The following is a 144,179-nucleotide window of genomic DNA, read 5'->3' on the forward strand; positions in this document are numbered from 1 at the left end:
AGCGCATTTAAGACGTTGAAACGCTTGGGAGCCAAAATAGTACCTGAATGCCAAAAAGGGAAACTGTATTGAATATCTTTAATTACCTGGCACCTGACTAGAGGGTGTTTCTATTCCGGCATTGCTGTCATACACGTGGAGGGCCTCACGACGCCATGACCCCATCTGGGGGCGTTTCTGCCCATCTGGGGACGTTTCTACGTGTGGGTCCTCCTGCTTGGGAGTGCTACTGCGCTAGGGGTGGCCTTTTGGGTGCCAACTCATGCCCCCAAGTATCTAGCCACTTACTCTGAGAGCGTATCTGCCTTCCTCTCACACCCTGCACCCGGTTATCCTGGGCGTGACCTTCCTCTTGGGTCGTATCTATCCCGAAGGCGTCTCTGGGGCGGCAGGGGTACTTCGCGAGTCAGGCTGCCCTTCACTGGTACTATTACTATGGCCTTGGAGCCACCTTTTCTTTCTCTTTATTACTTTCCCGCGATATCGGGACCTGAGGCTTTCCCACGACGTCGCTCCCTCCATGGTCTTTCCTACCCATGGGTATCGGGGAACCACACCGTGATTGCCTTGCTTTTACACTGTTTAATCTGGCGACGCCCTCACCAGGGCGACGCCTTCACCTAGGCGACGCCTTCACCAGGGTGACGCCTTCACCTAGGCGACGCCTTCGCTCAGGCGACGCCTCACCTTAGCGACGCCTCGTTCTGCCTTGGCGACTCTTCCTCTCGGCGTCTCTACATCTGGGCAACACCTCGAGCTGACTTCGACTTTCCTGTTGTTGACTTTGACCTTGACTTAGTCAACGCCCTGATACGGGACGGTACAAATGTCTTTTGCGATCTTATTGGCTTGGGTGGGTTCCACCCTCCTTCTTCCTCCTTACGTGCAACAACCTTCCACACTGATCCTTCATCCCGCCTTTTATACGACCTCCTCCATACGGAATTTTTTCAGATGTGTCTTCCTTGTTCTCGCTGGGCCTCCTCTCTCTCCCGTCAACCGAAAATTGGCTGACCCACTCTCTCCTCGAGACTGCGGCCCATCATCACCTCGTCTTTCTTACTCCTTTTTTCTTGCTGCAAACTCTTATACCTTTATGTAAGATGTAGCTCTAAAATTGATATCCTCCATATCGTCTGGTTTTTTCTTCACCAGGGATTCTTCGAACGCTTCCGATCGCAATCCTCTAATGAAAGCCTCCACACATATGCCCTCAATAGGTTGTGGAATCTGCACCATACTTCGTTGAATCGGCGCAAGTACTGCTTCACCAACTCCCCCTTAGCTTGCCTTATCTCAAACAAAACAGTTGTTTCCGACGGTTTTGTCTTATTTGCTGCGAAATGAGAAACAAATAGCTAAACAAAAACTTCCAGCGATGTTACCAATCCTTCAGCGAGACTGCCGAACCAATCTAGAGCTGATCCCAACAAAGAACCAACCAATATTTTGCACCTTAAAGCGTCCGATCCTCTATGTATCAACATCTGAGCCCTAAACATTTTGATATGGGCATTTGGGTCCTGCCGTCTAGTGAACGTGCCAAACTTTGGAAATGCATAACCTCCTGGAATTGTTTCATTCGTTATTTCTTCCGAAAACGGTTGAAAGTCTGGTTCGACATCTTCCCACAATCATCTGCCTGGTGTTCTGTCCCACCATCCTCTATAACTCCTCCTTTTCCCTTCGTAGTTGTTCCTATATACGCAATGCTTCCTTCATCTTTTCTCTGGTCTCTTCATGCGCTCTCCTAAATTCCTTCACACGCTCATCATTTTGCCTTCGCATAGCTTCCATCATCTCCCTCAATGTATGAAGCGCCTCTGATGAAGACTCTCCATTTGAGGCTCCATTGGCCTCCTCCTCTACCATTGCTCGCCTCGTCGTTCTCATTTTCTCTAAACAAGTAGCTCAACCTAAAGAGATATTGTGGAGGTAGGATAAAATTTCAGGTAGCCCCAAAAAATATTCTAGCTAGCCAAAGGGAGACCTAAATCCAGAACACTCAAGATGATTGCCAGTCCCTTTTCCTTGAAGTCTTTCCCTCCATATATGGAGTCAATCATAATCCCATTATCTACCGTTCCGATTCTTTATTCATTAAGCCATTAATGCTGGTTGACTAAGATCCTCTCCTCTGCTGCGTCAGTTTACCATACTCATACCACGTGGATCGACCATCGGACTACATGGCCCAACATCGGGCTAGGCCCATAACCTTACAACTCCAGAGAAATCTTTGTATCTCAGAATGTGATTTTTTAGGAAACTTATTTTTGTGATTCAAGAAGCAAAAATTATCATATAACTGCGCAAGAAGATGTTGATTTCATGAAGGAAGTATGTGATGATGCTCCTGATCAAAATGAAACTGAGGAAAGCATAAAGCAAAAAGGACTGAGGTGATCCACAAGAGTCAAGAAAACACCAACTTATTTAGAGGATTATCATCACGACATAATGACATCACCATGCCCCAATCTGATAAACAAAAGCAGAGTACTATATTCTTTTAGCTTTGTCATATAATGATCCTGCCTGTTGACCGGAACACTGGAAACCGCCTCGTCAAAGGATCGACGTGTGCACCGCTTCTCACCTCCGTTCCTCTTCGGGATCTACCTCAAGAAACTGCAAAGAAACAGTACGGCGCCGCTGCGGCCGATCGCACTCCAACGCTCAAGTCAGTGACGGGATCACCAAATACTAAGAGAACAAGAACCGTGCAAATCCTCTCTCACAGTCAGCTCTAACTCTCAAGCGTAAAGTGTATGAACTGAACGTGCGTACCTCAGAAAGTTCGTTGAGAACTCTTATATACCTGGTTGTTTTCTCTCTCCTGGCAGTTACAGACCTGGACACGTGGCTCGCATCCAGTCGTACACGCGCCATCATCTGGAGCCTCCTTGACTTGGCGCTGCTTCTACTCTCATTTTGGCTAAGTTACTTATGCATGGTACTGCCCAGTGCATAGCTAACTTGGGAGTGCGATCTCTACTGGAACTGGCGAGTTAGGGGCCTTCATACACCTTCCCTGTGGTCTCGCCGGCCGCCTTCACAATCTGCTTTTCCTTCATCTTCGGCGATGTGCTTGCTCTGGCGATCTCCAATGACTAGGTCGCCTGAATCTACACCTGGCGACTTCATCCTTGAACCTGGCGATCGCCGACTCTGGTAAGCTGGTGATCGGAACACGCCAATATAACAACTGGCGACTACACGAGCCCCCCGACTTCCTTCCCTTTTGCCAACCTGGCGCCTTGTCAACACGCCTATACTGTGGCAGGATGCCACGTCACCACACCCGACCACCAGGGCGGTACACAAGCCCCCCAGTCTTAAGCGAAGACTTGTCTAGCGAAAAGACTGAAAAAGCCTACGTCAACACCGATCTACGTGGCACTGGCGCAGAATTCCAAGCGGTTGTACCTTCTGCTGCTCTGACGCTCCACCAAACCCTTCACTCATCGCTCGACACGTGGCTTCATCAACGGCTCTCTTCATTTGCCGTTTGCGCTTCCTAAAACCATTTCGAAAAAACCCTTAAACCCATTTTCACTCAGCACTGTTTCATCACTTTCCCTCGCATTCACGAACGCTCCAACTTCTTTCTGCGAAAACTCTCAACGCTTTTCGATGCTCTAGATCACCATCTTCCTCCATCGTCTTCCTGATCATCGAAAGGTACCTACTTTCCTTCATCTGCTGGTTTTTCTTACATCTTCACCGATTCGCATCATCCTGTAACTGCCTGGTGCATACGCTGTGGGTTGTTTTTCCATTTCTCATTCTGCGCAACTTAGGGCTTCGTCAATCGTCGCAACGAACCTTCATTCGTTCGTTCTTCACCTTCCTTCTATGATCGAGTCAGCCTCTGTAACCCCCTGACCATTTTTCCTTTCTTCTTCCTTTGCAGCTGCTATCATGACTCGCACAAAGATTACCCCGAACCCTCCTCCTTCAGCACGAAACCTTCCTTCACAAGCACACGACCCAACACAAGTTCGTGGCGCTTCATCTTCGCAGGCTGAGAGGCCTGCGTCTTCCCAACCTGTCCTGGCCCAGGCGACTCCACCTAACACTGGAGGAGCCCCCGTTCCCCTGCCCGCCTTCAAAACTTTGTATCCCTGGGCCAACTCGACCCTTCTGAAGGAGACGTCGTCGGTGAACACTGCGGGAGCAGTTTTGCGGCTGACTAAGGGGGACGAGATTCATCAATCGTTTCACAAGGAGCACGACGAGAAGATGATGGTGCTGCCTTGCCCCGCCGATCTGCCTGTGTGTGCTGATGACAAAGTAAGCGCCGACGGGCCCTTCTGCTTTGTCTATACGACTCTTTTCAAGAAGGTCAAGCTTAGGTTCCCTTTCACCCGATTCGAGAGGGAACTTCTGACCGAGCTCAACATTGCTACCGCCCAGCTTCACCCCAACAGCTGGGCGTTTGTTCGAGCCTTTCAAGTAACGTGCGACCACCTGGGGTTGCCCGCGTCGGTGGACGTGTTCTTATTCCTTTTCGAAGCCAAGCACCCAGGAGAGCGCCTGTGGGTCAGCTTGAACGCGATTGCTGGGAGGTCCATCTTTACCATCTTCCAGCAATCGTACAAAGACTGGAAGGGGAAGTTCGTCCAAGTGCGCGCGAACGACAAGGACGCCTCCCTTCTCGATGGCTTCCCCTTGTACTGGGTGGACAAGGGGAAGAAGGAGTCCAAGAGCTGCTTCAGGAGGCCCAGAAGTCCTGACAGCATGGGAGCATTGGACAGAGACCTCTGTCTTTTCTGGAAGAGGGTGGCAGACGCCAATATAACATTCCTGACCACCACCTTGATATCCTTCGAATTCTATGAAGACCAGCTAGAATTTCAAATAGGTTAGGACATTCAAACTATTGCTTCGATACTGCTTCTGTTTAACTGTTCTGGGCGTCTTGTGCGTTATGCACAAGACTTTGGTTTTACCTTTCCTGCACATACCATCTGCTCTGCTGTTTATTACCTTATACACTTATCTTTTTTCTTCTTTGAGTTAACCCATGCATTTTCGTTTCATGCAGACAACATGTTGGGCAAAGGCATGCTCGCCGAATTGAAGGCGCTCGCCCGAAACCACGGGTTGGCGACCGGTTCCCAAACGGTGCCAAACTCGGCGGTCGAGAAGGCCATCGTCCATGGGCGATCACCGCCTAAGGAACCCGCCCAACGCAAAAAATTGGTCCTTAAGAGACCCAAAAGAAAGGCCCCTCAAGTCATCCATGAGGAGGAAGAAGAGGATGACGAGGTCACCGAGGAAGGCCTCGTTTCGAAGAGGAAGAGGGTGGCCCCTTCTTCACCACCTGCTCCACCCCCTCTTCCAACCTCAACACCACCATCGACGCCTGCTCCTCCTCCATCATCACCAACACCACAGGCTCCTCACTCACCAGTCCAAGCGGTTCCACTGGCCACTGCGCCACCCGCAGCTGAGGCCCAAGAGCCAAATTTCCTGGAGGACCCCCCAAGCGCCTCTACGCCATACATGTCAGCTGGAGGGGGCCCCCCTTCAAACGCTTCAGCTGCAGAAAATGCTCCAATCGGGGATGAGGTTGCTCATGCCTCTCCAATTCTGATTACCGAATCCCCGATTGCGTCGCCACGCCAGGAAGCAACTGCTGAAGATATTGCTAAGGAAGGTGGCGGCGAGAACCCACAACAAGCCCACCTGAAGTCACAAGGATGTGGGAGCCTCTAACTGCCAAGCTGAAAACCATAGCAGAGGATATCCCAGCGATCATAACAAGGGCTGTGGAGAGCTCCACCAGGAGGCTTCAAGACGATCTCTTCAACCTCAAGACTGAAAACAACACTATGAAGGTCGAGGTGGAGAAATTGTCTTTCAGCCTGACGCTCGCAGAAATCGAACACTCCCGAGTGGAGGATGCAATGAATACCGAGCTCAGGCTGGCGCGCAAGGAGGCTACTGACCTTCGTCGCAAAGTTCACGAACTTGCCCAAGAGAAAGTCGAGCTGGAAAGCAAAATTGTGCCTCTTCGCGCCAAGGCGGTCGACCTGGAGGCTCTCATGAAAGCTGACGCCGCTAAGGTGCAAAAACTGGAGCAGAGGTCGATCGACCGAGAGAAACTACTTGGGCAAGTAGAAAAGGCGAGGGGCGACGCCATGGCTGATCTCGTCGAGGCCAACAAAGAGAAAGGGAAGGTGGCTGCTGAGTTGGCCCAAGCACAATCGGAATCCAAGAAGGTTACTGAAGACCTTCTCCAGGCTCAAGAGACCAACGAACAACTCAAGAAACAGGTAGAAGAGCTGGAGCAGCAGAATAAAGAGCTCAAGAAGCAGATTGAGGAACTTCAAGGGAAAATTGAAGAACTCAAGCTAAACTCTGCTCAGATTCTGGCTGCTGGATTCGAAGCCGCTCGGGAACAATTCGCTTGCCTATTCCCCGATCTCGATCTCAGCATGGTGTCGCTGAACAACGAAGTAGTAGATGGAAAGGTCGTTCCTGCTGAAGACTAATCAACTCTTCTTCATCTGCTACTTTTATGATTTCCCTTGTAATATAACTTGTAACAAACTTTTATGTTCCTCGTATATATGTTCTAAACTGTTATCCACTGTTGCCTGTTAATGACAAAGATTTTCGTTTTCCCTTTCATAACCTCTTCACTCACCTCAGCTTTCCTTGCTTGCTTAACTTTATCGGATTTAACTTAGTGATTTTGCAAACGCGACTTTTGACTTAACTGCATCGAACCACTTCAAACTTAAGCAATAATTACTTTAACCAACTTGTACTCTTAAGGCACTAACCTTATCGTAAGAATACCTTTCAAGCAACGAATTGTAAATCAGTTATTGGCTCAAAACACCTTCCCACTCGACCTGCTTCATCAAACAGGTCTTCTAACCTTCTCGCCGCTGTTTGAACTCTTCCCGCTCGCCAAGAACTCTTGGTAATATCAGCTTCTTTCTGGCCTCATGCTTTGGAAATGGTTTCTTTATCTGGGGTAGAAGCGCCCTTTGGGACCTTTCTTTGCCCCCCTGAACTTCAGAGCGAGAGACCGGTTAACTAGGCGTTCTCTTCGAACCTACCTTAGTCACCTTCCAAACTTCTTCCACCCTCTGCACCATACCCGAACTCGTTCGAGACGAGAAGGATTTTACCTTGCCTACGCTCGCGTGTAAGCGAGAAGGTCTTTAACTCGCCTGAACTCGCTCATCGGCGAGAAGGACTTTAACTCGCCTGAACTCGCTCATCGGCGAGAAGGACTTTAACTCGCCTGAACTCGCTCATCGGCGAGAAGGACTTTATCTTGTGCCTCAACTTGCCCAGGGTGTACATCTCCTCCCCCCTGGATGCACTGAGGACTTTTTCTCTTTCTCGCCTGCGCTCGCTGAACGGCGAGGAGGTCTTTATCTTGCCTCTACATTGCCCCAGGGGTTACATCTTCTCGCCCCCAGAAACACGGAGGACTTGTACTGGTGCCTCTACATTGCCCCAGGGGTTACATCTTCTCGCCCCCAGAAACAAGGGGGACTTTTACTGGTGCCTCTACATTGCCCCAGGGGTTACATCTTCTCGCCCCCAGGAACAAGGAGGACTTTTACTTTTTCTCGCCTGCACTCGCTCGACGGCGAGGAGGTCTTTAACTTGCCTCAAAACGCGCGAGGGCGTTGAGGTCTTTCATCTGGTGCCTCCGATCGCCGAAAGACGATGAGGACTTTGAAAACTTAACTGATGCCTCCAATCGCCGAAAAACTATGAGGACTTAAAAACTTCAACTGATGCCTCCAATCGCCGAAAAACGACGAGGACTTAAAAACTTTAACTGATGCCTCCAATCGCCGAAAAACGATGAGGACTTAAAAACTTTAGCTGGTGCCTCCGATCGCCGAAAAACGATGAGGACTTTAAAAGCTTTAACTGATGCCTCCAATCGCCGAAAAACGATGAGGACTTAAAAATTCCTTAGAAAGCACGCGATATATCTTTACTTGCCTTAAATCACGTACAAGTGACAAGGTCTTTCTTCAAAACTTTTGAAAATAGCACACATGCAATCTGAAAACGCCTTATACTTCGAAAACTCTTCTTTTATTGGGTGGCCTCATTAAAAACCCTCCTTAGGGAAAAAAGAGTGCCCCCTTCAAACTGTTTTAATAGAGACATTGTAATATAACCTTTGTGTTTGTCTTTACTTACAAAGCTCTTAACTATAGTACGACTTCAGGTGTGTGGCGTTCCAGGTGCGAGGAATCGCCCCTCCTTCCAGCGTTTCTAAGCGGTAGGCTCCGTTCCCGAGCGCCCCGGTTATTCTGAACGGTCCAGTCCACTTGGGTGATAGTTTATTCTCCATCTCGTACTGGTGGGCCTTCCTCATCACCAGATCGCCTTCTCTAAACTGCCTTGGCATCACCTTTGAGTTGTATCTTCGTTCGATCCTCCTCTTCACCGCCTCAGCCTTCAGCCTCGCCTCTTCCCTGACTTCCTCCAGTAGATCCAGGTTCAGCCTTCTCTCTTCATTCGAGTCTTCCTCCACGAAGTTCTGGAATCTCGGCGAGCTCTCCTGGATCTCTACTGGAATCATGGCGTCACACCCATAGACCAAGCTGAACGGGGTCTCATGCGTTCCTGACTGCTCGGTGGTGTGGTACGCCCAGACTATGCGGGGCACCTCCTCAGCCCAACTTCCCTTGGCTTTCTCAAGCCTTCTCTTCAAACCTCTCAACAACACCCGATTAGCTGACTCCACCTGGCCATTTGTCTGAGGGTGCTCGACGGATGCAAACACTTGTTGAATTCCCACCCCTTCGCAAAGCTTCTTCAACAGGTGGCTTGCAAACTGCGTCCCATTATCTGACACCAGGCGTTTAGGCACTCCAAACCGGCACACGATGTTCTTCCATACGAAACCTTCGATCTTGTGCGCGGTGATCTGGGCCACTGGTTCTGCTTCAATCCACTTGGTGAAATACTCAATCGCCACCACCAAGTACTTCATCTGCCTGATCGCCAGCGGGAAAGGTCCCAGGATGTCGATTCCCCAAGTATGAAACGGCCAAGGGCTATAGATCGACTTCAACTCCTCGGGAGGTGCCTTATGCCAATCGGCGTGCTGCTGGCATTGTTTACAACATTGGGCATATTTCTTGCAATCTTCTCTCATGGATGGCCAGTAGTAGCCTGCACGGAGAGTCCTCGCGGCCAGAGCTCGACCCCCGACGTGGCTTCTGCATATACCTTCGTGGAGCTCTGCCATGATTCTCGTGCACTTCTCACCGTGTATACATTCCAGGAGTGGGTGAGTGAACCCAAACCTGTACAGATCGCCATCAATCAGTGTGTACTTGCTGGAATTTTTCTTTACCTTCCTAGCTTCTGACGGATCCAGCGGGAGGAGACCATCTGCCAGGCACCGCTTGTACTGTGTTATCCAAGTGTCTGGCTCATGAGTGGCGCAGACCTGCATCACATTCACCTTCTCTCCTCGACACGCTCTAATTCTCGGCGATCTCAGAGTTTCTTGCGTCAAGGACTTATGGCTTCTCGCTGCTCTCTCCGTCGACTTACTTATCTGAAGGACCAGGTGATCTGCTACAAATGCCCTTGGCGTCTTCAGAGTTTCTTGAATTACCGTCCTCTGCCTACCCCCCTTGCCTGAGCTGGCGAGCTTAGCAAGCAAGTCACCTCGGGCATTCTGCTCTCTGGGCACATGTACTACTTCAAAGGAGGCAAAGGAACTCTTCAATTCCTGCACATACGCCAAGTAAGCCGCCATTTGTGGATCTTTAGCCTGGAACTCGCCTGTTACTTGCCCCGTGACTAGCAGCGAGTCACTCTTAGCCATCAGCACCCTAGCTCCCATCTCCTTGGCCAGCAAAATTCCGGCGATCAGCGCCTCATACTCTGCTTGATTGTTGCTGGCTTTGAAGGCAAACCTCAAAGATTGTTCAATCAGCACGCCGTTGGGTCCTTCCAATATGACTCCAGCACCGCTACCCTGCTGGTTCGACGATCCATCCACCGAGAGTACCCAACGGAAATCGTCCCCTTCAACCCGCGTCGCCTCTGATGAGAGCTCAACCACGAAATCTGCAAAGATTTGCCCCTTGATCGGGCCTCGGGGCTCGTACTTTATATCAAACTCTGACAACTCTACCGCCCACTTCACCATCCTTCCCGCAACGTCGGGTTTCTTCAAGACCTTCTGGATGGGCAGGTCAGTCATTACCAGTATTGTGAAACTGTGGAAGTAGTGGCGCAACCTCCTCGCCGAAAACACCACAGCCAGCGCAGCCTTCTCCAGGGCCTGATATCTCGTTTCTGGGCCCTGCAACACCTTGCTCACGAAATAAATAGGCTTCTGAGCCTGATCTTGATCCTGGGCGAGCACCGCACTCACCGCCCTCTCAGTTACAGCAAAATACAACCTGAGAGGGATCCTCACCAGCGGTTTGCACAGAACCGGCGGGCTCGCCAGATATTCCTTTAGTTTGACGAAAGCTTCCTCGCACTCTTTCGTCCAAACGAACTTGTTATTGCGCCGCAGACACTGAAAATAGGGATGCCCCTTCTCTCCGCTAGCTGACACGAAGCGAGATAGGGCTGCCATCCGACCTGTTAGCTGCTGGACTTCTTTCACCGTAGCCGGGCTCCTCATCGCCAAGATGGCGGCACACTTGTCTGGGTTGGCTTCAATTCCTCTTTCAGTCAAGAGGAAACCCAAAAACTTTCCAGCCTCCACGCCGAAAATGCATTTCTCCGGATTGAGCTTTAACTTGAACTTGGCGATCGTCGTAAATAATTCTTCCAAGTCCGCCACGTGCTTGCTTTTTTCCTGTGAGGTCACGACCATGTCATCGACGTAGGCTTGCACGTTCCTTCCCAGCATTGGTGCAAGTACTCGATCCATCAGCCTCTGGTACGTGGCCCCCGCGTTCTTCAGCCCAAACGGCATCACCTTATAGCAATAGCACGACCTCTCCGTCATGAAGGCTGTTTTCTCTTCATCCATGGGATGCATCTTGATCTGATTATATCCTGAGAAGGCATCCAAGAAACTCAGCAACTTACACCCTGCAGCACTATCAACCAGGGCATCAATGCTTGGTAAAGGATACGAATCCTTTGGGCAAGCTTTGTTCAGGTCGGTGAAATCGACGCACATGCGCCATTTCCCGTTACTCTTCTTCACCAGCACGACATTTGCCAACCATTCAGGGTACTGGACTTCCCTGATGTGGCCTGCAGCGAGGAGTTTCTGTGTTTCGTCTCTGATCGCCTGCCTCCTCTCCTCGTTGAATTTTCTTCTCCTTTGTCGCACCGGTCTCACCATGTTGTCCATCGCCAGATGATGGCACAAGAAGTCGGGATCAATCCCGGGCATGTCCGAAGCGGACCACGCAAACGCGTCCAGATGCCGCTCAATCACCTTGGCGATCTGGTCCTGGAGATCGACCTCCAGAGATCTTCCCAGCTTGAAGATTTTCCCTCCGATCTCCTTTTCGAGCCACTGCTCGACGGGTTTAGGCCTGGATTCTCTGGCGATCACCGCCCTGGCGATTCCCTGTTCCCTTGCTTCCTCAGGGCGATTCCGCGCCTCTTCCTCCTCCAGGCCAGCATTCCTCTCCCCTAGCTCAGCGTCTACCATCTCTACATCCCTTCCGGCGGCCTCCTCTGTTACCGGTGGTCTGGGCTTCACACCGGGAGGCGGGGTGGTGGTTACATAACTCACTGATCTTTTGTTTTTCAGGCTATTCTCATAGCACCTTTTCGCTTCTTTCTGATCAGACTTGATCGTGATCACCACCCCTTCCATGGACGGCAACTTCACCTTCATGTGCCGAGTTGACGGAATGGCGCCTATCCTGTTGAGCGTGGGCCTTCCCAACAGGATGTTATACGCTGAGGGGGCGTTTACGATGAGGTACTTGATTTTCTCCGTCCTCGACCCAGCCTCATCTGTAAACGTGGTTCTCAGCTCAATGTACCCCCTGACCTCCACCTGATCACCAGCGAACCCATATAGGCATCCTCCATAGGGCCTTAGCTGGTCAAGAGGCAACTCCAGCTGCATGAAAGTCGGCCAGAACATCACGTCTGCCGAGCTTCCTTGGTCCACCAAAACTCTGTGGACCTTCCTCCGCGCCGTAACCAACGAAATAACTATGGGATCGTTGTCATGAGGCACAACGTCCCGAAGATCCTGCTTGGTGAACGTAATGTCCACTTCCGACGAGTGATCTTCAAACATGTCCACTGTCATCACCGATCGCGCATACTTTTTCCTCTGCGATGCGGTGCATCCACCACCTGAGAAACCCCCTGCAATGGTGTGGATCTCCCCGTGGATAGGCATCTCGTGTTGCTGGGCTTCTCCACCTGCTGGCTGGGAACTCGACGCTCCCCCCGTCCTCCTGTCCAGCAGATAGTCATTTAGGAACCCGCTCTTAACCAGATCGTCGAGCTGGTATCCTAAAGACAAACACGAGTCCAAAGCGTGGCCAAAACACTGGTGGAACTCGCACCAGGCATCCGGCTTTGTCCCCAGCACCTTGTCGCCCACCTTCTCGGGCGCTTTCAACCTAGCAGATATGTTAGGGATGGCGATCAGATCCGCTAGTCCCATGACAAATTTGTGCTTAGGCGGGCGATTGTACTCCCGGCGTGCTGGTTGCTGGCGCCCCTGGCTCCTCCCCTTGTTCCTCCTGTCGTAAGGATGGCGAGTCCTCTGGTCCTTCCTGGCCGCCGCTGCTGTCTCCAGCACCCTCTGCGGCTGGATCCTGGTCTGGGCGCGTGGCCTGGCGGGAGCCACGCTTCCTCTCTTCTCGGCGACTTCATTCTCGTCAGCGATATGGGCCACCGCAAGTCGCCTGACTTCAGCAAACGTCGCAGGGTGAGTCCTGATCAAGGCCTCGCAGAATGGTCCTGGCTGCACGCCCTTCTTGAAGGCATAGACCAGCATTTCTTCATCCTTGGCCGGCGATCTGACCATCTGCGCTCCAAAGCGGTTCAGGTACTCCCTGAGGGACTCTCCCTGGTACTGCCTTATATCAAACAGATCATAAGACACCCTGGGCGGTGCCTTATTCACGATGTACTGCTCGACAAAAATCTTCGAGAACTGTTGGAAATTGGTTACGTGGCCGTTAGGCAGGCTCACGAACCACTCTAACGCCGTTCCCTGGAGCGTACTCACGAACATCTTGCAGTAGACGGCGTCTGACCCTCCTGACAGCATCATCTGCGTATGGAACGTGGTGAGATGAGCCTCAGGATCCTCCACGCCGGTGAAAACAGCCTTAACCGGAACCACGCTCGCGGGAATGGGCGTGTCCGTGATCGCCTGAATAAAAGGCATGGGAAAAACACGAGGTGGCGACGATGGCGCAACCTCTTCCGCGGCAGAACGCCCTTGCTGCTCCTGAAGAGCTTGACGTAGCTCCTCAGTCATCTTGCTGAGCTCCTCATTCCTGGTGCGAGAGGCGACCAGGTCCTCATGCATTCTCGCCTGCTCCACGCGTGAGGCTTCCACAGTTGCCTGCAACGCGCGCATCATCTCCGCCATCTGCGCCATGGTCATGGCAGCGGCGCCTTCAGCAGCGACAGGTGCCACGGGCGCGACCGGACTTGATCGATTGCTTCTCATTTTTCTCATGAACTTCAGCGAATCACAGGAATGCCGCGAACAACACTTCAACCACAATCGAATCAGCGATCAATTGGAGAAAACAGTGCAAAACTGCGCAAGAAAACTCAAGAACACCGTAAGCCTTCAAAGAAAACCACAACTTCACCAGAAACCCTTCGAACAACCGATCGAGCGAAGGAACTCAAACTCCACCGAACAAAACGCGCGCAAACAGCAGGAAACCTCACTCCACCGATCGGAAAGCCAAACGAGCGGTGCAAAACGCAAATTCACCGAACGAAACTCAGACAAACCGTGAACGATGGTTGCACCAGCACACAACCACGCAGAAAACTTCGAAAACTTCCAAGAACTCGCGCTGTGGATGGGAGCAAGCTTTACACGGTCCCACGGTGGGCGCCTGATGATCCTGCCTGTTGACCGGAACACTGGAAACCGCCTCGTCAAAGGATCGACGTGTGTACCGCTTCTCACCTCCGTTCCTCTTCGGGATCTACCTCAAGAACCTGCAAAGAAACAGTACGGCGCCGCTGCGGCCGATCGCACTCCAACGCTCAAGTCAGTGACGGGATCACCAAATACTAAGAGAACAAGAACCGTGCAAATCCTCTCTCACAGTCAGCTCTAACTCTCAAGCGTAAAGTGTATGAACTGAACGTGCGTACCTCAGAAAGTTCGTTGAGAACTCTTATATACCTGGTTGTTTTCTCTCTCCTGGCAGTTACAGACCTGGACACGTGGCTCGCATCCAGTCGTACACGCGCCATCATCTGGAGCCTCCTTGACTTGGCGCTGCTTCTACTCTCATTTTGGCTAAGTTACTTATGCATGGTACTGCCCAGTGCATAGCTAACTTGGGAGTGCGATCTCTACTGGAACTGGCGAGTTAGGGGCCTTCATACACCTTCCCTGTGGTCTCACCGGCCGCCTTCACAATCTGCTTTTCCTTCATCTTCGGCGATGTGCTTGCTCTGGCGATCTCCAATGACTAGGTCGCCTGAATCTACACCTGGCGACTTCATCCTTGAACCTGGCGATCGCCGACTCTGGTAAGCTGGTGATCGGAACACGCCAATATAACAACTGGCGACTACACGAGCCCCCCGACTTCCTTCCCTTCTGCCAACCTGGCGCCTTGTCAACACGCCTATACTGTGGCAGGATGCCACGTCACCACACCCGACCACCAGGGCGGTACATATAATACAAAAGATTAGTAGAAAAATAATGGAAATATACTTTATCTATTTCATGTCAAACTGAGCCTCAGAATTATGAGTAAGCAAAGCAATATTCCAAGTGGATGAAAGCCATGAAGGATGATGATACAGAAAACAAGACAACAAGACTTGGAAAATGATGGAACACCCACCAAATAAGACAACCATAGGATGCAATTGGGTATATAGAATTCAACAAAAGACTAATAAAGATACAGAAAGATACAAACCATGGGTTGTAGCAAAGGACTATACTCAACATGAAGGTATTGACTACATGGAGATGTACTCACCCGTGGCAAGACTTGCCATGATACACACCATTTTCGCAGTAACAACTATTATGAATTGGCACCTTGAGCAACTTGACGTAAAAACTGCACTCTTGCATGCATTGTCTCTGAGAAGACACATCAAGTATGTTGTTTGAGGAAGTCACTCAATGGCTTGAAGCAATCAAGTAAACATTGGTACGATAAGCTTCCTTCTTTTCTTCATTCCATTAACTTTACTCATTCAAATACTAATAACTCTATCTTTGTGAGAAAAATTGAAAATTCTTTCATTTCTCTTCTTATATATGTAGATGACATTCTTATTGCTAGAAACAATGCTAAACATATTGATATTGTCAAAACCTCTTTAGATGTAACTTTCAAAATAAAATACTTAGGTTTTTTGAAGTTCTTCCTAGGACTAGAGATGCTAGAACTACATAAGAAATCCATATTTGTTAATGTAAATATGCTCTTGAAATCTTGGCAGATGCAAGAATGTTGAGTGCAAAACTAGCAACTACACCTATGGTGTAGAAGAATGACAAATTGTTCGATGAAAGTACACCAATGCATGACATCTCTATGTACAAAAGAATCATTGGAAGACTGCTTTACTTGGTGAATACAAGACCCTACATAATTTTTTCTTAGGCAGTTTCTACAAGCACCTACAAAGGCACATCACCAAGCTGCACAAAGAATCATTCGCTACGTAAAATCTTTTCCATCACAAGAGTTATTTTATCCTAAAGAGACAAGCTTGCAAATGAAGGCAATCAACAACTCAGATTGGGCATCATACATCACAACACGTTGATTAGCCACTGGCTTCTGTATCTTCCTTGGTGAACTCTTAATGTCATGGAGAACTAGGAAACAAAGCACCATATCTCTCTCTTCATCAGAAGCAGAATACCGAGCACTTGCGACTACTTGTTGTGAAATTCATGGATAATGTTTTTTCTTGAAGATCTTCACATTACCTCTAATGGCATTGATAGTCTCTTTTGTGATAGTCAATTAGTAAGGGATATAACACAAAACAACAGGTTTCAGGAGATGACCAAACACATAGAAATAAATTGTCACGTGGTCTGGAAAAAGCTTCATTAAGGTCTCTTTCCTTTGCTACACATTGGTACAGAAAACCAACCGGCTAATCTCCTTACGAAGCCTTTTAACATTAAAACGTCTAATAGGTTTCTCTCCATGCTTGGTGTGTTGAATATTCACCCACCAACTTGAGGGGGGTTTAGTGTTTTTTGTCCTTGGGCCCTTTTATCAGAAGTTAGGCCTGAGCCCATTCCTTTATTTCTCTCACATATATCCTGTATATATTGTTTATTAAATTTTTTATCACTCTTGTTGAATTAAAATAATTGTGAAGACCTTTTCATATTTCATTTAACAATGTGTGATAATTTGCATAATCTAGTAAGCATAGAACTTCTAAAAATAAGAAGAGAGAATAGCTTAAAAGGGAGTTACAAGCAACAAGGAGTGAAATTTTAAGTTGAAAAATATGTTTGCTCAACTTCTAGAACCTTTGAGCATACAAAACTTTCAATGCAAACTAGGGTTATGGTAGGTTGTTGCACATGGAACTTGCTCATTCTTTCGCTATAAATAGGGCTCACCTTCATGCACATTTCAGATTTGGTGTTGAGAAATGAAATGTTGTTGAATTGTTTCCGACTTTTCTTCTCACCATTGTGTATGAATTTATTTGGTGAACATGTCTCTACATTCTTGAGAAAAGATAACTGGTCCTCAAACAATATTCCTCTTTTAATGAAAGGGACATCACTTTCATTAGATGAAGAAACACTTAAAGAATGCCTATCCAAATTTTCATTCCATGCTATAATGGCTTCATCTTCATACAATATCCTATGAAATCCATGTTTTTTTTGCTAAAAAGATAACTACAATCCCTAGGAGTGACCTTTGGAGCATATGTTGGTTTCATGAGCGAAGGACTTGTAGGCTCCTTATGTTTCCAATAGTTAAGAACAAGCAGACTAGGGAATTTGATGCTAGGGTGTATTTTAAATCATTAGATGTCTTTAGGATAAGAGGAATTAAAAACATATGATTCTTGGCAAAGGGTTGAATCATAATGTTACCAATCTTCAATAAGTTGTCTAGAGGAGTATAAAATCCATTAGTTGACGGTGATAAATATTTCTACGTTTGATCCATGGGTCAGAATATTAAGGAACTATCTGATTTGTGTATTTTTGTCATTCTTGATGCTGTTGGGTGAGGTTTGGTTGTGCTAGGGAGGTTAGAGGGATAGATTGGTCGTTGTCATGTTGGAGGTCCTAACATGACAATGACATCTTTTGGTAGGCTAAGGTATTCAGGTGAGGGTTGGAAGGTTGATGTATTGGACCAAAGCGCTCAAAGCTCACTGCTCGCTGGTCGAAGCTCAGCATCTGTCTCAAACAAATCAGCTTGGCTATTGGGCCAAGTTGATGGGCTCGAGAGGTGTGTTTACTTCTTTCCTATATACTTAACGTAACCCTCTATGTGCAAGGCCCAGGCGGTCAGCAAGGGGTAGTAATGGACCTAGGGGTGCGCTTAGTGCGTACGAGTCTAAACCGAGCAAAATATCTTCTCCAAACCTAAGCCCATGTGTGCTAGGGAGTAATGAGTAGGTTGCATGTATGATACGTAGCGCCCCACCGAGGGTTCCTACGTGAAATAAATTGAAGCCCTGATGCTGGTACATAAGTTGGTACCCATGCGGTTATTCTGTTAAGATTTGATGCACTCCAGTGAGGGAAGGGTTCTGTTCAGCTGCGACGCTAAGAGAGTGTGCCCTAAACAGAATATCTTCCTAATGCATATGCTTTCAGTTGAGATAAGATTTCGTGATAGAAAGCTATTACAAGAGATAGGCTATAAAAGGGACTTGAGATCCCAGGTAAAGGTAGGTTGATCGTCAGAGTGCAATCAACAGGTAGGGCCCCCTCTGTCTCAACGGAGCCGCATTCTAGCATTCCAAAGGGAAGAACAGATTCCACCAAAGATTGACAGAGCCAGAGATTGGGATTGGAGTCAACTGACGACTAGGTCAACCGACAAGAACAATTGATGATGGTTTAGGAGGCTAGGTAAATGGTCTCGTAGGATGAGAATGTATGTGATGTAGGTTTGTATTGATAGTGATATACAACTTCAAGTTGATAGTCTTTGTTATGGGGAATGTCTAGAATGGGTCAAGAGATTGAGGTAAAAGAAGTGAAGTGTGAGGGGAAATATTTAAAATTTATAGAAGGTGGGGAATTAGGTGATTCTAGTGAGAAAATTATCAAGTGAAAAACTTTGATTACCTTAGACTAGATGGGTGTAGAATGAGGTAAATTGTCTAGAACTTGAGCTAATTGTTCGAATGTAATAGTGTGAGTGGTTGAGGTAAGAGTCATTGGCCATGCGCAACTCCTCATTGGCTTGTGCATGCTCTTCCATAGTCATTCGAGAGGCCACGATCTCTGCCATAAGGGATGCCTGAAGACATTTTAGGTTAGCTTGGGCCTCTTCTCGTAGTCACTCTTGCTTTGCCTTGGCTTTTTCTTGAATTTGCTCCTGCTCTCGTCAATATTCTTCGTTTGCCTCTTGGAGAGCCCTCGTAGTCTCCATGATTTGTTGCAAGGCGGGGGCCTCACTTCCTTCATATTCCAATGGTTCTTGCCTTGTGTTTCTCATATCGCAGAATGCTCGGTCGCCAATGTGGATGGGATCATGTTTAATCAGGGCACCATGGTGGGTACCAAATGTTCTCGCCGGTTGACCTCAGTTGGATTAAATGGGCGAGCTCCACTTCTGACCTATCTCCAATTGGTGCTTCGAGATACTGGTCCACTAAGAGAAAGGGGGCTCTACCTATTGATCACACTTCGACGATCAAGTCAGTGAGAGCATTCAAACTATAAAATCTGTTTCAGTCTAAAGTATTCAGAAAAAGCATACCTTTACTCGGGGGTCTCAAACCTCTTTTATAGACATTCCTTCAACAATTTTCATCAATGAGAATATAATCTCAACATCCAAAATATAATCTTCAACAACAATAATATCATTCAACAATAATTTGTTTTACCGTGTACTTGTTACTTTCGAGCACCAACATTCTTATCCGCTTTTACTTACATTTAATAATATACTAGAACTAATTCAATTATTCATGCATTTAATTAATAATATTTTCCACGTAAACTTACTAAAAAACCTTGACTGACCTTGTAACAAATTTTTAGGCCCAGGTTGAGCTAGACATAACTCACATAACCGAGCTGACCATACCTAAACGCTTGGACCAAGGTCCTGAGCACTCCTAGCCAATACGAGCAAGAGGATTAATGAAGCTGAATAGTTGGCCTTACTCCTGTCTTTGCAAAGGGAGATGGTCGAGATGAGGCAGAAAAATGAGGAGGAGATTCAATTTCTAAGGAAGGAGAACGAGGAAATGAAGCGACAACTGACTGAGGGAAAGCCTATTCATAAACAACAACAAACTTATGTGTCTAAAGGCACCCAACAACAAGAGAGGCCCATGACTAATCTGACTGACCTTCAACGACGACACACCCCTTGCAGACTAAGAGTCACAATGCTAAATCACGACTCAATCGGTCCACCGACACAATCGGTCCACCGACACAATCGATACTATGTGAGGATCTAGAAGACACCCACCCACTGATAACATCATGGGAGCACAACTATTGCCTACTTGGAAGGGTTAAATGTGTACCATTATGACGGGAGTACGAATTCGGATGAGCATGTCCATTTCTACACCCCCCAAATGAGCTTGTATTCGTCTGATAACTTGGGGTTGTGTCGAGTCTTCTTCATATCGTTCAAAGGGGGAGCCTCTATATGTTTCTTTGAGACATTGATGTCTAAGTTCGGAACACAGTTCGCCACTAGTCGGCCATATAATCTAACCTCCATCGCACAGGTGAGTGTATGGCAGGAGAAGGGAGAGTTACTTTGAGTGTTTATGAAGAGGTTTAGCAAAGTGTCACTGGATATATAGAATCTGAGTCCGGAGGTGTCAATGCACCATTTGATGACGGACCTATGACCAGACTCGTTTGCTGACAGCCTATGTGAGAAGCCGATGACTAACATGAATGAGTTATTGCAACGGGTAGCAAAATTCATGCAGTTGGAAAAACTTGCAAGTATCAGAATCAGGTATAGACTGAAGTTGAGAAGGGAAAAGATAAAAAGAAGAGTCGACTTGCGCTTGGCAAAGGCTTCCAACATTATACGCCACTCAACACCAAGGGGAGCCATGTCTCGGAGGAAGTGTAGAATTCTGACCTCATTTTCAATCGAAGAAAGGTGTTGAGCCCAAAAGACATCGACACTTCTATAAACTCTAAGTACCATCGCAACTATGGGCACTCAACTGAAGAATGTTAAACGTTAAAGAATAAGATTGAAGAACTTATCCAAGTTGGACATTTGTGAAAAATTATGCAAGGAGATAAAGGCATTGCAAATCGCTCGTCCTAACACAGAGAAGAGACCTCAAAAAGGGACGAGGGGCGAAGATATTATTGTCCTCGGCGAACACGAGAAGAGGAAAGACGATCGAAACAACGATCCCGAACGAATTCCAAATCAAAACATCTGGATGATAGGGAGGTGGTTAGCACAATTGAGGGTGAATTCGTGGGCGGGGGATGTTCGAGCTCAGTCCGGAAGAAACACCTTCGCACCATACAATCCACAAACTCACCCATGGTGATGACCCGACCGAGGATGTCTCCATTCACCTTCACAAACGAGGATTTCAAGGCCATTGATCTAGCCCATGATGACCTAATGGTCATAACTATGATTGACAATTTCGCAATAATGCTAACATTGGTTGATCAAGGAAGTTCGGTAGATACACCCTACTAGAAAACCTTCATGAAATTCTGGATACGAGAAATGGAGATTAAACTTCGAGGTTACATGGACCTTTACACCACTTTTGGGGAGGATAAGTACTGTAACTGAACCATTAAGATAAGATATTTGATAGTCGAGGCCAATACCTCCTTCAACATCCTTTTGGGAAAGCTTTCTCTCAATCATGTGGGAGCGATTGTGTCAACGCCACACTTGACCATGAAGTTCCCCTCGGCTTCAGGTGAGATCATCACGGTGCAGATGCATGAAAATATGGCTAGGGAGTGTTATGCTAGCAGCCTAAGGGTGGAGCCGACGAGTAGAGAATGCTCCTCAACTCTATTCGCAAGATGAAAGCACAACACCAATGTGGGAACATCTATTCCCAGACGATACTATCATACGCCAAACGCCAGTAGAGAATGTTGATCTCTTTGCTTGGACCGCGTCGGGCATGCTTGGTGTTAGCCCCGAGGTCATCACTCATAGACTATCTGTCTATAAAGAAGCTCGACCAATTGCCCAAAAGAAAAGGAAGTTGGGTGACCAAAAAAGAGGTGCTGCAAGGGCTGAGGATGAGAAGCTGCTTAACGCCGGATTCATACAAGAGGCCCAATACACCACTTGGCTTGCAATGGTTCAGAAGTCGAACGGAAAGTGGTGGATGTGCACGAACTACACTGACCTAAACAAGCCCTGCATGAAGGAACCATATCCATTGCCTAGCATTGACCGATTGGTGGATAGGGCAGCTAGACATTGAGTTCTGAGTTTCTTGGATGCATACTTTGGGTATATCCAGATTCGCATGCATCCAAGAGACAAGGAAAAAACGAATTTTTACTATTACTACGAGGTTATGTCCTTCGGACTAAAGAACACCGGTGCAACTTATTAGAGGTTGATGGATAAGATCTTCATGGGAATGAAACTGTTGTATAAGTCACTAAGACTCGGCTAAGCTAAAAGTGGTTTAAAAATATGTTGTATTGCACTTTTTTTTAGTTAACAGCCTTCAATCTTTGATGAGAATTACTCTACTTATATACTATAAATTTACTCTATCTTTTAATTTAAATGATGTGAGATTTCGAACTATCTTTAGAATAACAAAAACTGACTTCTTTACAATTGTCTCACCTAAGAATATCTATCTCAGTCTCCATTAGAAAAACAGAAGAACGAACGAACAGAAAAACAGAAGAAGGAACGGCCATTGGAGAATGTATAGTTAGAAACAGTATAAGTTAGATCAATATCTATGAAATAATTGCTGCACCAAATTTCCTGATATATATCAACTAAACTTGATTCATATTTTTAACAATGTTTTGTAAAAACTTTCTCATCATTGTAACATCATTTTACTTTCAAATTACAAACTAAAATAGAAAAAATTTAAAATGGAAGTTCCTTCTGTACAAAGTTGCCTCAGTTAATCTATGATCTAGCTCAGTCTCCCTAAGGTCCAGCCTGCTAGAGTGATTTACAAACTTGTCTCATCTAACATTATCTTCTATTTGCTTCCTCTAAGATTATCTATCTCAGGTTCTCCATGAAAATGCTTTACAACTGATTGAAGTGAGAGATGATATTTAGGAACTCATCCTCCTGGCATGGAATTGTGAGAGCACCCTTTGGATGATCATATCCAAATTCTTCTTCTGCTTTACTAAGCAATTCTTGAAATGAAGGCTGGTTCAAGTATGATACTGGAATCACACACCGCCTCATTTCATCTCCAACATAAACTGCAATATAGCCCTTTGGTACTTCACCCCCCTTGGAGGCCACTTGGATTGTAGAAACTGATGCTCGTCTAAGAATACCTTTTATGCGGAAACCCATTGTTTTATCTTTCTTCACTCCACAAAGAATATATTGATGTTAGAGGATTTGTGTATGAAAGAAATTTTTAACTTCTATTACTTGAGGAATGCAATCAGTTGTGGTGCATGAAACCCAAACTAGTACTGCATATATAGTTTCCAAATGCCCTCTGCTAACTCATAAACCTCAATTATTGATCTTTTGATTGTCTACAATGGATTCAACCAAGAGACAAGATCACAAGGTGTTGTCTTAAATATCTCCTTCAAGGACTTGGCAATTCAATGGGACTACTTACCCCGCCTTTTTAGATTCTGGCCAACAGATTTACCCCCTTCAAATTAAAATTGAAAGCAATGCTTATTCATGAGTTATGATGCTACAACTATTTCAATGATCGACATGCTTTAGACATCTCACATGCATCGCCATGTGTAGACTAAATTGAATTGGAGGTTAGAAGAGAAGCAATATTGAACGCATGTTCACGGTGCCCTATGAACCACACTCTTTCTGTGTCTGGCAAATTTGAGAACAACCATTTCAACTTCCAGAAATGAAATTCCTCTCGCCAAATAAGTGTCAATGTCATGGCGCATTAGATTGTTTTTTTCACACATATACTTTTAAGAGTCCTATGGACATTACCAAATGCCCTTGTCTAGCAGTTGGCCCATGACTATTATCTCATAATCTTTCACCAATAATTCAAGTACCCTTCTTACATAAGCTTTATCTATATATATTCACCGTTGCAAGCATTTTAGAACCAACACAAATCATTCACATCCTGAAGCAACAAAATTCATAAGCCTCAGCTCTCAAGCTCTATTCATACCATTTTGTTATCAAGTCTGAGCAAATATACAACACAACAATGGGCTTTCGTTTACCTAGTATCAGAAGGACATCATTCGCAGCAAACCAAACATCTTCTAAGGGTATGGAGGTGCCAAAGGGTTATCTTGCAGTGTACGTTGGAGAGAAAATGAAGCGATTTGTGATCCCCATATCATACTTGAGCCAACCTTCATTCCAGGACATGTTGAGTGAAGCAGAGGAAGAGTTTGGATATGATCATCCCATGGGTGGTCTTACGATTCCTTGCAGTGAAGATGTCTTCCGAAGCACAACTTCACACTTGAATAGGCATTAAGTTTTGTATTATAGAAGTCCGACACAGAATTGAAGAGCCATTTTGTCATAGGCATCTTCTCAATTTGTTAACATAACTCCTTTTTGAGTAATAGGAAAAATGCGATTATAGTAACATTTTTTCTTCTTTTTATTTGTTTAATGATGTTGAGAATCCCTTCTTATTTTAATGAGGATCATTACCAATGAATCTTGCTAACTAATCCATTGAATATATTAAATGATGGTCATTTCAAAAGAAATGTTCATGCAATGTTTCTAAAGTCTTAGTGAACCTAAAATGTCCTATAAACCCACCTTCATGAGCCTCTCTAACAAGAGATTGTCTTATAGATCCTTGGGGCACACAAAGTCTTTTTCCTTTAAAAAGAAAACCATTATGTAAGAAAAAGTCTTTGTGACCTCCCTTGGAACACTCTTGAAAGATTAGAGAGAAATCTAGGTCATCACTATAGAGTTCCTTTATGTGATCAAATCCTAAATATTGAATATCCAAAACATTTAACAAGGTATATCTTCTTGAAAGAGCATCGACAACCACATTAATTTTACCTTGTTTATATTTGATCACATAAGGAAACTGCTCAATAAACTCCACCCACTTAGCATGTCTCTTATTAAGCTTGCTTTGGCTTTTCAAATATTTAAGGGACTCATGATCACTAAAAAACCCACTTATTTTTCTTCCTCTTGTCCCCACTTAAAAACCACATCCTTCTTTACTATAGCGTTCAATGGTGCGGAAATTGTACTAAAGTCTTTCACAAACCTCCTATAAAAACTAGCAAGGCCATGAAAGCTTCGTACCCATTCACATTGGTGGGTGTAGGCCAATGTTGAATTGCTGCAACTTTCGTTTGATCTACATGCACCCCTTTATAATTTACAACAAATCCTAGGGAGTCTATATGATATAATGCAAAGAAACATTTAGCATGATTAGCATATAACTTCTCCTTCCTAAGAGTTTCTAAGACTTGCCTAACATGTGACTCATGATCTTCTAAAGACAAGCTAATTATAAGGATATCATCAAAATAAACTACAACAAATTTGCCAATGAATGCTCTTAAAACATGATGCATGAGTCACATGAAGGTACTAGGAGCATTAGTCAAGCCAAAAGGCATGACTAACCACTCATATAAGCCAAATTTGGTCTTAAAATTGGTTTTCCATTCATCACCTTGTTTAATACGAATTTGATTGTAACCACTCTTAAGATCAATTTTGGAAAATATTTTAGACCCAAACAATTCATCAAACAAGTCGTTTAACCTAGGGATGGGATGCTTATACTTGATGGTAATGTTATTTATAGCGCGACAATCCGTACACATCCTCCATGTCCCATCTTTTTTAGGGACAAGTATGACAGGCATAGCACATGGGCTCATGCCATCTTGTACCCACCTCTTAGCAATTAAACCCTCAACTTGTTCTTGAATCTCTTTAGCCTCTTTGGGATTGGTCCTATATGCTGGACGATTTGGTAAAGAAACCCCGCGCATGAAGTCAATTTGATGTTCAGTCCCTCTTAGAGGTGGTAAGCCTTTAGGAGGATCTTGAAACACGTCTTCATATTCCTTTACCAAGTTATTCAAACACGTGGGACTATCCTTAGCCAACTCACAATCAATAATCCTAGGAATAGCTAAAAAAATAGGCTTTTGAGCAACTATTACCTTTTTGATTTGTTGTGTGGACTTGAGAAGGCTTCTCTTGAAACTTTTTTTTTATCATTTTCTCTCTCTTTTCTCTCACTTTAACTTGGTCCTCATGGACTTCCTTTGGAGAGAGAGACTTAAGTATGACCTTGTGTCCATGGAAGTTAAAAGAAATTTTGTTGGTAAAGCCATCATGAAAAACTTTTCTATCAAATTGCCATGGCCTACCTAAAAGAATATGTGTGACTTCCATTGGTACAACATCACACAAGACCTCATCTTTATATTTACCAATAGAAAATGCAATGAGGACTTGCTTGTTAACAATAATCTCACCTACCTCACTTAACCATTGTAATTTATAGGGCTTGGCATGATAGATGGTAGACAATCCAAGCTTATCTACCACTCTTGTGCTTGCCACATTAGCACAACTTTCCCCATCCACAATTAAAGAGCATAACCTGTCATTAATAAGACATCTTGTATGAAAAATATTTTCTCTTTGACTTTCATCAAAGGGTTTCAAAACTTGTCCAAGCATTCGTCTTATCACTAATAGGTCACCTACATGTGGACTTTCACTCTCATGCTCACTTGGGGATCTAGAAGGTGAGGAACGTCTAGAGTTTTCGGACTCATGCTCACTAACCACTACCCCATCATGCATATACATATTTCGTTTAGAAGGGCAATTAGAAGCAATATGTCCATAGCCTAAGCATTTAAAACATTTCTTACTAGACGATTTAGTTGGTGATTTAGGCGTGGGAATGGAAGTAGAAGGCTTAGAATCTCTTGGTTTGAAAGTAGAATCTTTAGAAGGAAACTTTGAAAAAGATTTATTTTTGTTTTTCCAAGAAGAGTGGTAGTAGCCATCATTAGAAGAATTTTTGAAAGCATTTTTCCTTGCAATTTGAGATTCAACTTTGCTAGCAAGGTGAACTAAAGTTTGTAAAGAAGAATATTCTTGAAGCTCTACCACATCTTGAATGTCCCTTCTAAGACCACTAACAAATCTAGCCATCTTAGCATCTTCACTCTCATTCATATTAACTTTAACTAAAAGCGTGTCGAGTTCTTTAAAATAATTATCCACACTTAGCGTGCCTTGATGAAACCTTTGGAGTTTCAACAATAGGTCTTTCCTAAAGTGTGGAGGAACAAATCTATCTCGCAAGCAAGCTTTTAAATCGTTCCAAGAGACCACAGACGACCTCTTGTTTAGCCCAATGTCCATGAGAGTGTGATGCCACCATTGCATGGCATAGTCTAAGAATTCTAAAGATGTTAGTCTAACCCTTTGATCATCTAAGACCCCATGTACATGAAAGATTTGCTCAACCTTAGCTTCCCTCCCTAAGTACACATTAGGATCTCCCTCACCACTAAAACTAGGCAATTTTACACAAGGTAAATAAGGCGTAGCCATATGTTGGCGCCTTCCTTCATGAGCATGGTGCCTCCTCCGTTCGGTGCCTTCATGATATCCATGAGAGTTGTGAGAAGTCCTTGAAGAATTTCTATGATGTTGTCTTCTCTCTCGGTTTTGATGATTTTCTTCATGGGCCAGCTCTAAGCTTTGGAGCCTTGCCTCCATTTGTCTCATCATGTCAAGATATTGTGCATTTGATTGTCTAGCATTCTTTAAATCTTCAATGAGAGCTGCCTTTTGAGGTGAGTAAGGTTTGGAGGAGTCTCCACTAGAAAAATTATCCATGATAATAAAAAGCACAAAAACAGAAACAAACAATTAAAAAAGCTTGTTAGCAAAAATAAAGCAAAGGAAAGCTTGCTGTAAAAGGCCAAAAGAATGTACTCAAACCACTCCAAGAAATTGTTCTTTCCTTAACCAAGCCTCTCTTGTGGGTTGGATGAGCTTCAAGTGAAATATGCCAAAGCAAACCACACTCACTTAAGAACAATTCACCACAAAACTTAGAAGAAACAAAAAGACAAGCAAGAAAAGGTATAAGCAAGAAAAGCTAAACCAAAACAGAATGCAATATATGACAAAACGTGGAGAGAATACGAAATAAAAGACAAGCAAGAAAATTAAGGCACACAATGAAAGGATAGCACATAAAGGAATCCTAAAGAATAGTACAAGAATAGATGAAGAAAAACAAAAAAACAGTGCTACTGGAATTTGTGTAAAATCTGTGCCTGACTTAAAATATTTAACTGGAACTGTATAAAGCGAACTGGAATGTGAATTTTTAACCACTGTAAATTCAAGATGTTTTCTAAAAATTGGCACTGGAAACACTCAAAAACAGTAAGCAAATTAATTGTGATAAATTTTTTAAAATCACTGCCTCTTTACCGTATTTTCCGTGCCAGGATTGCACACTATACATATTTCATTTATCATTTTTTTTGTATATTGAATTTTGCTATACTTCTTTTTTTCAATCTTTTGTAACACCTCGAACTATTTAAGTCCAGAATTTCAGAAGTTTCCATTAACCACAAAAATTTTGATAAACCAAAAAGTCAGCACGTTTTTAAGAAAAACAGAGAAACCTATACTGGAATAAAAAACAGAATTAAGAACTTCAAAAGACACAATAGAATTGATGTTTAAGAACTTGTATAGATCTAATACACAAGCATGAACTCAAAACTAAAAAGAAAATGCACCAAAGGATAAAAAACAGAAACACAAAAACTGTACTCAATTCATAAAAACAAAATCAAGCAACTAAAATTACAAGAAAAGTACTACAAAGAATTGTTGACATATTAGGAGAAACATGACTTGACAAAACATGTAGGGATTCAAAAATGAAAATGACTCAAGCACAATGAATTAACAACAATTTAAAACAGCAAGAAATACTCAAATAAAGAAAAAACATAATCATCTAATACAAAAACAGAATTAAAGTGTCCAACAACTAAGTTTTTTTTTTTTTGCACATAACCTAAGCTCTAGATACCACATGATATGAGTTGGATAGATCATAGGACACTTTTCAACATATGAATACAAGAAGGATCAACAAATAGGAACAAAGTGGAGGAACTTAAAGAGTCATCATTGAAGTACAAAGCCTTCTAATAGATGATCCAAACTCAAGATTGAGTGTCATTCCACATTGAATCCATAACAACACAAAGAATCAAACACAAATGCCAAATCAACATGAAACTCTAAGTACAGAATTGAATCAAGAATGAGTTCTACCGAATGAAATGAACAAAGGTACAGAATGCACCGATTGAAATTGGCAAAGGAACAAACTGTACCGATTGAAAACTTAAGAACAACACCTAACACAAGTATAAACGACAGAAATTGAAGAACACAACACAAGAGACTAAACTACCGAATGAAAATGGAAAATAGAGATGAAAGGAAGGAAACTTAGATGGTTGAACACCGGTTAGAATGGAATTGGAGATGAACACGCCACTTGGTGATGGAGCTCCAAGATGAGTGTGGGAAACCGCCACTTGTAGCTCTCCAAAAGCACACAAGATGAGACTATGGAAAGGAGATCAAATCTCACAAATTTCTCTCTCAAACTGAGTAGAGTTTCTCTTAATCAATTATCAAATTATGAATTTACAAGAGCCTAACCTCTCTATTTATAATAGGAGAGGGCTGAAATGAAAAGCAAATGAAATTCAAAGTTCCCTCCAAATGAACACTCCAATCGGCGCCTAACTAGTCATGAGATAAGTGTGATAAACATCCTATTTTCAGCACCTCCTTAAGTGCGTCTACACCCTCTATACTATTCACACTTTTATTTAATATCCACACCTACTAAACTATACAAGAGAAATAAGAAGAGTCATCATTTGATGCTCTTGACCCAGTGGAGCTGAGGATGAGAAAATGCTTAAAGCCGGATTCATACAAGAGGCCCAATACACCACTTGGCTTGCAAAGGTTCAGAAGTCGAATAGAAAGTGGTGGATGTGCACGAACCACACTAACCTAAACAAGCCCTGCATGAAGGAACCATATCCATTGCCTAGCATTGACGATTGGTGGATAAGGCAACCAAACATTGAGTTTTGATTTTCTTGGATGCATAATTTGGGTATAACAAGATTCGCATGCATCTAAGAGACAAAGAAAAAACGAATTTTTACTATTATTACGAGGTTATGTCCTTCGGGCTAAAGAACACCGGTGCAACTTATTAGAGGTTGATGGATAAGATCTTCATGGGGATGAAACTGTTGTATAATTCACTAAGACTCGGCTAAGCTAAAAGTGGTTTAAAAATATGTTGTATTGCACTTTTTTTTTTTTTTAGTTAACAACCTTCAATCTTTAATGAGAATTACCTTCACTTATATACTCTAAATTTACTCAATCTTTAATTTAATTGATGTGAGATCTTCCAACTATATCTTTAGAATAACAAAAACTGACTTCTTTACAATTGTATCACATAAGAATATCTATCTCAGTCTCCATTGGCATAATTAGCAGCAAATTTAAATGACAGATGACATTTAAGAACCCATCCTTTCGGCATGGAACTGGAAGACCACCCGTCCGATGATCATATATGAATTCTTCTTCTTCTTCTGCCTTATAAAGTAACTCTTGAAATAAAGGTTGGTTCATCTAAGATAATGGAATAAAAAACCGTTTCATCTTATCTCCAACATAAATTGCAAGAAAGCCTATTGGAACTTCAATCCCCTAAATGATCTTTGTCTCGTAATACTTGTTATGCGGAAACCCGTAACATTACATTCCTCCACGCAACAAATAATATACTGTGATAACTTGTTTGAGATTCTTGAATTCTACAAAGGAGTCTACCAAAACACAGGGATCACATGGTGTTGTCTTAGCGATGGCTTCAAAAGGGTAGGAATTTCAATGATGGACATGCTTTTGATATTATGGCTAACACATTTATCCACTTCAAGTTAAAGACATCAAGAAAGGTCAAACCAAATGCTTGTTCATTGATTATCCTACTATATAGCTCTTTCAATGATGGACATGCTTGGACATCTCATTAATAAATGACAGCTATTGATGTCAATCACGTACCCACTTGTATAAGAGAAGAGAAACCAATGTCTAAACCGTGAGTTTTCTCAAATTTAAATGGAGGTAAGAAGAGAAGTGAAATTCAATACAAGTTCATGCGACACTATATATGAACCATAGTCTTGAAAACTGACATCTGAACTTCCATAAACGAAGCTGGCAGTCCTATCCATGCATAATCAATGTCAACATCATGCCACTACATTTTCATTTTGCCTATACATGTGAGAGTCCTCTTAGACATTACCACATGCCCTTGTCTCTCAGTTGCTCCCATCATTATTATCTCATAATCTTTCACCAATAATTCAAGTACCCTTCTTACATAAGCTCTATCTATATATATTCACGGTTACAAGCATTTTGGAACCAACACAAATCATTCACATCTTGAAGAAACAAAATTCATAAGCCTCAGCTCTCAAGCTCTTTTCATACCATTTTGTTATCAAGTCTGAGCAAATATACAACACAAGAATGGGCTTTCGTTTACCTAGTATCAGAAGGACATCATTCGCAGCAAACCAAACATCTTCTAAGGGTATGGAGGTGCCAAAGGGTTATCTTGCAGTGTACGTTGGAGAGAAAATGAAGCGATTTGTGATCCCCATATCATACTTGAGCCAACCTTCATTCCAGGACATGTTGAGTGAAGCAGAGGAAGAGTTTGGATATGATCATCCCATGGGTGGTCTTACGATTCCTTGCAGTGAAGATGTCTTCCAAAGCACAACTTCACACTTGAATAGGCATTAAGTTTTGTATTATAGAAGTCTGACACAGAATTGAAGAGCCATTTTTTCATAGGCATCTTCTCAATTTGTAAACATAACTCCTTTTTGAGTAATAGGAAACACACTAAGAATAACATGTTTGCTTCTTTTTATTTGTTTAATGACAACGAGTTCAACTAATCAAAAGGCCCCTCTATGTTTTCTCTTTTTTAGATTGCAAATATTAACTTCACCCAGTATAAGCAGGGTTTCTCGCTGTAAAATAAAAGCAAAACGTGGCTGTCCGATGAAATTCAAGGCATTTATAGAACACATGTTTCTTAGCATTGGAAGAACAACAATATATTACTAGAACCAACGTGAAGGATTATCAATAATTTATATATTTCCTCATCCAATTGAAAGAAGGAACATAAACTTACGTGCAATACATGATGATCTTGTTTGCTTTAAGGATTGCAAACTACGTTCATTCTTTTTTAAGAACTTGAACTTGGTGACGGGTAGTGGCTTAGTGAAAACATTTGTAAGGTGATTTTTATAAAAGATATACACACAAGGCTTCTAGAAGAAGGCTAATATCATTTTTTTTTTGTCTTTGCTCAATTCTTTGTCATTTCTCGTTGTACTGTTGAATAAACTTTAAATGTAATTTGTGGTTTTTAAAATTAGAAGTTACTAGAAAATAGTAGAATGAGAGTTTGGATATGTGAAAGGTCAAAAGTTGTGAGTGAGATTTTAATTATGTTGTTAGTGGGATTTTAAGGCCATAATGAAGATTTTTCTAAAAGAGCTTCCTAAAGCCTATAAATAGGATGCTCTCTCAGTTGTAATATGCACCATAGAAAGAAATACAATAGAGAGAAATACAAGAAGAAAAGTGTTTCTTTTGAGAAAATCCAAGTGTGAGTGGTTGTCTGTTTTTCAATTTGTTATCAAGAATCAATGGCAAATGTGACGGGTCAAATACCGCTACCACGGTTAACGAAGACGACCAAATATGATAACTAGAGCATTCAAATGAAACCTCTTCTCGGTTATCAAGATGCGAGGGAGGTGGTCGAAGAAGGTTTCGAAGAACCAATAAATACTGCGGGTTATACGACGGCTCAAACCAAGGCATTGAAAGAGATGCGATCAAAAGATAAGGCGACACTATCCATGTTGTTCCGAGCGGTTGATGAGTCGAGCTTTGAGAAGATTGTTAATGCAACTACATCAAAAGAAGCGTGGGACATCTTAAAAAAGGTGTTCAAAGGAGCCGACCGAGTCAAGCAAGTGCGTCTACAAACTCTTCGTGATGAGTTGGAGAGCATGAAGATGATGGATTCATAAAGTGTATCTGACTACATAGCGCAAATACAGACTGTGGTGAATCAACTCAACCGAAATGGTGAAACGTTGACCGATGCATGAGTTGTGGAGAAGATTTTGAGAACATTAACCGACAATTTTGAGAGCATTGTGTGTGCGATAGAAGAGTCAAAGGACCTAACGACCCTCACAGTCGACGAGTTCGCTGGTTTTCTCGAGGCACACGAGCAACGAAAGAAGAAGAAGAAGGAGGAAAGACTCGAGCAAGTACTTCAAACCAAGGCGTCGATAAAAAACGAAAACGTACTCTATCATCAAAATTCTCAAAGTAGAGGACATGATGTGGAAATTGTGGAAACGGTCAAGGTGGTAAAGGCAGCAGTCATGCAGGGTACTATAAGGAGAAGGAACAGTCGAGCCAACCAAATTGGCGTTGAAGAGGACGTGGTCGAGGAAAAGGCAGACGATCAAGTTACTCCAACATCGAGTGCTACAAATGTCACAAATAGGGTCACTATACGAAGGATTGCAACTCCGACAAATGTTATAATTGTGATAAAGTGGGGCATTTTGCTAAAGATTGTTGATGCGATATAAAGATAGAAGAGACCACCAACCTAGCCTTGGAAGACGAAACGAATGAAGGTGTTCTCTTGATGGCTTAAGATGAAGTCAACATTAATAGTGACACTCTGTGGAACCTCGACTCGGGAGCAAGCAACCACATGTGCGCTCACAATTACCTATTCAAAGATATGCAAAAGATTGAAGATGGTCATGTGTCATTTGGAGATGCATCAAATGTGGAGGTCAAAGGTCGAGGTAAGGTTCGCTACTTACAAAAAGATGGCTAATTGGGTCACTCCAAGATGTTTATTACGTACCAGACCTCATGACCAACATTTTGAGTATAGGGCAACTCACGGAGAAAGGTTACTCGATATTTTTAAAAGATCTGCTACTACACTTGAAGAAGAAGCAAGGGCGTTTGGTTGCTCTAATCGAGACGACAAGGAATCAGATGTACAAGTTGAATTTAAGAAGCATACTAGAAAAATGTTTGGAAGTCAACATTGAAGATAAGGCATCGCTATGGCATCTTTATCATTGGTCACCTACATCATTATGGTTTAAAAGAGTTAGGGAAGAAGAATATGGTGCACAGGCTACCCAACATGGACTACGAGGGAAAATTTTGTGAAGAATGTGTGCTCAGCAAGCATGTGAGAACCTCGTTTCCAAAGAAGGCTCAATATTCGGCTAAGAAACCTCTCAAATTGATTCATATCGACATATGTGGACCAATTACTCCAAAATCCTTTAGCGGTAAAAGGTATTTCATTACTTTTATCGATGATTTCTCGTAAAAAAACTTGGGTTTATTTTCTAAAAGAAAAATCCGAGGCATTTGAGGTGTTAAAAAAGTTCAAGGTGATGGTGGAAAAGGGAACTGATAGACAAATCAAAGTTGTACGATTCGATAGAGGTGGCGAGTATACTTCGACGACTTTCATGAAGTATTGCAAGGAGCAAGGCATAAGGCGATTTCTAACCGCACCGTACACTCCTCAAAAAAATGGTGTGGCCAAGAGGAAGAACCGGACCATTCTTTACATGGTTCGATCAATGCTTAAGAGAAAAAGATGCCAAAGGAATTGTCGGCGGTAGTTGTGCAATTCGCCATCTATGTGCAAAACCAATGTTTACATGTGAAGTTAGATGATCAAACACCACAAGAGGCATGGAGCGGACAAAAGCCGATAATTTCTCATCTCAAAGTGTTTGGTAGTGTGGCTTATGCACATATACCAGATCGACGAAGAACAAAGCTTGAAGACAAAAGGAAAAGGTATATTTTTATTGGGTATGATGAGAAGACAAAAGGATACAAGCTCTTTGATCCGATAAGCAAAAAGGTTATGGTGAGTCGTGATGTGGGAATAAATGAAGCAAGCGAGTGGGATTGGAACAATTATTCAAAGGTTATGATTGAGGTTGGAGAATCATCAGTCGTTGCACCGACAAGTATAAATTCCAAAACTACTGATGATGAAAATGAACCACGACAACCTTAAATGCGAAGTTAGCAAGATTTGTATGATTCGACTAATGAGGTACACCTTGTATGTCTATTGGCAGTTGCAGAAAATATCAGCTTTGAAGAGGCGGTGCGAGACAAGAAGTGGCAAACTGCCATGGATGAGGAGATTAAAGCGATTGACCACAACAACATATGGGACTTAACATAATTGTCAGAGGGAAGTAAAACCATTGGTGTGAAGTGGGTATTCAAGAAAAAGATGAATGCTCAAGGCGAGATAGAGAGGTACAAGGCACGACTCGTTGCGAAGGGATACAAACAAAAGGAGGGAATTGACTATGATGAGGTGTTTGCTCCGTTGTAAGAATGGAGATGATTCAGTTGCTTATTTCCCAAGCGACTCAATTTAAATGGCTGATATTTCAAATGGACGTCAAGTCGGCTTTCTTGAATGGTGTGCTTGAAGAAGAAGTCTAAATCGAACAACCACCTGGGTACATGAAAATTGGAAAAGAGAAGAAGGTGCTAAAATTGAAGAAGGCACTTTACAGGTTGAAACAAGCACCACGAGCATGGAATACTCGTATCGATACATACTTCAAGAAGAACGAGTTCAAGCAATGTTCTTACGAGCATGCTCTTTACGGGTTTAAGGTTTAGTGTTTAGGGTTTAGGGGTTAGAGTTTAGGGTTTAGGGCAAAGAACAGTGGAGGTAACATGATATTTGTTGCTCTTTATGTTGATGATCTCATTTTTATGGTTAACAATAATGAGATGATAGAAGAGTTTAAAGGCAGAATGTGACAAAATTTGACATGACAAATTTGGGATTGATGAAGTTTTTCCTTGGTTTGGAGGTTAGACAAAAAGAAACGAGTATTTTTGTATCAAAAGAGATTTTGAAGAAGTACAAGATGGCAAATTGCAACCCAATCTCAATACCAATGGAACCAGGTTCAAAACTCTCAAAGTTCGATGGAGGAGAACGTGTCGATGCAAGTATATACCGGAGTTTGGTAGGAACCCTTCATTATCTCACATGCACGAGGTCATATCTTTCATTAAGTGTCAACATCATAAGCCGATTCATGGAGGAACCGGTTCTCTCACATTGGAAGGCGTTGAAGCGAGTCCTACGTTACATCCAAGGTACTGTATCACTCGAATTGTTCTACTCGAAAGCAGAAGATTACAAGTTGGTGGGTTAGTCTAACAGCGATTGGTGTGGAGACATAGATGATCAGAAAGTACATCGGGATATGTATTCTTTATAGGCAACACAATATTTTCTTGGCTTTCAAAGAAGCAATCGATCGTGACGCTATCGACGAGTGAAGCTGAATATGTGGCAGCATCTTGGTGTGTACATCATGCGATATGGCTTACAAACTTGTTAAGCAAGATGGAGCTAAAACAACCAAGTGCAACCGTGATTCAAGTTGACAACAAATCAGCAATTGAGTTGGCAAAGAACCCAATGAAAGAAGCAAACACATTAACGTTCATTTTCACTTTATCCGTGATCATGTGAAGAAAGAATGTGTGGAATTGGTGCATGTGGCAAGTCAGGATCAAGTTGCGGATATCTTCCCAAAAACGCTACCGAAAATACTTTTTGACAAATAAAAGAATAGGATTGACATGATGGATGGTAGAAACATTTAAGTTAATTAAAAGTTACTAGAAAATAGTAGAATGAGAGTTTGGATACATGAAAGGTCAAAAGTTGTGAGTGGGATTTTAATTATGTTGTTAGTGGGGTTTTAAGGATACAATGAAGTTTTTTCTAGTAGAACTTCCTAAAGCCTATAAATAGGATGCTCTCTCAGTTGTAATATGCACTACAAAAAGAAATACAATAGAGAGAAATACAAGAAGAAGAGTGTTTCTTTAGAGAAAATCCAAGTGTGAGTGGTTGTCTGTTTTTCATGTACAAGTGTTTAGTCTTTATTTTATTTTTTTTTGGTTCCTCTCTTTGTACATTGGTTTTTTTTTTGTTTTAAATTCTCTCTTTAGCTAGACCAATGAGTGTACTGTTTGTATATATTTAGAGCCTATGCATTGAATTCAGTAAAACCCTAAAAGAAATATTCATTCTCATATCATTTGCCTTCCTTTCTCTCTTTTGTGTTTAAGCATTAAACCAAAAGTCGTCACCAATTTTGTTTTCAAATTTGAATGGTCAATAATTATAACCTTTAATTCAAGTTTTAAATGTCAGTTATAGTATGATTTTGAATGTAATTTATAATATAGGATTTTTCATAAAAGATGAGAGTATGGATTATCACTATTGTAGCTTGGTGTTGTCAGTAAGGATATCTATGATTTCCTCCTGTTCCATGTTAAGGTCAATTAAATATTCAGATTCTAGATGTCTAACCATTGTATAATATCTTTAAGAGAGTTTTCGTGATAACAAACACTTGCACAAGTCAAAGAGATCGTAAGAGATCAGAGGGGGAGCACTGTTGACAATATACTGTTCTCTCAACAACGTTGAGAACTGGTCGAATGAAGTAATGTGTCTGCCGGGTTGACTGACGAACCAGTCCAACGCCACGCCTGCTAGTGTACTCATAAATAGCTTACAGTACACAACATCGGAACCTCCTGAAAGCATCATCTGGGTATAGAACGCCGTGATATGCGCTTCAGGGTCCTCTACTCCTGTGAAGGTGACCTTCGGGCCCAAGGACGTGGCTAGTATCATGGTGTCCATGATCACCTGAGAGAACGACATGGGGGCAGCCTTAACTGGCAGCGGCGGGGCTCGCTTATCCACAATACGTTCTCCTACGTTCTACAAATTCCTACGCAGCTCCTCATTGGTTATGCGCAGCTCTTCATTGTTTGCTTGCGATCTGGCCAGATCAACCTGGAAATGATCCTGGTCGACTCTGGACGTTGCTACTGCCTCTTGAAGGGCGCATATGGTCTCCATGAGCTGCTGCATGGAGACGTTGTCCCCTCCTGAGGGCGCAGCAGATCCTTGTCTCGTGCTCTTCATGTTGCTGGTGGCTTTCAGCACGATTGCGGATGGGACCTAGTTTTATCGAGCCCCACAATGGGCACCAAATGTTCTCGCCGGTTGACCTAATATCCGGTTGACACTACAAAAAAACGTGTATATTGCGGCGGTTATTTTCGCAAAAACTGGCGTTTTTAACCGCCGCATTATACGTCTGTGGCGGTACCGCGTACCGCCAGAATTCTTGCCGCCACAAAGTTTAATGTGGCGGTCAATTGAGAACCGTTGTAGCAGACGCCATATTACGCATTGTATAAAGCGGCGATTTTAAGGGTGTAATTGGCGTCAGTTATAAATATCGTAATTTTAAAGCTGGGTAAACCAATTCTAATGTAAATAGTGGCAGTTTTAACCGCCACTTAATACAGTATAGTATGACATTTATAATACACTTTATAACTGTCATAATTCGAATATTAAATATTTAATTTTATTTTTAATATTTATAATAATTTATTTAATTTTATTTTATAATTTGATTTCATAATATTATTTAATTTCGTATTATAATTAAACTTTAATTTTATTTTTAAAATTTATAATAATTTATTTAATTCTATTTTATAATTTGATTTTATAATATTAATTAATTTGATATTATGTTTCATAATATAATTAAAATTGATAAATATAATAATCAAAAGATGAGTTCATTCATTCATTGAAAGAACAAAGTTCATAATGTCAAATTAATACAAACAACAAGTAAATTAAATTGTCAAAATATAAATTGTTTCACTTTCTAAACATATTACAAGTAAATTCTCAATACTAATTTGTCTTACTCCTTCCACTCGATCTTATATTCTGGTTTGGTGATGGAGCACCACTAGCAACATCCGGTGCCTGAAATAAGTTAAAATATGTTTAAAGTTAATTGACAATTTTTAAAAAATAAATGAAAACAATATTATAATAAAATTTTAAGTATAGTAATTTATAGAAGCACATTATACAAGCAATCTGTAATCTTCATCATAGGATCCCACCTTGTCTCTATTGTTATCACCAAACCTGTCACCATCTCTAGATCCAAAGCCTCCATACTTACCACTGCTCTGAAACTACAATGTACCTACATTGAGCACCCAAAAGAAAAATAAGAAAATTATTTTATGACTACACATTCTATTGTAGTAGTTTGTTGACCTGATAATTCTAGGATGAAAATATTGACAAATTTGACCTACTTGTCACGATTTGTAGCAACTTTATTTTTGACATCATGTATCTTATATTATACCTATCATTCAAAAGGGACACAATGTTTTCATCCTTTTTCCTTGCATTGAGTCCTACGTCCTTCCCACTTGGCTCAACATATTCAAAACTAGAAAGTGCCTTAACCAATCCAAAGTAAATTAAGATAACATCAGAAAATACTCTTTTATTTTACTGGTCAACAGAGTTGTTAATTGCAAGCATGAAATTAGCTAAATACAAGAGAATTTCCCTTACTGAAAAATGAAAAGTATGTTCTATAATGTCGTCAACTGCACGTTCACATCCATGTGCTACCAAATACTCGATAATCGCTAACGCCTGAATTAACATAATTCAAGTTATTGAAAGAAAAGCAAATTGTATGTATCAACACAAAAAATACCTCCAAAAAGCCTTTTCTTTGTATCTTAAAATCTTAGGAAATGACATGATTATTTGGAAGGCATTACCTTGTATACATATCTCCAATCTTTTCCAGTTTCGCCCAGTCTTGTCCAAAGGACATTCATGGCCATTTGACATTCAGTAGCAGTATAGAAGAGAAGCAATAATTTAGTAGAACAAGTATCAGAAATTTTCTCAAAATACAAAAACAAAAAAACAAACAATAAAAGTAATATAACCGGAAAAAAAGATAGATAGATAGTTGTTTACAATTTTTTGGTAGCCGGGGAAATCTCTGCCAGTGCAGTACCATGACGACCCCAAGGTTCATTATCAGTTGCATCGAGCACCTAATTTGTGAAAAATGGTAAAACAGTCAATAAAATAATACAGTGGCCAATACTAGTATTATTGGTATCAAGTAATACTTTATAGTTTGTAAATATATAAAATCTGGCAGTCCAACACAATGGCATCAACAAATTATTCAAAAATTACTTGATAATAGGTAGAGAACATTTTCTCTTTTCAATCCATCCTTAAAACACAAATTGATGATTTTAGAATTGTTCTGCACCCTAAATCTCCTTAAGTTTCTTCTCATAAAACATTTGTATCACATCAAAATTTAATGTTAACACTTTCCATGATTCCTGAAAGGGGAAATAGTTAATGCATGAATGTATAAATCTCCGTGTACTAGTAAGAAATGATCTATCTAACTCTTCTCTACAAACCTTGAAAGAGAACAAACTAGTGTTCAACATCAATATATGTTTCCTACAAATTATATCTACCACATAATAAGTTGAATAAACAAGTTTTAAACTAGTAGAATTTTTTCGAACTGATTGAAAAGTATTTGGTGAAAGTGTCTATTTGTCAAAACTTTCTAATCAATTTCTCTTCCCATATTGGTGATAAAAAAATCTCTTCCCATAACACGTTTTAATTTAAAATTTATTAACGAGATGAATTTAAAAATACTCATACCAATAATATTCAATGAATTAAAATTAATTTTCACAAATCTTAAAACAAAATACCCATGAAACAAGAAGAACCCTCTCTGTGTAACCCCCAAAATTTGACAAAGGTTTAAAAAGCACCCAATAAACCTTATGATATAATCGTAAATCTAGTTATGCACTACAAATCACTATTTATAAACTGACAAATGGACCTAACATGAAATTCTAAAAGCTAACATAACTTTTGCATCCAAATTGAATAATCTCCCCTAAGTGTCACCTAATAGTTCTGCAAATAGTCAAAGCTCAAAGGCTGTTGGTTTTTTAAATGGCCACCATCCAACTGGCGTTCTTATCCTTACAGGGTGGGATACAACACAACCAATTCCTAACAAGCCGGTCTTTTCTTGACTCCCAAAATTTAATAAAAAAACATTAATTTAAAGTATATTTCTTTGAATTGTCTTATTTGCAATTTCAATTTTTCATCAATGGAGAATCAATTTTAGAAACCCCACGAGCTCATTCAACTCCCAATATGATCCAAGTGGTTTCCAATGGACCCCTTCTACAGTACTTGATAATATTACTCGTCACCCCTATTTTTTTTCATCCAGCTTAGCTATTATAGTTTCAAACCCACTGCGTCTTTGAAGAAAACACCAATGTACTTAACTACACACAGCTATGTAAGCACTTTTGTTACTCTAATAATATTAATTAACTATCTTGTCACATATATTAATTATAATCTCCAGCAAAAAAACCCAACATTATTAAAAATGATGCCTATAGAGAATATAACCCAATAACACCCGTCACTCAGTTGAATCCAATAATATCTTATAAAACGGTTTTTCAAAACTTATAAAACATGTGCTAATATCTTAATAATATCGTTACGAATAGCTACAACATAAACAACATTCAACATCGATGCACAAAACTTGACAGTGAAATCGTAGAGCATAACATTCAACATCCACAAAAAAGAAAAAGAAAAATAAATTGATAGACAAATTGTGTACCTGCAGCATTCAACATCCACAAAAAAAGAAAAAGAAAAATAAATTGATAGACAAATCGTGTACCTGCAGCTAGCGAAATTGTAGAGTTTTCCGGTGCTGGAGAAAATCATAACTCCGACTTCAGCATCGCACAAGATCGCAAGTTGTTTCGCCTTCTTCAGCAAACCATTCCTTCGCTTCGAGAAGGTGACTTCCTGTCCCCATACCAAACCCTAACAATCAGATTCTTCCGATTCAGAAAAGCACTCGCTGTAAAACAGATCCACACACAAAACTTCAATTAGATGAAGAAGAAAAAAAAATAAAAAGCGAAAATCAAAACAACGCGGTTGCGAAAGAGAAAATAGAAGACGGTTGGATCCACATGTTGTGGTGACGAAGGAAGACCAATTTAGTAACTAACTAATTAATAAGTTAAACAAAGAATTTTGGGAATAGGTTTTTAAAGGATTTTCAAAAATTTGGGAGAATCAGGGGAATGTAGGAAGCGAACGAGTAACTTGCAGAGATGATGGAGAGTGGAGAGTGAAAAAAGAGCGAGAAAACGGGATTGTTTCAAAAAACTCTACCTCAAACGGAGCCGATGGTGGATTTGGCAGAGAGAAAATGGTGAGTGGCGGAGAGAAGAGCGAGAAGATGGTGGATGTGGCAGAGAGAAGAACAACAGAGAGAAGACGCGAGTGAGTGAAGTAGGTGAGGGTTTCACAATGAGGTGCGCTAGTGAGTGAAGCGGGTGAGGGTTTCGCAAGGAGGGTTTTCACGAAGGCTTAACGTGAGGAGTTTTCGACCAGGATTTCATTAGGGTTCGACGCAGAGAGAAAGGAGGAGAGAGGGAAAAGTCACAAATGAGGTTTTCAAAAACAACATTAGGGTTCCTGAATAGTGAAACTAAATTTAAAAAAAAATAATTGGAAATAATAAGGCGGATAATTGTGGCGGTTCAAACTGACATATTCTGAAGGATAATTATGACAGTTAGTTAAATGTCATATTATACGGAAATTTGTGACAGTTATTAATAACCGCCATATTAAAACTGCCACTTTATACATAATTTTTTGTAGTGTGACTCGAACGACAGTCTCCGCTTGAGAATCGAACCTTCTTAGGTTTAAGGACGTTTTCCTGCAAAGACAAAAGGGCGCCCTAGCGGCCGTTTGCACTCCGACGCTCAAGTCAGTAAGGGCTAAAAAACATTAATGTGTATAAGCAGTTTCAATCTTAGAAATGGTGTACCTTGCTAGGGTTCTTACCACCCTATTTATAGGTTGTATCTAGGGTTACTTCTGCGACGCTCCCACATCTCTTAGTAGGCTTAGGGTTCCTGGGAGAATGTCCTTGCGCCGCTATCACACAATCTTAGCGTAATCTGGCGCATAGGACTTCCCTTTCCTGGATTGCAAAGACTTAACAGCGTAGCCGCCAAGGTACATATTCACGTACCAGCGCTTGCGGCATCATCTGTTATGTGGGTAACCTAAGTATACACGTGTCATGCATGCAGTCTTTCCCTAGAAACCCTAACCCTAACAGGCCTTAGCGCCTCCAAGTAACACTTGCTTGTGTCGTACCCAAATGTAACATACACACCCCTTGCATGATTCTCTCGTGACTTAGGTTTCTATTGGTATCGGGATGTTAACCCATGTTAACTCATGCAATATGTGGGACCCAGCTTACGTATGTCTGATGTCTTTCTCTCAGACGGATGACTGAGGTTTGATCTGTACAAAAATACATAACTGGTTGAAGTAACTACATTTGAAATAAGAGATCCGTGTAGTTGTGTGGTTTCATTAGGAAAAATGAAGAATGAACGGCCATTGGAGAATGTATTTTCTAAATTTCTTATGACCAATTATTTCAAGTTGTTATACTAATGCTTGCAGTTTCGTTTCGGTAGACTATACGTATATTGCAGTATTAAATTTTTATTAAGGAACAAATGTAACAAAAAATACATAACTGGTTGAAGTCAGTACTTTTGAATAAGAGATCCGTGTATAGTTGTGTGGCTTAATTAGGAAAAACAGAAGAACGAACGGCCATTGGAGAATGTATAGTTAGAAACAGTATAAGTTAGATCAATATCTATGAAATAATTGCTGCACCAAATTTCCTGATATATATTAACTAAACTTGATTGATATTTTTAACAATGTTTTGTAAAAACATTCTCATCATTGTAACATCATTTTACTTTCAAATTACAAACTAAAATAGAAAAAATTTAAAATGGAAGTTCCTTCTGTACAAAGTTGCCTCAGTTAATCTATGATCTAGCTCAGTCTCCCTAAGGTCCAGCCTGCTAGAGTGATTTACAAACTTGTCTCATCTAACATTATCTTCTATTTGCTTCCTCTAAGATTATCTATCTCAGGTTCTCCATGAAAATGCTTTACAACTGATTGAAGTGAGAGATGATATTTAGGAACTCATCCTCCTTGCATGGAATTGTGAGAGCACCCTTTGGATGATCATATCCAAATTCTTCTCCTGCTTTACTAAGCAATTCTTGAAATGAAGGCTGGTTCAAGTATGATACTGGAATCACACACCGCCTCATTTCATCTCCAACATAAACTGCAATATAGCCCTTTGGTACTTCACCCCCCTTGGAGGCCACTTGGATTGTAGAAACTGATGCTCGTCTAAGAATACCTTTTATGCGGAAACCCATTGTTTTATCTTTCTTCACTCCACAAAGAATATATTGATGTTAGAGGATTTGTGTATGAAAGAAATTTTTAACTTGTATTACTTGAGGAATGCAATCAGTTGTGGTGCTTGAAACCCAAACAAGTACTGCATATATAGTTTCCAAATGCCCTCTGCTAACTCATAAACCTCAATTATTGATCTTTTGATTGTCTACAATGGATTCAACCAAGAGACAAGATCACAAGGTGTTGTCTTAGATATCTCATTCAAGGACTTGGCAATTCAATGGGACTACTTACCCCGCCTTTTTAGATTCTAGCCAACAGATTTACCCCCTTCAAATTAAAATTGAAAGCAATGCTTATTCATGAGTTATGATTCTACAGCTATTTCAATGATCGACATGCTTTAGACATCTCACATGCATCGCCATGTGTACACTAAATTGAATTGGAGGTTAGAAGAGAAGCAATATTGAACGCATGTTCACGGTGCCCTATGAACCACACTCTTTCTGTGTCTGGCAAATTTGAGAACAACCATTTCAACTTCCATAAATGAAATTCCTCTCGCCAAATAAGTGTCAATATCATGGCGCATTAGATTTTTTTTTTCACACATATACTTCTAAGAGTCCTATGGACATTACCACATGCCCTTGTCTAGCAGTTGGCCCATGACTATTATCTCATAATCTTTCACCAATAATTCAAGTACCCTTCTTACATAAGCTTTATCTATATATATATTCACCGTTGCAAGCATTTTAGAACCAACACAAATCATTCACATCCTGAAGCAACAAAATTCATAAGCCTCAGCTCTCAAGCTCTATTCATACCATTTTGTTATCAAGTCTGAGCAAATATACAACACAAGAATGGGCTTTCGTTTACCTAGTATCAGAAGGACATCATTCGCAGCAAACCAAACATCTTCTAAGGGTATGGAGGTGCCAAAGGGTTATCTTGCAGTGTACGTTGGAGAGAAAATGAAGCGATTTGTGATCCCCATATCATACTTGAGCCAACCTTCATTCCAGGACATGTTGAGTGAAGCAGAGGAAGAGTTTGGATATGATCATCCCATGGGTGGTCTTACGATTCCTTGCAGTGAAGATGTCTTCCAAAGCACAACTTCACACTTGAATAGACATTAAGTCTTTTACTATAGAAGTTTGACACAGAATTGAAGAGCCATTTTGTCATAGGCATCTTCTCAATTTGTAAACATAACTCCTTTTTGAGTAATAGGAAAAATGCGATTATAGTGATATTGTTGCTCCTTTTTATTTGTTTGATGACACCGAATTCAACTACTCAAGAGGCCCCTCTGTGTTAACTGTTTTTTGGATTGCAAATATTAACTTCAAGCTGTAGAACCAGGGTTTCTTTCTATAAAACAAAAGCAAGACGTGGTTGTCCTGTTGAATTTCAAGGCATATATAGAACACATGGTTCCTAGCATGGGAAGAACAACAATAGTTTTACTAGAATCAACGTGAAAGATAGTTTATGTTAACAGGTGAGGTGTACGTTGAGTCTTAGGGATTGAGTGCAAGAATAATGGAGGTGAGATAAATTAAGGGTTATCTTTAGAGACCCTTGAATAATACCAGCCTACTTCCATACTCAAAATCCTTTTTTCTCATACCATTTACTGATGGTTTATCTCAATTAATGCTTTTCTTTGGCTTTTGTTTCTTATATAAATTAACTTGTGATCGTTAGTACGCATGAAAAGGCTCAATGTTTCAATCCAATCACCTACCACAATTAATATCATTTCTCTTTCACTACTATACTGATGTTTCTATTATGATCCAAGTAACAACTAATAATAACCTTGATGCGGTGGTTGTGTAAGAAAATGGAAGATTTGATAACCTTAAGAAAATGATATCGTTTTGAAGTCATGGAAAAAGCAAAAGGAGCACTTTTTTAACCGTTGACAAGTACTATTTTGTGTTGAAAGGTCATAACACTAGCATAGGTAAACAATAGTGGTTTTATTATATGTAATTTGATCACTTGTAAATGTATATTTTGATGATTTCAATTGATCACTACATTTCTGTATTTGTCTGGCTGGGTTTGATCATTATGCAGGTTATTTAAATATATGGTTTCTGCACAAAACAGAGTGTATTTTAAAAAAAAAATCACTATTTACAAATGCGGTCATTTACCAAGACCGCATTTGTAAATAGTGAATTCGCATTTTGTAAATGCGGTCTTGGTAAATGACCGCATTTGTAAATAGTGATTTATGAATGCGGTCTTTACCAAGACCGCATTCATAAATCCTAAACCCCAAACCCACTCCCTAATTCAGAATAATATACAAATGCGGTTACCTAAAATGACCGCATTTGTAAATGTGATTTATGAATGCGGTCATAGGACCGCATTTGTAAATTTCAGATTTACGAATGCGTGCTGATCAAATGCGGTTCTATGACCGCATTTGTAAATTGAAAATAGCCGCATTTGTTTTACATATCTGCACTAGTGTAATGAAAACGAGCCATATAAATAACAGAATCTAGTATGTGGTTGAAGCATCACAAACAAGGTTTGATAGCATAAGATGATCGCCATTGCAAGATGTAGGGAAGAATCCTAGTAGAGATATATTCTCTCTATTAAATTTTCAAAACATTCATCCTCATTCTAAATTCCAAAAGTGTATAAATACAAATTTAGTTATAGGTCTTGTTTCATTTGTAAGTAAATAAAATAAAAATACAATCCCTATATTTCAAGAAATGATCATTTCTCGTAGTAGTTAAGTTGATACTTTCTAACGGGTAAAAGGAGACAAATCAGACACATTAAAAGTGCTACTCACGTTGTACTTACTTGGAAGATCAATCTTGTAGGCATTGTCATTAATTTTTTCTAACACTTGAAAATGTCCATCCCTTCTAGATTGGAGCTTGGATTGTCCTTGTTCAAGGAACTTTTCTTTCCTCATGTGAACCCAAACCCAATCTCTAGGCTCAAAGATTACTTTCTTTCTTCCTTTGTTAGTTTTTCTAGATAACCTTAAAAAAAATTCAATTTGTGCTTTAACCTTTTCATGTAGCTTTCTCTCATAGTCAGCCTTAGCTTGTGCATCTTTATGTTTTAAAACATACATGTTAGGCATAGGTAACAAGCCTAATGGAGTTAAAGGATTTAATCCATACACAATTTCTAATGGAGAACAATTTGTTGTGCTATGAAGAACCCTATTGTAAGCAAACTCAATATGAGGTAAACATAATTCCCAATTAGCTTTCAATTTTTTTTTCAAAATTGTTCTAAGTAAGGTACCTAAAGTTCTATTCACTACGTCTGTTTGTCCATTTGTTTTTGAATGACAAGTAATCAAAAACAAAATCTTGGTACCTAACTTACTCCATAATGTCCTCCAAAAGTGACTTACATTGGTGCAAAATGGCAAAACATTGACGACTATTTTCAATTTAAAGCGACAGCTATATAGCCACATTTGATGTACACGTAGTCTTAAATCGAAGAGATAAGAAGGCGACTATTTAGCTCGTAAATTCGATTTATAAATGTGGCTATTTACCATAGCCGCATCTATAAATCATATTACGAATGGCGTTTAGGGTTTCCATTCTTTTTCGTTTTTGTTTGGGTTTCTAATCAAAGTTCTCAACTTTGATCTTTTCCGAAGAACAGGTCATTATTTTAGCATTTCTTTTGATCTCTTGGTGCATCCATATTATACCTCTTTACATTCTTAGTATTTCATCCCAATTTGAATCTAACATGTTCTAAATAAAAATAAAAACATTACAAATAATGGATTGATATTGGAAGGCCTGATAACCAAGAACATAAATAAAAGTCCAAAAAAGGAAAATAAAAATTTCCCAATGAAACACAAATACACGACGGAGCAAGGCGACAACAACGACGAGGAAGGCACAATAGAGAGCAAACAAAAACTTTCACAATGAAACAATGACCTTAGCAATGGCATAAGACAAAATACAAGAGAAACGAAAAATATACAAAAATCAATGGTGAACAAGAAGAGAGGAAGACAATGCTTACCAATGGCACGAAGACAATGCAAAGAAGAGAGGAAGAAAAGAGGAAACACAGTTAATGGAGGAAGCACAAAAGAGAAACGAAGCGCAAGTGAAAGGAGCGTGTGAAAACGTAAGTGGCGTGCTTCTGGGTTGGGGTAAAAAAGGTTTCAAGAAGGCGGCTATTTGTAATAGACACATTCTTAAATCAAGCGCTTTGATTTTTTTCTTAAAATTTTTGTTTTTATTTTTTATTTTGTTAGTGTATTTATTTTAGTTTTATCTTTATGTTTTTTTTTTAGTTTTACTGCATTTATTATTATTATTATTATTATTTGTTTAGTTTATTTATTTTATTTAGTTTTTTGTTTGTTTTTTTTTATTTTAGTTTTTATGTTTAGTTTCGTTGTTTTTATTTAGAGTATGCATAGTTTATTTTATTTATTTTAATTAGTTATTTACCATTACAAGTTTCTCTTTTATTTTTGTTTCAGTTTTATTTTGTTTTTAGTTTTATTATTTTCTTTTATTTAATTTTTTTTCATTATTATTTTTATCTTTTTCTTATTATTTATGAATATTAGTTATTATTATTTATAATATAATAATATTATTAATATTAAACGTATAATTAATATGATTAATTTTTCATATTATTAAAACTATTAAGATCATTTATATTATTGATATTATTTATATTGTCAATATTATTAATATTATGAATATTTGTAATATTATTATAATAATTTAAATATTAATATTAATATTATTAATAATATTAATAAAAATATTTATATTAATAATAATATTGAATTTGTTTATGGATATAGTTTTGTGCGTAAAAATTGTGGATAATGTAAAATTTACCTATAGATAGAAATTCGTGGGTAATAATCTGTAGGGAATGTGGAAGTAAATAGTTTTAAATATTATTTGTTCGTTGTCTAATCAGGGTGGAGTAACTACGAGAAGGATGTGGAAGGAAAGGAGAAAGGTAGTTAATGAAGATAATTAGTCTGAATATAAGAGGGGCGGGAGGCATAGTAAAAAGGAATTATGTAAGGGATTTGATCAGCAGGGAACAAGTGGATATGGTGTGTTTACAAGAAACAAAGTGCTCGGAGTTTAGTAGGGAGAAGGTGTGTCTTCTTTGGGGAACCAATGAAATAGAATGGGTGGAAAACAAAGCAACAAATAAAGCAGGGGGTGTGCTTACGATGTGGAGTAATAAGTCGTTCCAGCTTTCCAGTTTCGTAAATGGGAGAAACTTTACTGTATTAGAGGGTTTTTGGAAGAGAGGAAATGGTGCACACATAACCATTGTGAATATTACTGTACTGGCTCTCTAAGGGAAATGAAAGAGATGTGGATTGAGGTTGGTGTTTTCAGACAGGGGCAACTTTCAAAGGCATGGTGTATCATTGGGGATTTTAATTCCATAAGAAGGCAGGAGGAAAGGAAGAGTGTGATGTCGGATTATGACTATTCTAGAGAAATAAAGGGTTTTAATGAGATTATTGAAAGTTCAAAATTGGCGGATATCCCTTTGGTGGGCAGAAAGTTTACTTGGTTCAAACCCAACGGATTGGTGAAGAGCAGAATAGACAGGGTACTAGTTTCTAAAGAATGGTTGGATCTGTGGCCTAACAGCCAACAATTCGTTCTAAGAAGATCGATCTCGAATCATTGTGCAGTTATTCTGAAGGAAGTCTCAGTGGATTTGGGTCTGAAACCGTTTAGGTGCTTGGACGTGTGGCAGAGAGATAGTGGATTTAAAGAGTTCGTGAGATCGAGCTGGGTTTCGTACAAGGTGGTTGGAAGAGGAATTTTTGTGTTCAAAGAAAAGTTGAAAAGATTAAAAGCAGATTTAAAGGTGTGGAACAAAGAAGTCTTCGGGGATGTGAATCAGACCAGTAAGGAAATCCAACAGAGGTTAGATGAGCTAGACTTGCGCGATGACGATGACGGGTTAGATGATTTAGAAAGAGAAGAAAGAAAGTCCCTTTTTGCCAAGCTTTCCGTCTCTAAGTCTAAACAAGAGGCGATTTTGTTTCAGAAAGCAAGACAAAGTTGGATTAAGCAGGGGGATCTTAATACGAAGTACTTCCACTCTTCGGTAAAATGGAGGAGGGCAAGGAATCAATTGCACGGGATTTTCGTCAATATAAAATGGAGTGACAATAAGGAAGAGGTGAAGAATAAGGTAAGTGAGTTTTTTGAAGAAAGGTTTGCTAGGAAAGATGTTTGCCAGGTCATACTGGATAAGGTGGATTTTAATTCCATCTCTGAAGTAGACAATGAGATGCTAGTTGGTGAGGTTTCAGAAGAAGAGGTGAAAGCAGCGATTTGGGGGTGTGATAGTTCAAAGAGTCCCGGCTCGGATGGTTTTAACTTTGGTTTTATAAAATCTTGTTGGGACATTCTAAAAGAGGATGTGGTGTTGGCAGTTAAGGATTTTGCATGTTACGGCAGTTGGCCAAGAGGTTCGAATGCGTCTTTTCTTTGTCTAATTCCAAAAGTAGAAAATCCTCAACAGCTAGGGGAGTTTAGACCTATTTCTTTAGTAGGTTGTCTGTACAAGATCATTTCTAAAGCGTTGTCCTTGCGTTTGAAAAAGGTGATTGGAAAAATTATAGACGCTAGACAGTCGACTTTTCTTGAAGGAAGAGGTTTAATGGACAGTGTGCTAGTTGCGAATGAGGTTTTGGAAGAGTACAAGAGAAAAAGGAAGAGTTATGTGGTCTTCAAAGTCGATTACGAGAAGGCTTACGACTCGGTGAATTTGGATTTTCTGTACTATATGCTAAGGAGGTTGGGTTTTTGTGATCGTTGGTTTCAGTGGATTAAGGGATGTTTAGAGTCAGCTTCGGTTTCTGTCCTTGTAAATGGGAGCCCAACGAGAGAGTTCTTCCCTAGAAGGGGTCTTCGTCAGGGAGATCCGCTAGCTCCTTTTCTATTCCTCATTGTTGCAGAAGGGTTAGTTGGGGTGGCAAGGGTAGCAGAGGAAAAGAAGTTGATCGACAATTTGGAGGTTGGGAAGGATAAAGTAAGGGTAAATATGTTACAATACGCAGATGATACTTTGCTTTTCTGTGAAGCAAACGTCAAAAGCGTGTTTAACATCAAGGCGATTTTGCAATGTTTCCAGCTTTCTTCTGGGTTAAGGGTTAATTTCGGGAAGAGTAGGATTGGAGGGACAGGGTTGGACCAGGTAATGCTCCAGCGGTTCGCATCTATTCTTAACTGCGAGACGATGGTTGTTCCTTTTATATACTTGGGTATGCTTGTCGAAGGGAGTCATAAAAGAGGGGATTTTTGGAATGGGGTGATTGAGAAGGTACATGCTAGATTAAGCAGATGGAAGGGAAGATGTTTGACTATGGCCGAGAGGATTTGTCTGATTAAGTTCGTGCTCTCCTCTATTCCGTTATTCTATATGTCTTTATTTAAATTGCCCTCGGGGGTGGCAGGAAAGCTGATTCGGATGCAAAGAAGCTTCCTCTGGGGGTGGGGTGCAGAAGGAAGGAAGATGGCATGGGCTTCCTGGAGTCAGGTATGTAAGCCTCGCAAGTACGGGAGGTTGGAGGTTGGGGTCGACCGAGAATGGCCTTTGGAAGGAGATCCTTGTGTCTAAATATGGAAGATGGAGAAGTTTGGGAGAGGAAGGAAAAGGTAGGAGGTGTTCTCTCTGGTGGAAAGATTTGAAAGAGGTGGGGTTCTCGGAGGGGTGGGGAAGAAATTTCGCAGACAGTTTCATGTGGAATATAGGGGAAGGGAAGGATATTCTTTTTTGGAAGGATAGGTGGTTGAACGGCGAGTCTTTGAAGAGTTCATTTCCAAGATTGTTTTCTATTAGTTCTTCCAAGAATGCTAAGTTGTCAGAGCTTGGCTCTTGGTCGAACGGAGAGTGGGTCTGGCAGTTATTTTGGAGAAGACTGTTTTTTGAGTGAGAGAAGTCGATGGCGGAGCAGTTGCGTCAGCTTCTGCTTGAAGCTCGAGTTGTTTCGGGAGAGGTGGATGAATGGATTTGGAAGGGAGGGGATTCCCAATCTTTTTCGGTTAATTCTGCCTATAATCTTGTTAGAAAGGATAAAGAGTCAATTTTTCGCCAATTTTTTGTAATCTGTGGAAGAGCAAGGCAGTTCCCTCTGCAGCACTTATTGCTTGGAGGTTGTTGGAAAACAAACTCGCTACCAGGGCAAATTTGAGTAGAAGAGGGGTTTTGGTGGATAGCTCGATGTGTGGTTTGTGTGGGTTGGAGGAAGAGTCTTGTTGCCATTTGTTCTTCGACTGCATTTTTGCTAGGCGGGTTTGGGGTTTGTGTCATAGGTGGCTTGGGGTTTCGGTTGTGTCCCAAATTGAGCCAAAGTGTAACTTTGATCAATTTAGGTTGAGCTGTGCTTCAGAAACGGTTAATAATGTCTGGAACACAATTTGGGTTGGGATAGTAAGCGAATTATGGAAGCACAGGAATAACATTATTTTTAAAAGAGGAGTGGGGGATGCTTTTGAAGTTTTTTCTTTGGTACAAGTAAAGGTCTGACTGTGGGTTTCTATTAACTGTAGGTCAGTCTCGTTTTCCTTTTCTGACTGGTGTTTAGAACCTTTGGTTTGCATGAGGCTAATCACTTGAGTTTGGCTTGTTTTGTAAGTCTGAAGGTTTTAGGTTGGTATGTGTACAAGGGTTGAACCACCCCTGAAACAGTTCCTATTTATTTATTTTTTATTGTCGATAAAAAAAATAAAATCATTAGAGAATGTCAAATTTACTTATAGATTCAAATATGTTATTTCATCTTTTATGATTCTTATTTATTTATCTTTGTACAAGTGTTTTTTTAGTTGTTTCTCTTTAGATAGACCAATGAGTGTACTACTAATATATATCTAACCCTATCCTTTTTAAAGTAGAATAATAAGAAAAATATTTATTTTCATATTCTTTGTCTTACTTTTTTTTTCTCTTTTTGTTAATCTTAGTTCTTATTTTATATTAATTTCCTGTTGTATAATAAAGAAAAGTAAGAACTTCAATTTTTTGCACTTCTCTTAAAAAATTAACTTAATGTTGAAATGCTTGTATGCTTTTCCATAAAATATGAGAGTATGGATTATCAGTATTGTAGCTTGGTGTTGTCACTGAGAATATATATGATTTCCTCCCGTTCCATGTTAAGGCCAACTAAATATTCAGTCTCTAGATGATCTAACCTTTGTATAGTATATTAAGAGAATTTTCAACGCATATATAGAACACCTATCTCCTAGCAAGGGAAGAGCCAGAGTAGTTTTACAAGGACCAATGAGAAATACTAACTTCAAATTATTTAAAGAATAAACAAATCTAGATGTATAGTTATCAATAATTAACATATTTGCTCCATAAGAAAAAGTGTCAAATTATAATGAATTTATTTGCTCATCAAACTTAAACAAAGAACATAAATCCAAGTACAATAGATAAAGTAAATATTAGCAATGATTTTCTGTTTTACAGTAAACTAAGAGTAACAACTTGTTTTCTTTTTCATTTCTCATAAGAAAATTAACTCAACTAGAATAGGGAGCCTAGCACAAATAGAAACCACAATGCTAACACGGCAAACAAATAGGCCATTTTTGTTCCCTGTAGCATACTTGACCCATCTTTCATTCGTATATTTGTTCAGTAAAGCTGAGGAAGAGTTTGGATATGGTAATCCTATGGGTGGTCTTATAATTCCATGCAGCGAAGATATCTTCCTAAATATAACTTCACACTTTAATTTACTATAATCTAACACTGTAGAAGACTGGCAGATTTCTAGTGAGATTTTGTACAATAGGCATCTTCTCTCTTTGTGAAGATCACCCTTGTTAGAAATAATACAAAAAAAAATTCTATAATGCTGTGACAAACTTGTTCCTTTTTGTCTATGTTTCATGACAACGAATTCAACTACTGATGTAGCTCCTGAGTTTTTATTTTATTTTTCTGTTCATAATAGTTACACCCACAATATTCACTTCCTCAGCATGAGAAGGTTGTTTTGCTATAAGAAAAAAGACTTCGGTGTTGTCTTAGAGATGGCTTCAAATGAATAGGAATTTCAATGATGGACATGCTTTTGAGATTATGGCTAACACATTTATCCACTTCAAGTTAAAGACATCAAGAAAGGTCAAACCAAATGCTTGTTCATTGATTATCCTACTATATAGCTCTTTCAATGATGGACATGCTTGGACATCTCATTAATAAATGACAGCTATTGATGTCAATCACGTACCCACTTGTATAAGAGAAGAGAAACCAATGTCTAAACCGTGAGTTTTCTCAAATTTAAATGGAGGTAAGAAGAGAAGTGAAATTCAATACAAGTTCATGCGACACTATATATGAACCATAGTCTTGAAAACTGACATCTGAACTTCCATAAACGAAGCTGGCAGTCCTATCCATGCATAATCAATGTCAACATCATGCCACTACATTTTCATTTTGCCTATACATGTGAGAGTCCTCTTAGACATTACCACATGCCCTTGTCTCTCAGTTGCTCCCATCATTATTATCTCATAATCTTTCACCAATAATTCAAGTACCCTTCTTACATAAGCTCTATCTATATATATTCACGGTTACAAGCATTTTGGAACCAACACAAATCATTCACATCTTGAAGAAACAAAATTCATAAGCCTCAGCTCTCAAGCTCTTTTCATACCATTTTGTTATCAAGTCTGAGCAAATATACAACACAAGAATGGGCTTTCGTTTACCTAGTATCAGAAGGACATCATTCGCAGCAAACCAAACATCTTCTAAGGGTATGGAGGTGCCAAAGGGTTATCTTGCAGTGTACGTTGGAGAGAAAATGAAGCGATTTGTGATCCCCATATCATACTTGAGCCAACCTTCATTCCAGGACATGTTGAGTGAAGCAGAGGAAGAGTTTGGATATGATCATCCCATGGGTGGTCTTACGATTCCTTGCAGTGAAGATGTCTTCCAAAGCACAACTTCACACTTGAATAGGCATTAAGTTTTGTATTATAGAAGTCTGACACAGAATTGAAGAGCCATTTTTTCATAGGCATCTTCTCAATTTGTAAACATAACTCCTTTTTGAGTAATAGGAAAAATTCGATTATAGTAATATTGTTGCTCCTTTTTATTTGTTTGATGACAACGAATTCAACTACTCAAGAGGCCCCTCTGTGTTAACTGTTTTTTGGATTGCAAATATTAACATCAACATGTAGAAGGAGGGTTTCTTGCTATAAAACAATAGCAAGACGTGGCTGTCCTTATGAATTTCAAACAAATGGTTCCTAGCATGGGAAGAACAACAATATTTTTACTAGAACCAACTTGAAAGATTAGTTTATGTGGAGTGAAGTTAAATTTTGGGTTAACTTTGGAAACCCTTGAATAATACCAGCCTACTTCCATATTCAAAACCCTTTTTTCTCATACCATTTATTGATGGCTTATCTCAAGTAATGATTTTGTATGACTTTTTTTTGTTATATAGATTTAGTTCGCAACAAAATGCTCAATGTTTTTATACCAGATACCTATTATTAAATATAATTAGATATTATTAGGTAGTATGAGATATTATAAATATTTTTAGATATTTGATATTTATGTAATGAACTTAGACCATATATTTCTTTTTCTATATAAACATAATTCTATGTGTTTAATATACGTAAGGGATTTACCTTATTCTTTTCTTTATTTTAATATGGTATCTAGAGCATAGGGTTAGGGTTCAATTTTTCTTGGTGAACCAATGTTCATTGGAATTTTCCAGCCATCGCCCCATCGCCTCGCTGGAGCCGCCACCGCCGCCTCGCTGAAGTCGCCACTGGACCCTTGTCGGTGTAGCCGCCGGAATCTCGCTGAAACCTCTATCGGAGTCACTGCCGGAATCTCGCCGAAATCTCCGTCGGAGATGCCATTAGAGCTTTCATCTTTACTATTGACGCCAATTGACTAGTGTCTGGATTTGTCCTTGTCCTTTATGGCTCCTTCTGCTTTCGTGGCCATTGTGGCTTCTTCTGCTGCCGCTGCCACTATGTGATAACTTATGATCCTCGACTTTCCGGTATCTATCTCCACGAATAATTTTATCTTCATTGTGATCAAATTGTTTTTTGAATAGTTTCAAATAAGGTTTTTAAAACCTTTCTTCATTCTTCTGCATTTTATCTTCTCCTACTCTTTCCTTGGCCGATTGTAGCTATTCTCCCTGTACCATCTGCTGGCAGTTCCAACTCTGACAACCCAAACTATAGCAACCACCATAGTTAAATCTCATCTTTCATTTTTCTAAAAATTTCGTATCTCTTATTCTTGTTTTTCTTCTGTTTTTTTAAGTTATTGTCACCTTTTTTTTCTCATTTTTCAGATTTTCTTTTACCATTATTAACTATTATGATTAAAGATTATTGCAGCAAACATTTGTTTGCTGGACTCGAGTCCAACCGTGAATGACATATGGAATTTGGATATTACTAGTGTATACTGCTTATACTTGGTCCACACAACAATACACAAGGATTGGGAGATTAATTTGTGATTGAATGAACATATATCCTTCTTTCAGGTTGCTTTTTAGTAAATCAAAGGCTTGTTGGATTTTGCAATCTATACTAGTAAATATTTCCTCTATGCTAAGTCACAATGTTGGAAATGCATTAACAAGTGCTATCTTTATCCGTTTATTTCACTATAGTTGCTTTCGACTGAAAATTACAAATTTCTGTTTTTTCTATTTTTATTAATGTACTTATGGTTACTTTGTAGATTTACTACTGTAACCATTAGTAATTCTACACCAGAAATATTGCTATACCAAAGATCATGTCTCTGTTGGTATTTTTTTTTATAATTTCTTTATTATATGGGGAGTTCTGTCAGCAGTTCTTATTCTTTGTAGTAACTGAAAACGAGACAGTTCATTCTTGACCTTTCTGGTTCAATTATCTGCTTTCTGACCATGTGTTGCCACAGGGAAGATATGATATTATGAGGAATTACATGCCTAAAGTTGGTTCTCTGGGGCTTGACATGATGTTCAGGACATGCACTGTACAGGTATAGATGCGATGATTTGCAAGCTGGCTTTTAACAAAGCCATCCTAATTTAAATGTGGTGAAAACAGTATCTTTTGACACAATATAAGCTTCTCTGATACTGGATAGTAATATATTTTTGCTTTTAATTTTATAGGTCAATCTGGACTTTAGTTCAGAACCAGACATGATCACTTGACAACTATATTTCCTGAGGTTAGTTTCTGTTGATTTGACATTTTAGTTGATAAAATATTTCTTTTCAATTGATTTGCTTCATTTTCCTAGTTGTGTTATTACAAACCATTTTTCTTTCCACGTCAGGCTGAAGAGGTATTTGAAGATGTGAGGTGCTGATGCAGGGCCTTGGAGAAGGTTATGTGCATTACCAGCACTTTGGGTGAGTGGCCTTTTTACCAGTTATCCATTATGTTTGTAGTCACTTAGCCTTTTACATTTGGAAGTTCATTGTATTACTTGTCCAAAACTCACATAAAAAATGGCTCTTATTTTCTGATTTCCCCTTTGTTATTCTGTACCAGGCTTCAACTATTTACTTATTTCTTTATAGGTGATGCGAAGCATAAGAGACAACATCACAGAGGAAGATTTGTTGAATGAAATAAGTGAGATTATCCGCCTTCCAATGTATGCTGACAGGATAAGAAATGACAGTAAAGCAAATCAGCATGCGAATGTGGCAAGGCAAGGTGATTGGTGGTGGTTAGATCACATCTTTTCATTGGTGGCAGTGCATGACATCTAGTGAAAACAAGATCAAGTGTATCTGCTGATATTTATCTCTGGGGTTTGTATGAAATTGTATTGGCTTTGGCTAATAGGTATCTTGGCTAAAAGTTGCTTATATTGTGTAATTAGTTAGTTGTTGCGGTAAGTGCTGCTGTGCTGAGTTGGTACGGCTCAAATTCCGACCTGAATCCATTTCCTAAGGTTGTCCAGATCAAGAGAGTTAGGTTTAGAATATCAATGTATCACTGGATGAGGTGTGAAGATGCTTAACCTTGCTAAGTATATCTGATGTTAAGGATGATTTGTTCTAATACTATTTTCCTCAACTCAAGTCAGAATCACCACAAACGAATCAACTTTGCTCCATTAGCCGATGCAATTCAGACTCTCTTTTAAATGAGGTATAAACCTGTTGCAGATGGCTTATGTGACTCTGATCATTCTGCATATTTGACTTATTTGCTCAATATGTGTGTGTGGGTGTTTATGTAACCATGCTTTTGGTTGTTAGCACCACATTTGTTATTACAAATTCATCATTTCTCAACGAGGCCTTTTGCAGTTATTTTTGCCTGTAATGAGTGGCTTGGCCATGCTATCCATCTATTTGTTTGCCAATTTAGTTGTTGATCTTTTCCTACATGTGATAACTTGGATACTCCCTGTATTGGATGATGTCTCTTTACCTTGTAGATTGCTAAAGCGGCTCTAGTTCCAGACACAAGTTATATTGCCAAGCCAGCTGTGTCAGTACCATGTAGTTTATACCAATACACTTAGGGTATCCTAGAATATCTCAATATATTGTTGAATCAATTAATTGTGTAATTGCGAAACAATCTTAGGAATTGTTTGCTACATTACCTTATTTCTTCCCTTATAGGCTTAGGCTTTGTAGTAGCAATGCTATGCTATTCCTCTTCAAGAAGAGATTGTAATTTTTGCTTAATCTCCCAAAGTTTCAATACTAACGTTGAAGATATCATCATCAATGCAGGGGGTCTAATTTTCAGTAGCTTTCTTGGACATTAATATTGAAAATATCCCTTGGGGCTGCTAGGGGTCTTGCTTTTCTCCCCAACACAGAAACTAAAGTCATATACCGAGATTTCAAGACTTCTAATATCCTGCTTGATACGGTATGTACTGAAAACTTGGGAATGTCTTGGTATGGTTGAATATGTATATGATGGATTTAGGATTCAATGAATAAGCTAGTTAATTCACGTATGTTTTGCAGAACTACAATGCCAAACCTTCTGATTTTGGGCTGGCCAGAGATGGACCAACTGGTTATAAGAGCCATGTTTCTACAAGGGTCATGGGAACACATGGATATGCAGCACCAGAGTATCTAGCAACAGGTACAATATCTGGTTTCTCAAATTGAGTTCCCTACTTGCTTTTTAGCTTTCCATGCCACAATTTTCCATAAAAATATTATTTTCTTCGTTGATGGACCATATAGATCAAATTCAGGTCATTTTCAATATACCATGGTTTATTGTAAGTAAATCCATATTGTTGAATGCCAAAATCACTCGAAAGATTTTACTAAAACACCATAATACCATCCTTAGTGTCAACCTGTTGTCAGAGTAGGTTAATTCCCAATTAAATGTGGACATCTCGTCCTGCTTCTGCACTGGATTTTCACTCAACCAAGTTCATTCTTGTTTCTTGGACTTTTCCCCAGTTACTTTTACCTCCAGCCTGTGTGAAAGCCATGCACCCTCTTCCCATTGACAAATCATACTAGTCCACTGCCTTTGTGCCATACATTGATTAAATCTCCTGTGTTCCATTCCATCAGTAACTTTAGAATTAGTTGTATGGTATGTTCCCACATTCATTGTGGATTCTGTTAGTGTATTTGGTAATACGCCCTTCCTCCAACCAAAGTATTTGGTAATACGAACTTTTGTAAAATGTTTGGTAAACAAAATACTTGTTGATATGCAGGCCCATCCATACTTCAATACAGTTAGAAATGCAGAAAGTAGTAGAACCCGTACGCACTGAGTTGCTGGTGTTTGTTGAGTTATGGTGTTCGTTCTTGGAATGGGGCCTTCAACAGGTGTCTGAACTGTTATTTCTGGTGGAACTTGCTTTTAGGAGATTTGACCCCTGTTCTGTTGTAAACTCAGTTTCATTAGTTCTTTACCTAATCGTTTTGATTCTGGATTTCAAATTATTTTTTGGGTGGAAAATTCAGTTTTTAAAAAAATTATCTGATTGTGTGCCAAATGTGATGTCTCGATTCAGTTTCAGTGAAATGTGACCGTGTTTTATGTAGAAAGGTTGTGATAGGTTTATTCATTTAAAAATTTCAATTTTATACATTAAGAAACAGGTTTATTCATTTAAAAATTTAATTAGATTGTACTGAAATATTTATACCATTATTTAATTATAAATTATTATGTATAAATCTTTAAAGGTATATTTCATATATTATTTATTTGACAATATTAGTTTTTTACAGTGTTTCAATGAATTACACCTTTTAAATTTACATGCAAATTAAATTATAAATTTTAATGTATTTGAAAGGCAAACAAGTTGTACCGCCCTGGTAGTCGGAAGTGATGACGTGGCACCAAGCCACGGAGTAGGCGTGTGGACAAGGCGCCAGAGTTGCAGAAGGGAAGGAAGTCGGGGGGTTCGTGTAATCGCCAGTTATTAAGTTGGCGTGCTCCGATCTTCAGCATGCCAGGCGATCGCCTAGTTGAAGATGAAGTCGCCAGATGGTAAACCCAGGCGACTAAGTGATTGGAGATCGCCAGAACAAGCACATCGTCGAAGATGAAGGTGGTGCAGATTATGAAGGCGGCCGGCGAGACCACAGGGAAGGTGTACGAGAGCATCCTAACTCGCCCGCTCCAGTAAAGATCGCACTCCCAAAGTTAGCTATGCACTGGGCAGTACCATGCATAAGTAACTTAGCCAAAAAGAGAGTCAGAAGCAGCGCCCAAGTCAAGGAGGCTCCAGATGATGGCACGTGTACGACTGGATGCGAGCCACGTGTCCAGGTCTGTAACTGCCAGGAGAGAGAAAGTAACCAGGTATATAAGAGTTCTCAACGAACTTTTTGAGGTACGCGCGTTCAGAATATACTCTTTACGCTTGCGAGTTTGAGAGCTTACTGTGAGAGAGAATTTGCACGGTTCCTTGAGATTTCTTGAGTGTTCTTGCTCTTAGTATTTGGTGGTTCTGTCACTGACTTGGGCGTTGGAGTGCGATCGGCCGCAGCGGCGCCGCTCTGTTCTTTTGCAGGTTCTTGAGGTGGATCTTGAGGAAGGACGGAGGTTAGAAGCGGTGCACACGTCGATCCTTTGACGAGGTAGGTTCCAGTGTTCTGGTCAACAGGCAGGATCATCAGGCGCCCACCGTGGGGCCGTGTAAAACTTGCTACCATCCACAGCGTGAGTTCTTGGAGGTTTTCGAAGTTTTCTGCGTGGTTGTGTGCTGGAGCAACCATCGTTCGCTGTTTGCTTGAGATTTGTTCGGTGAATTCGCGTTTTATACCGTTCGTTTGGGTTTTTGATCGGTGAAGTGAGGTTTTCCTGCTGTTTACGCGTGATTTGGTCGGTGGAGTTGAGTTCTTTCGCTTGTTTGGTTATCCGCGGGAAGAGCGGTGGTTTCTGGTGGAGTTGCAGGTTCGTTTGAAGGTTTGCGGTGTTCTTGAGTTTTCTCGCGGAGTTTCGCACAGTTTTTTCCGATTGATCGCTGAGTCGATCGTAGCTGAAGTAAGTGTCGTTCGCTGCATTCTGTGATTCGCTGAGTTTCATGAGAAAAATGAGAAGCAATCGTTCAAGTCCAGTTGCGCCCGTTGCTGCTGAAGGCGCCGCTGCCATGACCATGGCACAGATGGCAGAGATGATGCGTTCGTTGCAGGCAACTGTGGAAGCCTCGCGCATAGAACAGGCGAGAATGCATGAGGACCTGGTCGCCTCTCGCGCTAGGAATGAGGAGCTCAGCAAGGTGACTGAGGAGCTGCGTCAAGCTCTTCAGGAGCAGCAAGGGCGTTCTTCTGCTGAAGAGGTTGTGCCGTCGTCGCCACCTCGTGTTTTTCCTATGCCTTTTGTTCAGGCGATTACTGACACGCCGATTCCTGCGAGTGTGGTTCCTGTTAAGGCTGTTTTTACCGGCGTGGAGGATCCTGAGGCTCATCTCACCACGTTCCATACGCAGATGATGCTGTTAGGGGGATCAGACGTCGTGTATTGCAAGATGTTCGTGAGCACGCTCCAGGGAACGGCGCTGGAATGGTTTGTGAGCCTGCCTAACGGTCACATAACCAGTTTCCAACAGTTCTCGAAGATTTTTGTTGAGCAGTACATCGTGAATAAGGCACCGCCCAGGGTGTCTTATGACCTGTTTGATATAAGGCAGTATCAGGGAGAGTCCCTCAGGGACTACCTGAATCGTTTTGGGGCGCAGATGGTCAGATCGCCGGCCAAGGATGAAGAAATGCTAGTCTATGCATTTAAGAAGGGCGTGTTGCCGGGACCATTCTGCGAGGCGTTGATCAGGGCACACCCCGCCACGTTTGCTGAGGTTAGGCGACTTGCGGTGGCCCACATCGCCGACGAGAGCGAAGTCGCCGAGAAGAGGGGAAGCGTGGCTCCCGCTAGGCCACGCGCCCAGACGAGGATCCAGCCACAGAGGGTGCTGGAGACAGCGGCGGCCAGGAGGGATCAGAGGACTCGCCATCCTTATGATCCAAGGAAGAACAAGGGTAGGGGCCAAGGACGCCAGCAACCAGCACGCCGGGAATATAATCGCCCGCCTAAGCACAAGTTTGTCATGGGATTGGCGGATCTGATCGCCATTCCCAACATATCCGCTAGGTTGAAAGCGCCAGAAAAGGTGGGCGACAAGGTGCTGGGACCAAAGCCAGACGCCTGGTGTGAGTTTCACCAGGGCTTTGGCCATACAGTGGACTCGTGCTTAGCATTAGGATACCAGCTCGACGATTTGGTAAAGAGCGGGTTCCTAAATGACTATTTGCTGGACAGAAGGACAGGGGGCGCGTCGAGCTCCCAACCAGCAGGTGCTGAAGCTCAGCAGCACGAGATGCCCACGCACGGAGAAATCCACACCATTGCAGGGGGTTTCTCAGGAGGTGGATGCACCGCATCACAGAGGAAGAGGTACGCACGGTCTGTGATGACGGTGGATATGTTTGAAGACCACTCGCCAGAAGTGGATATTACATTCACCAAGCAAGATCTCCGGGATGTTGTGCCTCATGACAACGATCCCATAGTAATTTCGCTGAGAACAGCAGGAAGAAAGGTCCACAGGGTGCTGGTGGACCAAGGAAGCTCGGCAGATGTGATGTTCTGGCCGACTTTCACGCAGCTAGAACTGCCCCTTGACCAGCTGAGGCCCTATGGAGGGTGTTTGTATGGGTTCGCTGGTGACCAGGTGGAGGTCAGGGGGTACATAGAACTGAGGACAACGTTTACAGATGTGGCGGGTTCAAGAACGGAGAAAATCAAGTACCTCGTTGTAAACGCTCCTTCAGCATACAACATCCTGTTGGGAAGGCCCACGCTCAACAGGATAGGTGCCATACCATCGACCCGACACATGAAGGTGAAGTTGCCGTCCATGGAGGGGGTGGTTATCACCATCAAATCCGATCAGAAGGAAGCAAAGAAGTGCTATGAGAATAGCCTGAAAAACAAGAGATCGGTGAGTTACGTAACAACCACCCCGCCTCCTGGCGTGAAGCCCAGATCGACGGTAACAGAAGAGACCGCCGGAAGGGACGTGGAGATGGTAGATGCTGAGCTAGGGGAGGGGAATGCCGGTCTGGAAGAGGAAGAGGCAAGGAATCGCCCTGAGGAAGCGAGAGAACTGGGAATCGCCAGGGCGGTGATCGCCAGAGAAACCAGACCAAAACCCGTCGAGCAGTGGCTCAAGAGAGAAATTGGGGGAAAGATCTTCAAGCTGGGAAGATCCCTGGAGGTTGAGCTCCAGGACCAGATCGCCAAGGTGATTGAGCGGCATCTGGACGCATTTGCATGGTCCGCTTCGGACATGCCCGGGATCGATCCCGACTTCTTGTGCCATCATCTGGCGATGGATAATTTGGTGAGACCAGTGCGACAAAGAAGAAGAAAGTTCAACGAGGAGAGAAGGCAGGCGATCAGGGACGAAACACAGAAACTCCTCGCTGCAGGCCACATCAGGGAAGTCCAGTACCCTGAATGGCTGGCAAATGTCGTGCTGGTGAAGAAGAGTAACGGGAAATGGCGCATGTGCGTCGATTTCACCGACCTGAACAAAGCTTGCCCAAAGGATTCGTATCCTTTACCAAGCATAGACGCCCTGATCGATAGTGCTGCAGGGTGTAAGTTGCTGAGTTTCCTGGATGCCTTCTCGGGATATAATCAGATCAAGATGCATCCCATGGATGAAGAGAAGACAGCCTTCATGACGGAGAGATCGTGCTATTGCTATAAGGTGATGCCGTTTGGGCTGAAGAACGCGGGGGCCACGTACCAGAGGCTGATGGATCGTGTACTTGCACCAATGCTGGGAAGGAACGTGCAAGCATACGTCGATGACATGGTCGTGACCTCGCCGGAAAAGAGCAAGCACGTTGCAGACCTGGAAGAATTGTTCACGACGATCGCCAAGTTCAGATTAAAGCTTAATCCAGAGAAATGCATTTTCGGCGTGGAGGCTGGAAAGTTTTTGGGTTTCCTCTTGACTGAAAGAGGCATAGAGGCCAACCCGGATAAGTGTGCCGCCATCTTGGCGATGAGGAGCCCAGCTACGGTGAAAGAAGTCCAGCAACTAACAGGTCGGATGGCAGCCCTGTCTCGCTTCGTGTCAGCTAGCGGAGAAAAGGGCCATCCCTATTTTCAGTGCTTGAGGCGCAATAATAAGTTTGTTTGGACGAAGGAGTGCGAGGAAGCCTTCGTCAAGCTGAAGGAGTATCTGGCGAGCCCGCCGGTTTTGTGCAAACCGCTGGTGGGAATCCCTCTCAGGTTGTATTTTGCTGTAACTGAGAGGGCGGTGAGTGCGGTGCTCGCCCAGGATCAAGATCAGGCTCAGAAGCCTATTTATTTTGTGAGTAAGGTGTTGCAGGGCCCCGAAACGAGATATCAGGCCCTGGAAAAGGCTGCGCTGGCGGTGGTATTTTCGGCGAGGAGGTTGCGCCACTATTTCCATAGCTTCACAATACTGGTGATGACTGACCTGCCCATCCAGAAGGTCTTGAAGAAGCCTGACGTTGCGGGAAGGATGGTGAAGTGGGCAGTAGAATTGTCAGAGTTTGATATTAAATATGAGCCCCGAGGCCCGATCAAGGGGCAAATCTTTGCAGATTTCGTGGTCGAGCTCTCATCTGAGGCAACGCGAGTTGAAGGGGACGATTTCCGTTGGGTACTCTCGGTGGATGGATCTTCGAACCAGCAGGGTAGCGGTGCTGGAGTCATTTTGGAAGGACCCAACGGCGTGCTGATCGAACAATCTTTGAGATTTGCCTTCAAAGCCAGTAACAATCAAGCAGAATATGAAGCGCTGATCGCTGGGATTTTGCTGGCCAAAGAGATGGGAGCCAGGGTGCTAATGGCTAAGAGTGACTCGCTGCTAGTCACGGGGCAAGTAACAGGCGAGTTCCAGGCTAAAGATCCACAAATGGCGGCTTACTTGGAGTATGTGCAGGAATTGAAGAGTTCCTTTGCCTCCTTTGAAGTAGTGCATGTGCCCAGAGAGCAGAATGCCCGAGCTGACTTGCTAGCTAAGCTCGCCAGTTCAGGCAAGGGGGGTAGACAGAGGACGGTGATTCAAGAAACTCTGAAGACGCCAAGAGCATTTGTAGCAGATCACCTGGTTCTTCAGATAAGCAAGTCGACGGAGAAAGCAGCGAGAAGTCATAAGTCCTTGACGCAAGAAACGCTGAGATCGCCGAGAATTAGAGCATGTCGAGGAGAGAAGGTGAACATGACGCAGGTGTGTGCCATCCATGAGCCAGACACCTGGATAACACAGTACAAGCGATGCCTAGCAGATGGCCTTCTCCCACTGGATCCGACAGAGGCTAGGAAGGTAAAGAAAAATTCTAGCAAGTACACGTTGATTGATGGCGATCTGTACAGGTTTGGGTTCACTCACCCACTCCTGGAATGTGTACATGGCGAGAAGTGCACGAGAATCATGGCAGAGCTCCACGAAGGTATATGCGGAAGCCACGTCGGGGGTCGAGTTCTGGCCGCGAGGACTCTCCGTGCAGGGTACTACTGGCCATCGATGAGAGAAGACTGCAAGAAGTATGCCCAATGTTGCAAGCAATGCCAACAGCACGCCGATTGGCACAAGGCGCCTCCCGAGGAGTTGAAGTCGATCTACAGCCCTTGGCCGTTTCATACCTGGGGAATCGACATCCTGGGACCTTTCCCGCTGGCGATCAGGCAGATGAAGTACTTGGTGGTGGCGATTGAATATTTCACCAAGTGGATCGAAGCAGAACCAGTGGCCCAGATCACCGCACACAAGATCGAAGGTTTCGTGTGGAAGAACATCGTGTGCCGGTTTGGAGTGCCTAAGCGCCTGGTGTCGGATAATGGGACTCAGTTTGCAAGCCACCTGTTGAAGAAGCTTTGCGAAGGGGTGGGAATTCAACAAGTGTTCGCATCCGTCGAGCACCCTCAGACAAATGGCCAGGTGGAGTCAGCTAATCGGGTGTTGTTGAGAGGTTTGAAGAGAAGGCTAGAAAAGGCCAAGGGAAGCTGGGCTGAGGAGGTGCCCCGTATAGTCTGGGCATACCACACCACCGAGCAGTCAGGAACCCATGAGACCCCGTTCAGCTTGGTCTATGGGTGCGATGCGATGATTCCAGTAGAGATCCAGGAGAGCTCGCCGAGATTCCAGAACTTTGTAGAGGAAGACTCGAATGAAGAGAGAAGGCTGAACCTGGATCTGCTGGATGAGGTCAGGGAAGAGGCGAGATTGAAGGCTGAGGCGGTGAAGAGAAGGATTGAACGAAGATATAACTCGAAGGTGATGCCAAGACAATTTAGAGAAGGCGACCTGGTGATGAGAAAAGCCCACCAATACGAGATGGAGAATAAGCTGTCACCCAAGTGGACTGGACCGTTCAGAATAACCGAGGCGCTCGGGAACGGCGCCTACCGCTTAGAGACATTGGAAGGAGGGGCTATTCCTCGCACCTGGAACGCCACGCACCTGAAGTTGTATTACAGTTGAGAACTTTGTAGGTAAAGATAAACACAAAGTTACATTACAATGTCTCTGTTGAAACAGTTTGAAGGGGGTACTCTTTTTTCCCTAAGGAGTGTTTTTAATGAGGCCGCCCAATAAAGAGAAGTTTTCAAAGTACAAGTTGTTCTAGATTGCGTGCTTGTTGTTTTCAGAAAAGTTTTGAAGAAAGACCTTGTCACTTATATGTGACTCAAGGCAAGTTAAAGATATATTGCATGCTTTCTAAAAAGTTTTAAGCCCTCATCGTTTTTCGGCGATCGGAGGCATCAGTTAAAGCTTTTAAGTCCCCATCGTTTTTCGGCGATCGGAGGCATCAGTTAAAGTTTTTTAAGTCCTCATCGTCTTTCGGCGATCGGAGGCGCCAGTTAAAAGACCTCAATGCCCTCGCGCGTCCTGAGGCAAGTTAAAGACCTCCTCGTCGTTGAGCGAGTGCAGGCGAGGAAGAGTGAAAAGTCCTCAGTGTTTCTGGGGGCGAGAAGATGTAACCCCTGGGGCAATGTAGAGGCACCAGCGAAAAGTCCTCAGTGCTTCTGGGGGCGAGAAGATGTAACCCCTGGGGCAATGTAGAGGCAAGTAAAAGACCTTCTCGCCTATGAGCGAGTTCAGGCAAGTTAAAAGACCTTCTCGCCTATGAGCGAGTTCAGGCAAGTTAAAAGACCTTCTCGCCTATGAGCGAGATCAGGCAAGTTAAAAGACCTTCTCGCCACGAGCGAGTTCAGGCAAGATAAAATCCTTCTCGTCTCGAACGAGTTCAGGTATGGCGTTAAGGGTGGACGAAGTTTGGAAGGTGGCTAAGGTAGGTTCGAAGAGAGCGCCTAGCCACCCGGCCTTTGGTCCTGAAGCTCAGGAAGGTAGAGGAGGATCCGAAAGGGGCCTCTACCCCGAGATCAAAGAACAATGGCCAAGGCGTGAAGCCAGAAAGAAACTGATCGCCAAGAGTCTCTGGCTACCAGGAAAAGTTCAAATAGTGGCGAGAAAGTTAAAAGACCCGTTTTGATGAAGCAGATCGGGTGAAGCAGTGTTTAAGCCAGTAGCTGAGTTAAAGTTTGTTGCTTGAGGAATATTTTTACGATAAGGTTAATTGCCTTAAGATTACGAGTTGTTAAAGTGATTGTTGCTTAAAGTTGAAGTGGTTTGAAGCAGTTAAGTCAAAGATCGTGCCTGCAGTTTCGCTAAGTCTTTTCTTTGAAGTAAAATACGCAAGAAAAGTTAAAGCAGTTGAAGAAGTCGTGAGGGAAAATGCACAGACTTTTGTCATTAAAGGTAAATACCAGTTCAGAACATATATGCGAGAAGGTATAAAATTTATTACAAGTTATACACAAGAGAAAGTATAAAAGCAGTGGATGGAGTAAATTAATTAGTCTTCGGCGGGCACCACTTTTCCATCCACCACCTCGTTGTTCAAAGACACCATGCTGAGATCCAGATCAGGGAACAAGCAGGCGAACTGTTCCCGTGCAGCCTCGAATCCAGCAGCCAGAATTTGGGCGGAGCTCAGATTGAGATCTTCAATTTGCTTCTTAAGCTCTTCAATCTGTTTCTCGAGTTCTTCAGCTTGTTCTTTCAGCCCCTTATTCTGCTGCTCCAGCTCTTCAACTTGCTTTTTGAGTTGTTCGTTGGTTTCTTGAGCCTGGAGAAGGTCTTCAGCAACCTTCTTGGATTCTGCTTGCACTTGGCCCAATTCAGCAGCGATCTTCCCTTTCTCTTTGTTGGCCTCGGCAAGCTCAGCCATGGCGTCGTCCCTCGCCTTTTCCACCTTTCCAAGGAGGGTCTCCCGGTCGGCTGACCTTTGCTCCAATTTTTTCACCTTGGCGGCGTCAGTTTTTACGAGAGCCTCCAGGTCAGCCACCTTGACGCGATAAGGCACAATCTTGCTCTCCAGTTCGATCTTTTCTTGAGCAAGTTGCTGCACCTTATGGCGGAGATCAGTGGCCTCCTTGCGCGCTAACCTGAGCTCGGTGCTCATTGCGTCCTCTACTCGGGAGTGTTCAATCTCCGCGAGCGTCAGGTTGAAGGACAACTTCTCCACCTCAACCCTCATGGTGCTGTTTTCAGTTCTAAGGTTAAAGAGGTCGTCCTGGAGCTTCCTGGTGGAGCTCTCCACGGCTCTGGTTATGATGGCGGGGATGTCTTCTGCTATCGTCTTCAGCTTAGCAGATAAAGGCTCCCACATCCTCGTAACCTCAAGAGGGAGGTTTGCTGCTTGTAGAGGTGTTGGGTGGGCCTGTTGTTGATTTTCGTCGCCACCTTCTTTGGTTGGTTCTTCAGTAGGCGCTTCTGCTCGTGGTGGCGACGTCGGGGACTCGGTGATCAGAATCGGAGAGGTGTGGGCAACCTCATCCCCGATTGGAGCAACATCTGCGGCCGAGGCGTTGGAAGGAGGACCCCCTCCAGCTGATACATATGGCGTGGAGGCGCTCGGGGGTCCTCCATGAAATTTGGCTCTTGGGCCTCAACCGTAGGTGGCGCAGTTGCCAGTGGAATGGCTTGGACAGGTGAGGCAGGAGCTGGTGGAGATGGCAGAGTTGGAGGTGGAGCGGGCGTAGATGGGGGTGTTGAGGTTGGAAGAGGGGGTGGGGCAGGTGGTGAGGAAGGTGCCACCTTCTTCCTCTTTGTAACAAGGCCATCTTCGGTGACCTCGTCATCTTCTTCCTCCTCCTCGTGGACTATCTGGGGAGCTTTCCTCTTGGGCCTTTTGAGGACAAGTTTTTTACGTTGGGCGGCGGGCTGGACATCGGAGGGAGCTGGGCCCTTAGGTGGCGATCGACCCTGGGCGACGGCGATCTCCACCACCGAATTTGGTACTGTTTGAGAGCCCATCGCCAACCCGTGGGTTCGGGCGAGCGCCCTCAATTCCGCGAGTTTGCCTTGGCCCAACATATTATCTGCATAAAGCGAAAATGCAGGAGTTAGTTCAAGGAGAAGAGTCAATGCACAAGGCAGTATGCAATAGCAAAGCAGATAAATAGTGCAAAAAAATAAAACCAAAGTCTTGCGCGTAACGCACAAGACGCCCAGAAACAGTTGACAAAAGCAGTATTAAAACAACAGTTTAAATGTTCTAACCTATTCGAATTTCGAGTTGGTCCTCGTAGAATTCGAAGCAGATCAGGGTGGTGGTGAGGAAGGTGATGTTGGCCTCCGCCACACTCTTCCAAAAGAGGCAGAGATCTCTGTCCAATGCACCCATGCTATCAGGACTTCTGGGTCTCCTGAAGCAGCTCTTGGACTCTTTCTTCCCCTTGTCCACCCAGTACAAGGGGAAGCCGTCGAGTAGGGAGGCGTCCTTGTCGTTAGGGCGCACTTGGACGAACTTCCCTTTCCAGTCTTTGTAGGACTGCTGGAAGATGGAGAAGATCGACCTCCCAGCGATCCCATTTAAGCTAACCCACAGGCGGTCTCCTGGGTGCTTGGCTTCGAAGAGAAACAAAAATACGTCTACGGATGCGGGCAACCCCAGATGGTCGCACATCACTTGGAATGCTCGCACAAACGCCCAGCTGTTGGGATGAAGCTGGGCGGCGGCAATGTTGAGCTCGGTGAGGAGTTCCCTCTCGAACCGGGTAAAGGGAAACTTCAGTTTCACCTTCTTGAATAGTGTTGTGTAGACGAAGCAGAAGGGTCCGTCAGCGCTCGCCTTATCGTCGGCACAAACGGGCAGATCGGGGGGGCAAGGTAGCACTATCATCTTCTCATCGTGCTCCTTATGAAATGTTTGGTGAGGCTCATCCCCCTTAGTCAGTCGCAAAACTGCCCCAGCAATGTTCACGGAAGACGTCTCCCTCAACAGGGTCGAGTTGGCCCAGGGGTAGAGTTTTTTGAAGTCTGATGGGGGGACGGGGGCTCCTCCGGTGGTAGGTGGAGTCGCCTGGGCCAGGTTGGGGCGGGAAGGTGCAGGCCTCTCAGCCTGGGAAGATGAAGCACCGCGTGCTCGCGGTGGGATGAGTGCTTGAGAAGAGGGGTTTCGCGATGAAGGAGGAGGATTCGGGGTGATCTTTGAGCGGGTCATTCTCGAAGCTGCAAAGGAAGAAGAAAAGGAAAAATGATCAGGGTTCGCAGAGGCTGACTCGATCATGGGAGAAGGGTGAAAAGTGAACGAACGAAGGTTCGTTGCAACGATCGACGAAGCCCTAAGTTACGAGAAAGGAGAAATGGAAAAACAACCCACAACGTATGCACCAGACAGTTACAGGATGATGCGAATCGGTTAAAATGCAAGAAAAACCAGCAGAAGAAGGAAAGTAGGTACCTTTTGATGATCAGGAAGACGATGAAGGATGATGGTGGTTCAGAATGTTGAAGAGCGCTGAGAGTTTTTTTGCAGGAGAAGGTGAGAGCGTTTGAGAATACGAAGAAAAGTGATGGAACAGTAGAGTGAAAATGGGTTTAAGAGTTTTTTCGAAATGGGTTTGGGAAGCGCAAACGGTAACTGAAGGTAACCGTTGATGAAGCCACGTGTCGGACGATGGGTGAGGGGTTTGGTGGAGCGTCAGAGAAGCAGAAAGTACAACCGCTTGGAATTCTGCGTCAGTGCCACGTAGACCGGTGTTGACGTGACTCTTTCAGTCTTTTCGCTGGACAAGTCTTCGCTTAAGACTGGGGGGCTTGTGTACCGCCCTGGTAGTCGGAAGTGATGACGTGGCACCAAGCCACGGAGTAGGCGTGTGGACAAGGCGCCAGAGTTGCAGAAAGGAAGGAAGTCGGGGGGTTCGTGTAATCGCCAGTTATTAAGTTGGCGTGCTCCGATCTTCAGCATGCCAGGCGATCGCCTAGTTGAAGATGAAGTCGCCAGATGGTAAACCCAGGCGACTAAGTGATTGGAGATCGCCAGAACAAGCACATCGCCGAAGATGAAGGTGGTGCAGATTATGAAGGCGGCCGGCGAGACCACAGGGAAGGTGTACGAGAGCATCCTAACTCGCCCGTTCCAGTAAAGATCGCACTCCCAAAGTTAGCTATGCACTGGGCAGTACCATGCATAAGTAACTTAGCCAAAAAGAGAGTCAGAAGCAGCGCCCAAGTCAAGGAGGCTCCAGATGATGGCACGTGTACGACTGGATGCGAGCCACGTGTCCAGGTCTGTAACTGCCAGGAGAGAGAAAGTAACCAGGTATATAAGAGTTCTCAACGAACTTTCTGAGGTACGCGCGTTCAGAATATACTCTTTACGCTTGCGAGTTCGAGAGCTTACTGTGAGAGAGAATTTGCACGGTTCCTTGAGATTTCTTGAGTGTTCTTGCTCTTAGTATTTGGTGGTTCTGTCACTGACTTGGGCGTTGGAGTGCGATCGGTCGCAGCGGCGCCGCTCTGTGTGGGAAGCATGTAGGCCTGGCTACGCAAAAAACACACCACTTGTGTCCACCGCATCCCCCACTATTTTTACGTAGACCATATTAGCTTCCGAATTTGAATAAACGCTAAGCCTACGCTAATTAAACTTTTGCGTCCGTTTATTATACCTAGTGTCAGTTTTTGGCCCATGCTAAGAAGGATATTTTTTGTAGTGTTTCCACGTAAAGCTTTGCAGAGAGATGTACTGTAAAACAAATAATACTAGATCATTTATCTTCTAAATTTCTTATGACCAATTATTTCAAGATGTTATACTAATGCTTGCAGTTTCGCTTCGGTAGACTACATGTATATTGCAGTATTAAATTTTTATTAGGGAACAAATGTCACAAAAAATACATAACTGGTTGAAGTGACTACTTTTGAATAAGAGATCCGTGTATAGTTTTGTGGCTTAATTAGGAAAAACAGAAGAACGAACGGCCATTGGAGAATGTATAGTTAGAAACAGTATAACTTAGATCAATATCTATGAAATAATTGCTGCACCAAATTTCCTGATACATATCAACTAAACTTGATTCATATTTTTAACAATGTTTTGTAAAAACATTCTCATCATTGTAACATCATTTTACTTTCAAATTACAAACTAAAATAGAAAAAATTTAAAATGGAAGTTCCTTCTGTACAAAGTTGCCTCAGTTAATCTATGATCTAGCTCAGTCTCCCTAAGGTCCAGCCTGCTAGAGTGATTTACAAACTTGTCTCATCTAACAGTATCTTCTATTTGCTTCCTCTAAGATTATCTATCTCAGGTTCTCCATGAAAATGCTTTACAACTGATTGAAGTGAGAGATGATATTTAGGAACTCATCCTCCTGGCATGGAATTGTGAGAGCACCCTTTGGATGATCATATCCAAATTCTTCTCCTGCTTTACTAAGCAATTCTTGAAATGAAGGCTGGTTCAAGTATGATACTGGAATCACACACTGCCTCATTTCATCTCCAACATAAACTGCAATATAGCCCTTTGGTACTTCACCCCCCTTGGAGGCCACTTGGATTGTAGAAACTGATGCTCGTCTAAGAATACCTTTTATGCGGAAACCCATTGTTTTATCTTTTTTCACTCCACAAAGAATATATTGATGTTAGAGGATTTGTGTATGAAAGAAATTTTTAACTTGTATTACTTGAGGAATGCAATCAGTTGTGGTGCTTGAAACCCAAACAAGTACTGCATATATAGTTTCCAAATGCCCTCTGCTAACTCATAAACCTCAATTATTGATCTTTTGATTGTCTACAATGGATTCAACCAAGAGACAAGATCACAAGGTGTTGTGTTAGATATCTCCTTCAAGGACTTGGCAATTCAATGGGACTACTTACCCCGCCTTTTTAGATTCTAGCCAACAGATTTACCCCCTTCAAATTAAAATTGAAAGCAATGCTTATTCATGAGTTATGATTCTACAGCTATTTCAATGATCGACATGCTTTAGACATCTCACATGCATCGCCATGTGTAGACTAAATTGAATTGGAGGTTAGAAGAGAAGCAATATTGAACGCATCTTCACGGTGCCCTATGAACTACACTCTTTCTGTGTCTGGCAAATTTGAGAACAACCATTTCAACTTCCATAAATGAAATTCCTCTCGTCAAATAAGTGTCAATATCATGGCGCATTAGATTTTTTTTTTCACACATATACTTCTAAGAGTCCTATGGACATTACCACATGCCCTTGTCTAGCAGTTGGCCCATGACTATTATCTCATAATCTTTCACCAATAATTCAAGTACCCTTCTTACATAAGCTTTATCTATATATATATTCACTGTTGCAAGCATTTTAGAACCAACACAAATCATTCACATCCTGAAGCAACAAAATTCATAAGCCTCAGCTCTCAAGTTCTATTCATACCATTTTGTTATCAAGTCTGAGCAAATATACAACACAACAATGGGCTTTCGTTTACCTAGTATCAGAAGGACATCATTCGCAGCAAACCAAACATCTTCTAAGGGTATGGAGGTGCCAAAGGGTTATCTTGCAGTGTACGTTGGAGAGAAAATGAAGCGATTTGTGATCCCCATATCATACTTGAGCCAACCTTCATTCCAAGACATGTTGAGTGAAGCAGAGGAAGAGTTTGGATATGATCATCCCATGGGTGGTCTTACGATTCCTTGCAGTGAAGATGTCTTCCAAAGCACAACTTCACACTTGAATAGACATTAAGTCTTGTACTATAGAAGTTTGACACAGAATTGAAGAGCCATTTTGTCATAGGCATCTTCTCAATTTGTAAACATAACTCCTTTTTGAGTAATAGGAAAAATGCGATTATAGTGATATTGTTGCTCCTTTTTATTTGTTTGATGACAACGAATTCAACTACTCAAGAGGCCCCTCTGTGTTAACTGTTTTTTGGATTGCAAATATTAACTTCACGCTGTAGAAGTAGCGTTTCTTGCTATAAAACAAAAGCAAGACATGGCTGTCCTGATTAATTTCAAACAACTGGTTCCTAGCATGGGAAGAACAACAATAGTTTTACTTGTCCTTTATGGCTCTTTATGCTTTCGTGGCCATTGTGGCTTCTTCGGCTGCCGCTTTCACTATGAATTCTACCGCTGCCATTATGTCAGATCTGTCTATTTATACTATTTATGTCAATGTTCATCTCTCTATTGACAAATTGGATGAAACAGATTATGACACTTGGACCTTAGATATTGAATTATGGCTTAAGAGTCAAGGTTATGTTGATCATCTTACTCGTCCTAATGTTGCTGAAAATAAGGTTTCTCGTTGGTTGAAAATCGATGTTCAATTATGCATTGTTATCAAATCTACCATTCACTCATCTTTTAAAAAAAAAATTTCGTACCTATGAGACATGTTCAGAAGTTTGAGAACAAGCAAAATTATTATACACGATACTCAACGTATCTATGGTGTGTGTCAAAATCTTCTCACAATTATTGCTCCCAAACGTCTTGATCGTACAATGGCAGAATATCTGGGTAAACTTCATGCTCTTCTTCATGATTTTAATGAGTTATTACCTCTTGCCCCCACTCCTTCTCAATAACTAGAACAAAGATCCAAGTTCTTCATTTTTTTGGGTTTACATGGCTTTCTTGATGATTGTTCTCATGTTCGTGATCAAATTTTAGGATCTCCTATCATGCCCAATTTTATTTTCACTTGTTCTACCCTTCTGCGTGTGCCAGGTAAACACACCAATGATATAACCTCTCATGTTGATGACTTTTCTGCTTTAGTCTCTCAGCACAATGATCGTACTCGCCCTCACAAGTCGGGCAAAGGGCGTCACAAGTGTGACCATTGTGACAAACTTGGTCACAAAATTGACAGATGTTATGCCTTACATTGTCGTCCTCCTAAATCTGTTGCGGTTGCTCAAACTACTCTTGTGCAACCTTCTACTGTGGACCATACTTCTCAGAAGGGCATCATTCGTAGCAAACCAAACATCTTCTAAGGGTATGGAGGTGCCAAAGGGTTATCTTGCAGTGTACGCTGGAGAGAAAATGAAGCCATTTGTGATCCCCATATCATACTTGAGCCAACCTTCCACTACAAGAATAATAAGATTTAGCTGCAATAGAAAGCATGGGTCACACTATTTGCGTAGCTTAAGCCTACACAAAATGAAGAAGAAAAAAAATAAACTAAATAGTGTCCGTCAAACACACGAAAAATCCACACACTTCAAGAAAAAAAGTAATTAGTTTCCACATATTTGTGGGGGCGAAATGTGGACGTATTTTTCGTCGACCAAACCCACGCAAAACTGATGCAAACTTAAAAAAAAAAATTATAATAATAAAATTTTAAATTTTTGAAGGTTTAGCCCACGCTATGTTTTTGAAGCTAAGTCCCCGCTATGCCTTTGATGCTAAGTCCCCGCTACTTATACGTTTTGAATGTTCAGCCCACACTATGATTTTAAAATTCAAAATAATAAAATTATAATTAATTTATTTCAAAACTTCTAGTTGTTAAAAGGTGTTGAACTCGAATATGAGCCAGAGAGCCCACAAAACTGCTGAGCAAACATTTCTTCCTCCACTCCTTCTTCTTCTTCCTCCTCCACTCCACAAAACTCCGTGACAGTGACCGTGCTTCGACCGTGAATGTGCGACCGTGAACATTCATCCTCCATTCCTTCTTCTTCTTTGACCATGGTCGTGCTTAGACCGTGAACGTGCGACCGTGAACGGTGAGTTTCAAATTGCTTCCTCCATTCCTTCTTCTTCTTATACGACCGCTAATGAGTAACCCTAGGTTCTTGATGTAGGTTTCCCATATACTTGCTTTTTCTTAAAATTATGATGCTGATTTGTGTAACCCTAGGATGATTTTTCTTCTTACATGTTGATTTAAGAGGATGCTAAGTTCTCGAATGATTTTGATACTAAGTTCCTTGTAGGTCATTGATAGAGGACTGTGAATATCTTAGCTTTGTGAGGTTGGATTTTAGCAGGATGGTCTTTTAAGTGGATTTTAGCAAGATGGTCCTTAGTTTTCTAGTAGTGGAAGCATAGTTGACTCTCTAATGTCATTATATTATTGACCACCCGAATATGAATAGTTCTTTACCTGACATGTTATGAATAATTTGTGTAAAAAGGGTATAAGTGAATACACATTGGATTACTGAGGGAGTTAGGAGTAACAGTGGTCCATGAGACAATATATATGAACCATAGCATTGAAAACTGACATCTGAACTTCCATAAACGAAGCTGGCAGTCCTATCCATGCATAATCAATGTCAACATCATGGCACTACATTTTCATTTTGCCTATACATGTGAGAGTCCTCTTAGACATTACCACATGCCCTTGTCTCTCAGTTTCTCCCATGACTATTATCTCATAATCTTTCACCAATAATTCAACTACCCTTCTTACATAAGCTTTATCTATATATATTCACCGTTGCTAGCATTTTCGAATCAACACAAATCATTCACATCCTGAAGCAACAAAATTCATAAGCCTCAGCTCTCAAGCTCTTTTCATACCATTTTATCCTCAAGTCTGAGCAAATATACAACACAACAATGGGCTTTCGTTTACCTAGTATCAGAAGGACATCATTCGCAACAAACCAACATCTTCTAAGGGTATGGAGGTGCCAAAGGGTTATCTTGCAGTGTACGTTGGAGAGAAAATGAAGCGATTTGTGATCCCCATATCATACTTGAGCCAACCTTCATTCCAAGAGATGTTGAGTGAAACAGAGGAAGAGTTTGGATATGATCATTCCATGGGTGGTCTTACGATTCCTTGCAGTGAAGATGTCTTCCGAAGCACAACTTCACACTTGAATAGGCATTAAGTTTTGTACTATAGAAGTCTGACACAGAATTGAAGAGCCATTTTGTCATAGGCATCTTCTCAATTTGTTAACATAACTCCTTTTGAGTAATAGGAAAAATGCGATTATAGTAACATTTTTTCCTCTTTTTATTTGTTTAATGATGTTGAGTATCCCTTCTTATTTTAATGAGGATCATGACCAATGAATCTTGCTAACTAATCCATTGAATATATTAAATGATGGTCATTTCAAAAGAAATGTTCATGCAATGTTTCTAAAGTCTTAGTGGACCTAAAATGTCCCATAAGCCCACCCTCATCAGCCTCTTTAACAAGAGATTGTCTTATAGATCCTTGGGGCACACAAAGTCTTTTTCCTTGAAAAAGAAAACCATTATCTAAGAAAAAGTCTTTGTGACCTCCCTTGGAACACTCTTGAAAGATTAGAGAGAAATCTAGGTCATCACTATATAGAGTTCCTTTATGTGATCAAATCCTAAATATTGAATATCCAAAACATTTAACAAGGTTTATCTTCTTGAAAGAGCATCGACAACCACATTAATTTTACCTTGTTTATATTAAATCACATAAGGAAACTGCTCAATAAACTCCACTCACTTAGCATGTCTCTTATTAAGCTTGCTTTGGGTTTTCAAATATTTAAGGGACTCATGATCACTATGGATCACAAATTCCTTTGAAAAAAAGATAATGTTGCCAATTTTGCAAAGCTCGAACAAGAGCATAAAGTTCTTTATCATAAGTGGAGTAATTGATATGATTCCCTTTGAGTTTCTCACTAAAATAAGCTATGGGGTGGCCCTCTTGAAGGAGGACAACCCTAATGCCTATATTGGAGGCATCACATTCTATTTCAAATGTTTTAGTAAAGTTAGGAAAGGCCAAGATGGGGACTTTTGTCAATCTTTCCTTCAAAGTTATAAAAGCTTTTTCTTCCTCTTGTCCCCACTTAAAAACCACATCCTTCTTTACTATAACATTCAATGGTGCGGAAATTGTACTAAAGTCTTTCACAAACCTTTTATAAAAACTAGCAAGGCCATGAAAGCTTCGTACCCATTCACATTGGTGGGTGTAGGCCAATGTTGAATTGCTGCAACTTTCGTTTGATCTACATGCACCCCTTTATAATTTACGAAAAACCCTATATGATATAATGCAAAGAAACATTTAGCATGATTAGCATATAACTTCTCCTTCCTAAGAGTTTTTAAGACTTGCCTAACATGTGACTCATGATCTTCTAAAGACAAGCTATATATAAGGATATCATCAAAATTAACTACAACAAATTTGAATGTTCTTAAAACATGATGCATGAGTCACATGAAGGTACTAAGAGCATCAGTCAAGCCAAAAGGCATGACTAACCACTCATATAAGCCAAATTTGGTCTTAAAAGCGGTTTTCCATTCATCACCTTGTTTAATACGAATTTGATTGTAACCACTCTTAAGATCAATTTTGGAAAATATTTTAGACCCAAACAATTCATCCAACAAGTCGTTTAACCTAAGGATGGGATGCTTATACTTGATGGTAATTTTATTTATAGCGCGACAATCCGTACACATCCTCCATGTCCCATCTTTTTTAGGGACAAGTATGATAGTCATAGCACATGGGCTCATGCTATCTTGTACCCACCTCTTAGCAATTAAACCCTCAACTTGTTCTTGAATGTCTTTAGCCTCTTTGGGATTGGTCCTATATGCTGGACGATTTGGTAAAGAAACCCCGCGCGTGAAGTCGATTTGATGTTCAATCCCTCTTAGAGGTGGTAAGCCTTTAGGAGGATCTTGAAACACGTCTTCATATTCCTTTACCAAGTTATTCAAACACGTGGGACTATTCTTAGCCAACTGACAATCAATAATCCTAGGAATAGCTAAAAAAATAGGCTTTTGAGCAACTATTACCTTTTTTATTTGTTGTGTGGACATGAGAAGGCTTCTCTTGAAACTTTTTTTTTTATCATTTTCTCTCTCTTTTCTCTCATTTTAACTTGGTCCTCATGGACTTCCTTTGGAGTGAGAGATTTAAGTATGACCTTGTGTCCATGGAAGTTAAAAGAAATTTTGCTGGTAAAGCCATCATGAAAAACTTTTCTATCAAATTGCCATGGCCTACCTAAAAGAATATGTGTGGCTTCAATTGGTACAACATCACACAAGACCTCATCTTTATATTTACCAATAGAAAATGCAATAAGGACTTGCTTGTTAACAATAATTTCACCTACCTCAGTTAACCATTGTAATTTGTAGGGCTTGGCATGAGAGATGGTAGACAATCCAAGCTTATCTACCACTCTTGTGCTTGCCACATTAGCACAACTTTCCCCATCCACAATTAAAGAGCATAACCTATCATTAATAAGACATCTTGCATGAAAAATATTTTCTCTTTGACTTTCATCAAAGGGTTTCAAAACTTGTCCAAGCATTCGTCTTATCACTAATAGGTCACCTTCATGTGGACTTTCACTCTCATGCTCACTTGGGGATCTAGAAGGTGAGGAACGTCTAGAGTTTTCGGACTCATGCTCACTAACCACAACCCCATCATGCATATACATATTTCGTTTAGAAGGGGAATTAGAAGCAATATGTCCATAGCCTAAGCATTTAAAACATTTCTTACTAGACGATTTAGTTGGTGATTTAGGCGTGGGAATGGAAGTAGAAGAATTAGAATCTCTTGGTTTGAAAGTAGAATCTTTAGAAGGAAACTTTGAAAAAGATTTATTTTTGTTTTTCCAAGAAGAGTGGTAGTAGCCATCATTAGAAGAATTTTTGAAAGCATTTTTCATTGCAATTTGAGATTCAACTTTGCTAGCAAGGTGAACTAAAGTTTGTAAAGAAGAATATTCTTGAAGCTCTACCACATCTTGAATGTCCCTTCTAAGACCACTAACAAATCTAGCCATCTTATAGCATCTTCACTCTCATTCATATTAACTTTAACTAAAAGCGTGTCGAGTTCTTTAAAATAATCATCCACACTTAGCGTGCCTTGATGAAACCTTTGGAGTTTCAACAATAGGTCTTTCCTAAAGTGTGGAGGAACAAATCTATCTCACAAGCAAGCTTTTAAATCGTTCCAAGAGACCACAGACGACCTCTTGTTTAGCCCAATGTCCATGAGAGTCTGATGCCACCATTGCATGGCATAGTCTAAGAATTCTAAAGATGTTAGTCTAACCCTTTGATCATCTAAGACCCCATGTACATGAAAAATTTGCTCAACCTTAGAGGTTGATGGATAAGATCTTCATGGGAATGAAACTGTTGTATAATTCACTAAAAGTCGGCTAAGCTAAAAGTGGTTTAAAAATATGTTGTATTGCACTTTTTTTTTTAGTTAACAACCTTCAATCTTTAATGAGAATTACCTTCACTTATATACTCTAAATTTACTCTATCTTTAATTTAATTGATGTGAGATCTTCGAACTATATCTTTAGAATAACAAAAACTGACTTCTTTACAATTGTATCACATAAGAATATCTATCTCAGTCTCCATTGGCATAATTAGCAGCAAATTTAAATGACAGATGACATTTAAGAACCCATCCTTTCGGCATGGAACTGGAAGACCACCCGTCCGATGATCATATATGAATTCTTCTTCTTCTTCTGCCTTATAAAGTAATTCTTGAAATAAAGGTTGGTTCATCTAAGATAATGGAATAAAAAACCGTTTCATCTTATCTCCAACATAAATGCAAGAAAGCCTATTGGAACTTCAATCCACTAAATGATCTTTGTCTCGTAATACTCGTTATGCGGAAACCCGTAACATTATATTCCTCCACGCAACAAATAATATACTGTGATAACTTGTTTGAGATTCTTGAATTCTACAAAGGAGTCTACCAAAACACAGGGATCACATGGTGTTGTCTTAGCGATGGCTTCAAAAGGGTAGGAATTTCAATGATGGACATGCTTTTGAGATTATGGCTAACACATTTATCCACTTCAAGTTAAAGACATCAAGAAGGGTCAAACCAAATGCTTGTTCATTGATTATCCTACTATATAGCTCTTTCAATGATGGACATGCTTGGACATCTCATTAATAAATGACAGCTATTGATGTCAATCACGTACCCACTTGTATAAGAGAAGAGAAACCAATGTCTAAACCGTGAGTTTTCTCAAATTTAAATGGAGGTAAGAAGAGAAATGAAATTCAATACAAGTTCATGCGACACTATATATGAACCATAGTCTTGAAAACTGACATCTGAACTTCCATAAACGAAGCTGGCAGTCCTATCCATGCATAATCAATGTCAACATCATGCCACTACATTTTCATTTTGCCTATACATGTGAGACTCCTCTTAGACATTACCACATGCCCTTGTCTCTCAGTTGCTCCCATCACTATTATCTCATAATCTTTCACCAATAATTCAAGTACCCTTCTTACATAAGCTTTATCTATATATATTCACGGTTACAAGCATTTTGGAACCAACACAAATCATTCACATCTTGAAGAAACAAAATTCATAAGCCTCAGCTCTCAAGCTCTTTTCATACCATTTTGTTATCAAGTCTGAGCAAATATACAACACAACAATGGGCTTTCGTTTACCTAGTATCAGAAGGACATCATTCGCAGCAAACCAAACATCTTCTAAGGGTATGGAGGTGCCAAAGGGTTATCTTGCAGTGTACGTTGGAGAGAAAATGAAGCGATTTGTGATCCCCATATCATACTTGAGCCAACCTTCATTCCAAGACATGTTGAGTGAAGCAGAGGAAGAGTTTGGATATGATCATCCCATGGGTGGTCTTACGATTCCTTGCAGTGAAGATGTCTTCCAAAGCACAACTTCACACTTGAATAGGCATTAAGTTTTGTATTATAGAAGTCTGACACAGAATTGAAGAGCCATTTTTTCATAGGCATCTTCTCAATTTGTAAACATAACTCCTTTTTGAGTAATAGGAAACACACTAAGAATAACATGTTTGCTTCTTTTTATTTGTTTAATGACAACGAGTTCAACTAATCAAAAGGCCCCTCTATGTTTTCTCTTTTTTAGATTGCAAATATTAACTTCACCCAGTATAAGCAGGGTTTCTCGCTGTAAAATAAAAGCAAAACGTGGCTGTCCGATGAAATTCAAGGCATTTATAGAACACATGTTTCTTAGCATTGGAAGAACAACAATATATTACTAGAACCAACGTGAAGGATTATCAATAATTTACATATTTCCTCATCCAATTGAAAGAAGGAACATAAACTTACGTGCAATACATGATGATCTGTTTGCTTTAAGGATTGCAAACTACTTTCATTCTTTTTTAAGAACTTGAACTTGGTGACGGGTAGTGGCTTAGTGAAAACATTTGTAAGGTGATTTTTATAAAAGATATACACACAAGGCTTCTAGAAGAAGGCTAATATCATTTTTTTTTGTCTTTGCTCAATTCTTTGTCATTTCTCGTTGTACTGTTGAATAAACTTTAAATGTAATTTGTGGGTTTTAAAATTAGAAGTTACTAGAAAATAGTAGAATGAGAATTTGGATATGTGAAAGGTCAAAAGTTGTGAGTGAGATTTTAATTATGTTGTTAGTGGGATTTTAAGGCCATAATGAAGATTTTTCTAAAAGAGCTTCCTAAAGCCTATAAATAGGATGCTCTCTCAGTTGTAATATGCACCATAGAAAGAAATACAATAGAGAGAAATACAAGAAGAAAAGTGTTTCTTTAGAGAAAATCCAAGTGTGAGTGGTTGTCTGTTTTTCAATTTGGTATCAAGAGTCAATGGCAAATGTGACGGGTCAAATACCGCTACCACGGTTAACGAAGACGACCAAATATGATAACTAGAGCATTCAAATGAAACCTCTTCTCGGTTATCAAGATGCGTGGGAGGTGGTCGAAGAAGGTTTCGAAGAACCAATAAATTCCGCGGGTTATACGACGGCTCAAACCAAGGCATTGAAAGAGATGCGATCAAAAGATAAGGCGACACTATACATGTTGTTTCGAGCGGTTGATGAGTCGAGCTTTGAGAAGATTGTTAATGCAACTACATCAAAAGAAGCGTGGGACATCTTAAAAAAGGTGTTCAAAGGAGCCGACCGAGTCAAGCAAGTGCGTCTACAAACTCTTCGTGGTGAGTTAAAGAGCATGAAGATGATGGATTCATAAAGTGTATCTGACTACATCACGCGAATACAGACTGTGGTGAATCAACTCAACCGAAATGGTGAAACGTTGACCGATGCATGAGTTGTGGAGAAGATTTTGAGAACATTAACCGACAATTTTGAGAGCATTGTGTGTGCGATAGAAGAGTCAAAGGACCTAACGACGCTCACAGTCGACGAGTTCGTTGGTTTTCTCGAGGCACACGAGCAACGAAAGAAGAAGAAGAAGGAGGAAAGACTCGAGCAAGTACTTCGAACCAAGGCGTCGATCAAAAACGAAAACGTACTCTATCATCAAAATTCTCGAAGTAGAGGACATGATGGAGATCAGGGCCAAGGACAAATAGAAGCCAATCAACAAGGACAAGAAGAGGAAGAGGATCAAGAGGTAGATGTGCAAGACGTTATTCATCCTCCTCAAAGGCTTACAAGAAGCATGTTCAAGGCCTTAGGAAATAATGGACAATTATTTTCTTTATTTGTGATATCTTTGGTAGATGGTGCTTAAGAGGGAAACATAAGAAACCTCTTTTGTAAAAGCATCCTTAGTTGTAGTTTAGAAATATTAGAAGCTTAGGGGGGTGTGAACTTAGTAAGGGATGCTAGGGGGAGTGTAGATATGAGTTAGGAGGTGCCAAACTAGGAAGGAAAGTCACACTTCCTTCATGCACTAGTTGGCGCCGAAGTTACATGTCATTTAGGGGCACATTTGCATTTGATTAGCTTTGCATTTCAGCACCTTATAGGCTATAAATAAAGGTGCTTAGCTTGTACAAATCAGATTTGGAATTTGAAGTAAGAAAACTCTACTCAATTTGAGAGAGAAATTGGAAGAGCTTTGGTGCCTTCATCAAGTCTTATCTTGGGTGTCAATGGTGAACCTCAAGTGGCGGCAACACACTAATCTTGGAGTATCCACACTCTAAGTGGCGTGATCACTCACCTATTCTTCCATCTCCATAAGTTTTCTATTCTCATTCTTTGTTTCTTCTTCATGTTCATGTTCTAGCTTACTTGTTCTTCAATTCTGTTCGGTGCCTTTGCTGTATTTTCAATTCTGTTTGGTATTTTCCTTTCATTGGCTGAATTCAATTGTTGTTTCTTCAATTCTTGTGGTTGTGATTCAATTTGACAATACATGGACTTCCATGTGAGCTTTGGTTCGGTGCAAAGTCTTGGTGAGTTTTGAAGTATAACTTGATGCAATTCTAACTAAAGTGCCAATTCATGACCAACTCAAGTTGTTCCTAAGAATGTCAAAGAATCATGTATTCTTGCTATTGCATTCACATCAGGACATGTTTGGAAATTGTGGAAACGGTCAAGGTGGTAAAGGCAGTAGTCATGAAGGGTACTATAAGGAGAAGGAACAGTAGAGCCAACCAAATTGGCGTTGAAGAGGACGTGGTCGAGGAAGAGGCAGACGATCAAATTACTCCAACATCGAGTGCTACAAATGTCACAAATAGGGTCACTATGTGAAGGATTGCAACTCCGACAAATGTTATAATTGTGATAAAGTGGGGCATTTTGCTATATAAAGATAGAAGAGGCCACCAACCTAGCCTTGGAAGATGAAACGAATGAAGGTGTTCTCTTGATGGCTCAAGATGAAGTCAACATTAATAGTGACACTCAGTGGCACCTTGACTCGGGAGCAAGCAACCATATGTGCGCTCATAATTACCTATTCAAAGAGATGCAAAAGATTGAAGATGGTCATGTGTCATTTGGAGATGCATCAAATGTGGAGGTCAAAGGCTGAGGTACGGTTCGGTACTTACAAAAAGATGGCTAATTGGGTCACTCCAAGATGTTTATTACGTACCAGACCTCATGACCAACATTTTGAGTATAGGGCAACTCACGAAGAAAGGTTACTCAATATTTTTAAAAGATCGGCTACTACACTTGAAGAACAAGCAAGGGCGTTTGGTTGCGATAATCGAGACGATAAGAAATCATATGTACAAGTTAAATTTAAGAAGCATACTAGAAAAATGTTTGGAAGTCAACATTGAAGATAAGGCATCGTTATGGCATCTTCATCATTGGTCACCTACATCATTGTGGTTTAAAAGAGTTAGCGAAGAAGAATATGGTGCACAGGCTACCCAACATGGACTACGAGGGAAAATTTTGTGAAGAATGTGTGCTCAGCAAGCATGTGAGAACCTCGTTTCCAAAGAAGGCTCAATATTCGGCTAAGAAACCTCTCAAATTGATTCATATCAACATATGTGGACCAATTACTCCAAAATCCTTTAGCGGTAAAAGGTATTTCATTACTTTTATCGATGATTTCTCACAAAAAGCTTGGGTTTATTTTCTAAAGGAAAAATCCGAGGCATTCGAGGTGTTAAAAAAGTTCAAGGTGATGGTGGAAAAGACAACTGATAGACAAATCAAAGTTGTACGATTCGATAGAGGTGGCGAGTATGCTTCGACGACTTTCATGAAGTATTGCAAGGAGCAAGGCATAAGGCGATTTCTAACTGCACCGTACACTCCTCAACAAAATGGTGTGGCCAAGAGGAAGAACCGGACCATTCTCTACATGGTTCGATCAATGCTTAAGAGAAAAAGATGCCAAAGGAATTGTGGGCGGTAGTTGTGCAATTCGCCATCTATGTGCAAAACCAATGTCCACATGTGAAGTTAGATGATCAAACACCACAAGAGGCTTGGAGCGGACAAAAGCCAACAATTTCTCATCTCAAAGTGTTTAGTAGTGTGGCTTATGCACATATACCAGACCGACGAAGAACAAAGCTTGAAGACAAAAGGAAAAGGTATATTTTTATTGGGTATGATGAGAAGACAAAAGGATACAAGCTCTTTGATCCGATAAGCAAAAAGGTGATGGTGAGTCGTGATATGGGAATAAATGAAGCAAGCGAGTGGGATTGGAACAATTATTAAGAGGTTATGATTGAGGTTGGAGAATCATTAGTCGTTGCACCGACAAGTATAAATTCCAAAACTACTGATGATGAAAATGAACCACGACAACCTAAAATGCGAAGTTTTGCAGAATTTGTATGATTCGACTAATGAGGTACATCTTATATGTCTTTTGGCAGTTGCAGAAAATATCAGCTTTGAAGAGGCGGTGCTAGACAAGAAGTGGCAAACTGCCATGGATGAGGAGATTAAAGCGATTGACCACAACAACATATGGGAGTTAACATAATTGCTAGAGGGAAGTAAGCCCATTGGTGTGAAGTGGGTATTCAAGAAAAAGATGAATGCTCAAGGCGAGATAGAGAGGAACAAGGCACGACTCGTTGTGAAGGGATACAAACAAAAGGAGGGAATTGACTACGATGAGGTGTTTGCTCTGTTATAAGAATGGAGATGATTCAGTTGCTTATTTCCCAAGCGACTCAATTTAAATGGCTGATATTTAAAATGGACGTCAAGTCGGCATTCTTGAATGGTGTGCTTGAAGAAGAAGTCTACATCGGACAACCACTTGGGTACATGAAAATCGGAGAAGAGAAGAACGCACTTTACAGGTTGAAACAAGCACCGCGGGCATGGAATACTCGTATCGATACATACTTCAAGGAGAACGAGTTCAAGCAATGTTCTTACGAGCAGGCTCTTTACGCAAAGAACCGTGGAGGTAACATGATATTTGTTGCTCTTTATGTTGATGATCTCATTTTTATGGGTAACAATAATGAGATGATAGAAGAGTTTAAAGGCAGAATGTGACAAAATTTGACATGACAAATTTGGGATTGATGAAGTTTTTCCTTGGTTTGGAGGTTAGAAAAAAGAAACGAGTATTTTTGTATCAAAATAGATTTTGAAGAAGTACAAGATGGCAAATTGCAATCCAATCTCAATACCAATGGAACCAGGTTCAAAACTCTCAAAGTTCGATGGAGGAGAACGTGTCGATGCAGGTAGATACCGGAGTTTGGTAGGAAGCCTTCGTTATCTCACATGCACGAGGTCAGATCTTTCATTAAGTGTCGACATCATAAGCCGATTCATGGAGGAACCGGTTCACTCACATTGGAAGGCGTTGAAGCGAGTCCTACGTTACATCCAAGGTACTGTATCACTCGAATTGTTCTACTCAAAAGCAAAAGATTACAAGTTGGTGGGTTAGTCTAACAGCGATTGGTGTGGAGACATAGATGATCAGAAAGTACATCGAGATATGTATTCTTTATAGGCAACACAACATTTTCATGGCTTTCCAAGAAGCAATCGATCGTGACGCTATCGACGAGTGAAGCTGAATATGTGGCAGCATCTTGGTGTGTACGTCATGCGATATGGCTTAGAAACTTGTTAAGCAAGATGGAGTTAAACAACCAGGTGCAACCGTGATTCAAGTTGACAACAAATCAGCAATTGAGTTGGCAAAGAACCCAATGAAAGAAGCAAACCCATTAACGTTCATTTTCACTTTATCCGTGATCATGTGAAGAAAGAATGTGTGGAATTGGTGCATGTGGCAAGTCAGGATCAAGTTGCGGATATCTTCACAAAATCGCTATCGAAAATACTTTTCGACAAATAAAAGAATAGGATTGACATGATGGATGGTAGAAACATTTAAGTTAATTAAAAGTTACTACAAAATAGTAGAATGGGAGTTTGGATACGTGAAAGGTCAAAAGTTGTGAGTGGGATTTTAATTATGTTGTTAGTGGGGTTTTAAGGACACAATGAAGATTTTTCTAGTAGAACTTCCTAAAGCCTATACATAGGATGCTCTCTCAGTTGTAATTATTTACCAAAAAAAAAAATACAATAGAGAGAAATACAAGAAGAAGAGTGTTTCTTTAGAGAAAATCCAAGTGTGAGTGGTTGTCTGTTTTTCATGTACAAAAGTTTAGTCTTTATTTTATTTTTTTTGGTTCCTCTCTTTGTACATTGTTTTTTGTTTGTTTTAAATTCTCTCTTTAGCTAGACCAATGAGTGTACTGTTTGTATATATTCAGAGCCTATGCTTTGAATTCTATAGAACCCTAAAAGAAATATTCATTCTCATATCATTAGCCTTCCTTTCTCTCTTTTGTGTTAAGCATTAAACCAAAAGTCGTCACCAATTTTGTTTTGAAATTTGAATGGTCAATAATTATAACCTTTAATTCAAGTTTTGAATGTCATTTATAGTATGATTATGAATGTGATTTATAATATAGGATTTTTCATAAAAGATGAGAGTATGGATTATCCCTATTATAGCTTGGTGTTGTCAGTAAGGATATCTATGATTTCCTCCTGTTCCATGTTAAGGTCAATTAAATATTCAGATTCTAGATGTCAAACCATTGTATAATATCTTCAAGAGAGTTTTCGTTATAACAAACACTTGCACAAGTCAAAGAGATCGTCAGAGATCGGAGGGAAGCCCTGTTGACAATATACTATTCTCTCAACAGCGTTGAAAACTGGTCGAATGAAGTAATGTGTCTGTCGGGGAGACTGACGAACCAGTCCAACGCCACGCCTGCTAGCGTACTCATAAATAGCTTACAGTACACAACATCGGAACCTCCTCAAAGCATCATCTGGGTGTAGAACGCCGTGATATGCGCTTCAGGGTCCTCTACTCCTGTGAGGGTGACCTTCGGGCCCAAGGACGTGGGTAGTATCACGGTGTCCATGATCACCTGAGAGAACGGCATGGGGGCAGCCTTAACTGGCAGCGGCGAGGCTCACTTATCCATAATACGATCTCCTACGTTCTACAAATTCCTACACAGTTCCTCATTGGTTCTGCGCTGCTCTTCCTTGTTTGCTTGCGATCTGGCCAGATCAACCTTGAAACGATCATGGTCGACTCTGGACGTTGCTACCGCCTCCTGAAGGGCGCATATGGTCTCCATGAGCTGCTGCATGGAGACGTTGTCCCCTCCTGAGGGCGCAGCAGATCCTTGTCTCGTGCTCTTCATGTTGCTGGTGGCTCTCAGCACGATTGCGGATGAGACCTAGTTTTATCGAGCCCCACAATGGGCATCAATGTTCTTGTCGGTTGACCTAATATCCGGTTGACTCGAACGACAGTCTCTGGCCCGCCTGTCTTCGCCTGAGAATCGAACCTTCTTAGGTTTAAGGACATTTTCCTGCAAAGACAAAAGGGCGCCCTAGCGGCCGTTTGCACTCCGACGCTCAAGTCAGTAAGGGCTAAAGAAACATTAATGTGTATAAGCAGTTTCAATCTTAGAAATGGTGTACCTTGCTAGGGTTATTACCACCCTATTTATAGGTTGTATCTAGGGTTACTTCTGCAATGCTCCCACATCTCTTAGTAGGCTTAGGGTTCCTGGGAGAATTTCCTTGCGCCGCTATCACACAATCTTAGCGTAATTTGGCGCATAGGACTTCCCTTACCTGGAGTGCAAAGACTTAACAGCATAGCCACCAAGGTACCTATTCACGTACCAGCGCTTGCGGCATCATCTGTTATGCGGGTAACCTAAGTATACACGTGTCATGCATGCAGTCTTTCCTTGGAAACCCTAACTCTAACGGGCCTTAGCGCCTCCAAGTAACACTTGCTTATACCGTACCCAAATGTACCATACACACCCCATGATGATTCTCTCGTGACTTAGGTTTCTTCTAGTATCGGGATGTTAACCCATGTCTTTCTCTCAGACGGATGACTGAGGTCTGACCTGTACAAAAATACATAACTGGTTGAAGTAACTACATTTGAAATAAGAGATCCGTGCAGTTGTGTGGTTTCATTAGGAAAAATAGAAGAATGAACGGCCATTGGAGAATGTACTTTCAAAATTTCTTATGACCAATTATTTCAAGTTGTTATACTAATGCTTGCAGTTTCGTTTCGGTAGACTATACGTATATTGCAGTATTAAATTTTTATTAAGGAACAAATGTAACAAAAAATACATAACTGGTTGAAGTGACTACTTTTGAATAAGAGATCCGTGTATAGTTTTGTGGCTTAATTAGGAAAAACAGAAGAACGAACGGCCATTGGAGAATGTATAGTTAGAAACAGTATAACTTAGATCAATATCTATGAAATAATTGCTGCACCAAATTTCCTGATACATATCAACTAAACTTGATTCATATTTTTAACAATGTTTTGTAAAAACATTCTCATCATTGTAACATCATTTTACTTTCAAATTACAAACTAAAATAGAAAAAATTTAAAATGGAAGTTCCTTCTGTACAAAGTTGCCTCAGTTAATCTATGATCTAGCTCAGTCTCCCTAAGGTCCAGCCTGCTAGAGTGATTTACAAACTTGTCTCATCTAACATTATCTTCTATTTGCTTCCTCTAAGATTATCTATCTCAGGTTCTCCATGAAAATGCTTTACAACTGATTGAAGTGAGAGATGATATTTAGGAACTCATCCTCCTGGCATGGAATTGTGAGAGCACCCTTTGGATGATCATATCCAAATTCTTCTCCTGCTTTACTAAGCAATTCTTGAAATGAAGGCTGGTTCAAGTATGATACTGGAATCACACACCGCCTCATTTCATCTCCAACATAAACTGCAATATAGCCCTTTGGTACTTCACCCCCCTTGGAGGCCACTTGGATTGTAGAAACTGATGCTCGTCTAAGAATACCTTTTATGCGGAAACCCATTGTTTTATCTTTTTTCACTCCACAAAGAATATATTGATGTTAGAGGATTTGTGTATGAAAGAAATTTTTAACTTGTATTACTTGAGGAATGCAATCAGTTGTGGTGCTTGAAACCCAAACTATTACTGCATATATAGTTTCCAAATGCCCTCTGCTAACTCATAAACCTCAATTATTGATCTTTTGATTGTCTACAATGGATTCAACCAAGAGACAAGATCACAAGGTGTTGTCTTAGATATCTCCTTCAAGGACTTGGCAATTCAATGGGACTACTTACCCCGCCTTTTTAGATTCTAGCCAACAGATTTACCCCCTTCAAATTAAAATTGAAAGCAATGCTTATTCATGAGTTATGATTCTACAGCTATTTCAATGATCGACATGCTTTAGACATCTCACATGCATCGCCATGTGTAGACTAAATTGAATTGGAGGTTAGAAGAGAAGCAATATTGAACGCATCTTCACGGTGCCCTATGAACTACACTCTTTCTGTGTCTGGCAAATTTGAGAACAACCATTTCAACTTCCATAAATGAAATTCCTCTCGTCAAATAAGTGTCAATATCATGGCGCATTAGATTTTTTTTTTCACACATATACTTCTAAGAGTCCTATGGACATTACCACATGCCCTTGTCTAGCAGTTGGCCCATGACTATTATCTCATAATCTTTCACCAATAATTCAAGTACCCTTCTTACATAAGCTTTATCTATATATATATTCACCGTTGCAAGCATTTTAGAACCAACACAAATCATTCACATCCTGAAGCAACAAAATTCATAAGCCTCAGCTCTCAAGTTCTATTCATACCATTTTGTTATCAAGTCTGAGCAAATATACAACACAACAATGGGCTTTCGTTTACCTAGTATCAGAAGGACATCATTCGCAGCAAACCAAACATCTTCTAAGGGTATGGAGGTGCCAAAGGGTTATCTTGCAGTGTACGTTGGAGAGAAAATGAAGCGATTTGTGATCCCCATATCATACTTGAGCCAACCTTCATTCCAAGACATGTTGAGTGAAGCAGAGGAAGAGTTTGGATATGATCATCCCATGGGTGGTCTTACGATTCCTTGCAGTGAAGATGTCTTCCAAAGCACAACTTCACACTTGAATAGACATTAAGTCTTGTACTATAGAAGTTTGACACAGAATTGAAGAGCCATTTTGTCATAGGCATCTTCTCAATTTGTAAACATAACTCCTTTTTGAGTAATAGGAAAAATGCGATTATAGTGATATTGTTGCTCCTTTTTATTTGTTTGATAACAACGAATTCAACTACTCAAGAGGCCCCTCTGTGTTAACTGTTTTTTGGATTGCAAATATTAACTTCACGCTGTAGAAGTAGCGTTTCTTGCTATAAAACAAAAGCAAGACATGGCTGTCCTGATTAATTTCAAACAACTGGTTCCTAGCATGGGAAGAACAACAATAGTTTTACTTGTCCTTTATGGCTCTTTATGCTTTCGTGGCCATTGTGGCTTCTTCGGCTGCCGCTTTCACTATGAATTCTACCGCTGCCATTATGTCAGATCTGTCTATTTATACTATTTATGTCAATGTTCATTTCTCTATTGACAAATTGGATGAAACAGATTATGACACTTGGACCTTAGATATTGAATTATGGCTTAAGAGTCAAGGTTATGTTGATCATCTTACTCGTCCTAATGTTGCTGAAAATAAGGTTTCTCGTTGGTTGAAAATCGATGTTCAATTATGCATTGTTATCAAATCTACCATTCACTCATCTTTTAAAAAAAAAATTTCGTACCTATGAGACATGTTCAGAAGTTTGAGAACAAGCAAAATTATTATACACGATACTCAACGTATCTATGGTGTGTGTCAAAATCTTCTCACAATTATTGCTCCCAAACGTCTTGATCGTACAATGGCAGAATATCTGGGTAAACTTCATGCTCTTCTTCATGATTTTAATGAGTTATTACCTCTTGCCCCCACTCCTTCTCAATAACTAGAACAAAGATCCAAGTTCTTCATTTTTTTGGGTTTACATGGCTTTCTTGATGATTGTTCTCATGTTCGTGATCAAATTTTAGGATCTCCTATCATGCCCAATTTTATTTTCACTTGTTCTACCCTTCTGCGTGTGCCAGGTAAACAGACCAATGATATAACCTCTCATGTTGATGACTTTTCTGCTTTAGTCTCTCAGCACAATGATCGTACTCGCCCTCACAAGTCGGGCAAAGGGCGTCACAAGTGTGACCATTGTGGCAAACTTGGTCACAAAATTGACAGATGTTATGCCTTACATTGTCGTCCTCCTAAATCTGTTGCGGTTGCTCAAACTACTCTTGTGCAACCTTCTACTGTGGACCATACTTCTCAGAAGGGCATCATTCGTAGCAAACCAAACATCTTCTAAGGGTATGGAGGTGCCAAAGGGTTATCTTGCAGTGTACGCTGGAGAGAAAATGAAGCCATTTGTGATCCCCATATCATACTTGAGCCAACCTTCCACTACAAGAATAATAAGATTTAGCTGCAATAGAAAGCATGGGTCACACTATTTGCGTAGGTTAAGCCTACACAAAATGAAGAAGAAAAAAAATAAACTAAATAGTGTCCGTCAAACACACGAAAAATCCACACACTTCAAGAAAAAAAGTAATTAGTTTCCACATATTTGTGGGGGCGAAATGTGGACGTATTTTTCGTCGACCAAACCCACGCAAAACTGATGCAAACTTAAAAAAAAAAATTATAATAATAAAATTTTAAATTTTTGAAGGTTTAGCCCACGCTATGTTTTTGAAGCTAAGTCCCCGCTATGCCTTTGATGCTAAGTCCCCGCTACTTATACGTTTTGAATGTTCAGCCCACACTATGACTTTAAAATTCAAAATAATAAAATTATAATTAATTTATTTCAAAACTTCTAGTTGTTAAAAGGTGTTGAACTCGAATATGAGCCAGAGAGCCCACAAAACTGCTGAGCAAACATTTCTTCCTCCACTCCTTCTTCTTCTTCCTCCTCCACTCCACAAAACTCCGTGACAGTGACCGTGCTTCGACCGTGAATGTGCGACCGTGAACATTCATCCTCCATTCCTTCTTCTTCTTTGACCATGGTCGTGCTTAGACCGTGAACGTGCGACCGTGAACGGTGAGTTTCAAATTGCTTCCTCCATTCCTTCTTCTTCTTATACGACCGCTAATGAGTAACCCTAGGTTCTTGATGTAGGTTTCCCATATACTTGCTTTTTCTTACAATTATGATGTTGATTTGTGTAACCCTAGGATGGTTTTTCTTCTTACATGTTGATTTAAGAGGATGCTAAGTTCTTGAATGATTTTGATACTAAGTTCCTTGTAGGTCATTGATAGAGGACTGTGAATATCTTAGCTTTGTGAGGTTGGATTTTAGTAGGATGGTCTTTTAAGTGGATTTTAGCAGGATGGTCCTTAGTTTTCTAGTAGTGGAAGCATAGTTGAATCTCTAATGTCATTATATTATTGACCACCCGAATACGAATAGTTCTTTACCTGACATGTTACGAATAATTTGTGTAAAAAGGGTATAAGTGAATACACATTGGATTACTGAGAGAGTTAGGAGTAACAGTGGTCCTTTGCATTATTCAAATTGTTTGTGGTAGGCAACAAGAATCAAATTCCCCTCAACACCTTTCGAAAATGATTTCTGCTATTTTAATATACCTTCTAAATTTTGATTGCACTCCAGTGTTTTTCAGTTTCCACGAAGTTTCAATAATTGACGCTAGCTAGCTACCATGGCAATTTAGAGTTTTTGTCCCAAAGCACATTCACAAAAGTAGAAAAAGGGTGTGTGTACTATACATTCATTCATTCATTGACCCTTCTCCATCACACTTCCAAGCACCAAGTGTAAAGAAAAAGCAGCTAGATATCTACGGTAACAAGAGCCCTGTGAGATCACAAATTATTATATATGTAAATTGAAAAGATGTTCATGTTGTCAAGTAAATAGTGGTGGAAATTCAGTTGTATGATATCAGCTAATAATTTCTCCTTTGTGTCAGATATTAATTGTTGCTTACATTATATATTACATGATGGAGCATGCATTTACGTTGTCTTCACTAAAAAGGGACATGAATTTCTCTTCTGTCTCAGCAGAAGGTGTAAATGATTGCATGTTTCGAACATAGCCAGAGGGTGCCCTTTTGTCATACACCCCAGAGGCATGACGATATGTCACCACATGTTGTGGAACATAGGGCCAAAACTCAGCTCTTTTCTTCCCAGTTCTCTTTACCCTATTCAACACCTTGTTTGGATCAACACAACCATTCACTGTCACCCTGCTTTGCTTTCGGTTTATCTCCACAGATTTACGTAATGCTACAACACATATCTCAAAAGCTTAAGATTTATATGTTAAGTACTAAAATGTTCTTTACAAAAGCATGAATATTGCACATGTGCAGCAGACCTTGAACTGAAATTCAACTTTAAGAGGATAAGAATTCAAATCTCAAAACCCATTAGGGTTAACTTAGTGGTATGAAGAGTTTAATAGATAGTTAGTGTGAAATTTTAGGTCAGCCACGACTGCTGAATACATTATTCAACATATTATATATGCAAGGTATCTATTTGTGTTGAAGGTGATGTGAATGTATTGTGGATGGATGGAGATGATGGAAGACCAAAAGCTAACTGAAGGGGAAGACCAAGTTAGTCAGTAAGGGGTATTGAATTGCAGTAGGTCTCAATAATGCTTCTGGTGAGTAATGGGGTGTATATTGTCCTGTTTTTGGTGTTTTGTAGTTGCTGGTTGGGATGGTTGGGGTTCTAGTTTTGGTTGTTGTGTGGGACAATTTTTGGTAGCTATGAGGGCTGGTATTCTAGGTTTGTAGTAGTTGCTACCTAGCCATTCCATGGTTGTAGTTAAGCAATGTGACAAACTACAAGAGAAGAGGAATCTCACTTTCTACACACATCTCAATACCTACCTTTCACGGATTTCAAACCTATTCTTTGTCATCTTCCCTCTATTCTCTGTCTATTTATGTTGCTTCCTGAATTCTACATGTCACTTATTCATCTATTAATATAGGTTTTTTTAATAAAAGAGGCTCAATTTTCTTCATTTTTCTTATTTTTTATAAAATTATATATAAAGTAAGCAGTGTCAAATTAATATAATTCCTTACATATCAAAACAAAATTATATTAAAATGATAATAAAAATGTATTATATTTGTACAAATTTATATTGTTTTAACAATGAAATCGTGACTGTAATTTTTCAAAACCAAACCCATTTTTAAAAAAAATAAAAGTTGACACTTTTTTTAAAAATTCCATTAAGATGTTATTGTTATTATTATAATTATTAATTAATTTTTAAATGTTTTGTGTGCACTACACGTGGAGTAGTCTAGGGAATCTTTCTCCGGGCCCACATGTATTTAAAAGTAGTACATTTCATATTTAAAATTGTCAAGATGTTTGTATATGCAGATTGTCAAAAGGAGTGACGATTGCTTAGTGAAGAAAATAAGAGAGAAAAGTGACCGACCGACCAAAGATTAAGATAATAGTTATATCAGCCTTTTTTTTTTCAAGACAACAGTTACTTATGCATTAGATAGATAGTTAAGCTAGAATGAGAGTTGAAAAAAGACATGGTGTGAAATAATTTAGTTTGTAGTTATTATACAAGTGGTGGAACTGTGAGCATTGTTTGTATTTGTAGAGTTGATGTGTCTGGTGTGTTCATGTCCTCACTTAGGATATGTGCTTCACTTATTCAGACCTATGCATGCATTTGTCTTGTTTTTAATCTGCGATGGCGAATGTATGCACTTAGGAATATTTATATAATGATGATGCACTTTTTTCTTAGAGTAAATTTCTGCAGCATTAAAAGGGTTGATAGAGGTTTAATTTTTTCGTGTCTTTTCCTTCCTCTTTTTTTTTCATTGGTTTATGTGGAAACAAAGAGAGATAGAAGGTAAAAAAGAGCAGTAATTAAATTGACTTTTGGTCTTCACCTTCTGAACTACGTTGGAAGTTGTTGCTTCCCCATAAAGTTCTTTCTTTTTTGGATTTGGGTTCAAGAAGAAAAGAATAGAGATTGAAATTAACAAACAATGGGTTGGGAAGAACCATTTTACACTCTCTTAACCAACTCATTCACCCCCCTTTCATGGTAAATCCAACACTTTCTCTTTTCTTCATTGCCAGTTATTTCAAAATTTAGCTATAATCAACCAAATGTAACCGTTCTGTTTCAATTTTCTTAGTTCTTATTGTCTTACGTTTGTGTCTGTTTTGTTTTTCTTGCATATGCAGGCCTCCGTTTAGCTTTATTTGTCCATTGTAAGAAACTGCTATCAGTACTCGTAAATATGATGATGTATGTGTTCCTAATTTTTTTTTCAGGTTTGTTTCTGTTCGTGCAATGGAGAGTGACTCCCATTCCAACAACCAGCGATGCCTTGCTTTTTGGGTTATGTTTTCCTTGTCAATGATCATGGAAAGGGGACTTTCAGTGTTATTGAACAAGGACTTTTTTCTGCTGAGAATTTAATTGATAATTTGAGAAAATCTAAAGTGTATTTTGTTTACATTAATCATTAAACTCGCCTAATTGTTAATCAATTTTTTTTCATTTTTTATTAACTTTTATACTGTCATTCCATAGTTTCCTCTTTGAGGCTTTAAACTCCAATATTCTCTTCCATAAAGTATATAACAAGTCATAGAGCAATGTGATAACACTCACTTCTATAGAGTACAAGTGGTCATTGAGCAATATGATCACAATCACTTCCATAGAGTACAACTGGTCTAAAACTTTCCTTTAAGCTTCGTAGGTACTTTGTGATCACAAATATTTTGAGTTGAAAATCACTTTACAAGTCAAAACTGATTTCACACCATTATGGTATGGTATGATGGTTTTGTTTGATAATTCTTATATATCATTACTCATAGAGCGGTGTTATATTGGCTAATAATTTCATCACTACTATATACATATATTCTATGTAGAAAAATGGATCGAAGATGGATGTATGAACGACTTAATCCTTCAAGGAGACTTAGCAAAAAATTCATTACACATATTTAATAGAAGGTTGTCTTGTTCTATCATACGTCCTCATCCCTTGATGAGCTACACTCTTTCCAATTTAATTTGATCATGTTCCAAAGCCTAAAGGATTTTCAAAACCTACGAAACAGACTTTGACAGACACATTGAAAAGGCTAATTTATAAAATGGCACTGAGACACTTCATATATATATATATATCCCCATGTATGTATATATAGAGAGAAAGAGAGAGATAGACTCAAATGAAATGAATAATGTACATAGAATCTAAAGTGATAATCAATACTTACTCCTTGTATATTCATCTTCTTATAATAGTAAGCCTCAAAAGAATATTAGTGAGTACTCATTATTTTGCAATGAAAGAACTATCTTTTTATAAAAGAATCTTAATAAGATGAAATTATAACTTAGAAGAAAAGGTATATTTACCTTTCCAAATCAACTATTTTTTTCCTATGATAATGAGTTTTGCTAGAAGAGGTGAAAAGACATTAGTAATTTGATGTCCTTCAAAGTGGAGGTGCTAGCGAGGAGTAACTGTTGAAAATGTATTTGCCAATATGGCACTTCAAGAAGGAGGGGTGTCTTTGCTTCATAGTTCAAAGCTTATTTCATCTTTTGAAATTTTTAAGCTGAAGGTATTATAAAAATAGTTTATTAGCGCATGCATATTTTCAGAGAAAAATATATCCTTGGGAAGGTCATTCATAGTTGCTCAAAATTGCCAAGAGATCCATTTACATTCGGATGAAGCATAACACATGTTCATCTCTCAAGAAATGGAGCATGATTTGTCATGTTTCTTTCTTAAAATAGTGGTTTTTTAATTGTGTTTCCCTATATATGCTGCAATGTTTGATTTTCTTTACCATTCATTTGTGTTCTGATAGTGCATTGGTGTATTATTTGTGTTGACAGACTACAACAAAGAAGAAAATTTCTTCTGCTTTCTCGATTCCTGCTGAACTTGATATGCGGCATAGAATGTCTTAGCTGTCTCAGTTCGACTTGGTGTATGACTCGTCAGCTGTATTGATTCACAAGGGAACTGGTGTTAATCATGGTCATTACATTGCTCATATTAAGGATGTAAACACTGGGCAATGGTGGGAATTTGATGATGAGCATGTTACTAATTTGGGTTGTCATCCATTTGGCGAAGGGTCTTCAAATTCTACCTCTAAATCCATCAAGACTGATGCAATTCATTCTAATTGTTCTCAAGCGATAGTAACTGACAGTAATGGAAATGGTTTGCATCCCTCTCATTCAAAATCTTCACTTGTGGAGACATTTTTGTCTAGTGATGCGCACATGTTGATGTACCATCTTAAACATACAAAAAATGTTGGTGAAATTGGGAGTGTAATTTGTGATGCTAAGCATGATGAAAGAGAGGGTGTGGAAGTTGCTTTGCAAAATGGTGTTTCTCTTGCATCTCATCTTTATAATGAGATTCAAAATTTCAATGCCTCATATGATGAAGCTTTTCAGGAGTACAATAACAAGAAAGAGTTGGAATTGGGTCGTATTACTGGAAGGAGACAGAAGGTTCGATCTGTTTTAGCTGAAGCTCCTGTTCAACCAATGGAAAAACCATTTTATTGGATTTCTAGCAAATGGCTTCGCCAGTGGGCTGACAACATTATTCCAGTGGTAGTGCTTTTCCTTTCAAACAATTATTAGAATCAGGTTAATTGATGTATTAGTATTTTATAGGAGGCTTACTTTGCAAGGTATATGCAGTCCTCTTGACAACTCGTATGTCTAATGCTCACATGGGAAAGTCCTAGTTTCAAAGGTTACCTAAATGAAACGAGTGTCTGCTAAAGCACGGGATACCTTGTTCTCCAAGGTAACTTTTTGTTGGTCTCCTATTACATATTTTTTGTGGATTATTAATTATCTACACGTGGTATAGTGTTGTTAAGTTTTGTTTGGTGTTCAAGATATGATAGGATGATACTGGGATAAAAACAACTTACGATATGAATATGATAGAATCCAAGCATGATAAACTTAAGCTAGTCAAATGTTTGGTGCACCTCAGGTAATTAGATAACTAAATTATGTTACCTTTTCCTGTATTCAACATGGACCAAATAATGGTAAGATATGATAAAAATCATGTTCAAATGACAAAATTACTCTTCCATTAAAATTACATATAGTTTCTCATATTTTATTGCTTTCTAACTTAGTTCCTCCCTCAGAGGATAAGAAATGCTTTGCACGGTTAACAATGATTATGTCTTGGGAAAGGTCAAAATTGACAAGCAACTCTTTCAACCTATTTTTATGTTTTCAGTTGGGCAATACTGGTAGGAAAGATGAAAAGAAAATTTACAAGATGTAGTGGAGATAAATCTAGTTCTATAAGTGAACTTTAGAAGTTGGGGGAGTGGTTGTGTTGCCCATGACCACATTTTTTATTGGTGATGTCTGTAAGGAATCTAGTGTTTATTGGGGGCTGATGGAACATAAACTTTCTTAGAAATGCTTATGTGAGGAGGAAAATTCTGTTTACTTAGCTAAATTAATTACAGTTTCTGGTAAGAGTAGAGGTCGATGTTATGGCACTGCAGACTTGGCTTTCCAGATTCGCCATGGAGTGTCTTCCCTAACTCAACCTTCAATACTTGCTCCTTCCAGTGATTACTTTTCTCATAATGAACAACTTCATCAACAAGTGATGCAAGCAAATGAAAAAGCCGATCAAGCAACTCAAATAGCTGCTCAAGCAAATGTGCAATGTTGGAGGATAAAATAAAGTTCATGGAGAAAAAGTTAACCATGATGATGGAGCGACAACAGGGTGACACCTCAACAAGCACAAGTCAGCTTCACCCTCACTATGCTCGGAACTTTGATGATCAACCCCTGCCTTGAGTTCATCATTTTGTAAGTTTTCTTAAAACCATATATGTGTATGGTACTATAACTTGCTTTTCCTTGTATTAACTAGATTATGTTTCATTATAAAATTTCTTTTGGAGAAATTACCTTCATTGATGTCGCATACTACTATTGATGAAGTTTGATAATGTACAAAATAATCAGAAAGTAGAAGTTTATTTTCCTTTGGTGGGTGATTAGATAGTAGCAGATACTGATTTGTTGTAAGCAGGGTAGGCTTTAATAGCTCAACTTATGATTATGATTATGATTATGCTGGGGGGAGTTAGATATCATGAAGTAGCTGCTAGGATTATGATGGTTTTCTGCTGCAGTTTTGGTGCTGGTTTTGCTGGTTTTTATGTTGTACAAATACTGGTTTGCTGCAGCAGTTTTGGTACTGCTTTTTGCTGGTTTTATGTTGTATAAATATTGATGTTCTGCTGCAGTTTTGGTGCTGGTTTTATGATGTGCAAATGCTGATTTTCTACTGCAGTTTTGGTACTGTTTTTAGCTGGTTTTATGTTGTATAAATGTTGGTTTATGTTGCAGTTTTGGTGTTGGTTTGATGCTGTTTTGATGCTGTTTTTGCGGCAGTTAAAGTGCATTTGATGTTCTTTTTAGAGCCTAGGCACTGTTGTTTTTAGGTTTAGTAGCAGGGTGTTAAGCATAGTTTGTTTGAGTGTGTGTCTTTGTTCTTTGGGAATGTTTGTAGTCATCTTTTATATAGATTATCTCTTTAGTTTTAGGCTCTTTCTTGTTATGTTAAAACAAGAAAGGTTTCAAACTGTTTAAGATTTAACTTCTCTAGGTTGACATGATCAGAAAGTAGAAGTTTCTTGGAACCTTATATAGCTCAACTTCTGTTTGTCATCAAGTTACTATTTTTTAAAGCGTGTTTTATGTTTTTCTTGGTATTTTGAAGAGTGTGAAGGTAAGCTTGTCTTATCTACCAGCTCAACCTTAGTTAATTAAAGTAACTTTAGTTCAATTTCAATCAAAATATCTTCAATCAAAAACCACAGATAGCACGTTTCTACCTTTGTATTTTTGTACAAAATTCCAAGTTTATTATCGTGAGCCTTGTATTATAAAATAATTTTTCTTGTTCTTTTCCGTGTTCCTAATAAAAAATATTTTTTCTTGCTCATTTTAAAAACAATATTCAATTTTCAAGACAAGTAAAAAGTATAAAGAAAAATTTATAAATAAAAAAATTTTAGTAAGAAAAACATTTCTTCATATTAGATTGCTTCCTAAAATAATTTTATCTTGAATAATTATATTGAAAAAATGAAATAGGTAAAAAATAGGATAAATGCAATAAGAAAAAAAGAAGTAGAGTAATTTAAAATTGATTTATTTTAATAAAAAAATAGTTTTCTTTTTAAAATTGATTTATTTCAATAAAAATATATTTGAAACTGAAATTCTTTGTGTGCTTGTAGGCTAAGCCTACACTTTTTCAAATAAAAAATATAAAAAATATTTTGAATATTTTGAAGGCTAAGCCCACGCTAATTTGTGGTCAACATGAAGGCTTAGCCTACACTTATTGTGTGCCCCTCGTAGCTAAACTCACTGTACTTAGACATTTTGAAGGTTTGGCCCACGCTAATATAATTTTGTGTGGGCTTAGCGTGGGTCAAACTCAAAACTTTTTATAACTACTTGGACATTTTGAAGGCTTGACCCACGCTAATATAATTTTGTGTGGGCTTAGCGTGGGTCAAACTCACAATTTTTTATAACTAGTTGGACATTTTGAAGGCTTGGTCCACACTAATATAATTTTGTGTGGGCTCAGCGTGGGTCAAACTCACAATTTTTTATAAATTTCTAAACTCCTTGTAGGCTAAGTCCATCCTTCACCTACGCAAAAAACACCCGCCATGTGTCGCCCACACTCGCCAATATATCTTTACGTCGAGTATATTAGCTTCAAAATTCTTATTAACGATATGCCGACGATAATCACCCTTTTGTGTAGGTTTTTCATACTTAACCTCCGTTTTTGGTCCACGATAATAAAACTTTTTTTTGTAGTGTTCATTCCAAGACATGTTGAGTGAAGCAGAGGAAGAGTTTGGATATGATCATCCCATGGGTGGTCTTACGATTCCTTGCAGGGAAGATGTCTTCTTCCAAAGCACAACTTCACACTTGAATAGACATTGAGTCTTGTACTATAGAAGTCTGATACAGAATTGAAGAGCCATTTTTTCATAGGCATCTTCTCAATTTCTAAACATAATTCGTTTCTTTGAGGGAAATGAAGAAGACGATTAATAGCACCTTTTTATATGTTCAATGACAGCGAATTAAACTACTGAAGAGGCCCTTTTATGTTTTTTGTTTTGACATTGCTAATATTATTAACCTCACCTTGTATAAGCAGGGTTTGTTTCTATATACAAAGGCTAGACTTGGCTGTGCTCATGAATTTCAACGCATATATAGAACACGTAGTTTTACAAGGACCAATGAGAAAGATTAACTTCAAATTATTTAAAAAATAAAAATAGATTGACAAGTCTAGAGGTATAGTTATCAATAATTAACATATTTGCTCCATAAGTAAAAGTGTCAAATTATAATGAATTTATTTGCTTATCAAACTTAAACAAAGAACATAAATCCATGTAAAATACATAAAGTGAATATTTGACTCTGTAGCTTGTTTTCATGTTTGCAAACTCCAGTCATTTGTTTTAAGAACTTGAAGTTGGTGAGTGGTAGTAGCTTAGTGAAAACTTTTACAACCTATTTTTCTTAGTACGTAGTTTATTTTGCTAAACAATCATCACAACCTCATCAAATATTAGTTTTTTCTATATTAAACTCAAAATTGGCATAAGTTTTGTTTGGAAATTTGAATGACCAATAATTATGTTACCTTTAATTATAGTTTTTAATGTCATTTATAGTATGGTTTTAAATGTAATTTATAGTATAGATATTATTTATAGTATTGCTATTATAAGAGAGTATGTCACATGGAGAATCGGAGCAGGAGACAAAGTCAGATTTTGGGAGGATGTTTGGGTTGATAGAAGTAATCTCAAGACTGCCTTCCCTAGGCTATATTCAATATCCTTAGATAAGGGACGTAAGGTGAGAGAGGTTGGGGTATGAGAAGATACAAAATAGCAATGGAGGTTAAGTTGGAGACGTAATAGGTTTGTTTGGGAGGATTAACAAGAAGAACAATTATTATGGAGTCTGGTAAATGTAAATTTGAACAGGGAGGTACAAGACAAAAAGGTTTGGAATGGAGAGGAATCTGGATGTTTTTCTATTAAAACAGCTTAAGACTGCTTGTCTAATTATGTCACAGGTAATGATAAAGATGTCTTTAAACACATATGGTTGTCTAAGGCGATGCCAAAAGTACTAACCACGGCGTGGAGGGCCCTTTTGGGAAGATTGTTAGAATATATGGCCTTAACCGAGAGGGGGGTGAATTGTTTAAGAAAGATTTTTGCAGACTTTTAACCTTAGAATGAAAATACTTTGAAAGAACCTTGATTAAGGATTCAATTTTTCCAAAACAAACAGCAAAAGCACAAATCTAGAAAAGCAATCGGTTGTTTTAGCGAAACAATCGGTTGTTTATACCAGTTCCAAAATAACAAAACTGAATTAAAGAGATAGGGATAGAGAAATTGTACACAGTTGTTTATACTGGTTCACTCCAAACAAGAGCTACATCCAGTCTTCTCAGAAACCCTGAGGATATACACTAAGCAATCACCACTTGATCACTTACACCACAACCAAGAGGATGACCTTGAACACCTCAAGAAACACACTTTCCTTGGCCAACACTAAGATTGCTGATCTTGAACACCTCAAGAACACACAGCCAATCTCAGCAAAACACATACACGAATTGTTCAGCAGTTTTACAAAGATTACACTTGTTACAGATGAATATCTGAAATCAATACAAGTAGAATCCTATTCAGCACCTTGATCAATCTCTCAACACTTAAGCAATCTCAGAACTCTTAAAAAACTCTTAGATTAAAACTTTGTTTCAAGATTCTTAAAACTTAAAAACAGTTTTTCAGAATATATCTAAGAATATAGTTTGTTATCAAATCTTAACAAACTCTTAATTGCATTTAAAACAGATTGGTCAAAGCATTTAATGACTGGAGCGTATTCATTTAAAGCATTTAAAGCTCAGTCAAAGAAAACAGTTTTTCTGTTATGGTTTCAAAACAAACAATCGATTGTTTCCTCGAATCAATCGGTTGTTTTGTTACTTAACAAAATTCACCATTCAAAAACAGTTTTCAAACTTTCTCAAAACACCTAAGTGTAAACAATCGGTTGTTTCGACAAAACAATCGGTTGTTTCAACTTAGTTTGAAAAACATTTTGCTTTGTTAAAATTGAGATGCTAATTGCTTTGAGATTTAATCCAAGGGTTGATTACAACATTAAACTACCCCAGAACAAAGCTTAAACCAGCACAACAGCATCAAGCAAAGCAGAGGCTTCATCATCCTTCAAAGGATTTGGATTCTTCAAAACATTGAACACCACTTGGTTCAACAATCTCCCCCTATTTGATGAAGACAAATCCCTGGTGCTTGTGTTGTACTGATTAAATCTGAAGCAGTTCCTGCATAGAAAGCATTCATACTATCCAATGCTTCTTACAACAGCAAGTTAGATTACAACTCTTTAAACATAATAAACAATCGGTTGTTTACACGAAACAATCGGTTGTTTCTATCAGCAGCAGCAGAAAACACTTTTATACTCAGAGATTTAAACATTTTATGCATATGAGATACAGATATACAAGAACCCATAATTCTCCCCCTATTTGTCTTCACAAATAGACTTTAACATGTATCAAAGACAGATTTAAGAGAGATTATTAATATGAAGAATACCTAACTCATTTCTCAAGAAGAAAAACCTCTCTTTTGGCAAAGGCTTTGTGAAGATGTCAGCTAGCTGCAGTTTGGTCTCCACAAACTTTACTTCACAGTTCCCATTTTGCACATGATCTCTAATGAAATGATGTCTTATTTCAATATGTTTGGTCCTTGAGTGCTGGATTTGATTTTTGGTAAGATTTACTGCACTTGTGTTATCACACATCAAAGGAACTTTGCTGATTTGTAAACCAAAATCTGCAAGTTGTTGTTTGAGCCATAGGATCTGTGCACAGCAGCTACCAGCAGCTATATATTTTGCCTCAGCAGTAGAGAGAGCAACACATGCTTGCTTCTTGCTATGCCATGAGATTAGGCTTGAGCCAAAAAGGTGACAAGTGCCACTTGTGCTCTTTCTATCTAGCTTGCAACTTGCAAAGTCAGAATCTGAATAACCAATTAAATGTATTGGAGAATGAGAAGGATACCATAGTCCTACAGATGATGTTCCTTTGAGATATTTCAGAATCCTTTTTACAGCTTTGAAGTGTGACTCTTTAGGATTTGCTTGATATCTTGCACATAGACACACCGCAAACATGATGTCCGGCCCACTTGCTGTTAGATAAAGCAATGATCCAATTAAACCTCTGTATTTTGTTTGATCTATACTCTTTCCAGCAGCATCTGCATCCATGTAGCAGCTGGATGGCATTGGAGTGCTTGCCTCTTTGCAATTCTCCATTTCAAACTTTTTGAGAATTTCCTTGCAATACTTTGATTGACTTAGGAAGATCCCATCTTTTGTTTGTTTAACCTGCAATCCAAGAAAAAAAGATAGTTCTCCCATCATAGACATTTCAAACTCACCTTTCATTGCAGCCACAAATTCTTCACACAACCTATCTTGTGTAGCATCAAAGATGATGTCATCAACATAGATTTGCACAAGAATTATTTCTGCATTTGACTTCTTGATGAAGAGAGTCTTGTCTACCATTCCTCTTTCATAACCATGAGATAGCAGAAAATTGCTAAGCCTCTCATACCACTGCCTTGGAGCTTGTTTCAGTCCATACAAAGCTTTCTTCAACTTGAAGACATGGTTGGGATACTTGTGATCTTCAAAACCCGGTGGTTGATCTACAAAGACTTCCTCATTGATGTAGCCATTCAAGAAGGTACTCTTTACATCCATTTGGAAGAGTTTAAAACCACTCATACATGCAAAAGCCAGCAGCAGCCTCACAGCCTCCAATCTAGCCACAGGAGCAAAGGTTTCACCATAGTCTATGCCCTCTTCTTGATTGTAGCCTTTGGCAACTAGCCTTGCTTTGTTTCTAGTGATCACTCCATCCTCATCTAGCTTGTTCCTCATTTCTTTCAAATTGGTTTAGCTCTTCATGCATAGCTTCAACCCACTTCTCATCCTTGAGAGCTTCTTCAATTGACTTTGGGTCAATTTGAGAAACAAAAGTTGTGTGCCTGCAGTAGTTTGAGATGGAGCTACGTGTGGAGACACCTTCCTTTATCTTCCCTATGATGTTATCCACTGACAAATCTCTAGGAATCCTCCACTCTTTGGGCAGCTCACTCTGTTGCAGAATTTCAATCGGTTGTTTCTGCGAATCAACCGGTTATTTTTCTGCACAGATATCTAGCTTATCAAAACTGATGCTCTGTTCGTCTTCCTCAGCACTGATCTTTGGGTTCTCACTGATTCTGCGATCTACCTCATCAAAGACAACATGTATTGATTCTTCTACAGTCATCAATCTTTTGTTGTAGACTCTATATGCATGGCTTGTGAGAGAATAACCAATGAAAATGCCAAGGTCAGCTTTCTCATCAAACTTTCCCAAGCTTTCCTTTCCATTGTTAAGAACGAAACAACTACAACCAAAGACTTTGAGGTGACTGATGTTAGGCTTCCTTCCATTGAAAAGTTCATATGGAGTTTTCTTCAAGATGGGCCTTATAAGCACCCTATTCATCACATAACAAGAGGTGCTCACTGCATCTGCCCAAAAATACTTAGGAAGTGATGACTCACTAAGCATTGTTCTTGCAAGCTCTTCAAGAGATCTGTTCTTCCTCTCTACAACTCCATTTTGTTGTGGTGTTCTTGGAGCAGAGAAATTATGTAGAATCCCCAACTTCTCACAGAACTTTGCAAACTTCTCATTTTGGAATTCTCCTCCATGGTCACTCCTTATGGAGCCTATGTTGCTGTTCTTTGTGTTTTGAAGCCTTCTTGCTAGCTTTTTGAATGCAACAAAGGCATCTCTCTTTGATTCCAAGAACAAAGTCCAAGAGTACCTAGAGAAATCATCAACAATAACAAGAGCATAATAATTTCCACCAAGACTCATAGTTCTAGAGGGTCCAAAGAGATCCATGTGAAGGAGTTCAAGCGGTCTCAATGAAGAGACAATATTTTTGGTTTTAAAAGAACTTTTCACTTGTTTCCCTTTTTGGCAAGCTTCACAAATGTGATCCCTCTCAAACTTGAGTTTTGGCAGCCCAATCACAAGATCTTTTGATATTAGCTTGTTCAAATGATTCATGTGAATATGAACAATTCTTCTATGCCAAAGCCAAGATTCATCTTGCTTGGATAGAAGACATCCAATTGAACATGGTGAAGAGATATCTAGAAGATACACATTATTAACTCTCTTACCTACCAACATTACCTCTTTGGTGTTGGGTAGACAGATTTCACATGTGTTTGTCTTGAACATCACTTGATACCCCTTGTCACATAGTTGGCTAATACTCAGAAGATTATGCTTTAGGCCTTCAACAAAGAGCACATCATGAATCACCAAGATGCTTTCATCTCCTATGGATCCTCTTCCAAGAATTCTCCCTTTGTTGTTGTCTCCATAGGTGACATGACCCTCTTGCTTGAAGGATATTCTCAGGAACTTTGATTTGTCCCCTGTCATATGCTTGGAGCATCCACTGTCCAAGTACCAAAGTTGTTTTCTTTCCTCCAAGATATCCTACAAAAAAGATTTTCAAGTACATAGGTTTGGTCCCCTTATGAATGTGGGTCCATCTCGTTTATACTCATCAATACAAGCTTTATTTTTCTTGGGAATCCACTTCATAAGCCCTTTAGGAACAACATGTTTTCTGATTTTACAGAATCGCACAGAATGACCTCTTTTCATGCAATAGAAGCATGTAACAATCGGTTGTTTCGATGGTCCAATCGATTGTTTTTCTGGCATTTTCGAAAAAGATTTTGAAAATCTATCTTGCTTGTTTTGTGGATTAAAACCCAATCCAGATTTTCCAAAAACACAATTTTGAGATGCTAGCACACTCTCAAAGTTAGATTGGCCTTTAGAAAGCTTATCCACTGTTTTAACAAGATAGTGGACCTTCTTTTCAAGATTTTCGCAATTTTCACAAACTAGAGTGTCACACTTGCAAGAGGAGTTTTTGTAAATGATTTCCAGATTTTCAAAATCCATTTTTGAATTTTCTAAATCCTCTTCAAGTGCCTTTACTCTGTTTTCAAGCCAGCTATTCTTTTCTTTCAATCGATTGTTCAAGAGAGCCAATCGGTTGGCTTCTTCATGAGTTTCTTGAAAGGCTTGAAGCAATTGACCATAATTTTCAGAGTTTGATGAACTTACACTACATGAGTCATCCTCCCTTCTGGCCATTAAGCAAAGATTGAGGCTTTTCTTGTTTTGCCTTTTGTTTCTTCTTGCTTGAGTCTTTGTCATTGCTTCCTTTGGTTCATGAACAGCTTTGAGTGTCTCTCACATTTCCTTAGCAGATTTGCACTCTGATATTCTGAAAAATTCATTAGTTTCTAGTGCAGAAGCTATAATATTTTGAGCAGACTTATCAAGCTGAGCCATCTTACATTCATCATCTGTCCATTTGGACAAAGGTTTTGTAAAGAAAGCATTTTCCTTTTTGAACTTTGGAATGTAAGGACCATTCTCAATTGAGTCCCAAATTCTTTGATCAATGGATTCAATAAAGATTTTCATTCTTGCTTCCCAAAACTTATAATTCAATCCACAGAATAAAAGTCGTTTGTAGATTGAAGCACCCTCCTCAAAAGATAGTTTTCCAGCCATAGAAAAAAGATTTTTAGATCAACTTGAATAACATTCAAGAACCAAGCTCTTGATGCCAATTGTTAGAATATATGGCCTTAAACGAGAGGGGAGGTGAATTGTTTAAGAAAGATTTTTGCAGACTTTTAACCTTAGAATGAAAATACTTTGAAAGAACCTTGATTAAGGATTCAGTTTTTCCAAAACAAACAGCAAAAGCACAAAGCTGGAAAAGCAATCGGTTGTTTTAGCGAAACAATCGGTTGTTTATACCAGTTCCAAAATAACAAAACTGAATTAAAGAGATAGGGATAGAGAAATTGTACACAGTTGTTTATACTGGTTCACTCCAAACAAGAGCTACATCCAGTATTCTCAGAAACCCTGAGGATATCCACTAAGCAATCACCACTTGATCACTTACACCACAACCAAGAGAATGACCTTGAACACCTCAAGAAACACACTCTCCTTGGCCAACACTAAGATTGCTGATCTTGAACACCTCAAGAACACACAGCCAATCTCAGCAAAACACACACACGAATTGTTCAGCAGTTTTACAAAGATTACACTTGTTACAGATGAATATCTGAAATCAATACAAGTAGAATCCTATTCAACACCTTGATCAATCTCTCAACACTTAAGCAATCTCAGAACTCTTAAAAAACTCTTAGATTAAAACTTTGTTTCAAGATTCTTAAAACTTAAAAACAGTTTTTCAGAATATATCTAAGAATATAGTTTGTTATCAAATCCTAACAAACTCTTAATTGCATTTAAAACAGATTGGTCAAAGCATTTAATGACTGAAGCGTATTCATTTAAAGCATTTAAAGCTCAGTCAAAGAAAATAGTTTTTCTGTTATGGTTTCAAAACAAACAATCGATTGTTTCCTCGAATCAATCGGTTGTTTTGTTACTTAACAAAATTCACCATTCAAAAACAGTTTTCAAACTTTCTCAAAACACCTAAGTGTAAACAATTGGTTGTTTCGACAAAACAATCGGTTTTTTCAACTTAGTTTGAAAAATATTTTGCTTTGTTAAAATTGAGATGCTAATTGCTTTGAGATTTAATCCAAGGGTTGATTACAACATGAAACTACCCCAGAACAAAGCTTAAACTAGCACAGCAGCATCAAGCAAAGCAGAGGCTTCATCATCCTTCAAAGGATTTGGATTCTTCAAAACATTGAACACCACTTGGTTCAACAAAGATTACCGACTAAAGTAAATTTATCAAGGAGAGGGGTCGTAGTTAGTGATAATATTTGTGTTCTATGCCTTGATAGGGAAGAATCAAACCAACATCTGTTTCTGGAGTGTAAAATAGCTTACCAGGTTTGGAATAATTGCTTCAGGTGGTTTGGCATGTTGTGTTCTCAACATAATGATTTGAAATATCAGATGGTACAACTCAAAACCTGGTTTTACTTGAAATATAGGACGAAATATTTTAACTACGCCTTCTCATATTGGGTACTGAATCCTCACATATGTCTAAATAGTAATCATTAAGGAAAGGAAGAGAATAGGTGAGGGTGCTATAAGTAAAAAAAGGGGGAGAAGGTGAAAAAGAAGGTAGAGAAATGCAACTAGTACATGGGTTTGGGTTTAGTCGTAAAGATACCTATGTGAAAGGTCTATGAACAGAAGGGTCATGGCATGAAGCAAATTAGCTTCTGTTTTGCTACATAATATGACTTGGAGTTAGGGAGATGCACTTAAGGGGGAGCTGATTGGTGAAGGCTCAGAGTGCTGAAGCTGTGTTTTAGATGGATGTGGAGTAGCTGGAGCTAAAGGCATAAGGCCATTAATGGCTCTTGAGATGAATAATCTGAATTATGCAGCTATAGTTGCTTCTACATACTGTTTTTTGATTCCTTTGGTTTTCTGATTTTCGGCTCAATTATTGCAGGAGTAGCGTAGCCTTGGGTGTCCTAGAGCTTTTAATTCAAGGCAACGCTGGTTTTTTCCATAGAAGTTTGTTTTATAGAGAAGCAACTGGCAAGCATGATAAGATACTCAAAAGTATTATAGTTGTTATAAATGGATATTCAATGACAACACTATCAGAATACGGGTCACCAAAGGTGTTTGTGATGGCAGCTGTGATAGTTGCTATTAAAGGCCAAATCATGGCAGCTGCTCTACAAGGCCAAATCAGGGATGCTGCCACAATGGATTTAGGCATGCTTTGGCAGCGATGGAGGAATGTTAGAAATTGTTGGTGGTGGGGTTTTGCTATAAAGAAGCACTTGCTTTGAATCATCTAGGATATGGTCCCTGTTCTAGGTGCATCTTGTTTTATGGTCCATGGATGGTAGTTTTAGGAAGGGAAGAGGTGCCATATAGATAGATAGCATCCTCTTTATCTGTAAACGGGTTGGGATACCCCTAAAGTATCCCCTTTTAATTAATTTAATTCTTTGTTGATAAAAAAAAGAGCATCTGAACGGAAAGTGGTGGATGTCACGAACTACACGGACCTAAACAAGTCCTGCATGAAGGAACCATATTCATTGCCTAGCATTGACCGATTGGTGGATAGGGCGGCCAGACATTGAGTTTTGAGTTTCTTGGATGCATACTCTGGGTATAACCAGATTCGCATGCATCCAAGGAAAAAACGAATTTTTACTATTACTACGAGGTTATGCCCTTCGGGCTAAAGAACATCGTTGCAACTTAGAGGTTGATGGATAAGATCTTCACGGGAATGAAACTGTTGTATAATTCACTAAGACTTAGCTAAGCCAAAAGTGGTTTAAAAATATGTTGTATTGCACTTTTATTTAGGTAACAACCTTCAAATTCCAACGAAATTATTAGTACCAAAAGAGGATCATTATAGTAAAAGAAAGTTCCTTCTGCACAAATTTCCCTCATCTAAGACTATCCATCTCAGTCTCCATAAATAGAAGAATCCACCAACACGTAGCAAAACTTGTTTTAGGATAAATGTGTTGTGTGTTCCATGCCTAGCTCAACGAAAAACATTGAACTGCAATATGGCAGCAGAAGCATCATTAGCATTTTTGGTTAATATTTTCAAAACAATTGCTGCACCTGATTGCCTGATAGGTATGAGCTCAAACTTTTTCGTTCATACAACTATTTCTAATTTCCAAAGGAATACAAGGCAGAAATTAAAATGGAAAATTTTAACAATGAAACATATTACGTACACATTTTCCAATGATCTATCCTTCCAAATGATACAAGTGAGACTTTGTAACTCTTCCACGGTGATGTACAAAGTAGGAGCCAATTGAGAGAAATAAATTTTTCAAAATTGCTGCCCAATTACCGTCTTTTGTTCGGCAGTAATGTACACTTTTCGTATTTTATTTATCATTTTTTGTGTACTTGGAATTTTTGAGTGCTTCTTTTTGCTATGGTTTTGTAACACTTTGAAGAATGTAAATCCAAATTTTCACAAATTTCCAGTGAGCCAATTAATTGCAGTAAATTGAAAACAGTAGCACGTTTGTAAGAAAACAGAGGAACCTATTTAGGAATGAAAAACAGTATGATGAACTAGCAAAGACATAATGGAAATTGTGTAAAGGAACTTGTATAGAACTAGAATACAAGCATGAACTCAAATCTAAAAAATGAAAATCCACAAAGGATCAAGCAATAAACTCAAAAACAGAAAGTAAACCAAAGCAAGAAACAATCAAAGCAATAAAAGTACTACAAGAAGTAATGACAATTATGGAATAACATGACTAAGACAAAACTTGACATGATTACAAAATTAAAAGACATATCACAAGAAGTATCAACAAGTGAAACGAAGCTTAAGGTCAGCTCTAGGAAGGTGAATGCCATTCCAAAAGAGCAGCCATACTCATATGAACAATGAGTGCCATAAACCTTTTCACAAACACTTGGTGTAACAAAAGAAAAACAGCAAGAAAAACTCAATTAAGCCTAAAACAGAAACTTAAATTGCAAGAAATTAAAAGAGCTCTTGAAATAAAGTGCTACACAACTCAACAATTAAACAAGAAGAACCTAAGACTCATGATACCACATGATGTGATTCCAATAGCCACATAGAGAAAGGTTCTTGACCTTCTTAGGAATCAACTTGAGTTGGACAATAGTTAGGCACTTTTTCTTAGAATTGGATCATTGTTCTAAGTCAAGAACTCTCCAAAAACTAGCACCAATTCCAAACTCATATGGAAGTTCCAATTATAGTCAAATTGAACCGAACAAAATGGAACAAAAGATAAGCAAACTGAAATAGAAGTGCTGGAAATTAAAATGCACCGAACCAAAACAGAAAAGAATAAGAACAGCTGCTGGAAAATGAAAGATAACCAAACCAAAACTCAAGAACACAAGCTAAACATGAACAATTGAAAGAGTAGGAAGGAAGGAGAAGAGAAAAGCTTATGGAGATGGAAGAGAAGGTGAGTGATCACGCCACTAGAAGGATGGTTGCTCCTAGATGAGTGTGCTGCCGCCACTTGAGGACACCATGGATCCTTCAAGATAAGACTAGAGAAGAAGGCTCAAAAGCTCTCCAATGCTCACTCAAAAATTGAGTATAGTTTCTTTTCTCTAATTTCAATCCTCCATTGTACAAGCTAAGCACCTTTATTTATAGCCTAGAGGTGCTGAAAAATAGGTGGGAAATTTCAAATAAAACTCATTTGAAATTCCCACCAAAAACAAGTCACATGGGAGGTGTGACCTTTTTTCTACTATGACACCTCCTAAAAACTACACCTACACCACTCTCCTAAGTCACATGGACAATGTGACTTTATTTTACATTTTCACACACCTTTATTTAATAACCACACCTCCTAAAACTATACAAGAGTATTTCAAAGCTTGGCCTTGCCCCTCATGGGATGGACTTGGGCTCTTTGGGCTTTGGCCTTCTTGGGCTTGGGTTTGGGCTTTGGGCTTGGGCCTCATCTTTATTTTATGTCTTCTTTTCATTTTGAGAAGACTAGAAGGAAGAACTTCAAATGTGAGGGTGGATGTCCTCTTCCTCCATTAATAAAAGCCTCCTTTATTTGATTCTCATCACATGTTAGATAGAGATCTGATAAAGCATGACAAAATAGGTCAAAATAATCTCATTAAGATAGATTTTAATATTAAGAGGTGAGTTTAAGCCTAACTCATCCTCATAAAACCAACTCGTATGGTGAGAATTACTTCCATTTATGTACTCTAAATTTACTTTATCTTTAATTAATGTGAGATCTGGAACGATCTTTAAAATAACAAAAACTACTTTTGTACAATTGACTCACTAAGAATATCTATCTCAGTCTCCATTAGCATAATTTGCAGCTAATTTAAATGAGAGATGACATTTTAGAACCCATCCTTTCGGCATGGAATTGGAAGACCACCCGTCCGATGATCATATATGAATTCTTCTTCTTCTTCTTTATATGGGTTATCTTGCAGTGTACGTTGGAGAGAAAATGAAGCGATTTGTGATCCCCATATCATACTTGAGCCAACCTTCATTCCAGGACATGTTGAGTGAAGCAAAGGAAGAGTTTGGATATGATCATCCCATGGGTGGTCTTACGATTCCTTGCAGTGAAGATGTCTTCCAAAGCACAACTTCACACATGAATACGCATTAAGTTTTGTACTATAGAAGTCTGACACAGAATTGAAGAGCCATTTTGTCATAGGCATCTTCTCAATTTGTTAACATAACTCCTTTTTGAGTAATAGGAAACACACTAAGAATAACATGTTTGCTTCTTTTTATTTGTTTAATGACAACGAGTTCAACTACTCAAGAGGCCCCTCTATGTTTTCTGTTTTTTAGATTGCAAATATTAACTTCACCCAGTATAAGCAGGGTTTCTTGCTGTGAACAAAAGCAAGACATGGTTGTCCTGATGCATTTTAAGGCATATATAGAACACATGGTTCCTAGCATGGGAAGAACAACAACAATATATGGGTCGTTGGACGCGGTCCTGCTCCTGGACTATGATCAAGCTGATCGCCCGCTTTGTAATGGCAAAATACAGGCAGAGCGGGGTAATTGGCAGCGGCTTGCACAACACCGGAGGGCTGGCCAAGTACTCTTTCAGTTTGAGGAACGATTCTTCACACTCGTTTGTCCACACAAACCTGTTGTTGCTCTTTAAACACTGGAAATAGGGTTGTCCCCTATCTCCTCTTGCTAATACAAACCGGGACAGGGTGGCCATTCGTCTCGTCAACTCCTGCACCTCCTTCACCGAGGTCGGGTTCCTCATAGCTATGATCTTCGCACACTTCTCGGAGTTTGCCTCTATTCCCGCTCGGTGAGGAAGAACCCTAAGAACTTCCCTGCCTCTACCCCGAATACGCATTTTTCGGGGTTTAACTTCAACTTATACTTGGCTATTGTGGTGAATAGCTCCTCTAGGTCGGCGACGTGTTGGTCATTCTCCTAGGAGAACCTGACGCGCTATCCACTAGGGCGTCGATGTTGGGCAACGAATATGAGTCCTTCGGACAGGCTTTGTGATGTGAGTTGATTTTAGGATTGTTCATTTGATTAGTGACAGGTGAGAAGCCTAAGGAAAATTCTCACTGGACATTAACTTAACAAGTGTTAAGTAGATGTGAAGGTTCGTTTCCATAAGGCCAAAGGAAAAACACAATTAATGGTGAAGAATGAATGACAATTAGGTGCGGAATTTAAACAAACACAAGGTGAGCAACACATATGGACCGAATTTAATTCAAGCAACAAAAGCAAGAACTAGACATATTTTGGAATTGAAATTAGGAATGGAAATGGAATGGAAAAGAGATGAGTGAAAGGAAACTTAGGAATGGTGGATTTGTGAATGAGCACGCCACTTGGATGGTGAATTGAATCCAAGATAAGTGTAGATGTCGCCACTTGAGAGCTCACAACACTCACAAGATAAGACTAATATTTGGAGGAGATCTCTCACTCACAATTCTAACACAATTTGTATATAGTAACTTTATTTTCAACTTATTAATACATGAGTTAGGCCTCCCTATTTAAAGATTTAGGAGTCTTGGAAAGCAAGCTTAAAGGGTAGAATGGGAAAAGGGAAAAAGTGGGCAGCCATAGGGTTTGACTAAGTCAATCCCGTTTGGTGTATGTGCTGATATTGACTTGATGTTTGGTGAGCCTCAGCTTTGTATTTTGAGATGACTGCCCTTTTTGGATTTTTCTTGTAGTGTCTGTAGTCATCTTTGGGTTTGTATCACCTTGTTCAAATCCGTGAAGTCGACACACATCCTCCACTTCCCGTTGGCCTTCTTGACCAACCCCACATTTGCTAATCACTCAGTGTATTGGATTTCCCTTATGTGGCTAACAGTCAACAACTTCTGGGTCTCTTGCCTGATGATCAGGCATCTTTCGTCATTAAACTTCCTCCGCCTCTGGCGGACGGGTTGGGCATTTGGATCCATGGTGAGACGATGGCACAGGAAATCAGGGTCGATGTCAGGCATGTCTGTGGTAGACCACACGAAGGCGTCCAGATGCCATGCTATCACTTCAGTGATCTAATCATGTGTTCCCTGGAAGGTGTGACTTTGTTTTCTACATTAACACCCCTTGCTTAATATCTACACCTTCATTTTGAAGTTCTACTAAAAACTACACAAAAGTAATTATAGAAAGAGACATCCATTGATGCTCATTTATTAATGCTTGGCCTTGCTCTTCATGGGTTGGGCTTGGGCTTCTTGGGCTTGGGCCTCATCTTTTGAAAAGACTAATAAGAAGAACTTTAAATGTTTTGGCCCTTGTCCATTCCTCTTATTAATAACATCCTTTTTATTCTCATCAGGGACCCACTTACGTGGCCCACCATCTCGGCTAGACCATCGAACTGACCTTCTCCACATAGGTGCCAATGTCTGATGCCGATGTCCGATGTCTGGTCTAGTATAGTACTCGAGTTACCTGGATATTCCTCATGACAAATGATGGAAGAAGGTCAAACTCAGACCCAAGTTCAGGCCCAACTACTAGGTCCATGGCAAGAAGACTAGGGCTCTGCTAATGATGGCAGAGAAACATTCCTATACATGTTCAAAAATGTCATATACCTAGTGTAGAGTAGAAATTATTTTCTTGACAAAAGTAGAATATGAATTTTACTTGCAATTTTTATTAATTGTAACTAGGGTTGAAAATTGCACCTAAAAACCAACCTAAGTTAAATTAGGGTTTCTAGAAAACTCCTAAATTAACATAGGTCAGTCATAAACCTAGAAATAGTCACATGAAGCACACCTAAGTCATGCTTGCCTTTTGACTCCAAAATAGGCGCCACTTTTCAAACCCTTTCTTTTTGAATTTCCCACCAATTCTCTTGTACAATGGTCGGACCTCTAAGCTATATAAAGGAGTGCTTGGCTCATGAATTTGCAAGATTAATGAATGAGTGAATTGCTGCAAAGATTGCATACTTTCTAACTCTCCCTACCTATCATGCACCTTCAAGGAAACCATAGCTCCATTGGAGCCATCCTTGTCTGCCACTTCCATTGAGCTTTCGCAATCCACCAGAAAAATTCAAACGGAAAGAAGGCAATGCTATCAACAAATAAGTCTGAAGCTTTTCACTTGTTTATCAATTTTTACCAAATGGTTCAAACACAATTTGGAAGCTCAATTAAGAGATTTCATTTTGATAATGGAAGAGAATACATTAACCAAAACTTTTCCAAGATCCTTAAGGAAAATGGAGTTGTTCATGAATGAACCTGTGTGAACACTCCTCAACAAAATGGGGTTGTAGATAGGAAAAATTGTTATTTCCTTGACGTTAATAGAGCTTTATTGTTCCACGTTACTAGAGCTTTAAAAATCTTCCAAACGTCTGTTCCTAGATCTTACTAGGGGGAAATAGTCCTGACTGCCACTTATTTGATCAATAGATTACCCTCTAGGGTTGTAGAGGGTGTTAGTCCTGTTGAACTTATGACCATTGTACTGGACAGAGCGTTGAGGGCTCAGTGCTCGGTGGTCAGATCTCGGTGCAAGGTAAAGGCAAGTTCGGTCGGTTGTTGGGCCAGTAAAGTGGGTCATGTGATTGGCCCCAATTTGGTCAGTAAGCCTGTTGAGGCATAAACTAACCTTTTATACGACCACTAGTAAAGGTTATTTTTTAACCTAGGGGTACATAAAAAACATATGAAACCTAGGTCAAGTAAATGCTTTGTTGCTTTTTGTTAGAATGGATGGCTTTAAACTAGAGGGGGGGAGGGGGTGAATTGTTTAAAGAGGATTTTTACAAACTTTTAAAACAAGAATGAAATTATTACAAGAAACAATTGATAAGAAATTCAGTTTCACAAAATCGGTTGTTTCACAAAATCAATCGGTTGTTTATACCAATAAACAACAAACAAAACTGAATTTAAAGAGTTAATGATAGAAAGATTGCACACAGATGTTTATACTGCTTCACTCCAAACCCAGCGCTACATCCAGTCTTCTTATAAACCCTGAGGAAATCCACTAAGCAATCACAACCTTGATCACTTACACCACAACCAAGAAAGTGACCTTGAACACCTCAAGACACACACTCTTCTTGGCCAACACACCAACACTAAGATTGCTGATCTTGATCCCCTAAAGAACACACAGCCAATCTCAGCAAACACAAACAAAACTTAATTCACAGAGTACAAGGATTACACTTGTTACAGAAGATAATTTGAAATCAATACAAGCAGAATCCTATTCCACAACTTTGATCAATCACAAACTTTTAGCAATCTCAGCTCTTTGAAAAACTCAAAAACTCTTAGCAAAAACTTGTCAAAGATTTATTCTCAAATCTGTTTTTCTGAATTTATTCAAAGATGTAGTTTGTTATCAAATCTTAACAAACTCTTAAATTGCATTAAAAGATTGGTCAAAGCATTTAATGATTGGAGCGTAATCAGTTAAATCATTTAAAGCTCAGTCAAAGATAAAACATTTTTTTCCTTGAATCGGTTGTTTTGGTTGAATCAATCGGTTGTTTCCTTGAATCAATCGGTTGTTTTGGTTTTAACAGCTTAACCATTTGAAAAACAGTTTTCAAATCTTTTCTTAAAACATCTAAGTATAAACAATCGGTTGTTTCGACAAAACAATAGGTTGTTTTAACTTAGTTTGAAAACATTTTACTTTCACAAAGATTGAGAATGCCTATGCTTTAGATTCAATCAAGGGGTGGATTACAACACTCAAACTACCCCAGAACTAGACTATAACAGCACAGCAACAACAAGCACAGCCAAGGCTTCATCATCCTTCAAAGGGTTGGGATTCGTCACAGCTTGAACACCACTTGGTTCAACAATCTCCCCCTATTTGATGAAGAGAAATCCCTGATGCTTGTGTTGTTACTGATTGAATCTGAAGTAGTTCCTGCAAGATACAGTTTTGAACAAAGCATAGAACTTCTAATATTTGATTAGCACAGATATAAGATTTAAAGATCAGAGCTAAATATCATAAACAAAAAAAACAAAAAAATACTCATCCAAACTGTTTTAACAAAACAGAAATTTAAACACAGCATATATATCTCCCCCTATTTGTCTTCACAAATAGACAAAGAGAAGAGATAAACCAAAATATTTTTTTGATTACATCTGAATTAAAGCAGTAACAGCAGAAGAAAAGAAAATTTTAAAACACCAGATATAACCACCAAAAACAATCGGTTGTTCCGATAATTCAACCGGTTGTTTTTCTTCATTCATCATCATCAGCAAACTGAAGATCAAAGATTTGGTTCTGGACAACTTCAATCTGTTCATCTAGAGTCATGAAGCGTGCATCCATGTTGTCAAACCTGTTGTCAATCCTCTGGAAATTACTAACACAGAGATCATGGAGGTTTCTTTGATTTTCAGCAAAGCTATCAAGCCTATTCATCATTAATCTTTCAAAAGGAGACATGGTTTGCATCCTTTCTTCTTGATTTCCAGCACCAACACTTGGTCCAGCATCTTGATAATCTTCATGTGGATCTTCATGTTGAACATCCATATCAGCAGGTTCATCTTGTTCAAGATCAGCAGCACTACTAGATGAGGCACCAATGTCACCATCCTTACTAATCCATTTTCCACCTACTTTGGTAAAACCCATCTTGCTCAGTGATCCATTGTTCAACTCTTAAGTTGACTTGACCAACTCAAAAGTTTCATCTTCAAGGTTCACTTCAAAATAGAGTAGAAATTTAGATACTAAAACAGCATATGGATAGTGATAGTCACTTAACCTCATAGCCTTTTGCATGTGCTCTTTGATGATGTGGATCCAATTGATTTTGATCTTCTTCATGATGTAGAAAATATATACCAGATCTTCCTCAGTAAGAACAGAATGATTACTCCCCCTTGGAGTTATAATCCAAGTCACAATGAGAGCAAGCAATCTTTCATCAAGCTTTAGACCTCCAACCGAGCATGTTCTCACTTGAGCATGTTGATTCTTCAAGCAACTTTTGTAGTATTGGATTTTGTTAAAATCCTGCACTACTCCAAGATTTCCTTTGTTGATTCTAAGGCCAGAGAACTTGAGACCAGCAACAGCAGTCCATACTTCATGAGTTATCTCCATTTCTACACCTTTCACATGAGAAACTAGATTGTTTCCCTCAAACTTTAAATTTGTGTAAAACACCCTTACCAAATCTGGATAAATGTTTCCCTTCATCTCCAGGAATTTTCTTAGAGATTGATCCTTGAGCAGCCTTCTTACATTATCAAGCTTTTGACTTTTCAGCCAATCAAAGCATACAACCTTAGGGTTGTTTATCTTTTTTATACTTGTTTCATACCTATACCTCTCAATAAGATCATATTCTCCAGAAAACCAGCCTTCTAGCCTTCCTCCAGACCTTACAGCCCTGGTTTTGACTCTCTTTGAGGTGGGAGGAGTTGATTCCATGATGGCAGAGAAGAAAACAGAGAAGAGCTCACTTCACAAATTTTTGCAAGAGATGTTGCAATTGGTTGTTCTTGTGGAAGAGATCAACTGCACCAGATTTTATAGCATAAAAAGAATCAATCAACATTCAATTTTATTTAGTGGGTACCTGATTTTCAGAGAGAGAGGACTTGACTCTGCTCTGCACAGAAAACGTCAGAAAAAGCTGAGAATCACATGGTCTTCACATGTGATCTTTTACTAGTCATTAAGGCTCTTGAATTTCCAAGATTTTGGAATATTTTCTTTATGACTGTTGTAACTTCTCTCTGAACGTGATCAACTTTCAACACAGATTCTTTGACCAAGATTCTCTCTTTGAATTGATCTGCAACGGATAGAAATTCAAAATAGCAATTAAAAAGATTTCCTCACAGTGTTGTCAGACCCAAAACAATCGGTTGTTTCGAAGAAACAATCGGTTGTTTTTCTGCAGCAATTAAAACTGATTTTGAATTTTAACTATAAGCAGAAAGAGTTCAAAGCATATGACACTAAGCTTATTAAAAATATTTTTATTCCATGAGAAAGACTTATAAAACAAAAATGAAGAACAAGTGAAGGAAAGTTTTATCCTTATGTTAATTATTCAATGAGCCATGTGCTTTATGATCAAGAAGCCTCTTTTCACTGTTGAGGTCCTTTGGACAGATGCATAGCATTGATCCAGCTTCAATGATTGTCTTTTTCTTCCAAGAACTTGATCACATGACTTAGTCCTTCACACTTCATTAGAGTTACTGCAAAAACATGAATTCAAGCAACAACATTTGGTCCCTTCACAAATGTGGGTCCAATAGATTTCTTTTTCTCTCTTGGAACCTCACATCCTTTCGGAATCCATTTCATGTAGCCTCTAGGAACAGAGAATTTTCTTATATTGCATAATCTAACCGAATGGCCCTTTTTCATGCAATAAAAGCATGTAACAACCGGTTGTTTCGATTTAACAATCGGTTGTTTCACTGGCTTTCTTAAATTTTTTTTTTAAAACTTATCTTGTTGGTTCTATGGATTGAAACCCAAACCAACCTTTCCAAAAACACAACTTTGAGATGCCAATACATTCTCAAAGTTAGATTTCCCCTTTGAAAGCTTGTCCACAGTTTCAACAAGGTAATGAACCTTTTTCTCAAGATTTGTCACACTTGCAAGAAGCATTTTTGAAATGGTTTTCCAGATTTTTTAAATCATTTTTAGATTTTTCAATCTCATCTTCAAGTGATTTCACTCTCTTTTCCAGCCAGCTGTTAAGTTCTTTCAATCGGTTATTTGAAAGAACCAATCGATTAGCTTCATCATGAGTTTCTTGAAAAGCTTCAAGCAATTCACTATAATTCTGTTCATTTAAAGAAGCACATGAACTTACCTCACTTGAGCTACATGATTCATCATCATCTTCAACAACTAAGCATAAGTTTACCTTTTCTTCCTTACTTGATGATGAGCTTTTATCATTATAAGCTCTTCTTGATTTACCTTTCTTCTCATGCTTCTTGAAGTTTCTCTTCCTTCTGTTGGGACATTTAGTTTTAACATGAGCCTTCTCTTTGGATTCTGAAGAGAGAGATTCAGCAGAAGATTCTTCTTTTTCCATCAATGCACTCCTTGGATTCTTGTGATACTCTTCAAGGGTATTCCACATTTCTTTGGCAGACCTACATTCTGAAACCTTGAGCAGTTCATTAGAATCAAGTGCAGATACAATGATGTTCATAGCTATACAATCAAGATGTTCAGTTTCAGAAGAATCATTTTCAGATATAGGCATGAGAGAGTTCTTTGTAATGACATTCCATATTTTCCTATCTAAAGATTCAACAAAGAAATTCATTCTTATGCACCACAAATCATATTTCATACCACAAAACAAAGGTGGTTTGTTTAAACATGCACCTTCCCCAAAAGAAAACTTTTCAGCCATTTTAAAAACAGTTTTAGGATCAACTTGAATAACTTTCAAGAACCAAGCTCTTGATGCCAATTGTTAGAATGGATGGCTTTAAACTAGAGGGGGGGGGGGGGGGGGGGGGTGAATTGTTTAAAGAGGATTTTCACAAACTTTTAAAACAAGAATGAAATTATTACAAGAAACAATTGATAAGAAATTCATTTTGCCAAAACAGCAATTAAAAACAGCAGTACCAGAAAAACAATCGGTTGTTTATACCAGTACACAACAAACAAAACTGAATTTAAAGAGTTAAGGATAGAGAGATTGCACACAAATGTTTATACTGGTTCACTGCAAACCCAGAGTTACATCTAGTCTTCTCAGAAACCCTGAGGAAATCCACTAAGCAATCACAACCAAGAAAGTGACCTTGAACACCTCAAGACACACACTCTTCTTGGCCAACACACCAACACTAAGATTGTTGATCTTGATCCCCTCAAGAACACACAACCAATCTCAGCAAACACAGAAACAAAACTTGATTCACAGAGTACAAGGATTACACTTGTTACAGAAGATAATCTGAAATCAATACAAGCAGAATCCTATTCCACAACTTTGATCAATCACAAACTTTCAGCAATCTCAGCTCTTTGAAAAACTCAAAAACTCTTAGGAAAAACTTGTCAAAGATTTATTCTCAAATCTTTTTTTCTGAATTTATTCAAAGATGTAGTTTGTTATCAAATCTTAACAAACTCTTAAATTGCATTAAAAGATTGGTCAAAGCATTTAATGACTGGAGCGTAATAAGTTAAATCATTTAAAGCTCAGTCAAAGATAAAAGAGATTTTCTGTTATGGTCCCAAAACAAACAATCGGTTGTTTCCTCGAATCAATCGGTTGTTTTGGTTTTAACAGCTTAACCATTTGAAAAATAGTTTTCAAATTTTTTCTCAAAACATCTAAGTATAAACAATCAGTTGTTTCGACAAAACAATCGGTTGTTTTAACTTAGTTTGAAAACATTTTAGTTTCACAAAGATTGAGAATGCCTATGATTTAGATTCGATCAAGGGGTGGATTACAACACTCAAACTACCCCAGAACTAGACTATAACAGCACAGCAACAGCAAGCATAGCCAAGGCTTCATCATCCTTCAAAGGGTTTGGATTCTTCAAAGCTTGAGCACCACTTGGTTCAACACTTTTAACTTAAGTACATATGTACTAGGGCATGCGTGACAAAGATAACGTTGCACCATGAGTAAAGTGCCCACGTAAACATAATATTCCCCTGATGTTGGCACATAAGTTGGTGCCCAGCTCGCAAGTGGTTGTTCTGTTATTATTTTATGCTCTCCTTAGAGATAAGATTCCTTTCTGTTGTAGCACCTTGAGAGAAGGCACCCATAAACAAAATGTTTTCTTGTTGAGTATGCTTTCAGTTGAGATTAGATTCTCATGAGAGAAAGTTGTTACAAAACTATAAAAGGGTCTTGAGACCCTAGGTAAAGGTACGTTGTTTCTAAGATTGAAACTGAATACTTCTTAAATTCTAGTAAGCCATTTACTAACTTGATCGTCGGAGTGCAATCAACAGGTAGGGCCCCCTCTGTTTCAACAGAGCCACGTTCCAATGCAACCAGAAGTAGAACATATTCCAGCAGAGGTAGATCAGGGTTAAAGCTTATAGCCAGGGTAAACTGACGAGGAAGTCAACCGGCAAGAACAACCACATTCTACCATTTTATTCCCATTATGATTAGTCTTTAGAGTCATGTCTTTTGTTGTCCTGTTTATGTCCATATCCATAGTCCTTATTAGGGTAAGTTAGATCGTTGGGCCACCAAATGTGTCTTCATCAGTTATGCCTCCAACAAAAATGGGTACAAATGTTATCACCCTCAAATTCGTAAAGTCCATACCTCCAAGGATGTTACCTTTCATGAAACGAAGTCCTTCTTTCCTAATTCTCAGCTTCAGAAGGTGAGTATTCAAGATTCTGAGGAACTTGAGCTGTCACATTTGTTAGAATGTATGGCTTTCAACTAGAGGGGGGTGAATGATTTAAAGAGGGTTTTCGCAAACTTTTTCGTCTAGAATGAAATTCCTTTGAGAAAAACTTGATTCAGAATTCAGTTTGCCAAAACACAAAGCAATTTAGCACAGCACCAGAAAAACAATCGGTTGTTTCGTAGAAACAATCGGTTGTTTATACCAGTTAACAAATATAAACTGAAATTAAAGAGTTTAAGGGATAGAGAGATTGCACACACAAGTTTATACTGGTTCACTCTTAAACCAAGAGCTATATCCAGTCTTCCCATCAAACCTAGATTACTTACAACACCACCAAAGAAGTGACATTGATCCCCTCAAGACACACACTTCCTTTGGCTCAGCACATACACCACCAAGAATGCTGATCTTGACAACCTTAAGAGCACACAACACTTCTTGGCCTCACACAACAAAGTTTACACAAAGTACAAAAGGATTACACTTGTTACAGAAAGATCTGAAATCAATACAAGATAAAAATCCTATTCCACACTCTCTTGATCAAAGCAATCTTCAACTCTTCAAAAGCAAAATCAGTGAAAAACTCAAATATGTTTTTCTATGATAAAACTCAGTTCTTGTTTGTTAAATAAATTGAACAAACTCTTTATTGCTTTCAAAGACTGGTCAAAGCATTTAAAACTGGAGCGCATTTAGTTATAAAATCATTTAAAGCTCAGTCAAAGCACAAATAGTTTTCTGTTATGGTCCCAAAGCAAACAATCGGTTGAATGCTCGAATCAATCGGTTGTTTTGGTTTGACAGCAAGTCAACCATCAAAAACAGTTTTCAACCTTTCTTAAAACACCTAAGTATAAAACAATCGGTTGTTTCGACAAAACAACAGGTTGTTATTCACTTAGTTTGAAAAACACTTTCAATTAAAAAGGTTTGAGAATGCTTAAGTTTTGGATTCAATCAAGATTGGATTAACACAGATAATCTACCCCAGATCCTATTCTAAAACATCTCAGCAACAACAAACACATCCAGCCTTCCATCAAACTCAAAGGATTTGGATTCTTCAAAGCTTGAACACACTTGATTCAACAACATTTTTTGCAGGATTTCACTCTTATGGAGGATGACAAAGACCTTGTGCCATCATCATTACCAGAGAAGAATAATAAGGACAAATATTTTGGGAAACAATATCAACAAAGGAAATAAGAACTCGTCCTTGTTGAACAACAACTTCAATTGTCCGAACCGGAGGTAAGAACTTGATCCTGCCTGTTGACCGGAACGCTGGAAACTGCCTTGTCAAAGGATCGACGTGCGCACCGCTTCTCACCTCCATTCCTCTTCGGGATCTACCTCAAGAACCTGCAAAGAAACAGTACGGCGCCGCTGCGGCCGATCGCACTCCAACGCTCAAGTCAGTGACGGTATCACCAAATACTAAGAGAACAAGAACCGTGCAAATCCTCTCTCACAGTCAGCTCTAACTCGCAAGCGTAAAGTGTATGAACTGAACGTGCGTACCTCAGACAGTTCGTTAAGAGCTCTTATATACCTGGTAGCTTTCTCTCTCCTGGCAGTTACAGACTTGGACACGTGGCTCGCATCCAACCGTACACGTGCCATCATCTGGAGGCTCCCTGACTTGGCGCTGCTTCTACTCTCATTTTGGCTAAGTTACTTATGCATGGTACTGCCCAGTGCATAGCTAACTTGGGAGTGCGATCTCTACTGGAACTGGCGAGTTAGGGGCCTTCATACTCCTTCCCTGTGGTCTCGTCGGCCGCCTTCATAATCTGCTTCTTCTTCATCTTTGGCGATGTGCTTGCTCTGGCGATCTCCGATGACTAGGTCGCCTGAATCTACATCTGGCGACTTCATCTTTAACCTGGTGATCGCCGATTCTGGTAAGCTGGAAATCGGAACACGCCAATACAACAACTGGCGACTACACGAGCCCCCCGACTTCCTTCCCTTCTGCCAACCTGGCGCCTTGTCAACACGCCTATACTGTAGCGGGATGCCACGTCATCATACCCGACCACCAGGGCGGTACACAAGCCCCCCAGTCTTAAGCGAAGACTTGTCTAGCGAAAAGACTGAAAGAGCCTACGTCAACACCGATCTACGTGGCACTGACGCAGAATTCCAAGCGGTTCTACCTTCTGCTGCTCTGACGCTCCACCAAACCCCTCACTCATCGCTCGACACGTGGCTTCATCAACGGCTCTCTTCATTTGTCGTTTGCGCTTCCTAAAACCATTTCGAAAAACCCTTAAACCCATTTCGCTTCACTGTTCCATCACTTCCTTCGTGCCTGCAAACGCTCTAACTTCTTTCTGTGAAAACTCTCAACGCTCTTCAACGCTCTAGATCACCATCTTCCTCCATCGTCTTCCTGATCATCGAAAGGTACCTACTTTCCTTCATCTGCTGGTTTCTCTTGCATTTTCACCGATTCGCATCATCCTGTAACTGCCTGGTGCATACGCTGTGGGTTGTTTTTCCATTTCTCCTTCTGCGCAACTTAGGGCTTCGTTAATCGTCGCAACGAACCTACATTCGTTCGTTTTTTACCTTCCTTCTATGATCGAGTCAGCCTCTGTAACCCCCTGATCATTTTTCCTTTCTTCTTCCTTTGCAGCTGCTATCATGACTCGCACAAAGATTACCCCGAACCCTCCTCCTTCAGCACGAAACCTTCCTTCACAAGCACACGACCCAACACAAGTTCGTGGTGCTTCATCTTCGCAGGCTGAGAGGCCTGCGTCTTCCCAACCTGTCCTGGCCCAGGCGACTCCACCTAACGTTGGAGGAGCCCCCGTTCCCCTGCCCGACTTCAAAACTTTGTATCCCTGGGCCAACTCGACCCTTCTGAGGGAGACATCCTCCGTGAACACTGCGGGAGCAGTTTTGCGGCTGACTAAGGGGGACGAGATCTATCAATCGTTTCACAAGGAGCACGACGAGAAGATGATGGTGCTGCCTTGCCCCGCCGATCTGCCCGTGTGTGCTGATGACAAAGTAAGCGCCGACGGGCCCTTCTGCTTTGTCTATACGACTCTATTCAAGAAGGTCAAGCTCAGGTTCCCTTTCACCCGATTCGAGAGGGAACTTCTGACCGAGCTCAACATTGCTGCCGCCCAGCTTCACCCTAACAGTTGGGCGTTTGTTCGAGCTTTTCAAGTAATGTGCGCCCACCTGGGGTTGCCCGCGTCGGTGGACGTGTTTTTATTCCTCTTCGAAGCCAAGCACCCAGGAGACCGCCTGTGGGTCAGCTTGAACGCGGTTGCTGGGAGGTCCATCTTTACCATCTTCCAGCAATCGTACAAAGACTGGAAGGGGAAATTCATCCAAGTGCGTGCGAACGACAAGGACGCCTCCCTTCTCGATGGCTTCCCCTTGTACTGGGTGGACAAGGGGAAGAATGAGTCCAAGAGCTGCTTCAGGAGGCCCAGAAGTCCTGACAGCATGGGAGCATTGGACAGAGACCTCTGTCTCTTCTGGAAGAAGGTGGCGGACGCCAATATAACATTCCTTACCACCACCTTGATCAGCTTCGAATTCTACGAAGATCAACTAGACATTCAAATAGGTTAGGACATTTGAACTATTGCTTTGATACTGCTTCTGTTTAGCTGTTTCTGGGCGTCTTGTGCGTTATGCGCAAGACTTTGGTTTTACCTTTCCTGCACATATCATCTGCTTTGCTGTTTTACTACCTTATGCACTTATTTGTTTCCTTGAGTTAACCCATGCATTTTCGTTGCATGCAGACAACATGTTGGGCAAAGGCATGCTCGCCGAACTGAAGGCGCTCGCCCGAAACCACGGGTTGGCGACAGGTTCCCAAACGATACCCAACTCGGTGGTGGGGTCTGCCATCGTCCACGGGCGATCACCACCCAAGGAACCCGCCCAACGCAAAAAACTGGTCCTTAAGAGACCTAAAAGAAAAGCCCCTCAAGTCATCCATGAGGAGGAAGAAGAGGATGACGAGGTCACCGTGGATGGCCTCGTTACGAAGAGGAAGAGGGTGGCACCCTCTTCACCACCTGCTCCACCCCCTCTTCCAACCTCAACACCACCATCGACGCCCGCTCCTCCTCCATCATCGCCAACACCACAGGCTCCTCCTTCACCAGTCCAAGCGGTTCCACTGGCCACTGCGCCACCTGCAGCTGAGGCCCAAGAGCCAAATTTCCTGGAGGACCCCCCAAGCGCCTCTACGCCATACGTGTCAGCTGGAGGGGGCCCCCCTTCAAACACTTCAGCTGCAGAAAATGTTCCAATCGGGGATGAGGTTGCTCATACCTCTCCGATTCTGATCACCGAATCCTCGATCCCGTCGCCACGCCAGGAAGCAAACACTGAAGAACCTGCTAAGGAAGGTGGCGACGAGAACCCACAACCGGCCCACCTGGTGCCTCTCCAAGCCGCAAACCTTCCCCTTGAGGTCACAAGGATGTGGGAGCCTCTAACTGCCAAGCTGAAAACCATAGCAGAGGATATCCCAGCGATCATAACCAGGGCTGTGGAAGGCTCAACCAGGAGGCTCCAAGACGACCTCTTTAACCTCAGAACCGAAAACAGCACCATGAGGCTCGAGGTGGAGAAGTTGTCCGCCAATCTGACGCTCGCGGAGATGGAACACTCCCGAGTAGAAGACGCAATGAGCACCGAGCTCAGATTGGCGCGCCAGGAGGCCACTGACCTTCGCCGCAAGGTTCATCAACTTGCCCAAGAGAAAATCGAACTGGAGAGCAAGATTGTGCCTCTTCGCACCAGGGCGGCTGACCTGGAGGCTCTTATGAAAGCTAACGCCGCTAAGGTGCAAAAACTGGAGCAGAGGTCGATCGACCGGGAGAAACTACTTGGGCAAGTAGAAAAGGCGAGGGACGACGCCATGGCTGATCTCGTCGAGGCCAACAAAGAGAAGGGAAAGGTGGCTGCTGAGTTGGCCCAAGCACAATCGGAATCCAAGAAGGTTACTAAAGACCTTCTCCAGGCTCAAGAGACCAACGAACAACTCAAAAAACAGGTTGAAGAGCTGGAGCAGCAGAATAAAGAGCTAAAAGAGCAAACTGAAGACCTCAAGAAGCGGATTGAGGAACTTCAGGGGCAAATCGAAGAACTCAAGCTAAACTCTGCTCAGATTCTGGCTACTGGATTCGAAGCTGCTCGGGAACAAGTTGCTTGCCTATTCCCCGACCTGGATCTCAGCCTGGTGTAGCTGAACAACGAAGTAGTAGATGGAAAAGTCGTTCCTGCTGAAGACTAATCAACTCTTCTCCATCTGCTACTTTTATGATTTCCCTTGTATATACCTTGTAATAAACTCCTTGTATATGTGCTTTTAACAAATGCTTATCTTAATGACAAAGTTTGGATATTCCTTCTCCTGACTCCTTTAAGCGCTTTAACCTTCTTTGCATGTTTAACTTTGTCGGATTTTAACTTAACGATTTTGCAAACACGACTTTTGACTCAACTGCTTCGAACCGCTTCAAACTTAAGCAATAATCACTTTAAACAACTCGTACTCTTAAGGCAACTAACCTTATCGTAAGAATACCCTTCAAGCAACGAACTGTAACTCAGTTGCTGGTTTAAACACGCTCCATCCGACCTGCTCCATTAAACAGGTCTTTTGACCTTCTCGCCGCTGTTTGAACTCTTCCCGATCGCCAAGAACTCTTGGTAGTATCAGCCTCTTTCTGGCCTCATGCTTTGGCACTAGTTTCTTTATCTGGGTGTAGAAGCGCCTTTTGGGATCCTTCTTTACCTCCCTGAACTCGTTCGAGACGAGAAGGATTTTATCTTGCCTAAGCTCGCATGTAAGCGAGAAGGTCTTTAACTCGCCTGAACTCGCTCAACGGCGAGAAGGACTTTATCTGGTGCCTCAACTTGCCCAGGGTGTACATCTCCTCCCCCCTGGATGCACTGAGGACCTTTTCTCTTTCTCACCTGCGCTCGCTCGATGGCGAGGAGGTCTTCAACTTGCCTGAACTCGCTCGACGGCGAGAAGGACTTTATCTGGTGCCTCAACTTGCCCAGGGCGTACATCTCCTCCCCCTTGGATGAACTGAGGACCTTTTCTCTTTCTCGCCTGCACTCGCTCAACGGCGAGGAGGTCTTTAACTTGCCTCTACATTGCCCCAGGGGTTACATCTTCTCGCCCCCAGAAACACGGAGGACTTTTTCTCTTTCTCGCCTGCACTCGCTCAACGGCGAGGAGGTCTTTAACTTGCCTCTACATTGCCCCAGGGGTTACATCTTCTCGCCCCCAGAAACACGGAGGACTTTTTCTCTTTCTCGCCTGCACTCGCTCAACGGCGAGGAGGTCTTTCATTTGGTGCCTCCGATCGCCGAAAGACGATGAGGACTTTAAAAACTTAACTGGTGCCTCCAATCGCCGAAAGACGATGAGGACTTTAAAACTTAACTGGTGCCTCCAATCGCCGAAAAACGATGAGGACTTAAAAACTTTAACTGATGCCTCCAATCGCCGAAAAACGATGAGGACTTAAAACTTTACTGGAAAACATGCGATATATCTTTTCTTGCCTTAAATCACTTACAAGTGACAAGATCTTTCTTCAAAACTTTTGGAAAACAGCAAACATGCAACCAGAAAACGCCTTATACTTCGAAAACTCTTCTTTTATTGGGTGGCCTCATTAAAAACCCTCCTTAGGGAAAAAAGAGTGCCCCCTTTCAAACTGTTTCCTCAGAGACATTGTATTATGACTTTGTGTTTGTCTTTACTTACAAAGCTCTTAACTATAGTACAACTTCAGGTGTGTGGCGTTCCAGGTGCGAGGAATCGCCCCTCCTTCCAGCGTCTCTAAGCGGTAGGCTCCGTTCCCGAGCGCCTCGGTTATTCTGAACGGTCAAGTCCACTTGGGTGACAGTTTATTCTCCATCTCGTACTGGTGGGCCTTCCTCATCACCAAGTCGCCTTCTCTAAACTGCCTTGGCATCACCTTCGAGTTTTATCTTCGTTCAACCCTTCTCTTCACGGCTTCAGCCTTTAGCCTCGCCTCTTCCCTGACCTCATCCAGTAGATCCAGGTTCAGCCTTCTCTCTTCATTCGAGTCTTCCTCTACGAAGCTCTGGAATCTCGGCGAGCTCTCCTGGATCTCTACTGGAATCATGGCATCACACCCATAGACCAAGCTGAAGGGGGTCTCATGGGTTCCTGACTGCTCGGTGGTGTGGTACGCCCAAACTATACGGGGCACCTCCTCAGCCCAACTTCCCTTGGCTTTTTCAAGCCTTCTCTTCAAACCTCTCAACAACACCCGATTGGCTGACTCCACCTGGCCATTTGTCTGAGGGTGCTCGACGGATGCAAACACTTGTTGAATTCCCACCCCTTCACAAAGCTTCTTCAACAGGTGGCTTGCAAACTGCGTCCCATTATCCGACACTAGGCGTTTAGGCACTCCAAACCGGCACACAATGTTTTTCCACACAAAACCTTCGATCTTGTGTGCGGTGATCTGGGCCACTGGTTCTGCTTCAATCCACTTGGTGAAATACTCGATCGCCACCACCAAGTACTTCATCTGCCTGATCGCCAGTGGGAATGGTCCCAGGATGTCGATTCCCCAAGTATGAAACGGCCAAGGGCTATAGATCGACTTCAACTCCTCGGGAGGTGCCTTGTGCCAATCGGCGTGCTGTTGGCATTGTTTGCAACACTGGGCATACTTCTTGCAATCTTCCCTCATCGATGGCCAGTAGTAGCCTGCACGGAGAGTTCTCGCGGCCAGAGCTCGACCCCCGACGTGGCTTCCGCATATACCTTCGTGGAGCTCTGCCATGATTCTCGTGCACTTCTCGCCGTGTAAGCATTCCAGGAGTGGGTGAGTGAACCCAAACCTGTACAGATCGCCATCAATCAATGTGTACTTGCTGGAATTCTTCTTTACCTTCCCAGCCTCAGTCGGATCCAGTGGGAGGAGGCCATCTGCCAGGCACCGTTTGTACTGTGTTATCCAAGTGTCTGGCTCATGGGTGGCGCAGACCTGCATCACACTCACCTTCTCTCCTCGACACGCTCTAATTCTCTGCGATCTCAGAGTTTCTTTTGTCAAGGACTTATGGCTTCCCGCTGCTCTCTCCGTTGACTTGCTTATCTGAAGGACCAGGTGATCTGCTACAAATGCCCTTGGCGTCTTCAGAGTTTCTTGAATCACCGTCCTCTGCCTACCCCCCTTGCCTGAGCTGGCGAGCTTAGCAAGCAAGTCAGCTCGGGCATTCTGCTCTCTGGGCACATGCACTACTTCAAAGGAGGCAAAGGAACTCTTCAATTCCTGCACATACGCCAAGTAAGCCGCCATTTGTGGATCTTTAGCCTGGAACTCGCCTGTTACTTGCCCCGTGACTAGCAGCGAGTCACTCTTAGCCATCAGCACCCTAGCTCCCATCTCCTTGGCCAGCAAAATTCCGGCGATCAGCGCCTCATACTCTGCTTGATTGTTGCTGGCTTTGAAGGCAAATCTCAAAGATTGCTCGATCAGCACGCCGTTGGGTCCCTCCAAAATGACTCCAGCACCGCTACCCTGCTGGTTCGACGATCCATCCACCGAGAGTACCCAACAGAAATCGTCTCCTTCAACCCGCGTCGCCTCTGATGAGAGCTCAACCACGAAATCTGCAAAGATTTGCCCTTTGATCGAGCCTCGGGGCTCATATTTAATATCAAACTCTGACAACTCTACAACCCACTTCACCATCCTTCCCGCAACGTCAGGTTTCTTCAAGACCTTCTGGATGGGCAGGTCAGTCATCACCAGTATTGTGAAGCTATGGAAGTAGTGGCGCAACCTCCTCGCCGAAAACACCACAGCCAGCGCAGCCTTCTCCAGGGCCTGATATCTCGTTTCGGGGCCCTGCAATACCTTGCTCACAAAATAGATAGGCTTCTGAGCCTGATCTTGATCCTGGGCGAGCACCGCACTTACCGCCCTCTCAGTTACAGCAAAATACAACCTGAGAGGGATTCCCACCAGTGGTTTGCACAGAACCGGCGGGCTCGCCAGATACTCCTTCAGCTTGACGAAAGCTTCCTCACACTCTTTCGTCCAAACAAACTTATTATTGCGCCGCAGACACTGAAAATAGGGATGTCCCTTTTCTCCGCTAGCTGACACGAAGCGAGATAGGGCTGCCATCCGACCTGTTAGCTGCTGGACTTCTTTCACCGTGGCTGGGCTCCTCATCGCCAAGATGGCGGCACATTTGTCTGGGTTGGCTTCTATTCCTCTTTCAGTCAAGAGGAAACCCAAAAACTTTCCAGCCTCCACGCCGAAAATACATTTCTCCGGGTTGAGCTTTAACTTGAACTTGGCGATCGTCGTGAACAACTCTACCAAGTCTGCAACGTGCTTGCTTTTTTCCTGCGAGGTCACGACCATGTCATCGACGTAAGCTTGCACGTTCCTTCCCAGCATCGGTGCAAGTACTAGATCCATCAGCCTCTGGTACGTGGCCCCCGCGTTCTTCAGCCCAAACGGCATCACCTTATAGCAGTAGCACGATCTCTCCGTCATGAAGGCTGTCTTCTCTTCATCCATGGGATGCATCTTGATCTGATTATATCCCGAGAAGGCGTCCAGGAAGCTCAGCAACTTGCACCCTGCAGCACTATCGACCAGGGCATCGATGCTTGGCAAAGGATACGAATCCTTTGGGCAAGCTTTGTTCAGGTCGGTGAAATCGACGCACATGCGCCATTTCCCGTTACTTTTTTTCACCAGCACGACATTTGCCAGCCATTCAGGGTACTGGACTTCCCTGATGTGGCCTGCAGCGAGGAGTTTTTGTGTTTCATCTCTAATCGCCTGCCTCCTCTCCTCGTTGAACTTTCTTCTTCTCTGCCGCACCGGTCTCACCATGTTGTCCATTGCCAGATGATGGCACAAGAAGTCGGGATCAATCCCGGGCATGTCCGAAGCGGACCATGCAAACGCGTCCAGATGCCGCTCAATCACCTTGGCGATCTGGTCCTGGAGATCGACCTCCAGAGATCTTCCCAGCTTGAAGACCTTTCCTCCGATCTCCTTTTCGAGCCACTGCTCGACAGGTTTGGGCCTGGATTCTCTGGCGATCACCGCCCTGGCGATTCCCTGCTCCCTCGCTTCTTCAGGGCGATTCCGCTCCTCTTCCTCCTCCAGGCCAGCATTCCTCTCGCCCAGCTCAGCGTCCACCATCTCTACATCTCTTCCGGCGGCCTCCTCTGTTGCCGTTGGTCTGGGCTTCACACCGGGAGGTGGGGTGGTTGTTACATAACTCACTGATCTTTTGTTTTTCAGGCTATTCTCATAGCACCTTTTCGCTTCTTTCTGATCAGACTTAATCGTGATCACCACCCCTTCCATGGACGGCAGCTTTACCTTCATGTGCCGAGTCGACGGAATGGCGCCTATCCTGTTAAGCGTGGGCCTTCCCAACAGGATGTTATACGCTGAAGGTGCGTTTACGATGAGGTACTTGATTTTCTCCGTTCTCGAACCAGCCTCATCTGTAAACGTAGTTCTCAGCTCAATGTACCCCCTGACCTCCACCTGGTCACCGGCGAACCCATATAGGCACCCTCCATAGGGCCTTAGCTGGTCAAGGGGCAACTCCAGCTGCGTGAAAGTCGGCCAGAACATCACGTCTGCCGAGCTTCCTTGGTCCACCAGAACTCTGTGGACCTTCCTCCCCGCCGTAACCAACGAAATGACTATGGGATCGTTGTCATGATGCACAACGTCCCGAAGATCCTGCTTGGTGAACGTAATGTCCACTTCCGGCGAGTGATCTTCAAACATATCCACCGTCATTACCGATCGCGCGTACTTCTTTCTCTGCGATGCGGTGCATCCACCACCCGAGAAGCCCCCTGCAATGGTGTGGATCTCCCCGTGGATAGGCATCTCGTGTTGCTGGGCTTCTCCACCTGCTGGCTGGGAACTCGACGCTCCCCCCGTCCTCCTGTCCAGCAGATAGTCATTTAGGAACCCGCTCTTAACCAGATCGTCGAGCTGATATCCCAAAGACAAACACGAGTCCAAAGTGTGGCCAAAACACTGGTGGAACTCACACCAGGCATCCGGCTTTGACCCCAGCACCTTGTCGCCCACCTTCTCAGGCGCTTTCAACCTAGCAGATATGTTAGGAATGGCGATCAGATCCGCCAGTCCCATGACAAACTTGTGCTTAGGCGGGCGATTGTATTCCCGGCGTGCTGGTTGCGGGCGCGCTTGGCTCCTACCCTTGTTCCTCCTATCGTAAGGATGGCGAGTCCTCTGGTCCTTCCTGACCGCCGCTGCTGTCTCCAGCACCCTCTGCGGCTGGATCCTGGTCTGGGCGCGTGGCCTGGCGGGAGCCACGCTTCCTCTCTTCTCGGCGACTTCATTCTCGTCAGCGATATGAGCCACCGCAAGTCGCCTGACTTCAGCAAACGTCGCAGGGTGAGCCCTGATCAAGGCCTCGCAGAATGGTCCTGGCTGCACGCCCTTCTTGAAGGCATAAACCAGCATTTCTTCATCCTTGGCCGGCGATCTGACCATCTGCGCTCCAAAGCGATTCAGGTACTCTCTGAGGGACTCTCCCTGGTACTGCCTTATATCAAACAGATCATAAGACACCCTGGGCGGTGCCTTATTCACGATGTACTGCTCGACAAAAATCTTCGAGAACTGTTGGAAATTGGTTACGTGGCCGTTAGGCAGGCTCACGAACCACTCTAACGCCGTTCCCTGGAGCGTACTCACGAACATCTTGCAGTAGACGGCGTCTGACCCTCCTGACAGCATCATCTGCGTATGGAACGTGGTGAGATGAGCCTCAGGATCCTCCACGCCGGTGAAAACAGCCTTAACCGGAACCACGCTCCGGGAATGGGCGTGTCCGTGATTGCCTGAATAAAAGGCATGGGAAAAACACGAGGTGGCGACGATGGCGCAACCACTTCCGGGGCAGAACGCCCTTGCTGCTCCTGAAGAGCTTGACGCAGCTCCTCAGTCATCTTGCTGAGCTCTTCGTTCCTGGCGCGAGAGGCGACCAGGTCCTCATGCATTCTCGCCTGCTCTACGCGTGAGGCTTCCACAGTTGCCTGCAACGAGCGCATCATCTCTGCCATCTGCGCCATGGTCATGGCAGCGGCGCCTTCAGCAGCGACAGGTGCCACGGGCGCAACCGGACTTGAGCGATTGCTTCTCATTTTTCTCATGAACTTCAGTGAATCACAGGAATGCCGCGAACAACACTTCAACCACGATCGAATCAGCGATCAAACGGAGAAAACAGTGCAAAACTGCGCAAGAAAACTCAAGAACACCGTAAGCCTTCAAAGAAAACCACAACTTCACCAGAAACCCTTCGAACAACCGATCGAGCGAAGGAACTCAAACTCCACCGAATAAATCACGCGCAAACAGCAGGAAACCTCACTCCACCGATCGAAAAGCCAACGAACGGTACAAAACGCGAATTCACCGAACGAAACTCAGACAAACCGCGAACGATGGTTGCACCAGCACACAACCACGCAGAAAACTTCGTAAACTTCCAAGAACTCGCGTTGTGGATGGGAGCAAGTTTTACACGGCCCCACGGTGGGCGCCTGATGATCCTGCCTGTTGACCGGAACGCTGGAAACTGCCTCGTCAAAGGATCGACGTGCGCACCGCTTCTCACCTCGTCAAAGAAACAGTACGGCGCCGCTGCGGCCGATCGCACTCCAACGCTCAAGTCAGTGACGGTATCAACAAATACTAAGAGAACAAGAACCGTGCAAATCCTCTCTCACAGTCAGCTCTAACTCGCAAGCGTAAAGTGTATGAACTGAACGTGCGTACCTCAGACTGTTCGTTAAGAGCTCTTATATACCTGGTAGCTTTCTCTCTCCTGGCAGTTACAGACTTGGACACGTGGCTCGCATCCAACCGTACACGTGCCATCATCTGGAGGCTCCCTGACTTGGCGCTGCTTCTACTCTCATTTTGGCTAAGTTACTTATGCATGGTACTGCCCAGTGCATAGCTAACTTGGGAGTGCGATCTCTACTGGAACTGGCGAGTTAGGGGCCTTCATACTCCTTCCCTGTGGTCTCGCCGGCCGCCTTCATAATCTGCTTCTTCTTCATCTTTGGCGATGTGCTTGCTCTGGCGATCTCCGATGACTAGGTCGCCTGAATCTACATCTGGCGACTTCATCTTTAACCTGGTGATCGCCGATTCTGGTAAGCTGGAAATCAGAACACGCCAATACAACAACTGGCGACTACACGAGCCCCCCGACTTCCTTCCCTTCTGCCAACCTGGCGCCTTGTCAACACGCCTATACTGTAGCGGGATGCCACGTCATCATACCCGACCACCAGGGCGGTACAGAACTCATACCTTAAGACTCTTGAGGACACCTTAAATACTATTTTTGAACCTATCCTAGATGATATAACTATGGCCTTGAGAAAATAAAAAAGACCTTGTGCTAAATATCCTATATCCCAAATTGTGTCTACCAAAAAACTTTCGATGCAACATCAAAGTTTTCTTCCAGCTATTGATTATATCATAATCCCTACATCAATAGAAAAAGCCTTAAAAAGTGATAATTGATTCGAGCCATGAATGAAGAAATGGGTGCATTAGAAAGGAATAAGACATGGGAGATTGTAAAGAGACCAAATGATCGATAAAAAGACAGTGGGTTGTAGGTGGATATACATAGTTAAGTATCGGTCTAATGGCACACTGGATTGGTATAAGGCAATGTTAGTTGCAAAAGGGTACACCCAAACCTATCAGATTGATTACAAGAAGACTTTTCCTCTAGTGGTCAAAATGATTACAGTCAGGATTATTCTTTTCTTGGTAGTGCACTTTGGTTGGGAGATACATCAATTTGATGTTAAAAATGCCTTATTGCGTGGAATCTTGGAGGAAGAAGTGTACATGGAGATTGCACCTGGTTATGGTGTCACTTATGAAGGAATAAGGTGTGTAGACTTAAAAAGGCTCTATATGGTCTTAAACAATCACCTCGATCCTAGTTTGAAAGGTTTACTAAAGCTATGATATCGTTGGGGTACGGGCAAAGCCAAGGTGACCATACACAGTTTATAAAATATTTTTAGGATGGTAAACTCACTCTAATTTTTGTCTATTAGATGATATGATTATTGCATGTGTTGATGAGATTGAAAAACAAACTTTGAGGGAGTGTCTGGCTGCTTGGGAAGCTGAAGTACTTTCTTGGGATAGATATTGCTTACTCTAGACAAGACATCTTTGTTTTTTAAAGAAAATACATCCTTGATCTCCTTAAAGAGACTACTATGTTGGGTTGTAAGACCACTGGAGTGCCAATAGAGCAAAATCATAGGATTTGGAATGATGAGGAAAGGCCAAAGGTGGAGAAGTCACAATATCAAAGACTTTGGGAAAGCTCATATATCTATCACACACTAGGCCGGACATAGCCTATGAATTAAGTGTGGTTAGACAATTCATGCATGATCCAAGAGAAAGACACTTACAGGTAGTAAATATAATTATTTAGTACTTAAAAACCTCTCCAGGGAAAGGATTGCTATTTAAAAAATGGGAAAACTTATTCATGAAAGTATATACTGATGGTGATTATGTACGATCAATTGTTGATAGGAGAACCACCACAGGCTATTCCATATTCTTGGGTGGAAATCTGGTGACATGGAGGAGCAAGAAACAAAATGTAGTTGCAAGATCAAGTGTGGAGGAAGAATTTAGAGCCATGGCTAAAGGAATTTGTGAACTATTATCGATGAAGATCATACTCAATGACCTCAAAGTAAAATATGAAGCTCCTATGGGACTGGTGTGTGATAAGAAGTCTGTCATCATTATTGCACACAATCCAGTTCAACATGATAGAACAAAGCACGTAGAGATAGACTGACATTTTATTAAGGAGAACTGGATAATGGTCTTATAGTCACCGAGTACATCCCTTCAAAACTAAATTTGGCAGATATGTTCACAATTGGTAGATCCCTTCAAAGATCTTACTTGCAAGCTAAGAATGATAGATATACATGCACCAACTTGAAGAGGAGTGTTGCGTAATTAGGAGATAACTATTCCATAATTAGTGTAGATTATGTTTAGTATTTATTAAGACAAATTTGATATCTTTTGGCGATTTGATTTGTATAACTTTAATTACCTATTATTTATTTTCTTAATTAGGTTGTAAATACTCTATAAATTTAGACTGTAATCACATTTATAAATGCATTCAGAAATACATTCAATCGTTTTCTTTCAACTCTAGCTCTCTTAAATTTGCTACTTTGAAACAATGAAATAACTATAAAAATATGTGGAATCTTGTTGAAAGTCCAAGGAAGCCAAAACAAATCAATGCTAAAATCATTCACCTTAAGCAAGAAAATAAAAAATAATGAAAAGAAATCTAGATTATTTGAAGGAGCATCAACTCAAGGAGACTTGACAAGAACACCGAGAATTAGAAGATGATGATAAAAATACAATGAAGATGACGAGGATAACAATGATGGAGAGGAAACTGGTGATGATCACAATAATCATAATCATGAAGAAACCTTTCAAGGAGGAGTGTTAGAATTTGAGAAGTTTCTTTCTATATGATGTTCTGATGATGGTTTTTTGTTGTCATTTATTCTCTTTTTAAATTAAAATATTACATATGAGAAGATAAATGGTAGTTTAGAACGTCCACGAAAGAATGTCTTATAGGATTGAGTGAATTTTTTGAGATTTGGAATCATAATCATATGATAATATACAATACCTTCTCTTATCAAATACTCTCTCCAGTATTCAATTAAAACTTCTGCATTTACTCTAATCTAATAATATCCTCCACCACTGTTAACACTTTAATACAAAGAGACAGTACCATCCTCCCCATGCCTCTCACTAGATTCAATTTGGATCAATCATTTCTTTAACTAAGACTTTTCTTTAAACCCTCTATTAAATTATATGTAGAAATGGTCATGGCTTACGATCCCTTGTTGGAAGTTTCTTCATATATATCACTTCTCGCTTGGAAAGTAAAAGGTCAATGACTATTTCAACTTTGTATAGAGCACATAGTTGAACATTGTAAATATTTTATCTTTTTTTGCAGATAAAGCTTTGCAGAGTTCAATTCTAGTTTTATTCGATCAATTATACAAGTTTTAAGTTTTAAGATTTCACTCCACAGACAAAAAAAGAAAATACATACCTGGTTTAAGTAACTACTTTTGAAATAAGAGATCCGTGTATAGTTGTGTAGCTTAATTAAGAAAAACAGAAGAACGAACGGCCATTGGAGAATGTATAGTTAGAAACAGTATAACTTAGATCAATATCTATGAAATAATTGCTGCACCAAATTTCCTGATACATATCAACTAAACTTGATTCATATTTTTAACAATGTTTTGTAAAAACATTCTCATCATTGTAACATCATTTTACTTTCAAATTACAAACTAAAATAGAAAAAATTTAAAATGGAAGTTCCTTCTGTACAAAGTTGCCTCAGTTAATCTATGATCTAGCTCAGTCTCCCTAAGGTCCAGCCTGCTAGAGTGATTTACAAACTTGTCTCATCTAACATTATCTTCTATTTGCTTCCTCTAAGATTATCTATCTCAGGTTCTCCATGAAAATGCTTTACAACTGATTGAAGTGAGAGATGATATTTAGGAACTCATCCTCCTGGCATGGAATTGTGAGAGCACCCTTTGGATGATCATATCCAAATTCTTCTCCTGCTTTACTAAGCAATTCTTGAAATGAAGGCTGGTTCAAGTATGATACTGGAATCACACACCGCCTCATTTCATCTCCAACATAAACTGCAATATAGCCCTTTGGTACTTCACCCCCCTTGGAGGCCACTTGGATTGTAGAAACTGATGCTCGTCTAAGAATACCTTTTATGCGGAAACCCATTGTTTTATCTTTTTTCACTCCACAAAGAATATATTGATGTTAGAGGATTTGTGTATGAAAGAAATTTTTAACTTGTATTACTTGAGGAATGCAATCAGTTGTGGTGCTTGAAACCCAAACTATTACTGCATATACAGTTTCCAAATGCCCTCTGCTAACTCATAAACCTCAATTATTGATCTTTTGATTGTCTACAATGGATTCAACCAAGAGACAAGATCACAAGGTGTTGTCTTAGATATCTCCTTCAAGGACTTGGCAATTCAATGGGACTACTTACCCCGCCTTTTTAGATTCTAGCCAACAGATTTACCCCCTTCAAATTAAAATTGAAAGCAATGCTTATTCATGAGTTATGATTCTACAGCTATTTCAATGATCGACATGCTTTAGACATCTCACATGCATCGCCATGTGTAGACTAAATTGAATTGGAGGTTAGAAGAGAAGCAATATTGAACGCATGTTCACGGTGCCCTATGAACCACACTCTTTCTGTGTCTGGCAAATTTGAGAACAACCATTTCAACTTCCATAAATGAAATTCCTCTCGTCAAATAAGTGTCAATATCATGGCGCATTAGATTTTTTTTTTCACACATATACTTCTAAGAGTCC

The 144,179-nt window shown here is 40.6% G+C and overlaps 9 protein-coding genes, 1 long non-coding RNA gene and 5 pseudogenes across 11 annotated transcripts; 9 read left to right on the forward strand and 6 right to left on the reverse strand.

The window, feature by feature from the left end:
- Nucleotides 1-22,341: 22,341 nt before the first annotated feature.
- On the reverse strand, nucleotides 22,342-22,985 carry LOC150026643 (auxin-induced protein 10A5 pseudogene; annotated as a pseudogene).
- A 652-nt stretch (nucleotides 22,986-23,637) lies between these two features.
- LOC150026644 (auxin-induced protein X10A-like) lies at nucleotides 23,638-24,068 on the forward strand. Its single transcript, XM_090304069.1, has one exon. It carries the CDS (start codon nucleotides 23,761-23,763, stop codon nucleotides 24,037-24,039), a length of 279 nt encoding a protein of 92 aa, XP_090160195.1. The 5' UTR covers nucleotides 23,638-23,760; the 3' UTR covers nucleotides 24,040-24,068.
- Nucleotides 24,069-31,090: 7,022 nt separating this feature from the next.
- On the forward strand, nucleotides 31,091-31,629 carry LOC150026645 (auxin-induced protein X10A-like). Its single transcript, XM_090304033.1, has one exon. It carries the CDS (start codon nucleotides 31,212-31,214, stop codon nucleotides 31,488-31,490), a length of 279 nt encoding a protein of 92 aa, XP_090160159.1. The 5' UTR covers nucleotides 31,091-31,211; the 3' UTR covers nucleotides 31,491-31,629.
- An 11,993-nt stretch (nucleotides 31,630-43,622) lies between these two features.
- On the reverse strand, nucleotides 43,623-44,699 carry LOC150026646 (auxin-induced protein 10A5-like). Its single transcript, XM_090303967.1, has one exon. The coding sequence runs from the start codon at nucleotides 44,139-44,141 to the stop codon at nucleotides 43,860-43,862; it is 282 nt and encodes a 93-aa protein (XP_090160093.1). The 5' UTR covers nucleotides 44,142-44,699; the 3' UTR covers nucleotides 43,623-43,859.
- Nucleotides 44,700-44,884: 185 nt separating this feature from the next.
- LOC137831019 (auxin-induced protein X10A-like) lies at nucleotides 44,885-45,395 on the forward strand. The gene has a single exon (XM_068638503.2). The coding sequence runs from the start codon at nucleotides 45,003-45,005 to the stop codon at nucleotides 45,279-45,281; it is 279 nt and encodes a 92-aa protein (XP_068494604.2). The 5' UTR covers nucleotides 44,885-45,002; the 3' UTR covers nucleotides 45,282-45,395.
- Nucleotides 45,396-54,797: 9,402 nt separating this feature from the next.
- Nucleotides 54,798-55,306, forward strand: LOC150026647 (auxin-induced protein X10A-like). Its single transcript, XM_090303266.1, has one exon. The coding sequence runs from the start codon at nucleotides 54,914-54,916 to the stop codon at nucleotides 55,190-55,192; it is 279 nt and encodes a 92-aa protein (XP_090159392.1). The 5' UTR covers nucleotides 54,798-54,913; the 3' UTR covers nucleotides 55,193-55,306.
- Nucleotides 55,307-55,922: 616 nt separating this feature from the next.
- On the forward strand, nucleotides 55,923-60,231 carry LOC150026648 (uncharacterized). 2 transcript variants are annotated; one of them, XR_016521437.1, is made up of 10 exons: nucleotides 55,923-56,263; nucleotides 57,172-57,255; nucleotides 57,392-57,450; nucleotides 57,559-57,634; nucleotides 57,777-57,944; nucleotides 58,114-58,238; nucleotides 58,317-58,385; nucleotides 58,982-59,123; nucleotides 59,225-59,348; nucleotides 59,947-60,231. It is a non-coding gene; the product is annotated as an uncharacterized LOC150026648 (long non-coding RNA). The 2 variants fall into 2 exon arrangements; XR_016521436.1 differs by having other exon boundaries at nucleotides 57,806-57,944.
- Nucleotides 60,232-73,310: 13,079 nt separating this feature from the next.
- On the reverse strand, nucleotides 73,311-73,730 carry LOC150026649 (auxin-induced protein 10A5 pseudogene; annotated as a pseudogene).
- A 643-nt stretch (nucleotides 73,731-74,373) lies between these two features.
- On the forward strand, nucleotides 74,374-74,894 carry LOC150026650 (auxin-induced protein X10A-like). The gene has a single exon (XM_090303268.1). It carries the CDS (start codon nucleotides 74,502-74,504, stop codon nucleotides 74,778-74,780), a length of 279 nt encoding a protein of 92 aa, XP_090159394.1. The 5' UTR covers nucleotides 74,374-74,501; the 3' UTR covers nucleotides 74,781-74,894.
- A 2,602-nt stretch (nucleotides 74,895-77,496) lies between these two features.
- On the forward strand, nucleotides 77,497-78,084 carry LOC150026651 (auxin-induced protein X10A-like; annotated as a pseudogene).
- Nucleotides 78,085-82,390: 4,306 nt separating this feature from the next.
- On the forward strand, nucleotides 82,391-82,933 carry LOC150026652 (auxin-induced protein X10A-like). The gene has a single exon (XM_090303267.1). The coding sequence runs from the start codon at nucleotides 82,516-82,518 to the stop codon at nucleotides 82,792-82,794; it is 279 nt and encodes a 92-aa protein (XP_090159393.1). The 5' UTR covers nucleotides 82,391-82,515; the 3' UTR covers nucleotides 82,795-82,933.
- Nucleotides 82,934-91,153: 8,220 nt separating this feature from the next.
- LOC150026653 (auxin-induced protein 10A5 pseudogene) lies at nucleotides 91,154-91,801 on the reverse strand (annotated as a pseudogene).
- A 649-nt stretch (nucleotides 91,802-92,450) lies between these two features.
- Nucleotides 92,451-92,962, forward strand: LOC150026654 (auxin-induced protein X10A-like). The gene has a single exon (XM_090304028.1). The coding sequence runs from the start codon at nucleotides 92,570-92,572 to the stop codon at nucleotides 92,846-92,848; it is 279 nt and encodes a 92-aa protein (XP_090160154.1). The 5' UTR covers nucleotides 92,451-92,569; the 3' UTR covers nucleotides 92,849-92,962.
- Nucleotides 92,963-95,783: 2,821 nt separating this feature from the next.
- On the reverse strand, nucleotides 95,784-96,223 carry LOC137833294 (heavy metal-associated isoprenylated plant protein 21). Its single transcript, XM_068641654.2, has 2 exons — nucleotides 96,220-96,223; nucleotides 95,784-96,079 (listed from the first exon to the last, which is right to left on the reverse strand). Exons 1-2 carry the CDS (start codon nucleotides 96,221-96,223, stop codon nucleotides 95,784-95,786), a joined length of 300 nt encoding a protein of 99 aa, XP_068497755.2.
- Nucleotides 96,224-143,006: 46,783 nt separating this feature from the next.
- Nucleotides 143,007-144,107, reverse strand: LOC150026655 (auxin-induced protein 10A5 pseudogene; annotated as a pseudogene).
- Nucleotides 144,108-144,179: the final 72 nt, after the last annotated feature.

The sequence above is a fragment of the Phaseolus vulgaris genome, chromosome 6 (genome assembly GCF_051622355.1).
Source record: "Phaseolus vulgaris cultivar YP4 chromosome 6, ASM5162235v1, whole genome shotgun sequence".
NCBI classification, from domain to species: Eukaryota; Viridiplantae; Streptophyta; class Magnoliopsida; order Fabales; family Fabaceae; genus Phaseolus; species Phaseolus vulgaris.

What these genes read in the sequence shown, in the direction of transcription:
- LOC150026652 (XM_090303267.1), top strand. Translation starts at nt 82,516, where the DNA reads ATGGGCTTTCGTTTACCTAGTATCAGAAGGACATCATTCGCAGCAAAC.
- LOC150026644 (XM_090304069.1), top strand. Translation starts at nt 23,761, where the DNA reads ATGGGCTTTCGTTTACCTAGTATCAGAAGGACATCATTCGCAGCAAAC.
- LOC150026654 (XM_090304028.1), top strand. Translation starts at nt 92,570, where the DNA reads ATGGGCTTTCGTTTACCTAGTATCAGAAGGACATCATTCGCAGCAAAC.
- LOC150026646 (XM_090303967.1), bottom strand. Translation starts at nt 44,141, where the DNA reads ATGGGTTTCCGCATAAAAGGTATTCTTAGACGAGCATCAGTTTCTACA.
- LOC137831019 (XM_068638503.2), top strand. Translation starts at nt 45,003, where the DNA reads ATGGGCTTTCGTTTACCTAGTATCAGAAGGACATCATTCGCAGCAAAC.
- LOC150026647 (XM_090303266.1), top strand. Translation starts at nt 54,914, where the DNA reads ATGGGCTTTCGTTTACCTAGTATCAGAAGGACATCATTCGCAGCAAAC.
- LOC150026650 (XM_090303268.1), top strand. Translation starts at nt 74,502, where the DNA reads ATGGGCTTTCGTTTACCTAGTATCAGAAGGACATCATTCGCAGCAAAC.
- LOC150026645 (XM_090304033.1), top strand. Translation starts at nt 31,212, where the DNA reads ATGGGCTTTCGTTTACCTAGTATCAGAAGGACATCATTCGCAGCAAAC.